Genomic DNA, 107901 nt, shown 5'->3' on the forward strand with positions numbered 1-107901 from the left:
ACAGTACAACATCACTCCCTCTTGTGTGATATTGCTTAATCAGCCCGCGGAGGTCTGCTCGCAGTTCCATATATTCGGACACTGCGAGCTTGGACCTCCCGGATTATGATGAGCATTATTACTGCGATTAGATCATTCTGATTAATGACTGACCATTAAGACGTGTTTCTGATAAATATTTTAATGTGCACAATAATAACCTTTCACATTGTAATCATATTTTTATTTGTTATCTTTTGCATATGTGTGGCTGCTCCATGTGTGTCTGAGCAGAGTGCACGCGTGTTGTGCACCCGCCTAGAGACACACATTACTAACTTGTTTAACAGCGAAATACTGCGCCGTTGACTTTAGACCAGGTTTTTGTTGGTCACTGGCGCATTTGCTTTTTACGTCATCTAACTAGCAATGCGCCATGACTGTGCCTGACCACTCCTCATTTTTAGACCGACACACCCAGAGAAGCGCAAGTTCATTTGCTAGTTAGACGAAGAGGGCGCAGGGTGTGAAAATGACAACTGCGCCTGCATCTAAATAGCAATGACACTTGCGACATGGATTATGCGCCGTCCGCCGTCCGCTTTAGACCATCTAAATAGGGCCCACAGACTATAGGCTACCCACCTTTCTTGGAGAAAAACTGGGTCACATATTGACATCCTTTCTTTTGCCTCTCCTCTCTCTCCTTTCTCTCTTTCCTTTTTTGAAAACCGGATTTTCTTTTAGTACTAGGTAGCATGATGATGACTGTAGCGTTCTAGCACAACTGCTGATTCCTACTAGACACCGTCACCATCAGTGTGCTAAGGCAGGACCAAACCATTTCATGCAGATACAGGGGGGTGGTCAGTCAATATGGATGTTTACTTTTTGGTCAATGGGGATATTTAACTTTTACTGCCAAAAACAAGTAAAAACAAAGAGATCATTAACTTTATTACTATATTTATACTATATTTACCTATTTTTGGAATTGTCCTAACTTCTCCCCCCTGTACGGCACCACTGGGTAGCAAGTATGGAAGATGAGCAAGGGCACTGGGCATAGGAGGTTAGTAAGAAGGAAAGGGGCCATCACTGTGCTATGTTACATGTGGTGAGGACGTACTGTGGAGGAATAAATGGACACCCTCGCACTCTGCTCTTAAAAATGAGTATATCTCAAAAAGTAAACAATGTACATAGTTCAAATAACTTATGGAGTGTGAAGAAATATTCTCTTTATGTTTCTACATTTAAAAATCTTTGAACAAAAAAAATTGAACAAAAAAAATTTTGGAACAATATGTTTTGTGTTTTTATTTTGTATAATATCATGAAAAAACATGTCTGATTTTTATATAATTGTCTTTAAAGACAATTTAAATAATATTATCAATTACTATGGCTGTTACGACTTATATAACCTTTAAACTTCAGTTGTATAGTTTTTAGGGATACGAAGCATTTTACGATTCTCCAAGAAGTTACATTAAAAAAGCAACAATACCAATGTAGGGACTGGCAGACAATTTCTATTCCACAGTTCAAAGGTTTATGAAGTGGACAGCTGTATCACAGTTGGAGTGATCTCCACAAGATGGTCTCAAGTTTGTACAGTTTTGTATATCAACATCACAATACCTAAAGGAAAACAAAATAAAGGGAACTTTACTGTTAACATCTTATGTGTATTAAGTCACCAAAATTCTGGACTATATACAGTACAGGCCAAAAGTTTGGACACACCTTCTCATTCAATGCGTTTTCTTTATTTTCATGACTATTTACATTGTAGATTCTCACTGAAGGCATCAAAACTATGAATGAACACATGTGGAGTTATGTACTTAACAAAAAAAGGTTAAATAACTGAAAACATGTTTTATATTCTAGTTTCTTCAAAATAGCCACCCTTTGCTCTGATTACTGCTTTGCACACTCTTGGCATTCTCTCCATGAGCTTCAAGAGGTAGTCACCTGAAATGCTTTTCCAACAGTCTTGAAGGAGTTCCCAGAGGTGTTTAGCACTTGTTGGCCCCTTTGCCTTCACTCTGCGGTCCAGCTCACCCCAAACCATCTCGATTGGGTTCAGGTCCGGTGACTGTGGAGGCCAGGTCATCTGCCGCAGCACTCCATCACTCTCCTTCTTGGTCAAATAGCCCTTACACAGCCTGGAGGTGTGTTTGGGGTCATTGTCCTGTTGAAAAATAAATGATCGTCCAACTAAACGCAAACCGGATGGGATGGCATGTCGCTGCAGGATGCTGTGGTAGCCATGCTGGTTCAGTGTGCCTTCAATTTTGAATAAATCCCCAACAGTGTCACCAGCAAAACACCCCCACACCATCACACCTCCTCCTCCATGCTTCACAGTGGGAACCAGGCATGTGGAATCCATCCGTTCACCTTCTCTGCGTCTCACAAAGACACGGCGGTTGGAACCAAAGATCTCAAATTTGGACTCATCAGACCAAAGCACAGATTTCCACTGGTCTAATGTCCATTCAAATGCCCAAACAAATCTCTTCTGCTTGTTGCCTCTCCTTAGCAGTGGTTTCCTAGCAGCTATTTGACCATGAAGGCCTGATTCGCGCAGTCTCCTCTTAACAGTTGTTCTAGAGATGGGTCTGCTGCTAGAACTCTGTGTGGCATTCATCTGGTCTCTGATCTGAGCTGCTGTTAACTTGCGATTTCTGAGGCTGGTGACTTGGATGAACTTATCCTCAGAAGCAGAGGTGACTCTTGGTCTTCCTTTCCTGGGCCGGTCCTCATGTGTGCCAGTTTCGTTGTGGCGCTTGATGGTTTTTGCGACTCCACTTGGGGACACATTTAAAGTTTTTGCAATTTTCCGGACTGACTGACCTTCATTTCTTAAAGTAATGATGGCCACTCGTTTTTCTTTAGTTAGCTGATTGGTTCTTGCCATAATATGAATTTTAACAGTTGTCCAATAGGGCTGTCGGCTGTGTATTGACCTGACTTCTGCACAACACAACTGATGGTCCCAACCCCATTGATAAAGCAAGAAATTCCACTAATTAACCCTGATAAGGCACACCTGTGAAGTGGAAACCATTTCAGGTGACTACCTCTTGAAGCTCATGGAGAGAATGCCAAGAGTGTGCAAAGCAGTAATCAGAGCAAAGGGTGGCTATTTTGAAGAAACTAGAATATAAAATATGTTTTCAGTTATTTCACTTTTTTTTGTTAAGTACATAACTCCACATGTGTTCATTCATAGTTTTGATGCCTTCAGTGAGAATCTACAATGTAAATAGTCATGAAAATAAAGAAAACGCATTGAATGAGAAGGCGTGTCCAAACTTTTGGCCTGTACTGTATATATATATATATATATATATATATATGTATATATTCATGTATTGGCTGCCGGGCCAGTGAAAATGTAAGAGGAGCCAATAAAATCCTGAGGAGAAAAATGTTATGTTGGACACTGCTTTTAAAGAGTCCTGCATTGAAGTTTACATTGTGCTCACATTGTGCATTTACCCATAATCTGGCCATGGTCAGCCTGAATGTATGACTGAGTATGTATGCATGAGTTTTGATTCAGTCTTGCTCTGTATTGCAGTAGCAGTGTATTTTCAGGTGAAGGCTCTCAAACAGCCATACATTTATTTAATCCTAATAACCATCCTCTTCCCCTCCCCAGGCTTCTACCCAAAGAAAAGCAAAACGCTGCCGCTCCTAACCTTGACACCTGCCACAGTTCCGTGCAGCCGTTTTGATAAATTTACATTAAAAGAGGTGAGGCGTCTGGCGGCGGAATCTGCTTTCCACTGCCTTTAATCAATGAAAACGTTTTTGTGGGCCTCCGGAGAGCGAGTGGAGCCGAAGATAAATATTGGCAGAAAAGAAAAACGTGTCGTCCTCCCCAATCGAGGGGGACATAATGATATTCAAAAGGAGACCCCCTGCCGAGATGCAAGGCAAACTGTTCCTAAGCAACAAAACACATTTTCCCTCTCCGAGTGCTCAGAACGAGGCTGGTGGCAGGATTTTTGGGGAGGTGTGTGTGTGTGTGTGTGTGTGTGTGTGTGTGCATGTGTTTGGGGCACTAACAACTTAAACCAGCAGTTTGGTGTATGTGTTATTCTGTCTCTAAAAAAGTGTGTCTTTGTCTTTTTGGGTATGAGTTTGTACTTTTAAGACTGTGTAGGTGTAAGTGTAGGTGTGTGTGTGTGTGTGTGTGTGTGTGTGTGTGTGTGTGTGTGTGAGACCGTCAGCCAGGTTGTCAATGTTTGTCAGTTCTGTATGTGTGAGCATGCATGTGTCTGCTTGATTCTGTGTGTGTGTGTGTGTGTGTGTGTGTGGATTAAGGGGTGTTAGGGAACAGTGACCGGCATCAGTGAGAGTGGATTCTGTCCAGATGCTGCCACACACTTACATACATGGCTTACTACAGATGATGGCTTCTATTACTTATGATGAAGGAACATATATCATCTGAAGCAACATGTTAAAGGTTCTCACTGCCATGTGATGTGGTCCTGTCGAAGTATAAAGGCAACTGGTCAGTTCATTAATAAATACAACACCACATTCCACTGATGTTCAGTTAAGTGATTACTGAGATGATCTAAGGAGTAGAGCTACTGGATTAAACTGAGCAAAAAGAAAAATACACATTGGGCCTCTTGCAAGAAGCAAGATACGAACAAATTTTCTCTTATTTTTGTTCGCAACCACAATTTCTATTGACTTTGTTATATCATATGAAACGTTCGAAGAAAACCTTGGATTATTACACTTCAGGGCTAAATAAAAATACCGTTGGTCCATTGATCCCAATTACTGTAATTTCAGTGACTATGCATCCCTCTGCTGACCAGTAGTGGAATTTAACAAGTACTGTACTAAAGTACAAATTTGCCATTTTCTACTTCTACTCCACCACACTTCAGATGGAAATATTGTACTTTTTACTCCACTACAGTTATTTGAAAACCTTAGTTATTTTACAAATTAAGATTTTTGCCCAGAAACCATATAAAAATATACAAGTGCAGCTGAAATGATTACTTGATTGATAAGACAATTCATTGGCAACTATTTTGATAGTCATTTAAGTTATTTTTCATATAATGATGAAATGCATGTCATGGTGCCAGCTTCTTAACTATGAGGACCTGCTGCTTTGTGTTTGAATTATTTTAACCATTCATTCATTTTCTTTTTCAAAGATATTTTTTGGGGCGTTGTTGCCTTTAATTGATAGGACAGCTAAGTGCGAGGGGGGGGGAGAGAGAGAGGGAATGACATGCAGCAAGGGGCCACAGGCTGGAGTCGAACCCGGGCCGCTGAGGCAACAGCCTTGTACATGGAGCGCCTGCTCTATCCACCAAGCCACCGATGCCCCCATTCATTCATTTTCATTCATTTTCTGTAACCACTTGTCCATGTCTGCATCTGGACTGCAGTGAGGAAGCCAGAGTACCTGGAGAAAACCCACGCTGACACAGGGAGAATGTACAAACTCCACACAGAAAGGCTACCCCACCCCAGGGTTTGATCCAGGAACCCTCTTGCTGTGAGGCGACAATGCTAACCACCACCTCTCATACTCTGAGCCAGAAATCTCTAGCCTGGTAAGACCATCCTCATAACGTGAGCTCAGCATTCTGTTTCACTCAAATGAAAAGTTTACTCAGACTTCACATGGATCCAACACACGACTCCAGGGGAAAGTCCCAGGCAAAAATATATTTTTTGTGACCCATCCACCACCCCAACCTGCCTCCTTAAAAGCATATGGGACTGCTTCCTTGTTTACTTCCGTCAGCGCATTGGTCATGTGATTGCAGCCTTTCAAGATACATGGATTATGTCTGAATTTGGGTGCACTGCTTTTCACAGGAAAATGTACAAAACAGTTGTGAGAATAGCCTGATTTACAGTAAGTTAGACTCTAGACAACCTCTGCGTCACATACATAAAATCAAACAGATCTGAGCAAACACTTCATCAATTGGTTAGTTTTTAGCCAACTAAAAAACATCTAATTTATATCAGTTTAAGTGTACACTATATTAAGAATATTTTCACCGCTTTACCTTGCAGTCCGACAGCCTTTTCTGACCAAGAATTAAAGCCATAATATCAAATATCATACCACCAGACTCCATTGACAGAAACAGTAATTCTACTCAGCAGAACACTGGAGTTGCTCAGCCCCGACAAATTAAACATTAAATAAGCACAGCAGAAACATAGGTTGGACTGCAGTGTTTAATTATCTTCTAACATCACAGTTACAGCTAAAATTCACGACAGAAATCAACAAGTTTGCAGATTTTACATATCTCCGCAACTGAAATAAACTAGAAGTGGTTGTTGTTAGTGTGATTTCATGGTGATTTGGCCTGTATTACACAAACCTACTGTGTAGAAATATATACTCTTTCTCTCCCTCCAATGTTTTGTCCCAAAAGGGGGATCCAAGTCTATCACCCCTTTTATTATTATTGTTATTATTATCAATGTCATCATATTTTTTATTGTTCATTTCTTATTTTCCTTTCTTGTATTTTATGTTGTTGTTCTGTGTTCTCTCTCCCTTTCTTACCTGATCTGTAGGCATTGTTGGGTGTTCTCTCTAGGTTTTTTAAATCACCATGATTTTTTTTCCTTTCCCCATATTTTTTATTATTTTATCCGCATTTTAATTATTAATATTTTATATTACATTGCCTTTTTTTGGCTGATGTTTTTATCCAAATTGACCTTTTTTGATTGCACTCAACCATGTGGGTACAACCCAAAAAATTGCAACAATCAAGCAAGTTCATCAACTTCATTGAATACGCTTAACTACTTTGAGTGCGATGTTCTTGTTGTGGCGAGCTAGACCTTTGTTAGTACAGCGCTCATTTGTTTTCCTACACACTGAGCCTTTCCTTTTCTTTCTCTCTTTCTCCTTTGTTTCCCATTCTCCTCCTCTCGTCCCATCCCTCCAGACTTGCGTTCAGAAGCCTAGAGCGTCTGGAGGCTGTTCAGGATGGGAGATGGGATGTGTCCTTCCACTGACCAGCCTCCTCTCAAGAGTCTGGGGTGCGGCCATAACATGTGCAATAACCCCATTCACCTTGACTGTATATATTCTGTTTGTGTAAATTTTGTTTACAATATACAGTACAGGCCAAAAGTTTGGACACACCTTCTCATTCAATGCGTTTTCTTTATTTTCATGACTATTTACATTGTAGATTCTCACTGAAGGCATCAAAACTATGAATGAACACATGTGGAGTTATGTACTTAACAAAAAAAGGTGAAATAACTGAAAACATGTTTTATATTCTAGTTTCTTCAAAATAGCCACCCTTTGCTCTGATTACTGCTTTGCACACTCTTGGCATTCTCTCCATGAGCTTCAAGAGGTAGTCACCTGAAATGCTTTTCCAACAGTCTTGAAGGAGTTCCCAGAGGTGTTTAGCACTTGTTGGCCCCTTTGCCTTCACTCTGCGGTCCAGCTCACCCCAAACCATCTCAATTGGGTTCAGGTCTGGTGACTGTGGAGGCCAGGTCATCTGCCGCAGCACTCCATCACTCTCCTTCTTGGTCAAATAGCCCTTACACAGCCTGGAGGTGTGTTTGGGGTCATTGTCCTGTAGAAAAATAAATGATCGTCCAACTAAACGCAAACCGGATGGGATGGCATGTCGCTGCAGGATGCTGTGGTAGCCATGCTGGTTCAGTGTGCCTTCAATTTTGAATAAATCCCCAACAGTGTCACCAGCAAAACACCCCCACACCATCACACTTCCTCCTCCATGCTTCACAGTGGGAACCAGGCATGTGGAATCCATCCGTTCACCTTTTCTGCGTCTCACAAAGACACGGCGGTTGGAACCAAAGATCTCAAATTTGGACTCATCAGACCAAAACACAGATTTCCACTGGTCTAATGTCCATTCCTTGTGTTTCTTGGCCCAAACAAATCTCTTCTGCTTGTTGCCTCTCCTTAGCAGTGGTTTCCTAGCAGCTATTTGACCATGAAGGCCTGATTGGCGCAGTCTCCTCTTAACAGTTGTTCTAGAGATGGGTCTGCTGCTAGAACTCTGTGTGGCATTCATCTGGTCTCTGATCTGAGCTGCTGTTAACTTGCGATTTCTGAGGCTGGTGACTCGGATGAACTTATCCTCAGAAGCAGAGGTGACTCTTGGTCTTCCTTTCCTGGGTCGGTCCTCATGTGTGCCAGTTTCGTTGTAGCGCTTGATGGTTTTTGCGACTCCACTTGGGGACACATTTAAAGTTTTTGCAATTTTCCGGACTGACTGACCTTCATTTCTTAAAGTAATGATGGCCACTCGTTTTTCTTTAGTTAGCTGATTGGTTCTTGCCATAATATGAATTTTAACAGTTGTCCAATAGGGCTGTCGGCTGTGTATTAACCTGACTTCTGCACAACACAACTGATGGTCCCAACCCCATTGATAAAGCAAGAAATTCCACTAATTAACCCTGATAAGGCACACCTGTGAAGTGGAAACCATTTCAGGTGACTACCTCTTGAAGCTCATGGAGAGAATGCCAAGAGTGTGCAAAGCAGTAATCAGAGCAAAGGGTGGCTATTTTGAAGAAACTAGAATATAAAACATGTTTTCAGTTATTTCACCTTTTTTTGTTAAGTACATAACTCCACATGTGTTCATTCATAGTTTTGATGCCTTCAGTGAGAATCTACAATGTAAATAGTCATGAAAATAAAGAAAACGCATTGAATGAGAAGGTGTGTCCAAACTTTTGGCCTGTACTGTATATGTGTGTGTATATATATATATATATATATATATATATATTATTTACATTTATGTTTGTTAATAATTCCTGTTTATTTAACTATATATTTGTAAATATTGTTTAAATTTCTTATATTTTCACGTATCTTTCCTCTCTTGCAAGGAGCACCTGTAACATAAATAATTTCCCCTCGGAGATCAATAAAGTATTTCTGATTCTGATTCTGATTCTGATTCTGACCAGCCTCCTCTCAAGAGTCTGGGGTGCGGCCAGACCAGCATTTCATCTACATGAATGAATGAATGAAAAATCAGGGCTATGACCCCTCCACTATCCACAGCCCCAAGAAATAAGGGTGACGGTGGTAATGATAATGGTAGTATAATTAATGTTGTCGCTATAGTTACTTTTATTAGAACTGTGTATATATGTATATACATTTATTTCTTTTTCCCCTTTTCTTCTCAGACTTATCTATTATTCTTCATTTTGATCAATATTTTTCCTTTTTTATTGTCATTTCTTCTCCCTCCTTTTCCATCTTTAATTTATGTCTTTTTTTCTGACAATTACTCTACCTAACTGACAATCTACATATAGATTCACGGTACCCATACTTGTAAATGAACAGGAGAGCTTGCCCTCCTTCACACAGTATCTTTTGTTCCCCCAGTCTTAATCTATACCATAGAGGCCTGGGTCCAGTTGTTCAGATATCACTCCCATCTGAATTTAATACTTTTAGTATATTTTGGTGCTAATACTTATGTACTTATACTGAAGTCAAATTTAACTGGGGCAGCTGTGGCTCAGTAGGTACAGTGGGTTGTCCACTGACTGGAAAATCTGTAGTTCGATCCCCCCAATGTGGTAGAAAAAAAGTGCTTTGAGAGGTCAAAAGACTAGAAAGGTGCTGTGCAAGTGCAGCTCCATTTACCTGTAACAGTATTTCTACAATGCGTTAATACTACCTCTACTAAATTTAAAGCTCTGAGAATTTCCTTCGCCACTGTGAACAAACATGGGCGTTCACAGGGTGTTAATAATATCCTACAGAGGCGCACAGCTTTACACAGGTAGTCTACATGTACATTCTGTACTTCCAGTCCATGCTGCCATTAACTATAAGCTGGATGTCCATGTGGACCTCAATGAATTATGTTTCAAAACACTGGATCCTACACTTCCCGTAATGCATCTATTAAGAGAAAAGAATATTTCAGCCTCGGTTTTTCAGCCAACATGGACGAGGAGCCCTTAGGTGCTCAGAAAGAAAGAAAGTTACAGATGTGTTAACAAATGGACCTTACAGGAAGATTCAAACTAAGGTAATCCGCTGTGATGACATTATCAGGGTTATTTTCCCCTCCAGAGCCACAGGAAATATTGTACTACTGTTCTTACAGAGGAATAGCTCCATTGTGGGTGACCTTAACGGACAGTGAGTTTATCATATAGGATGTCCACAGAGGTTGTAAAGGGACGATTAATCAAGGCACACTTTTAAGAAATAAGAAAATGTCTGTCTGCAGCTGCTCTGATGTATGAGAGACTCAGTTCATGAGAGCTTTTCCACTTTTTGTCAAACTTAGTTTCTGCTGTGTTGTGAAGTGCTGAGCTGCAGGAAGTCCATCATTTTATTCATTCACATTACCCAACTTCACCTGCCTTTTGTTCATCCACAGCTGGCCAGAGTTCAGTGTAGATGGTTGCTACCTTACATCCTAAATTGTACATTTACTACAAGCAATAAAAACATCTCATCACAGATTGTTGAGAGCTTAAGAGCACAGAGAAATCCCATAATAATCACCTTTTCAGTGAGAGTGAGCCACTCCTGACGGCTAATAGATGATCTAAGACTGCCACCTGGTGGCACAAGACTGCTAGTAAAACACTGGGGCGACTGGGGCATGTGTCAGCTCTAGAAATGAAATCAAACCAGACCAGGAGTTTAGCGGAAGTCTCGTCTAAAGGTCAAAGGTCATATTTGGCTTGGAGCATCCTGCTTCCAAAGGTTATGTCTCTGAAAACTGAAAACATGTTTTGAAATCCTGCTGAGAAAACATTTGGAACACAGACATTGTGTTGCATTGTTGATAGTGATATTGATATTTTATTAATTTATTAGTGATGGTGACTTTAATTTTAAATTCTCACAGAGAGCTCTGAGCTCCGAGTCAGGAGGTGGCATGGAAAGAGTCACAGAGGGCAGGGATGGACGATTCAGAGACAAATGCCCAACCTGAAGTGTTACTACCCCATACATTTTAAGATGTGGCCTCTCACTCTCTCTCACACTCTCTCTCTCTCTCTCTCTCTCTCTCTCTCACACACACACACACACACACACACACACACACACTGTGAACACAGTTACGAAACAAAGAACAAAAGAAACTGACTTAAATGTGCATTTTAATAAAGTGATAATGAGCTAACATATAGCTATCATAGGAAGCTTTATTTTGTGATTTTGATGCAGGAACTACAGAAACTGAACCAACAGGGACTGTTAACGCATCTGCTTATCTGGAATAGGTACAGCTTATGTGTTTACACTTCCTGCTGAGATCAAATTAAGGAGAAAGGGAAAATATAGCCAGTGCATTTATCATAGCTTTTTAAAGAAGACAAAATGCAAATTAACATGAAGCTATCAGTGGCAAGGGTGCATGTTGCTGGTACTATCTCAGCTCAGTTCAATACTCAATATCCTTAGCATATATATATGTATGTATGTATATATATGTATATAGCATTCAGCAACTTGAAGGAGCCCAACTATCAAATATGGGAGAATTAGTTATGTGCGGTAAACATTTTTTTCTTAATTACAGGAAAATAAAAACAGACGTTACACAGATTACAACATGACATGACAATAACTATAGTCTCACAAACAAAAGAAATAGAATTATACAGAGTTAAATGGAAAAAAGAAAGGACATAATTAAGTTAGGCGAAACACATCAGCAATTCAAATAATTAAGACAGGTAGACATTGACAGGTAGAGCGTAATTATAGTTCCCTATAGTTCCACTCCTTACTAGAGTAAGTATTTTTCAAGAATCGTTCATTTTTGTGATAAAAGCACCAAATTTGCTGCTTTCTTGCGTCATCTACCTTGGTGCAGGTGCTGGTTCTGTCAAAGAGAAGTATGACAAACCTCTCAATAATGCTCATTGTATCATCTGGGATGTCCTTTGGTCCAATTGCCAGTGTCAGTAGTGTATCTGTCAGTTCTGGCAGCGACTTCCATGTTGACCATGCTGCCTTCTTTCCGGCAGCGACTTCCATGTTGACCATGCTGCCTTCTTTCCATGTCCAGCAAAGCTGGATACGGTGTCACAGCCTGTCAAGTCAAAGCATGGAACATTGGAAGATATATATCCAGTTAGTGACCTCCCGCCTGTGTATATATTGAAGTGTCTAACATAAAGTTGTGCTGAGGAGAAATAAAAAGCACTTCCTGGTTCAGAATTCATCTTGTTGTATTATTCTTGTATTTGACAAACCTCAGCTCACCAAAATATATTTTCATAGTTCAATGAAATTAAAAAAAATGTTTTAAAATGTGTATTTAATGTTTTTATGTTCATATGACAATTAAATGCTCAAACAACAAAAAAAGTTATGTTAAACTAACATAAAATGACCCTGATAAATAATAATAACAATAATAATAATAATAATAATAATAATAATAATAATAATAATGAGAAGTGGATAATAATGAGCAGCAGTGAATGAAAATGAGCAGTGGATAAAGGGAGCACATCTAGTGCAAGTGATTGTATGTGCAAAACAGCAGACAGCTGTGGTGTCCATAAAGTGTCCATAGTGTCAATAAAGTGTCCATAGTGTCTATAAAGTGTCCATGGTGCAGTTTACTGTGAGCAGTGCTGGTTATGTAGCCTGACAGCAGCAGACAGGAAGAACCTGTGATAGTGTTCCTTCACACACTTTGGGTGAATCAGTCTATCGCTGAAGGAGCTCTCCAGAACTTTTATCTCCTCCTGCAGAGGATGGGAGTCATTAGTCCTCAGAGATGACAGCTTGGTTGTCATCCTCCTTTCTCCCACCACCTGCACAGAGTCCAGAGAGCATCCCAGGACAGAGCTGGCCTTCTTGATCAGCTTGTCCAGTCTCTTCCTATCTGCAGCCGAGACGCTGCTGCCCCAGCAGACCACTCCGTAAAAGATGGCTGATGCCACCACAGTGTCAAAGAAGGTCTTCAGGAGTGCCCCCTGCACTCCAAAAGACCTGAGCCGCCTCAGCAGGTAGAGTCTGCTTTGGCCTTTCCTGTACAGTGCTGTTATGTGATTAGTACAGTCCAGTTTATTGTTAAGATGAACACCCAGGTACTTATAAGATGTCACCATCTCAATGTCCTTTCCGTGGATGTTCACCGGTGTTGGGGGAAGGAGTCTGCGCCAGCTCTTTGGTTTTACCCGCGTTGATCTGAAGGTGGTTCCTCAGGCACCAGTCCACAAAGTCCTGGTTCAGTTCTCTGTACTCCCTGTTGTCCCCATCTGTGATGAGGCTGACTACGGCAGAGTCGTCAGAGAACTTCTGCAGATGACAGGTGGGGGTGTGGTATGAAAAGTCTGCAGTGTAGAGGGTGAAGAGGAACAGTGCCAGCACTGTCCCCTGCGGGGCCCCTGTACTGCAGACAACCAAGTCCAATACACAATCCTGGGTCCTGACATACTGCAGCCGGTCTGTGAAGTAGTCCAGGATCCAGGATGTGAGCTGATTAGCCACCCCTATGTGCTCCAGTTTGTCCCTCAGAAGTGCAGGCTGTATGGTGTTGGATTTAACACAGGTTATATTGTTAATTAACTTTAAATACTGAGCACAGTGCTTATTGTTTATAATTATATAGGTTAATATTAACTAATGCATTTACCCTACAACTATTTTACATATGATTGTTAGTGTGTATGTTTTTTGTCTGCTGCTTTGAATGTAAAATATTGTATGCATTAGTCTATACATCTATTCTTTTACTAACAAATAGGCCGATTTATTGCAAAAAGTCACTGTCTATTTATAGCCAGTTATCACAGTGTGGTGTGGGGTTAAGATGTTCTGCATTCGAAACTTACAACTTAAAAAGACCATGCCAATGTGTTTCCAAGTTTAGTACATTTACTCTGTAGACAGTAAATGTAAAATATTAATTTGAAAAGTATTAACTGCAGCTGTTAGACAAACATAACATATTTAAAACACATAACAAGACAACAACAAAAGTCCATAATAACAATATGTCAATAAATAAACAAGACTTATTTTGCAGGTTATTGCTATAGGAACAAATGCCTTTTTAGTCAGTTGGTTCTAATCTAGACGTAGATGAACACAAACCTGTTAAGCATGTCTCACAACACATCATTAATGAGTGCTTGGAAGACGGCTGAGGCGTTGGTTAAGCTGAATCGTATGACCAAATACTCGAAGTGGCCGAGTGGGGTGTTGAAAGCCATCTTCCACTCATCTCCCTCCTTGATCCTGATGAGGTGATAGGCGTTGCGGAGATCTAGTTTAGAGAAAACAGTGGATTGGTGCAGGGGACCAAAAGCGGAATCTACGTATAAGTGGAAGTAGGTACTTATTTTTGACAGTTATATCGTTAAGGCCCCTGTAGTCTATGCATGGACGCAAAGATTTGTCCGTCTTCTCAACGAAGAAAAACCTGCCCCAACAGGTGAGGAGGAAGGACGGATGAGACCTGCAGCTAGGGAGTCTGTGATGTACTGCTCCATGGACTCTTTTTCAGGCTTGGCTAAATTGTAAAGCATTCTAGATGGAAGAGGGGCGCCAGGGAGTAACTCAATAGAACAATCATAGGGTTGATGAGGAGGCAGTGAGAGGGCTCTGTCTTTGTTGAACACCTCCTGGAGGTCGTGATAAACTGGGGGAATGTTAGACAAGTCTATGGGTTTGGGTGGCACTGGAGGTGAAAGGACACTAGAGGGGGTAGCTAACTGTAAACAATGAGAGTGGCAAAATGTACTGCAATTGGTGATGGGTGATGTGGACCAGTCAATATGGGGGTTATGTAATTTGAGCCAGGGGAGACCGAGGACTACAGGAGATGCAGGTAAGAATAACAAATAGCGAAATGACTTCATGGTGGTTACCTGAGAACTGGAGGGACAGGGGAGCAGTACGGTGAGTGAATCAGAATCAGAATCAGAATCAGAAATACTTTATTGATCCCTGAGGGGAAATTATTTATGTTACATGAGTGACATGAGCAAGTAACTGTCCATTAAGGGCAAGAACATCTCTTGGCTCAGGGAGAGTCTCTGTGTGCACATTTGCATGAGAACACAGTTCAGAGTCAATAAAATTGTCATCGGCTCCACAGTAAACTAGAACTTCCATTGGTAAAGAGTTCTGAGGACACCTGAGAGCCGTCTCTTGTAGCCGGTTATCTAGTCAGATGGCTAGGGAAATCAGTTCCTCTAGGGACTGGGTCTCATCTCATGCAGCTAATTCGTCTTTAATATTATCTGCAAGCCCCTTAAGGAAAACACTTTGTAAAGTGGTCTCATCCCAAATGCTCTCGGCTGTGAGAATGCGGAAATCAATGGCATATTGGGAGACCGGAGCTGAGCCCTGGTGGAGGGAAAGGAGCCGATTACTGGCTTCTTTGCCCTGACCTGGGTGATCAAACACTTTCCGCATCTCACTGACAAAGGTGTGATAAGATTGAGTGATAACGGAATTACTGGAGGAGACGGCTAAAGCCCAAGAGAAAGCCCGGTCAGAAAATAAACTCATGATAAAGGCTATCTTAGATCTATCAGTAGGATAAGTCTGGGGCTGCTGATCAAACACTAGGGAACACTGGTGCAAAAACTGGCTACATGTCCCTAACTTACCTGAATACCTGGCTGAAGTGGGGATGTAGGGTTCATGGGAAAGGCTGGGTGGAGAGATGGAAGGAGCCGCAGGTGGAGCTGGTGGAGTAGAAGAGGCCTGTGGATCGACCGGAGAAGCCGAAGTGGAGATCTGGGTGATGGCCTGATCCAAGCGACCTCCAAGCTGGGAAACACTGGTGGTGAGGTTCTGAAGAGTGTCCATAATATCATGGATTACTCTTTCGAGTTGGGCAACACGAGTGCCTTGTGTCGACAAAGCTTGCCATAATCTATCTGTCTCTGCAGGGTCCATGTTTTGGCCAGATTATTCTGTTAGGTTTTAAGTTTTGGTGTTTGGATCCTAAAATGCAGAGACAGAGGCAAGGACAGTTCTTGGGGCGTTTATTGAAAGAATACTGTCTCAAAGAAAAAAGGCAAGAGGCTGGAGGTGGTGGCTGAGGGCTGACTGGCGTTGCAGGTGACGTGGAAAATTGTCCAGGAGATCCACAGAGGCGGAGCACCAGAAAAACAGTAGCACTGGAGACTGCAGGCAAGGCACACTGGAAAACTATACACAGGAAAAAAATCTAAATAAATAACAAAAACTCAGAGAAGCTCACGTAAGTCACAAGAAGCTCTGGTGAACAAGGGAATCATCGGGGACTCATAGTTACCAACTACAACAGGATAATCTGGCACAGGGAGAAAAAACAGAAAGAGGGAGGGGGAAAAGAGCACAGAACAACCCCAAACACAAAACCAAACACCAAAACAAACATCACTATGACAGAGACTGCCTGAAACAGACAGTCTTGGTCTGCTTCCATACTGGTGGGGTTTGGCTGCGGTGTCAATTTAAGTAAACTAACTACAGGATTTTGTGTACCACTTCATGCATTTATCAGTTTCTCATGTAGGAATGTGAATAAAACATGCCGACTGAACAGTGACTTTCCCTTACTAAAATTATGTTTATTGTCCGCCATGGCTAATGCTCCAAGTCAGTGAGGATGCTTATATGCACACTAATATTCCACTATTATTCCTGATGTGACAATATTCTGAATTCAATAGGGGTCATATAAACAGCATATTTAAAATTCCGAATTAGGGCTTTTTTCCAAATGTAGCATTTTCAGATTACGACGTGTGATATGCCACTACTGTTTGGGTTTTAGGAGCATTCTTTGGGCCTATAAATTCAGCATTCAGAATTTGCATCTCATATGCAGCAGGTTGTTTTTACTGCAGTTTGTGATACACAGCCTTTTTCTTGTTTGGGCTGGCTCTGTGCTTTGTCATGGAAACATTGTACACAAACCAACTCGCCAACAATTTGGAGGCTGTGGTAGACATGCATGCCCAAAAGAAAAGCCCACATTTCTGGTTGGAAGTAGAAACACACCCCTTCTTTTATACAATATGAAAGACTTGGATATCAACAGGTTTTTGGATATGTGCGGTATGCACTGTTGAACGAATGAAAGAGGAAGGCTGTGTTCGCATGGTCCAACAAGTTCACTGACAGTGGAAAACTTTATACAAAATGGCACAGCCAGCTCCCACCGTTATTGACGTGATGAACCACATGTTGGGGCAGGTTAATTGGAGTATGCAGGGCTTTATGTAAATGGCAGTATTAGTGGAATATTAATTTTCATTACTCATGTAAACAGCTTGATAGGAATATTGTCTTTTCTGAAACAACTGGCATATTTTGTGCATGTAGAGGTTGTCAGTTATTTATTTATAAGCTCTTTGTTATATCAACAAAAATTTAAGGTAAATGTCAGTGGCGGAATGTAACTAACTATTTACTCAAGTATTAAGTGCAGTTTTGAAGTACTTAAATTTTAAATAATTTGTGGTTTTACTCCATTACATTCCCACTCCTGCTCTTTACTCCACTACATTCATATAACAGCTACAGTTACTTGTTACTTTTAAGTATCATAGTATCTATGTTGTTAATGCTGCTAATCAGGAATAAGATTCCAGTAATAAACAGTATATAACAAAGACTGTATATAAAGATGGACAGCGCATCTCCACTTCCTTCCACTGTACAAAAATGAAGCCAAAATATCTGCGATACAGCTGCTGCCTCATTTGGAGCCAGAGTCTGCACAGTAGCTACCTCCGGGGTACAAAGTTCCTGCCCATTCACTGGTCCAAACAAAAGCAAGCAGCATCACTGATCACAAGCACACCAGGTGACACACACAGCTATCAATCAATGATGGCAAACCTCCTTTTTATAGTATCAAGTAACTAATCAAAGCCTCATCCACAATTTTTCTCCTCATGAAACTCCAATAATAGTGATTATGTAACTATTAGGAACAAATCTCCTTTTTATTCAAAGTGGTTCCAAAGAAATATTGTTAACGTTTTGTCAATTTTTTATGAACATGGCTGTATATTATCCTATGAGCTTCTTATTACGAGACACAACTTTCCAGTTCCTTTTGAAGAAATTCTGTAATCAAAGCCATTGCTTCAGGTTTTACCCATCTCAATAGAGGTCACTTATGTTTGGGTAAAGGAAACATCCCAGAAAATCCATTTGCATTACTTTGGTGGTATCAACATATTTGGCAAAAATAAATTTTCCAAAATAAAAACAAAATCACCCCCAGGGGGAAATTTAACTGGAACTCACATTTGGAAGATATTACATGGCATACACATGGCTTTTAACTTTAAGTTTTATATTCCTAACAAAGTCAAGTTCATTTCAAAGTTTTGCATATAATCACTCCGATGAATTGTAAAATTTCCAGATACGTAGATGTTTTGCAGACAGACTGGTGAAACCTCATTCCATTTATTCTTTCAGTGTAGAATAAACTGGTCTGACTTAAGTTCTCATGTTTTCAGTATTACTACTGTCACATATTGTTTTACTGTTAAAGATATAATCTGTTACTATGATGGTACGAGTAACACATCACTATGTTGTTCATTTGTTTATTTTATTGGGTACATTTTTTATTCATAAATAGAAATTCTCAGGTTCACAACCCTCTTTCCATCTTTTCTTGACTGAATTTAACTCAATGTTGAACTCACCTGCTCTTACGAATAATTATATAAAATAACAGGTCTTCAGAATATTACATTGTTTTTTTGTTTGTTTTGTTTTCTGATGTCCATTCTTACTTAAATATAATTAAGGCTGTGAAAATAATGCATTAATTTTGATGAATTAATCACAGAAAAAAATAACGTGTTAAAAAAAAAAAATGCTGATTAATCGATTAATGGTGTCCTTTGACCCTATGTGTCAGTGAAGGCCATAGTGGCTTTGTCACAGGATGGGGGCAGATGAGACAACGCTGCTTGGCCCTGTGAATGGAACATTTGCATTTAAAGAACACCCAGATGGAACTGGTGATAGGAGCACCATTCTCTGCAATTTCTGCAGTAAGGAATTTTGTACCACTGGAGAACCAGGCGACCAGGCGTTCAGTCGCAAACTGATTAAGTCTACCTGTGACTCACTATCACTCCCTTGCAAAATGGATTGACGTGGACTGCAGGCAAGTTTGGGTGGTAGAAGACAGGGGGACAATTGTGTCCAAAATCCAACAGCTTTACCATGACACATCTGCCAAAATTCATTTGAAAATTGATGTATGCGATTCATTTAGATTGATTTGTTACAGAACATGATTAATTAGATTATTATTTCTTTATCGCTTGACAGCGCTATTCATAAGATTTCTAAGTATGTGTGTACTGATATTATAATTTGCAATTATTTAATTTTCAGCTTTTGTAGAATGTCACTCATCTTTCATTGTAATTGATGTTTTCAGCTCGTTTTGTTGAATAAAGTATTCTTAAAAAAAAAACAGAAACCTAATTAACCATTAACTATAACTATAATATTATTACTTTAAATAATGTTGTTGTAAGCTACTGTCATTACCTGCATCTCTCTCTCTCTCTCTCTCTGTCTCATTGTGTCATACGGATTACTGTTAATTTATTATGCTGTTCTGTTCTGTACGACATCTATTGCACGTCTGTCCGTCCTGGAAGAGGGATCCCTCCTCAGTTGCTCTTCCTGAGGTTTCTACCGGTTTTTTTTCCCCGTTAAAGGGGTTTTTTTGGGGAGTTTTTCCTTATCCGCTGCGAGGGTCATAAGGACAGAGGGATGTCGTATGCTGTAAAGCCCTGTGAGGCAAATTGTGATTTGTGATACTGGGCTTTATAAATAAAATTGATTGATTGATTGATAATTAAAACCAAACTTATCAGGAAAATGAAAACTTGAACAGGAATCAGTGTGATAACAACTACCTAAAATGGCAGAAACCATCTTATGAAAACATTTATTTGATTTACACTTTGAGTTTATAGTTTGACCCATGTCCTATCTACTAACACGAAAGGGGCTGGGTTAATAACTTAAAATGCAGCCAGCCGACAGGGGTCGATCAAGATGATGGGCTACACTTTTGGGAGGCTGTCACATCATCCATCTAGTCTACGGCAGCCTATATAATAAGCATGACATGCTGGATTGGGCCATGGCATCACAAGTACTTTGACTTGTATCTCAGGCTCTGTCATATCTTAGGGAGCTCATAGTGCCCTATTATCTCACCAAATCACTACATTCTGAGAATGCAGGGTCACCTGCACAATGGGAGCCAGAGTCTTCAGCTATCTGCCTCCAAGACCATAACAGGAAGATGATTCCACAGAAGAGGAGCCTGACACCGTCTCCACATTTAAGAGTAGACTTTAGACTTTCCTCTTTAATCAGTCGCTCCAGGATCTCGCAGCAAAAAATCCTTGAATTTGCAGCCAATTTTGTCAGAAATTGTGATATAAATTGCGTCATTTTTATATGATTTTTGCAGGAAATTGCCCCCGGCAAATGACAAAAATTACGGCTAATGACAAAAGGAGAAAAAAAATGTGATTTTTTTTTTTTAAATTACTACCTCCTCTATAATAATCATACAGAGTATTACAAAAATACCTGCAAATGTTTTATTTATAGTTCTCTTCTTTAGTTTTATTTAATTAGTTTCAAAACATGGACTCCAATAATGTTGCAAAAAATCCTGAGTGAATATTGTAGCTCTCAAACCACACAATGTGACTGTAAAACAACATGTAAGCTACATCCTCTGTAAACATAACATTTTAATAAATTCAACACATATTGTATGCATTTAAACAGTGTAAATTCTTATGTCAATACAGAGCATTTCTCCATACTGCAATGCCATTAGCTGGTTCTGGTCGGCCGGAAAATGCGGAAAAATGTGGAAAAATTGCAAGCCCCCGCAAATGTTGCAGACTGTCGTTGAAATTGCGTTAATTATTGCGATCGCAAGATCGTGATTTTCTGGAGGGACTGTTTAATAAAGCTTATAGTTAGGGCTGGCTCAGGCTTGCCTTGGACCAGTCCCTAGTTAAGCTGATAAAGGCCTAGTCTGCCTACTATGATACACTGAGCTCCTTCTCTCCTTCTCTCTCTCTCGCACTCAGATTTTGAAAAGTTGGTCCTTCTTCATCTGCTAACAATTTATGTCCTATTAATGCATGTCTCTAATTCAGCTTTTTCTGCGGAGCCTTTGTGCTCCATTGTCTTGCAGGTTCCCTCGAATCGCAAGCTATGCCTGGATGGTGGGTTGTGGTTACACTGCTGCCATGGTCCTGCCTGATGCCTCTTACTGCTGCTGCTATTTTCATTAGTCATAATTGTACTATTAGTATACACATATTACCATTATTGTCACATACATATACTAACATATATTAATACATATACACATAACATATAAAATACCAAAATACTATTATCATCATCATCATGTTATTATTATTATATTTTTACTAAAATTAATGTTATTGTAGCTAGTGTCATTACTGTTTGCCTTGCATCTCTCTCTGTCTCTGTCTCTCTGAATGTATACTGTAAATTTATTATGCTGATCTGTTCCATACACACAACATCTGTCTGTGCTGTCCGTGCTGCAAGAGGGATCCCTGAGATTTCTACCATTTTTTCCCTGTTAAAGTTTTTTTTTTGAGTTTCTTCACTGTGAAAGTACAAGGACAGAGGGATATTATATGCTATGAAGCCCTCTGAGGCAAATTGTGATTTGTGATATTGGGCCTCAGATTCCGAATACAAGACTTTTACTTGAAATGCATTTTTTTTTCAATGTGGTATTACTTTTACCTAAGTAAAACATCTCTGTCGTTCCTCCACCACTGAATAATTCAGAATAGTGTAGCAAGGCCTGCTGTCAGTCACTGGAAATTAATTTTCGTTAATAGGTACATGTAGAGCAAATGATTCAGGATGAGTCATTTAAATTGTCTGATCAATAAGATACCTGTCAGTCCATTTGATTCCTTGGTTTGTTTGTTAAAATTTATTGTGAATAGGAAACGTACCAGAGTTAAAAGGAAGCAATGTGGTTTTTTTGTCCTGGTTTGGTCCAAATAATCCAAACTATGAAAGTGAAAGTTAATACAGAGTTGCTGTTTTGTGCACCAGCTTATTTTGTGACACGTGTGCTTGTGCAAATCTACTTTGAAGGGGAAGAGACACTAATGATCAAATGTCAAGACCTTCTGTTTACTAAGGTAGAAAATAAAATATCTGGCCCATGTTTCAGATCACATGAGAGTATTAGGGTATTGTATACCTCCATATTTACCATTAAAAGCTGTGTTTCACTTTCAGGAAACTCTCCATGTTGTGTTTGTACAGATGGTGCAGTCAAATTGTCCTGCAGTGGCTTGCGTCACAATGTTTCCCAAATAAACTCAACTAATTTCCCCATGTGGTGATTAAGTATGTACAATGAAATAATTTGGTGTTCTGTCGCAACCAATTATGTACACTTTGGATTCACGAGTGGCAACATGAGAGACACACAAATTAGCTGCCATTTGTAACATTTATCCTTCCTGAATATCAGAAGCCAAATCAAAGCAATTATGACCCGAGCGTGTCTACTTTGGAGTTTACCAAGTTCATTACGCAAATTAACTTCGTAATTAGCTTTTGGCTTCATGCACACTTTCATCTGCTGTTTTAGGGGGCTTTTAAGTAATGGCCGGCACACAAGAGCCCAAACAAAGCTTTGTGTAAATACAACAGGGGCAGAAGAATGGGACACTTACAAATCAGACCTAATCAAATTCCCAGCATGAACCGAGGGACACTTGGCATGTGATGGCTGAAATACTGTGACAAGTTTAAGAGACTCCAGGAGGTTTTCCTCTAATAGAAATGCTGCATGTAATGACTTCAGTCCCTAATATACTAAAGAGCTCAGGACAATTATGGGAGAAAAAAAATAACAGTTTTATTTCAGTTTTCCTGTGTTGTATTTGCATAATGTGTAGGTGCAACAAGAAGAATTGACCTCCACTTTTAGTAGTTAAAGGGACTGTTCTTTATCAAGAACTCCGCCTGGAACGAGACAAACCAAAAAAGATGGTCACAATTCAAATCAAGTGTAGGCAGATGATAACAGTGAGGTAATAAGCTGTTCTGAGGGTAATACCAGGAAGTCCACGGGGTCCTGTGGTTGGGCCACGCAGCATTCGATCAGGCCCTGGGTCAGAGTGGGCATGACATGCTCCATCAGGTAGTTCCTCATAGCGACTGTCTGGGCCTCCAGCAGCTCCTCCTCCTGCTGCCTCACCTTCTCCAAATCCTTAGTCTGACACAAGTAACACATCCAAGTTAATATACAAACATATCAAACATACTCCTGTATCACACTTTAAAACTAAAGATCCAGTGTGTAACATTTAGAGGGATTTAGTGACATCTAGTGGTAAGGACTGCAGATTGCAACCAGTGGAAACTTCTCCAAGTAAGAGTTCCTTCAGTGTTCATTGTTTAGGAGTTTTTTTCTGGGAGCCAAATTCTTCACAGAGGTCTCTTCCTCTCCACAACAAATGGACCCGGTGATTTAAATCAGCAAAAACACAGAATAAAGCAGTTTCATGTTACAAATCAGTGTTTCTCTGACACTGTTCAGCTCGTCACAGACAGCCCACTTACCCAGCATCTCATGTGCCCTCATCTATTTTCTCTGATAACTTAATGTGCGCTCACCTTATTTCTGATCCAGACATTTAGGAGGTTTTCGCCGTAAGCCGAATTATCCTCTCCAAAACAAACAGAATCGTTAATTTAAACCGGTGAAAACTATGAATAAAGCAGTTTCACATTCTTTAAAAAATCTATGTTTTTCCAACGCTATTTGGCATTTGGAGACGAGCCACCGACCTAACCCCTGCTAATGTGTGCTCACCTTTTTCTCTGATAACTTAACTTTTTCTCGTTATACACCAGTCAACGCTACAGTGGACCCATGTCTCTAAGTATGTGTCCCCTGGAGGATCAGATCAATCACTAACAACCAGATATCTCAAAGGCACCAGCACACAACAAAAAACACAAAGCATGCAAAACTAAGTGTAAGGTACCCTGGGTAAATTGGTTGTTGACGTTCTGGGATGCCATGTCAACTTCAGCCTGTTACATGCATTGTCTGTTTTCAGAGTACACTTCTGTTTTCACAGGAAATTGCATACAGTCTCTTTCAAAATGAACACACTATGTTGGTACAACACCGCAAATTTACATTTTTTCCTTCAACAACAAACACACATGGTTACGTTTTACCAACACTTAGGCACATGATTGGGTTTAGAAAAAAAGAACAGGGTTTGGCTTAACAATCTTATGGGAAGCGAACACCAGCCTCGCGGGTAAAGGTCAGTGACTGTTAGACCCATCCACCATCCCCCCACACGCCTGGTGCCATGACACTACAACAGCAGCTGCCTGCGTATCATGCCTACATGAAAGGACAGTTTTTTTCTTCGGTGTCTGATGCTGGAAGTTACTGACCAAGCACCAGTTTCAACAACTTCGGAATGTGACCAGGTCGGACTGCAAAGGTTGGACCACAAAAACAAAACCAATGACCCCTCTGGTGACTCACAAACATATTTTGTGAGGTCACACTGACCTTGACATTTGACCTTTGACCACAAATTTCAGATCAGTTTATTCTTGAGTCCAAGTGGACTGAACAAATTTGAGTAAATTTCCTCATGGTGTTCTTGAAATATTGCATTCACAAAAACAAGACAGATAAGGTACAGTGACTTAAACCTTTGGCCACCAAAATGTAATCAGTTAATTGCTGTGTCCAAGTAAATGTTTGTGCCAAATTTGAAGAAATTCCCTTAAGGTATTTTTGAGGTATTGCATTCACAAGAATGAAATGGAGGAAAGGTCACAGCAACCTTGACCTTTGACTCTTGACCACCAAAATGCACATCTATGGGGTAGGGAATTTTTCATTATGGGAAAGGAAAAATCTGTGAAAAATAAACCCTTGATAATTGTTACTCATTATGAAATGTTAAATACTGGAAAGTATAGATTTCTGAAAGGTGTTTTCTATACTGTACCTGATTCTAAATGTTTGTGAACTATTGTGTGTTTGTTGTGGCTACTGTATGCGTATTGCATGTAGATGTGTATGATTTGTATTATGTTGGATGTATTGGGTGTGATGGACCCCAGGAAGAATAGCTATGCTTAGGCAAGTGCTAATGGTGGTTGGTTGGTTTAGAAGGCACTTAATGGTCTTGGGCCTTCCTATTTATCAGATTTGCTTTTAACCTATGAACCCTCTAGAACCCTCAGGTCTTTTGGTAGTGGCCTTTTAATTATCCTGAAAGTTAAAACAAAACCCCAGGGTGAGGCAGCCTTTTATTACTATGGACCGCACCTCTGGAACAACCTTCCTGAAGACCTGAGGGCAGCGGAGAATGATGAAATTTTTAAAAGCAAACTCAAGACCTATCTTTTTAACCTGGCTACCTACGCCTATTTAATTTTGTATCTTAATCTGTTTTACTTATTGGTATATCCTTTTATATTCCTCAGTTCCTGTTTTTATTTTACTGAGATTTATTATAACGTCATTAATTTCTTTTTATTCTCTCTCTCTCTCTCTCTCTCTCTCTCGCTCTCTCTGTGTATGTGTGTATATGTGGGAGGTCATTGTTTTACTGTTTTATTTTGTGAAGCACATTGTGTTACTGCTTCTTCGTATGAAAAGTGCTATATAAATAAAGTCTGATTGATTGATTGAATGGTGGATCCATAACTAGAAAAGCACTCAGAGAGTGCAGACCTCCGCCAAGTAGGTGATATTTCCTCCCCCTCTGCGTCAGATTTTGCAGCCTGCATCACAATTAGGTTATTTGCATCACTACCATTATTAGGTTATATATGCCTTCACCATGGAGACACTGTGGTGTATTTATTTTGTTTTTATTTTGTACCAACACAGAATATAATGTTTTTTTGTATTTTTCACTTTCTTTTTTTCCAACACAGAACATTAATTTCAACTTTAGAGTTACAGCAATATTTAGCAAGTAGAACAAGACATGCTTTCCGGCCACCAGATGGCGCAATTTTCACCGTCTTTGGAAATTGGAATTGCTGCTGAGGCTGTCAGACAATAGACTTTATTTTTTATTATTTTATCCACTTTGCTTCAACCGATCACCACCAAAATTTTATCATCTGTTCCTTGTCCCATTATCCACCTTTCCTGAAAATTTCATCAAAATCCATTCATAACTTTTTGAGTTATTTTGCAGACAAACAGACCAACTCCAGCAAAAACATAACCTCCTTGGCGGAGGTCATAATAGGAAAGGAAAGGAAAGACGGACAACACGAAAACATAATGCCTTCGGCCACGGCTTTCACCAGCATGGAGACATTAAAAGAGATGGAATGATACAATAAAACAAATCAAAGACAAGGCACCACAACCAGTGGAGACAGAAAGGAGACACAGAGAGAGTGGATGCTGCAGGTGTTACATTGGCTGGACAAGATGGTGTTAATATGGATGTTAATGCTGAGTTAATGTAGCCAAACATTCACTTCAATGTATTAACTACCAAAGAAATGTTACAGCTCACTGAGGGTTAAAAGTTTCAGTTCAAGTTCGATGAACACAAATTACAACTCCTCGTCCACCTTTAGTTTGTATCACAGTAATCACACATTGCGTTCATTAATAATAGCCTAATAGCTTTTCATTCTAATAATTTGTTTTCAGGTACATATGTCTATATTTAATTCATGCTTTTTCCCCACTACAGCTTTCCTTGTGTAAATCCCATCTGTGCTCTGTTTACACCTGGTCTCATTAAAACCTCTGTTAACGTGTCTATTGTTAGCCAGATCCTCCCTTACATGCATATGCAATGAAGAGAGAGACCCACACACTTGACATGTCATACACACCGCCACTGTTTGGTATTACAGTTCATGTGTGTGACAGTGTGTCACATCTGTACCTGACAAACAGGCCCAGGAGCCTGAGTACATCCGATGCATCCAAAGCTAGTACGCTGACCTTTGAGTTAGGATTTTTTTTTCAATGCAACACACGACCTGACCTGAATCTAATTATTGCATCTTGTGTTGTATTGTCAGCTTTGGTGTAAACAAGTTCAGCGTAGGTCAGTCTCATGATGGAACACAGGGCCTTGGTTGCAGGAAAAGAGCTTCTGTTGACTTAACAGGAAGTGCTTGTTTTATGCTGATGCCCCTATCTCTAGTGGAGCTATGAAGTGTGACATGAAATGTCTCTTTTCTATATTGACTGTGGACACTGTACAGAGGGGCAGACAGACCAAAACAATTATTGGAACACAGTCTAATCTCTAATAGACCTCCATAGTGACAGCAGCTTAGGGTGTAAATCACTAGTTTCATCACAATACCACATTAAATCGATTCTTTGGAAAACAATATGATATTTGCCAATATTACAAAAGCCCTGTTTCCATCAAACACTTTCAGATGGTACGTTGGAACCAAAAGTAACCCTTTAGACATGGTACCTAGACCCTAGATCCGTTTAGCGTTTCCACCACAAACAGTACTCTTAAATACGCTATGGGCAGGCTTGTTGTCACTCACTGCTTCGTACAGCTCTCGCTGAATTTCCTGTATTTTCACCGGTGACACAGAGGGAAGTCTTCACCTCATTTATCATCAAGGCTGCACGCCAACATTTTCAGAACATAATAACAGGCTGCAGTGAGAGACTCTCTCTCCATGGGATATTTAAAAATAGCGGGTTTGTGAATTTAGTCCTCCTCAGGCAATGGGGACAGTAAGGAACAGTTCCATTGGTAACATCCACAACTTTTCACAGTCTAAACGGAAGAAATATATACTGAACTGAACCGTACTGGACTCCTTGGTGGAAATGGGGCTATAGTCTGCCGCGATACGATTTCAGTCTGTTACAGAAGAAACTGCCAGCCCTTTCTTTTTTACTTGTGGCCATAAAAGATAAAAACAACACATAAATAATACGTACAGTAAAGTAAAACAGCACAGGGGAAAAGTTAACCTTCAGAGCTTTCTGTCAGAAAGACCTTTCTGGAAGAAATGTTTTAATTTTTACCCAAACCATCATCGTTTTCATAAAACTGCAAGTCTTTCTGGCTTAAAGCCCTGAAGGCAAACTTCTCCAAACAGCCATCAAACATGAACTCACAACATCACTTAACAAAAGCCTCAGATTCAGCTCAGTAATAACTGTCAAGGTTCATAAACAAAATAATTGTTTTTAGCTAGTCATTCATTATTACTTTAAGCATGTTTACACTGCATAAATTAGTCTAGCGGCATACCACTCTACTCATAGCTTAAAGCAACACAATGGAGTTTTTGAGCCCTCAAAATATACATCCAAGATCCTTGTGATGGTACATCAACTCACAATAGGCTGGATGACACCTCCGTCATTGCTTGAGAGTGCCTGTTTCACTTGCACCGGCACTATGCAGTTTCAGGTTCGGGCAGGAACCCGGTAGGGATGGGCAGCACAAGCAAAAACACTATTCGAAAATCATGGCAACTATTCAACGATTTTTCGAATAATTGACCCCCCCCCCCCCCCCCATCCCCTCCCGGAGCCACGCACACAGAGATCCATTCATCATTACGGCCGGGCTCCACCGGCTGCAAACGTAAGCGTCACGTCAGCGTAGTGTTGCGACGTATTCATTTGGGCTCCTCTGACTGTGTACGGAAGCGACACGTAGAGAAGCCAGCGGGGTTGTTTACCATTTGCTGAGCCGAGAGGCTGCATGTAGGTTGCATGAAATGTTAAAGCATTTTCCACCTAAGTTATTACATATATTTGAGTTATCTACAAGTTTACTGTACTGTTTGTCATCTGCTCGCTTTCAAATGTCCACCACGGACATTTACACAATGTCACGGATAAACATGGGTAAATGCATGAAAAAAAATCATCACATATCACCTCTGATAATGGTTTATTCATTTAAAACCACATTGTGCTCATTTAGCACGCTATTTCATGTAGTTTTTATCTGCTGGAGGGTCGCGTAGGGGAGCGTAGCGCGACAAAAATAGAAGAGCCGCGTAAAATAGAGAGTTGTCGCGCGACAGACGGGGGTTGTCCGTTGTTGCCGGTGGAGCCGCTGCAGTTGATTAACATAGGGGTGAGCTGCTACGGGACTCGCGCTGCAGACGTGTCGTGCCGCTGACGTGCCCGGCTGTACGGTCTCTCGCCGCCTCCTGCGTGCCTTGCTCTCAAATGACTGTGGATACTTGTTGTAGACTTGTGATACGCAAGCTTTGCCTCACAGAGTTTGCACTGCACCTCATTTTAGTTTATTTTGTCGAAGTTGTTCCACACGTAACTTTTTGATGACTGTAGTAGTCTCTGCATGTTTCTCCTGTTTGTAGAAGAGCATCAAACTAGCTGGTAGCCCATCTCACACCGCTGTAGTAATCCTATACTGCCTTCGTGCGGTTAGGAGCTGAATTGCATGTCAAATAAAGGGGGGAAATAAGACGGCGAATAGTAATAGTCGCATTAAAAAAACGATTTTTCAAAATAAAACGACTATTCGAAAATTCGAAAATCGTGACCCATCCCTAGAACCCGGGCACAAAAAGACTACAAAATTTGGCTGCTTTGCGGCATACGTCGTATCCCCCTCCTCTCTTTAGAGTAGCATAGCCGAACCGAGGTGACACTGTTGGCATGGCTGAAGCGACAAAGAAAAGGAAGAAGGTGAAGGTGTTGTCTGAGGAGACAAAGAAAAGAAAACGGAAGAGCAATAAAACAAGAGCTCGAACAAGGATTAATATTGGCCCGGCTTTCACACGTTGGCGAGAGCTGAAAGAGGAGGAGGGATGCCCGACCGATGGTGACCTGGCGCTGTTACTGCTGTTAACCTCTACTTAGGAGACTCACTGTCTGCAGGTCGGCTGCCTCAGGTACATTTTAAGACGAAGTGTTAGCCTACATACAGACAGCTTTCATTTTAGTTTGTCTTGTGTCGACTGTGAACGTAAATCATAATAGCAGTGAATGAGACACTGCAGACAGAACAGATTGAAATATGGCTTTCTACATGCTGATCACATGTATTGATAAAGTATTGGCTTGGCTGGCAGAGGTTTTATCACACTTACTTAGAGTAACAAGCGTAGTTGTCGTCAACTAGTGTAATCATGAAGTTATATTCCCTTCATCTACACCGCTGGCTCTCTGCTGTTGTCTGACTTCGATCTGTTGTGTATGTGTGTGTGCCCTGACATGTAGAGAGCAACTCATTTCTGAGTTTTGAAAATGAATAAATAAATAAAGCACTCAGCCTAATCATGTATGTACAAAATGCCATAAGGCTACTTTACCTGTTCAGAAGACATGATGATCGCGCATTACACGGCCAGCTTCAGGAAGTTCACCGGTATCGTTGGCTTCTCAACAAATGCACGCGCAGAAAGATTTTTGCGACAGTTGTAACAGACAATATCGTCTTTTCGCCTGTAGGGGGACCCCGTGAGGTAAAAAGCGCAATCCTCCATTGCGTTGCTTTAATAAATTACATGTAACATTATTTTTGTTACTCACCATTGGTTTAAGTCAGTGCATCTCCCCACAGAACAGCATGGTTGAATTTCAGCCTGCATGCATGTTTTTTAACCCAACATTGTTAAAACAAAGCAGCTAATGTTGCTGCAGTGACAAATTAATGGAGTGAGATGCCAGGCAGGTACGTTGTGTTTTCTCTCGTAATGTCACTGTTTACATACGGCATGTGCTTTGTCTGTTGTCCCGTGTTTTCTCTATTATCGAAAATATTTCCACACTGCTGATTTATTCCCAATTTCATAACGATATCCTAATTATCTCTCTTGGCTGCTTGCCATTTGCCTGCTGCTGTTTGATGGTGGCACAGAATTTCTGAAGAAAGGCTATCCTACAGATGATGATATGGATCAATGTTTACTCTTTGCATGGATGATATTGGATTGTTGATCACTGAATCAATTTATCGATCCAGATCGATGGATCGTTACACCCCTACAGCAGATGTGTTTGAAAGTTGATTTGTGAAGCAAAAACAACTTTCAGACAACCGAATCTCAGCTCTCCTCCCAGTGCCTACCCACTCCTCCCAGTGCCTATCCACTCCTCCCAGTGCCCACCCACTCCTTCCAGTGCCTACCCAGTCCTCCCAGTACCTACCCACTGTTCCCAGTGCGCAGCGCCTTGTTTGGCCTCCTCTGCCTCCCACCTCTCCTCCTCAGCTTTCTCCTGGGCCTCTCTCCTCATCCTCTCTTCAGCCTTCCTCCTCTCCCCTTCCTCCACCTCCTGGCTGCTGGGGCCGTAGTTTCTGGGCTGGCCCACCGTGTCAAAGATCTTCTGCATCAGCAGCAGGCAGTCAGGCTCATGGCTACTGGTGATCTCTGGAGAGGATGACAGGAAACACAGAAGGGTTTGACCATATGATGAAAATATCAGCGGTCAGTGACTGGATGAAGCAGGACCAGGCTCAGCAGGATGCTGGCGCCTGGTCTGTTAAGGACCCAGTCCAGACGGGGATGTCAGGTGGTCCAGTAGGGACTGGGAGACACCGCTCACAGGAGGAAACTACACGGCCACAGACAGTGCAGTGGCAACTGCACAGACATCTGTATTTAGAGCTGACTGTTTTGGACTGGCCTATCTATCTATTTTCTGCCCCTCATCAGCAACAAGTTGTGGCAGTGCTGACCATACAGCTAAACCAACAGACCCTTCCCTATCATATATCCCCTAGACGAAGGATGTAGTCATGCTTCATGGATTACCCAGGAACAGAAGGCTGATGTCCAGCTCATCAAAGTAGTTGACAACAGTTTCATCTTCCACGTTGTTCTCTCTGTATCTGGCCAGTCGTCGTAGGAAGTGCTCCTGCCTGTAGTTTAGCTCCTGTACCAGCCTCTCAGGCAGGTTCATCACTCGATCCTTCAGGAAGGCATCTGACGCATCCAGGCACAAAACAAACTCTGTGGCACACAAGGACACTGTTACAAATGCTACAACGATGCACACTCAAAGACTCAGGCTTTATGGATATGTTCGCCGTTACTGAAAATTTGCTTTTTGTTCAGAGTGAAATATTTGTATCTTGTCCTACTGCTGTGTGCAACAGTGTCAACACCACTACAGAGACCTGGCATTATCTTCTTGCTGCATAAGGAAATCTGGGATGTTCTATCTTCTGTTTCATGTTCTTCAGCTACAAAGGGATAAAAAGAAAACATAAAGATGTTTATGTTCGTATTGTATGTATCCATGTGATATTGAGTGTATGCAGTGGTGCAGTAGGAGCCATGTGTCAGTGACTCACAGTAGAAGAGCTCTTTAGCTTGTTCACATGTCTTGGGAAAGCCGTCAAGAACAAAACCCTGATTTCTGCACGGGTTAGACATCAGTTTCTCCTTTACCACCTTCACCAACAGCGGGTCATCCCAAAGACCTGACAGACAAAGAAGGGGACATTACATTGTGTTAAAAGGACATTCCACTGATTTAATATTGCACTTCAATAAAATCAAAGCAGCAGAGTCCGAAATATAAAGACCTTTAGCCCCTTGTATGGGCCAAGCTGGCCTGGTTGATGTCTCTGACCCCATCTTGTAACACAGGCTTTCTGTTAAAGATTATGCAAATACTTTTTAAAATCTCAAGCTATGTAAAGAATGGTAAATGGACCTGCACTTATATAACACCTTTCTAGTCATCTGACCACTCAAAGCACTTTTTACACTACGAGTCACATTCACCCATTCACATACACATTCACATACTGGTGGTTCACCCACTCTACCTTCTGAGCCTGTATCATAATGCTACAGATTCTCTCCTGCATTCTGCATGCTGACCTCCTCCACACACACACACGCAGAGACACACAACCATAACAGTGTGAAGTCAGACAACAGCAGAAGAAAGCTTCAGTCAAAGCTCCTCCAGAGCCCCCTTAGACATTTTTGAATTCTTTTCACAGGCTGAAAAATACTCCTCATGACAAGTAATCAGGGTCCAAAATTAACATCTGCCAAGCGCCAAATGAGGGTAGATTTTTCACTGGCAAGTAAATCTTAAAAGGGCTTTTCATCTACCAGCCACCTTGGTTGACAAGTCAAAAAGTTCATTTCAGACCCTGCAAGTAACTGAATAGAAAATGAAGAGAGTGCCCCTTTAACGTAAAGGGCCACTTTCCAGCTTATTTTTAGAGCTGTCATGCCTAATTTCATGGTTTGTATTAAATTCGATGCCTATGTATGACCACTTGTTAACACTACCTCCATTCCAGGATTCACCAGCTAGTCTCTGACTGTCTGTGTGCTGTTTGAGGCTGAGCAGGTGTGTCCAGTGGGCATTTATACAGCTATTTCTCTGTAAGCAGCTGCCTGCTAAGGTTGAAAAAGTCACTATGAGGGAAAAGTTGTGGGCATGACAGCTAAACAGTGAGCTGAGGGTCACTATGAAGCTCCATCAAGGATGTGCAGATCCAGCTGATCATTCTGTAGGTTCATCACTACAGTGACACCTTTCACATTCACATTGTTCTCATTTTCTCTTGTTCTCATTGCATTGTTCACATGAAAACACTGCCTATAGCCATTTTAAAATCTCAGCATTAAAAAAAACAACATTTAAATGATCGTCAACCTGAATTTCATTCCAGCCACATTTAATGGTAATCTGATGTAAGCCAACTTCTCTCTGACTTTATATTGACATCTAGTGCCAGCTGGGTTGTTTACAGACAGAGAAAGTTAAATTCAGTTTGATTTGCACAGTTCAATGCAAAGTTGAGTTGCTATGTTTATATAAATGTATACATATAAATATATATATATATATTCAATTCAATTCAATTCAATTTTATTTATAAAGCCCAATATCACAAATCACAATTTGCCTCACAGGGCTTTACAGCATACGACATCCCTCTGTCCTTAAGACCCTCACAGCGGATAAGGAAAAACTCCCCAAAAAAAACCCCTTTAACGGGGGAAAAAAAAACGGTAGAAACCTCAGGAAGAGCAACTGAGGAGGGATCCCTCTTCCAGGACGGACAGACGTGCAATAGATGTCGTACAGAACAGATCAGCATAATAAATTAACAGTAATCCATATGACACAATGAGACAGAGAGAGAGAGAGAGAGAGAGAGAGAGAGAGAGAGAGATGCAGGTAATGACAGTAGCTTACAACAACATTAATGAAAGTAATAATATTATAGTTATAGTTCTGGCTACTGTGGTACAATATGTTGAAAGTATGTATTAGTATCAGACAGTATACTTGTGTGACAATAGTCATATGTGTATAATAACAGTAGAAGTATGACTAATGACTAATGATGGCAGCAGCAGCAGGAGGCATCTGGCAGGACCACGGCAGCAGCACAACCACACACGTCACACTGTCCAGGCACCGCTGCGGTATGAGTTATTCTGAGAGACAGTGGAGCACAAAGGCTCCGGAGAAGAAGCCGAGTTAGTGACATCCAGAATGGCCGAGTTAGCAAGATGCAGTAATAGGATGAGAGTGAGAGAGAGAGAGAGAGAGAGAGAGAGAGAGAGAGAGAGAGAGAGAGAGAGAGAGAGAGAGAGAGGGAGAGAGAGGGAGCCCGGTGTATTATAGGGGGTCCTCCGGCAGACTAGGCCTAAGTCAGCCTAACTAGGGGCTGGTACAGGGCAAGCCTGAGCCAGCCCTAACTATAAGCTTTATCAAAGAGGAAAGTCTTAAGTCTAGTCTTAAATGTGGAGACGGTGTCTGCCTCCCGGACCGTAACAGGAAGATGATTCCACAGGAGAGGAGCCTGATAGCTGAAGGCTCTGGCTCCTGATCTGCTTTTGGAGACTTTAGGGACCACGAGTAACCCTGCGTTCTCAGAGCGCAGTGTTCTGGTGGGATAATATGGCACTATGAGCTCTCTAAGATATGACGGAGCTTGACCATTTAGAGCTTTATAAGTTAACAGTAGGATTTTAAATTCAATTCTGGATTTTACAGGGAGCCAGTGCAGAGAAGCTAAAACAGGAGAAATATGATCTCGTTTCTTAGTTCCTGTTAGTACACGTGCTGCTGCATTCTGAATTAGCTGGAGAGTTTTTAAGGACTTACTAGAGCTACCTGATAATAGAGAGTTACAGTAATCCAGCCTTGAGGTAACAAAAGCGTGGACCAATTTTTCTGCATCTTTTCGGGTCAGGATAGGCCTAATTTTCGCAATATTACGCAGATGAAAAAATGCAGTCTGTGAGGTTTGCTTTAAATAAGAATTAAAAGACAAATCTTGATCAAATGTTACTCCGAGGTTTCTTACGGTAGTGCTAGAGGCCAGAGCAATGCCATCTAGAGAAACTATGTCATCAGATAAAGAGTCTCTGAGTTGTTTGGGGCCAAGAACAATAACTTCAGTTTTGTCTGAATTTAACATCAGGAAATTGGTGCTCATCCAATTTTTTATGTCTTTAAGGCAGTTATGGAGTTTAGTTAATTGATTACTTTCTTCTGGCTTCATCGATAAATACAACTGTGTATCATCCGCATAACAATGGAAGTTTATAGAGTGATTTCTAATGATGTTACCTAAAGGAAGCATATATAGAGTAAATAGGATTGGTCCGAGCACAGAACCTTGCGGAACTCCAAAACAAACTTTGGTACGTAAGGATGATTCATTACGAACGTCAACAAATTGAAAACGATCAGATAAATAAGATTTAAACCAGCTTAGTGCTGAACCTTTTAGGCCAATTAAGTGATCCAGTCTCTGCAGTAGAATTTGATGGTCAATTGTGTCAAACGCCGCACTAAGATCTAATAAAACAAGAACAGAGACGAGTCCTTTGTCTGAAGCAATCAGAAGGTCATTTGTAATTTTAACTAGAGCTGTCTCAGTGCTATGATGCACTCTAAATCCTGACTGAAATTCCTCAAATAAATTATTATCCTGGAGAAAATCACACAGCTGGTCTGCGACTACTTTCTCAAGGATCTTTGACATAAAGGGAAGATTAGATATTGGTCTATAGTTGGCTAACACCTCTGGATCCAGGGTGGGCTTTTTTAGGAGAGGTTTAATTACAGCTACCTTAAAAGACTGTGGTACATAGCCTGTTAATAGGGATATATTGATCATATCTAATATATGAGTGTTAACTAAAGGAAAGACCTCCTTAAGTAGCCTAGTTGGGATGGGGTCTAAGAGACACGTTGATGATTTAGATGAAGAAATCACTGCGGTCAATTCTTGAAGAGAAATTGGGGAGAAGCAATCTAAATATATATTAGATTCTACAGCTGTGTTTGAGGTTAGATAGGTAGGCCTACCATCCGAGGGCAGGAGGTCATGAATTTTGCCTCTAATAGTTAGAATTTTGTCATTAAAAAAGCTCATAAAATCATTACTGCTAAGGGCTAAAGGAATACAAGGCTCAATAGAGCTTTGACTCTCAGTCAGCCTGGCTACAGTGCTGAAAAGAAACCTGGGGTTGTTCTTGTTTTCTTCTATTAATGCTGAGTAATAGTTTGCTCTGGCATTGCGGAGGCCCCTCTTATAAGTTTTGAGACTGTCTGTCCAGATTAAACGAGATTCTTCCAGTTTGGTTAATCGCCAATTCCTTTCAAATTTTCGCGATATTTGTTTTAACCTACGGGTTTGAGAGTTATACCAAGGAGCAAACTTTCTTTGCTTTGTTAACTTCTTTTTAAGAGGAGCTACAGAGTCGAGCGTTGTTCGCAGCGAGCCTACGGCGCTATCAACAAAATGATCAATTTGGGAGAGGTTAAAGTCGGCACGGGAAACCTCTGTTACTGAAGGTATTGGTATTGAATTTAACGACGAAGTAATCTTTTCCTTAAATTTTGTGACAGCACTATCTGATAAACATCTAGTATAGTAACTGTTGCTAAGTGGCGTGTAATCGAGTAAAAAGAAATCAAAAGTAATCAGATAATGATCTGATAGCAAGGGATTCTGTGGAAAGACTTTTAGGTTATCAATTTCAATTCCATACGTCAGAACTAGATCGAGGGTATGGTTAAAACAGTGAGTGGGTTCATGTACACCCTGACTGAAGCCAATGGAGTCTATTAATGAGATAAACGCGGTAGCCAGGGAGTCATTATCAACGTCGACATGAATGTTAAAATCGCCTACAATAATAACTTTATCTGATTTAAGAACTAAACTGGATAAAAACTCTGAGAATTCAGATACAAATTCAGAATACGGGCCAGGAGCACGGTACACTATAACAAATAAAAGTGGCTGCGAGGTTTTCCAGGTCGGATGTAAAACACTAAGAACGAGGCTTTCAAATGAATTATAATCTAGTTTAGGTTTAGGGCTGATTAACAGACTAGAGTTAAAAATGGCTGCAACTCCCCCTCCTCGGCCGCTGCCTCGAGGAATGTGGGTATTATTATGACTGGGAGGAGTGGACTCATTTAGACTAACATATTCATCTTGACACAGCCAGGTTTCAGTGAGACTGAGTAAATCAATATGATTATCTGATATTAATTCGTTTACTAACACTGCTTTAGACGATAGAGACCTGATATTTAACAGTCCGCATTTAATTCTCCTGTTTTGTCTTTCTGTCACAGAAGAGGTTTTAATTTTTATGAGGTTGTTATGCACAACTCCTCTTTGTTTAATTTTAGATTTAAATAATTTAGGTGGTTGGGGGACAGACACCGTTTGTATAAAACTATGAAAACTATGGCTGGGTAACTGAACTAGAAGCTCAGAGAGGCGTTTAGGACTGCAACTCTCTGTCCTGGTCTCAACTCTGGGTTGTCAGGGATTTAAATTACTAATAAAATTTGCCAGGTTCCTAGAAATGAGAGCAGCTCCATCCAAAGTGGGGTGAATGCCGTCTCTCCTAATAAGACCAGGTTTTCCCCAGAAAGTTTGCCAATTATTAACAATTATTATTATTATATATAAATAAATATATATATATATATATTTATCTTTTTTTTTTTCCACAATCGAATCCCGTGCCATCGAACAAAGCTTCAAAGCTTCGAATTTTTTGGGTCAGCCCTAATTGTCCTTCACGATCCGAGCGGACACCGTACAACGCTGCGTTGAGCTATAATCAGGCTGATATCGTGTAGTGTTAACCCGGCATAAGCGGTTGAGAAGACTGGCAGGTAATAAGATGTGTCGAGATCGATTCCAGGGAAATGACAGCCTGTTGATGTGAGGGACAGTTGTTGATAGCTACTGAGTGAAAGAAGAACAATTTGAGGGATTAGATGGCTATACTTTTCTTCACCATGGTGCAATGAGCATTTTGTTCCGCCCGACGTCTCTCCTCTGCCCTGCTCTCTCCAAACTGAAAGCCAGTGAATGTGTAAGAAGGATATTGAATGTTGACGTGAACCAAGGACTAATAAGTGAGAACGATGAACAGAGTGGGTGTTTCTGGAGGTGTATCAGAGTGGTACTAAGCAGGTAAACCCTGGCTGTCACATTGTGTACCTCCGTACTGCTCCACACTGTCCTTCAGGCTGTTGAGCAGCTCCTTGGTCTCTGCTGCAGAGTCCTCATTCTCTGCACCTGGATCAGCATTCTTCACTTTATCTTCCTAAAGATGAGGACAGAAATGGAATTGTAGGGGCATTAAAAGACAGGCACAGGAAATGTATGTCTATTTGCATCAGGTTAACAATGGCACATGTGTCTGTGTGCCTCAGGAGAAGCTCACCAGTTGTGAGATTGTGTCTGAGATGATCTCCTTCAGTGTGATGTGATGGAGTTTATAGTATTTACAGATCTGTCTGGACAACGTGCTCTTTCCCACTGCAGGAGGACCCAGGACACACAGACGGATGGGCTGCAGAGAACACTTTGATGGATTATCAAGTGCAACATAATGAGAACCAAGAAAACTCTCATCATATTATTACAATTATTACAACAACAACAACTTTCAGACATATAGGAAAGTTGCAACTCTATGTCTATGATATTTTGACAGGGCTCAACAGTGCGAGCGTTTCACTCGCATTTGCGACTAAAAATAGGTGTGTGTGAACTGTAAAAAATATTTAGGGGCACATGTGCGCATAAAAAATCAGCCAAAGCAGCCTATATTTTTGTCAATAAAAAAATATGATAATCTAACCGTAAATGTTGGAGGAACTCCAGCCACCTTCCCTCTTCCCTCTTCCCCGTGTGACACGGTTATGGGCGGTTTTCCAAGCCACTGTCGGCACAATGAATGTAAGTCCCACTGTCGGCAGCGTGGAAATAAGTCAAAGTGTGGAGGAAGCGGCGGACCTACGGGGAAGCCTGCCCCATTCTCCCCGCAGTTAGGGACCGTTCTCCACGGCCAGGCTGTCGGCTGGGTGGAGATAAAGCCCTTTTCACACAGAGCGCGCAAAGCACAGACCTCTGCCGACGAACCCATTCATTGTGTATCTACTACTGCGCACTGCTCTGCCGCCGAGCTGAGCAACGAGAGGGCGCCGTGCAACGCCCTGCAGAGTTTCAGAGGACCTGGAGAATGTTTTAGGATAGTAATAACATTATATAAGATAATCATATTGCAAAGATAATATATATAAGATAATAACATTAAAGACAAAATTAAATTGCAAAACTTTTTCAAAACTTGATGATTTTACCTTTCTGTATATGCCCCTATATTGTGCCCCTAAAGTTCTTTGTGCGCTCCTTACTTTTTCAACTTAGGAGCACATGTGCTCCTTGGGAAAAAAGTTAGCGTCAAGCCCTGTTTTGACATAGTAAACCATTTCATTAGGGGCCGGCAGCTCTGGGATGCACTTTGTGTGATTTCATGTGATGGATATATGATTGATTGATTGATTGATTGATTGAATTTGGCCTCCCATGCAGAAAAAAAAAACCTTTGTACGAAGGTCCAGTCCTATACCAAAGTTCCTCAACTAAAACTCTTCAACAGTCCTGATGGTGGCAGTACAGCAACTGTACACAGCAAATTAGTCGTACATGCTACGACTTTGCAACTTTCACCAAAATGTAGCCCCATCTGAGCAGAAATGTTCAGATGCTCCAACCTGCAGGAATTATGATGCCCATCACCTGAAAATTGTAAAACTAACTAAACCTATCTCACATTTTTCACTCACCAAATTGGCTACACTGCATCCTCAGACCATCCTCCACAAATGATCCAGCCAGACTTTGAAATATCAGAAAATGAGCCACAGTGCATCAAAATGTTTTCGTGCAAACAGGTACTGCAAATTCTCACTAAATATATCTCCACTATTCATGAAAAAAAAAGTCCATGCCAAGGCTGAAGTAGTGTGGTAAATTCCAGAACTGTATGTCAAAAATGTAATTTATGACAATATCACACCTTGTACTACTGACTGATTACCGTAGTCTAGCCTACATACTGAAACTCATTAGTCCTATGTTTCATGTGCTCATTCATCCAGTTTAGCCGCTTTAAAATCTGAGGGTACCCAAAACCCATCTCAGGGGTTAAAGCAAGAAAAAATTTTGTGCCTGAAATGTGGAGCACGGAAGATTTGTGTGCCTGAAATCTGAAATCTTTTCCAGAGCGGGGGGCATGGTGTTGCGGTCACAAAATGAAGAAATAGAAATGTATGTGTTGCAAAGGAACGTGTTTATTATCAAAACAAACAAAAAGATTATAGCTTTAGTAGTTACTTTTCAGATTAAACTTTTATAGCATAATGAGTTTATAAATAAAGATTAAACTTTCAGTGGTTACCAGACTTTTTGACTTATAGCTTCTACATCTCTTTTTTGCCTTGGTTTTATTAATTTTTAGAAGCTAAATCATTTAGGCTGTTTGCAAAATTGTATCACGCTTGATGTGAATTAAACAGGCAGTTACGTCGAAATTTCGCCTCTGGGCAAGCATGTCATCAGTGAAATGGATCATATAATGTCATGGTGGTGACTTTAAAACTTCAGCATAGAGGACTTTTATTGCAACTTTCGTTTCTGTCTGGTTTCTGTTACCTTACCTTCAAAATTACCGCTGGCTTACCGGAGCCTCTCCTGCTCCTTCTGAGCTCTGTGTCTCAATGTGACATGATGTGAAAGCATGCACAGGCATCAGTGTTGATTGGCTATCACTTGTGCCGTGTAACCAATCAGAGGGGGCTGTAGGCGGGACATTGTTACAAAGCCCAGTGCAGTGGGGACTGCAGGCAGGGAGAGAGACGGCTGTATCAGAGCCAAAGGAGCAAGTTTTAAAATACATTTATTTGATCGGTTATCGATGAAAAAACGTCCGATGCCAATTATGGTAAACAGTAGGTTGTGTTTACTCGCACACTGTGCGCCTAAATCATTTTCCCAGTTCGCACATATATTTTAGAGGCCAATGCGAGTGAAATGCTCGCACTGTAGATCACTTCTGCCCATGCCGGACAGAAACTTCCCCTCGCCGGAAATCCGGCCCTGTGCCGGAGAACTTTAACCCCTGCCATCTGCCCCACACCACTTTTGCAGGCCTTCTTCCACTTCTTGTGTGCACGTGCGAATTTGTCCCTCACGTTCTTCCAATCTTTTTTTACAGTTTCGATGCTCTTTCCCATTGCCATCGCTATCTCTTTCCATGCATTTTCTACTGCTATTTTATTAGAGTACTAGAACAGTCATATAAATGGGGGTGTGCCTGTACAAGGTCGCACAGTTTTTCCTCCTCACCCGCCATATTTCATACCTGCTTCTTCTGTGAATAACAAAAAGTGGTTAATTTCAAGTACGTCGCTTGCATTATCACCCCCGCTGGCAACACATGGTATTAGACGCGTCGCGTATCAAAAAAATGGACAACACATTTTGAGACGCAAGCACGGATCATGGCGGCCAATGCATCTTGATGCGTCACAATGCGTTAGCGCCTGCATGCCTTTGCGTCGACTATGAAACGGCCCTATGGTTGTAAGTTTGAGCCCTGGGTGATGTAGAAAAAATATACTAATGCCTAGTCAGGCAGACATTGTGCTGTGTGGATTAGAGACACGTGATTTCCAAGAGCCTGTTAACACCTGGTGTTAAATTGTGTTTTGGTGATCCAAACACAAGTGGACAGCCGAGACACATCTTCTTTCACACCTAGGACTATCATGCATCTCCAGCTGACCAACTGTGTTCAGATTTTGTTACTGTCTATGTTACTTACGATAGAAGGTCAAAGGGCCCCACACAAAAACATTAAGTCCACATTCTCGGTGTGCTAACCGCTTGCTCATCATGTTAGTGGTTTTATCAGCACAGTTGGAGATATCATTGTCAGCAGAATTCCACACATCTCCTTCCAGGGCTCAACGATGGACAGTTAAGCAACACTGCATCCAACTATTAGTAAAATGGGCAAATTATAGAGCATCATCACGGTTTCACCATGACAACCACCTGCAGTGAGGACATAGTCCTTTTTGAAGACACATCAGGACATCTTAGTGTTTACACTACAAAATATATGTGGTCAAATCAGTCCCAGACCATGGGGCAGTTCTGCCAACAGATCCTCCTGTATCTCTTGTTCCTCCACAAAATGCCTAGTCCAGACTCACTGCTGCACAGCTATGATTATGATTTAAATAGTTCTTGTTTTGTAACACGTATTCTTTGGATAAGGACAGGTTTCTGTTTTTTGCTTTGGGACCTACCAGTAGTCCTCTGGTCTGCTTGTACTCCTCTACCACCAGGTCTATGTTCTCCACCAGTCCAGACTCGCACAACCAGCTGATAGAGTACAGTTCCTTGAGATGGACAGCCTCCATGTGTAGGTTGACCAGCAAGGAATCAATTTCCATTACCTGTCAAGGGGAAACAACAAGTCAATAGATCTTAAAGGAATGATTCACCATTTTGGGATATAAATCTTATTCACTACTTTTTTTTCCTAAAGTGAGATGACAAGATGGATATCAGTCTCATGTCTGCGTTCAGTACAGAGTCAGGACGTGTTTAGCCATCCTAGGCACACAGACTGGAGGCAGGGAGAAACAACCAGCCTGGCTCTGTCCAAATTTCTACCAACAACCAAAGTTGATCTACCAACTCTACAGCTAACATGTTCTATTTCCTTTGACTGATCTGTACACAAACAGAAATAAAAAAATAAAACATTAGGGTTTTAGGGCTGAAACTGTTTCTTGACAAACTCCTGCTATAAGGCAAGTTGCCAGATATGGTCAGAGAGCACAAGTTTTGGTCTCTTTTTAGGCACACTGGCACCAAATCTGGCCATCTTACTGTGATGTTAAGACTCCAGAAAGCTAAACACAGTCACTGTGCTCAGCTGTTGTTTGTCAAGAAAATGTTCCAAAAGCCCCAAAAAGCAAAAACATTTTTTCATTTTGTTTTGTAGATTAAACTAACCACATAAAATGTGTTGTTGGTAGCTTTAGGATTGTTGATGGGTGTATCTTTAAACATTGGACAGAGCCAAGTTTTCAGCTAAGCTTGCTTCAAGGCTTAATGCTAAGCTAAGCTAATAATGTCCCAAGTCAAGCTCCAGCAGCACACACACAAGATGTATGTCCATCTAGTTTTTAAGGCTTTGTAAGCAATAGTGAGGTAAGACTGTAAAAAATTCAGTGTAATCTGTGACATAAAAACAAACTCACCTGAGCACTGCAGTAAAACACCGTAAGACTTCAACTAAAAGGCTCGTCCTAATTAAACGCCTCGTTCCTTTTACTAGCCCGGTGTGGCTACACATTTTGAAAAATAAACACCTGTCTCAATTAGACGTCTGGTCTGGTTGCCAAGCAGTTCAATTTTATAGAAGTTCTATGGATGTATAAAAGCAGTTGTTGGCTACCCACTCAAGCTAACATTTGTTACATGTTCAAATTGCACATACAAATAAAAATATTTAAACTTTGTTTAACATGGAGATGTTACACATTGTTAGCTCGGTTAGATTCTCCATGATTCAATTGTTCAGTTCTTTTTAGCCTGTAGACTGTAATTCATTCAGATATACCGCCATGACGAAAGAACAAGTGGTGACTGCCTACCTCTGAAGCTGTCATACAGTCAGAATATGTGTCCATTCCTAGATTACCCTGTAATTTATTCATATTCCTTGAGTCAGTAAGGGTCCACCAATCAAAGAATCAAAGGGGTTTTTCATAAAAATTAATCCACGTTGTGAATTTTGTTTTAACGGAATACAGTGGTGTTGTAGTGTCGCAGTGCTGTAATCCTCAATTGCTGTAAAATGAGTGTCATGAGTCATGACACTCTCTCTCTGATGCCTTGAGCTAGATCAAATGAATGATTCATAACTGATATATTATTCAAAGCCAATTCTTATACATGTAATATATATATTGGTTAAAATAAACAATTTGATCATGTTCCCCATCTTAACAGTTAAGTTTAAAAGGAATTAAAGGCCTTACCCATATAGACTTCTGTCCCAAATATAAGTTTGTTGACTTCAGTGATTTAATTAAATAATAGTCCGGGCTTTAATTGAAGAAAAATTTAAACAGGTACAACATACACTCAAGTCTTGTGTTAGGAAGGCTTCCTCAAATGGCCTTTTCTGGATCTTCCCTGGTCCAAGTGAAGAAGCAACTGCCTAGTAGAGAAAGAGCTCACATGTCATTATATCTGCATATAGGAAACATATCAAGCATTTATTTAACAAGGCCGAGTATACTGTATCAATAGTGTTATAAGAACTGAGACCTACAGTGTGTCTCAAACCTCATACTTCTGTACTAAACAGTTAGTATTTTGAGGGCACAAGTGTGCAAGGTAGGTTCACACTGCATAGTACAGGAAAATGCAGTGTAGGGCTGGCGCACTCAAAACGGTCCAAAAGGTGAGTGTGGAACGATGGACACCTGTCACACTCAACAGTCACCATCTTTGTGATGTCGCAGAGGCTACATTACAAACTTCTCAACTTTTGACATGGTGGCTGGAGACAACGAGGAGCCTGTCAGGACTTGTTAAATAGAAGCTGTCAGTAATGTTTGTCGGGTCTGTAATGATTTGGTACTTCAAACAATAATGCGAGTGCTAACGTTAGCTTGCTAGCTTACGTTAGCATTCACTAGCTAGCTAACTTGTTCTGAGCTACAGCAGTACATTTTAATCAGCACTGATGTTATGGTTTATGTGTGGGCTGAGATAGTGGTCATATGTTGGCGATAACGCGACACACAAGAGGAAGAGATTAGTGCACCGTGCAAGAAGTACGTAGTGTACAGTGTACTGCATTGAAGTATACTAGCAGAAGTGTGTGATTTGGGACACACTCACTGCGTTGTTTGTGTACAATTGGGCTATAAATTGATCAATAATTCTTAAATATATTGTTTTGTTTTTACATTACAGGCTTTATTCATTTTCAACCCACTGACGAGGCTTGTGTCTTTGGCAGAAGATTTCTTGATTAGTTGCTCCACACACCTTCACAATGTCCTCCATGGTATTGTTGGAATCATCCACAGCTAACAGGTAATACGGCTTGGGCTGATGTTCTATCACATTCTGAATCACACTTAAACACAAAGAAATCACATTGTTTAAAGCACATGTATATTTCCTTTAGATATCAATGTTGCCACTTTAAGTCAATCTGGGTCTGGTTTTGTAAAGCCTTTAGTAGTACAGGGTGCTGTGCAATCTATAACCTCATAGCTGTCAAAAGAAGCTATTAAGAAAAAAATAGTACTAATAATTGTTTGTCCTACCATGCCAGGTCGTTGATGTGAATCGTAGGGACGATGTTGTTGCCGTCTCCAAAGACAGGTATTTCCTGTTCTTGTCCCAGCCATGATGTCTAATAATACAGATTATTTCAAATAATTATATCTGGGCCTGAGGCCCCGTTCACACAGAAAGCCTTTTGCAGGTTGCAAAACACAAGGTGCACTGCACTGCATTTTTTCTAAAAATTGAATGCCACCATTAAAAAACCCTTGCTGTGCCTTTTATTGTTGCCAGACAGCCACCCCATCACCTCCTTACCATAACCTTCCTGTGTAATCAATCTACCGTTTACTTTTATATATTCTTTTTATTTTATTAATTTGACAGTAATCTGCCTCTCAAATCATCCGACTGGACAATGGAAAAGAAGCGGAGATGACATGGGGAGCTCTTCCGCTCTGAGTTGAAGTTTTTTCAACTCTAGTTCAGAGTGCTTCAAAACGTGAGGTGCGTAGCAACACAAAAACAGTGAGCAAAAAGCTTAATTCAGTAACAGTTACAAAAAGCTACCACCAGCTGCTGAAATGCTGTCTATGTGACTAGGGCCTGAGGATGGTGATGCCTGTTGGGATTTAGGCCTAATCCACATGGACACAGGTACTTCTTTTTCCCTCCTTCTTTTTCAAAAAAAACAACAACAAAAAAATCCCCTCCATACACACTGACCTCTGTAGTGAATTCTGACGCCTCTGTACCTCAATAAAGTGGAAGAATAATTGTACATTCATGTGTAAACATGTAAAAAGTCCTGTTAGCAAGGACAGAATCAGCACTATTCAGACTACTTCTGCCATTGCATGAAACGTCACCTCACAAAGGAGATAATGGCGCACACACTGATGTAGCAAACCAAAAACTCTGTATTATCTGTCTCCACGTCAACACTGAAAGCAGAGTTTCTAAAAGTCTTTCTCCAAATCAAACTTTTAGCTTCAGTGATAAATAGAGATGTCTGTATAGTGTAAAGATAAAATGGGTCCTGTTGACATTTACAGCAACAATCTCCAGTTGTCTTCAAGCCTCACCTTGAAAAAGAAGTGGAAGGTCTGTTCTCCCATCCCGTACTGAAGTCCTGACGCCACCACGTATGTCGAGAACAATGTCCTGTTCTGAAAGCAACAGCCATGTGACAAGGCCATACGTGACAATCACGTCTCCAATACAAAATATAAAGGAATGTGAAACTCACAGTTTTGCCCATTTTGACCACTCTCCTCTCCAGGTCAATGTGTGGCTTAAAATTGGGATGTGCTCTTCTTCTCCAGAAGATCTCATCAGTGACTGGGACATCCTGTTACATACACAGCAACAACAACACAGGCAGCAACAGGAATGCTACTGACAACAGTATCAACAGAGCCGATGAGTGAACTGAGCCAGGACACTGTCAAAATTAGCTGTAATTCATTGAGGTTTCAATAAAAACAAATTTTAAACACTCACAGATAAATTATATTTTTAATTCACATGAAATAAAAAATAATCATGACTGATGTAATAACTTTTATTTAATTTATGTATTTATTTATTTATTTTCTAATATTATTAACAGTATATATAATGAGGTATTTAACAGTTCCGCTCATCAATTTATCTAATACAAATAGCAAAAGAGGAATCAGATCTGCTGCACCTCTCTCCTTCACTCTGTTGTAAGTTTAACATGTTAGGTAATTTGCTGATGGTCAGACAAAAATGATAATTAAAGAAAATGTTCTGTGATGGGCAGTTAAGTTATTGTTTGACATGTTATAAATTACACGATGGGACTAATCCACAGCAAATGACATAAATGCACAAATGCACAAATACATTCCAGTCCTAAGGCCTATACGTACAATATGTGATAAGGGAATAAAAGGGAATTGTATATTGTACTGTATGTATCCACTTACATGATTGACTGGCTTGCTGCACGCCCAGGTCATCACTGTGGAGACGAGGATGAACATCTTCGGTCCAGAGAAATGGCTCATTTCATTATGGAGAGCTATAAATACAACACAAGAGGACTCATTACCTGATTAATTGTGGTATTCTTATATGTATTTTTCTAACAATGTGTAATATCTATAAAGAAATATCTGCATGTCGACAGGACAGGATTTTGATATCGGAAGTGTTCAGGATTCCATATGTCGTCCAAGTGTAGTATTGTCAGTCATATCTGAATGGCAAATTACAGGCTGTGTGGATTGAGTATTTGCTCAAATTAGGGATGCACCGAAATGAAAATTTGTGGCCGAAGCCGAAGCCGAATAATATTAAACGCTTGGCCGAATACCGAGTACCAAATACCGAATATCGTTGTTTAGTTTTTCATTCGTTTTTGCAGATGAACCCCCTCCAGATTAGTGTTGTCATGGTACCAAAATTGGATCCCACTGTACGATACCAATGAAAATATCATGGTTCTGAGTAGTATCACGATACCACAGCGAAAATGAGGCAGATGTGCCTTTTGTCATTTATAAAAAGATAAATCACTTTTCTATAATACATCAATGATATTTCAATGGAATAAATTACTTATTGACTTATTCATACTTCAAAAACAGCATCAATAAGTGATTAACATAGGGGGGATCAAAATAAAATAAACAAATAAAATAAGAATCAACCAGCCACCCTCCTCCCCTTCATAAGTAAAGAACAGTCCCTAAAGTGCGGTGAGGTTTGTGGGCCGTGAACGGCTTGTTTCTCCTCTGACACATCACATACCTGTGTTCGGCTGGCTCAGCTGTTCAGGTACTTCTGGGCAGTCCACACGCCAAGAAGAGGATATTATGGGAGCCGACTTATCTGTCGCCGGTAAGCCGATGGTCACCATATTTGACAGGAATACATCACTGTCTGTGTCTGTGACCCCTGTTCAACCCACAATCGGTGGGATTCGCCTTTCGTTTCTGCTGCTGGTTGAAATCTGTAGGCTGCTCGCACAGCGTGCTGAATGATTTAAGCCTATTTTGCTCGCTCAAAACTATTTTTAGTCACAAATGCGAGTGTGGTGACGGGCGGATCGCCACACTGCCGACATTTTACTCGGCCTGTCACGGCACGCTGTTTGATTGCGTTATCAAAACACGCCGCTATTATTCGGCCTTGCTTTTAACTTATTCCACCGAATACTGAATGTGTGTTTTTTTGCAATATTCGGCCGAATATATTCAGTTACTGAATATTCGGTGCATCCCTAGCTCAAATACAATCTTAGAATGCCTTAGCTATCATCTGACAACGAGTTAGCTTTATATTACCTTTTTGAAAGATGTATCTGCTTTCATAAGCAGATATCTATTTATCGAGATTAGTGGAAATGACCGGTACACAGAAGAGGAAGTTTTGTCCCAGATATATGCTGGCTACACAGGATCTCTTGAAATAACTGCCACCTGCCCCCCAAAGGCTTACTGTGTTCAGACTGACAATCGATTGGTTCAGAGACTGGGTCGTGTGTAGGCTGCAGACCACCTCTCTGCAATATACTGCTTAAATAAAAATGCAGATATGCAGACTTTCTTTTGGGGCAATGTTAGGTTAAGAGGTCCTTCTTAAAGGTAAAAGTAGAATTACAGGTCCCACGGTTGCATGCCTCATCGCACCAGTCAAGTTTCTCTTACAGTTTACAGTTCATCATTGAGTCCAACTTAACATTTGGGCCAAATGTGAAGAAATTCCCTTGAGATGTTCTTAAGATATTGTGTTCACAAGTATGGAACGTACATACGTACAGACAGCCCAAAAAAATAGTGTCTCCGGCCATGGCTATCACCAGCGTGGACGCATAAAAAACATGAATTCACACAGTTGAAAACCATATTATTTTCACATTTTATCCATGGATAACATGTTACTAAACAGAACAGAAAGTACTGATACAGTAGTAGACAGCATTTTAGGTCACTTTCTCAAACTTGGAGAGGGGGGCCCAACATGGTGCGATATTAGACACCGATGTGGTTTTTGGAACTGGGGCCAAATGATTAATCACATTCAAATCCACATTGCAATGTAAGAGAATGCAATTTTCAAACTGCAAAAGCTGTGATGAAAAAACAAAAGTTTTTTTAATGCTTCACAATGTTACCAACCAGAGGGCTGGAACACTGCCCTACATTCCACCTGACATGTGAATAAGATAAGAAGAAAACAACTTTGAAAATGCCACAAATGCCTTGTTAACATATTATATGTTGTATGTTGTATGTTAACATATTATATGTTAACAAGACTTGAAGTTAAAAGTTTATATATTCTACTGTGATTGAAGGTTTTTACAATTCAATTAGTCTCGCTCACCAGACCTTTCTCAAGAAAAAAAAGGTCTGGCTGGGCCGACTCTCACTTTATGATTGGAGAAAAAAATGCCCCGGCTGCTTGTATTTCTTTCAACCAATCACAATCGTTCTGGGCGGTGCCACAGCAACCGTGCGCTTGCAAAAATATTGTCGGGGGGAAACAGGTTTTGGTGTAACACGCCCTCAAAAATATCGCCTACAGGACGCGAACCATGGCAGAAAAATGGCTACATCCCCGCAAGATCAAACACTGCAAAAGTTAGTAAAGGACATGTTGAAAACGGTTGAAAACTGCTACACAACCAGAGGTGGTAGGGCGGGACTTCAGCGGGTGGCTCGTTCCGCCCAATGAGAGGCTGATCTATGCAGCGAACTTCCACCCACTCAGACTACAATTTAATAGTTAAATAAAGATGTGCATATTCACATCAAATAATGTATTAAAGCAACATTGACCTTTCTGGAAATTTAAAATGTAAATGAATTCCACCAGAACTAAAAACTCATAATTATACCATTCTCGCATGATTCTAAGAAAACTCCGACCAATCATTGCATTTGGACCGAATGCAATGATTGGCCAAGCATCCTGTCTGTCTTCCGCATGTGGAGGCCTCCAACTGACGTAACTACTTGCGTAACACCTCCCGGCTCTGCTTTCGAGTGATGGCGAAGACTGATGCAGCTTCATCTTGAGATAAAAAGGGCCGAGATGGTCGCAGAGTTTCTGCTGGACAGGTATTTTTAGTTTGTCTCTAATGTAACATAGGCTATAACGTTATACATGACTACACAGCATTCAGTTGCTAAATGTTAGCCTACTGTAGCCTAACGTTGCCTGAACCTCTGTGTTATCTTCCTTGTTTGTTGCCAGTCACCAGTACTATATAACGTTAGCATTTATGTTATCTTATAAAACTCATCAGTAATCACTGACCCCAGATAAGTTTCAAAACTCTGGGGTTGCATTTGACTGTGCAGGACATTATATGACGACACAGCATCCAGTTGCTAATTGCTAATGTTAGCCTACTGTAGCATAGCCTCTGAAACATTAACGTTATCTTCCTTGTGCGTTTCCACTTATTAGTAACGTTATTGCTACTATCTAACATTAGCACTGTAACCTTATTCTAAAACTCATCAGTCATCACTGACTCTGGTTGAGTTTTAAAATGTGTTCAAATGTTAATGTTCAAATTCTTTCGAAGTGCTGTGTGAAATGCAAGAAAGGTAAGAGTAGCTTTAATTCATTTCATTTCACCATAATACGCAGGCCTGGCTTACATGAAAGAGCAGTTTATATGTTGATTGTATTCAATGTTGTGTTGGTCATATGGCTTATTGCTTGTGTATAGTGAATTATGCAGAAGAGAAGGAACTTTTTTTAATCTCATACTGAATCACAATCGCAACATTAGTCTAAATAAATAATTATTTTCCCTTATCTTTCAGCCCTAGTTGAGACTGATGTCTTGATATTAGTATTTACTGTAGTAGTTCTGAGAGCAGACAGAGAGTCTCCCATGGGGCTGTATCTGTGAGTATCATTATGAGAAAATATTCATGTGATACTACTGGAAAATAATTTCAAAAGTAATGGGTACCTTGCCCAGAGTGTCTACTGGTATCGATGACATAGTAATGGTAGCCTACCAGAAGAGTTCTTAATGCAGTCAGCATGGTAAGGGACTGTTCATTAAACAGAACAGAAATTATTGTTGGATTTTCAAATTTCTGACAGTCCTTGAACACATCATGTGCAATGAGGGCTTCTGTCAATAAATAAATAAATAAATATCAAATCTGAGCCTAAAATAGTGATATTTCATCAAAATCATTTTATTCTACGTTTCATTTTAAATTTGGCAACAATTTAACCATTTGCACAAACTAACCAACATGCACAACAAAAGTGAAAAACCAAGGCTTTTTTCCAGCTTCTCCGGGGAAGGTCAAATTACAAAAGAAAAGTCACACCTCAGCCACCCCCTTCCTCTGATAAGTAAAGAACAGTCCATAGATACTGTAGATGTAGTTAAAGACATTCAACATAATGTGTATGAACAGTCTGAAGAGAAGAAATGAATGACCAACCTGTAACCCTACCAACCACCCAACAGAGACTGACAACCACTGACCTGAGACAGCCCAGAGGGCTTCTTCCACCTGCTCAGCATGCTGGGTAATGTTGTAGATTACTACATCACAGTCCATCAGTTTTGAAAGTAGTTCATCTCTGTTCAGTTGCTTTCATACAAACAGGAAATAAAAGGAGACATGTCAGAAGTCATTGATTTGAACTTTATCTTAAAGGGGAACACCTCCTAGGAATTCCAATATGTTATTTCAATGGCCAAAGAAAGTTAAATCAATATAAGCAAACATAAATTACTCTCCCTGCGATGGCATAGTATACAATCTGGACCTGCTCCATAGACAATGAATGTTTGTTTTCCTTTTTATACCCAAATGAGCTTCATTCTATTGTAGTGTTCTCAGTCCTGAAACAGAAAATGTATCCAAATAGTCAGAACATTCCCCTAGCTGCTCTGTGTCATCTACAACATATTTCACTATTCATTGTCTGTGGAGCAGCTCCAGTCTTTACATCCTGTAACAATGGTTCCCAACTGGTCCAGCAACGAGGTCCATATTTCTCCTTAGTCATTAGTTTAAGGTCCACACAGTTAAATATATTCAGCTGTGTCATACTTTTGTTTGGCCATGTCATCAAACTAATTTGCTGTCTCTAATAAGTAGCTGTCCATTATTGGCTGACTCAACACCAGGGAACAGCGTTTCAAAATAAAAGCTTAGATTGAGAAATTTGCTGTAGGCCCTACTTCAAAATAAAGACATTAAAACTAGTAAAGGAAGTGTCAGACTACATACTGGAACCTCTCACCCATATTCTAGGCCGATCTTTGGCAACCGGTGTTGTTCCCAAAGAGCTAAAAAAAGCAAAAATTGTACCATTGTTTAAAACTGGTGATCAAAGCAATTTCACAAACTATCGACCTATATCCATTTTACCTTGTTTTTCAAAAATCCTTGAGAAGTTAATTTACAGTAGAGTATTAAAACATTTACAAGAAAATAATATCTTATACGAACATCAAAATGGATTTAGAAAGCACAGTTCTACTTATATGGCACTTTTACAGCTCATAGATAACATACAGGCAGCTACTGATATTAACAACTATTGTCTAGGTATTTTTTTAGACTTATCAAAAGCATTGATACCGTTAATCATGATATTTTGTTTGCTAAATTACAATTTTATGGTTTTCAAGATGACACACTGAAGTGGCTAATTAGTTACATGGGCGAGAGAGAAGTATGTAGTAATGAATGGTTGTGCATCTACCACTGTTAATATAACGTGGATTACCACAAGGATCTGCATTAGGACCTTTATTATTCCTTATTTACATTAATGTCTTTTCATCAGCTTGTAAAGCTTCACTACCTATTTTGTTTGCTGGTGATATGAACATGATTTTATCACACAGTGACCTACACACCCAAATAAACAACACAAATGCAAGATGGTTTAAAATTAATAAGCTCTCATTAAATGTCAAAAAGTCCAATTTTATAATCTTTGTAGGTAGAGGTAAGAGATATCAGAGGGATCATGCTGGAGTTTCAATAGAGGGAAATAAAATTTCTCAAGTCTCTTACATTCAATTCTTGGGGATCCAAGTGGATGAGAATTTGAATTGGAAAAAAACATATTAATTTCATTCATACAAAAATTGTGAAGTCACTTGGGATCATCAGCAAACTTCGGAGGTTTATAAATGCATCTTGTTTACTGACCTTATATTATACCATGATTTATCCTTATTTAATTTATGGTAATATTGTTCGGGCGAACACTTACCCCTCCAAACCTTCATAAACTTTACTTGCAGCAGAAGTGTTTTGTACGATTGTCAACTTTTTCTAACAACAGATCCCTCTGCCCCTCTCTTCAAAAAACTGAATATCATGTCTGTGTACAACATCAATATTCATCAGATATGTGTTTTTATATATAAATACATGTTTTCACCCTGTTCTTTACCATCTTCTTTTTAAAAAAAAATTTCATGTTAAATTCCCAATTTCATTCTTATACTGCTAGACAGGTTGATTATCTTCATCTTCCTTTTTATAAAACAAAACACGACCAGTTTTCCCTCAGATATCATGGTGTGCAAATATGGAATGCTGAAAGACATATTGTTATGAGCTCATCATCTTTAAAACATTTTTAAAAGGAAGTGGTCATTTCACCTAATTCATGAAGTTTATTTGTGTATGCCTCTTTTGACTTTTGAGAAAGGTGAGGTCCCTCGTATAAGCCTGTTGGCTTCTTGACCTCTCCTGACACATTTATTTTTATCCTTTAATTTGGTTTTCTTTTAAATCTCTTATGTGTACAAAATAAAATAAAATAAACCATCTGTGCGTCACTTGCGGTCCATTCAGAATGGACCCACGACCCACTTTTGGACCATGACTCAACAGTCGGTAGCTAATGCCCTATGACATCATGAGTTTCAGCACTCTAGATTTTGGACCTGGGAGAGTTGCTCATGTTTACAAATATTTTGGGATATTTTAAACCATAGGAATAACGTACAAATTCTGAAAATGGATATAGTGCCCCTTTAAGTAGATTAATAATGTTAATTTGCAGTGGCTAACTCACAGTATCATTATACAGTTACTGCACAGCCTTTTGTCGAGCACTTACGAAATACTCCTCCAGGACATACGGTCTGTCCTCATCACATCTGTCAGAGACAGTTCCAACAATGTGAAAAGCTCGTGCTCTGCTGTGGGTCACTACTGTGTCCTCCATACTGTCCACCTGTCCATCAGGATCAACAGTTGCCCCAACCACACATTCACACAAAAACTGCAAACGACAAACATGGAGACGTCAGTTATGTTGCTGACCAAAGCTGCTCACTAGCATGTGCAAAATCTAGGCTACCTCAATTTCCTGCTATGTTAACTGTTAAGCTACAAACCTTCCAATGACTGGTAGCCTAATTAACGTTACTAACTTACTCACATTAACACTAACACAGCTGCTACTGAATTCTGACATTTCACAGTGAAATATATTTACCTTGGCGATACATTTAGAAGCGTATGAGTCGATGTTGTTGATAAAAACTCTTTTAGGTGGGTGTCTGAGTTTCTCTATCCTCGTCTCCGCCATTGTAGCCCGTTTACAACCTTTAGCAAGTGCAGTTGGTGCCCCGTTGCCATGGAGCTGGCCCTCTCGCGCAAAACACCTGCCGATAAGCGAAGCTTCTCCGCTCGACAGCATCCGGAAGTGCAGAGATCTCAAACAAACTGCCCGGCAGATTTAAAGCAAAATGACAATTTAAAATCTGTTTCTGGGTCGTCCAGTAGGGTAGGGCAGGCATCCCATAGCCTACACAAAGGCAATATCCTTGCCGCAGCGGCTGTTGGTTCGATCCCAGCCTGCAGCCCCTCGCTGCATATGTCACTCCCCTCTCTCCCCCTTCATGCTGAAGTACTATACTCTCAAATAACAATCTTAAAAAAAATCTATTACTGTCGGGTAGAGGTGGAAACACTAACAGACATCGTGTGAAATATGTATGTCTCCATGTAGCATCAATTTATCACAGTCAGGGATGGGCAAAAATACATCAAAATGTATTTTGATACAAAATATAGAATACCCCTCAAATAAATGTATCAAAATAAAATAGGCTACAAAACACTGGTGCCAGCAAATGTATCAGAATAAAATACATGTATTTTGTATTTTCAAAATACTTGTTTTCTTTTTCTTTTTAGCAGCTCCCACAACTCTATAGGTCACTCTGTTGGTCGGTCGGTCCACAAAGCTTTTCGTGAATAACTCAAAAAGTCCTATCATCACCATGATACAGTAGCCAGACCCAAACATAAATCATGCATCAAGCCAGTTGACATCTGTCACACAAACTGTCTTTTCTTGAGAAAGGTCTGGTGAGTGAGACTAGTCACACTCAGATAAAATATTTACCTTGACAGACAATCTGTTGAACTTGGAAGAAGTGAGCAGCAAGGTAGTCTACTGGTAGTGTGGGTCCATCCACGTGAGCAGCATGCCTGGCAAGTCAAGTCTAGTCTAGCTGTGCTGTGAACTGTCCACCAACGGTCTAGCTAAACAGCAGCAAGATACTGTAGCTACTGTAGCTAGTTAACTTGTTTGCTGTCTAACTCGGAGCCTTTGGAGCCCTGTGTTCAACTTTTAAAGAGAAAAAAAGCTAGGGATATGTAGGGTAGCCTAAAATATTATTTATTCATTCAGATTTAGATTCGACAACTTTATTGATCCCACGAGGCAATTCATTTGTAGCATACTCATCCCAAGCATCAACCACAACATACAATTTTCTATGTTATGCACAGTCCAGTAAAACAGACCACTAGGTCATTGAATGGCAAGTTTAAAAAAAACATATAGATAAAATATTGTTACATCCAATATTACAAGAATTTGTAGCCTATTATTTTTTTTGATTCGTGGAGAAAGTATTTTGAGTATTTTATATACAAAATTACTCCACTCAAAAGTATTTTGTTACAAATTACATTTGCTTTTTATCGGCCTTATCAAATACAAATTACAAAATACTCAAATGTAATTGAAATACGTATTTTAAATACAAGTAATAGAAATACTGCCCATCCCTGATCACAGTAATGCACATAATGCAGGGCTGTCAAACTAATTTTATTCCATGAGCCATATTACAGCCAAAGATAATCTGCAGTGGGTCGCAATTGAGATCATTCCATAATAATCTTTGAATAACAACATCTCAAGATGTCTCCCTTTCTTTTAGTGTACATAAGTATAAAATGTCCATCCATGTATAGAACTAATGATGAACACCCTGAGATCTCGAGAAAAATTTCAACACTGTATCTCAATTGTTCCACATTCAGTCAGTCTATCACTCACTGTCATCACATATGCATCTTCACATACATTTTTCCTCCTGTGTAGTCATACTGGCATCACCAAACTGTGGAAGCTATTGAGGAAGCAGGTTCAATTATCCCGACTTACAAACCTATTAGCCTTCACAAGTGCACCGATGTTAGGTGTGCAAAGTCATCCAGTGGACTGGACCGGACCCTTTGGTGGGCTGGTTCTGGCTGTATGTTTGACACCCGTCATAAAAAATTTAACTTTAATCCACCATTTGCATCAATGCAAAGCAGCCTTACCAGAGTCTTGGGTACTGAAGACTATATCCCAGCATGAACCCTACACACAGGTCCCAGATCCATTATCTATCTTAACCACAGGCTTCATGTACAATCTATGATTTTAATACACAAGACCTGGCCACAGTTTGATGTGATGTAGACTCAAGGACACCCTTGATTCTCTTATGGCCATATCAGTGTACTTGGCCTCAGTTAGGGAGCATGATTGTGAAGGTTCTACCCTGCACTCCAACAAATGTTCACAATTTCATCAGATAGAGTACCTAGGTTAGTGAATGTTGAAGCCAAATTAACTCCTTTTGTGCCCAAGACTTTTAATAACTTCACAGAAAAAACAATCTGATCATTTAGCACACCTAAGTATTAATAAATTAATCACAATATTCAGTGCACAGTGTAAAGCATTATTTCACAGTGGAATCAATATTCTGCTGCCACAGCAAAGTTATCAAACTGAGCCAGTTCAAAGGAGTGTGTCCCTATAGCAGCCCAGCCATTCTTTGGTGTCAGTACTACAGCATTCTTCCACAGCAGGTATCCATTAAGCAGCCCTGATGCATACTGACCCTGCAGGAGAGAGGGAGCACAGTGACACATTTACTGCACAAACTTAGACAGTGTATCTCTTTATCTGCTAGCTCATCCTGACAGTCAGTCACATGCATGTGGCTGAGAGGTTCAGTTACCTTGTGATTACATTGTAACCAACATTAACAACCATTACTACAGGTGCACTCAGCTCCTACAGAGAAACACCTGAGTCAGTCTATGGAGATTAAGCAAGATTGTTTACTAAGAAACATGTTTATGTTTCCTTATTAATGGGACTTTATTGCATCCTGCTCAATAAACCAAGGCTCTCAGCTGTCTATATAACCTTTAACTTTCTACAACACTCTCATGTTGGACTACAACTATTATTTTTATTGTCAGTAAATCTGCTGATAGTAAAAAGGCTGCTATGTGAAATTCTGATCTAATCAAATTATATCTAATCTTATCTCAATGTCCTGAACTGCAGAGTATTTCCATTCAGTTAAGCTGCTATTCTGTCTGGGTTCCATAGCTCATCATATCAACTTGCCAAAAGCCATAGATTTGAATAGGACAAATAACAGACTTGTCAGTAAAAATCCTTTCCAGACATTAAAAACCTTATGTCTACACTTACATGCACAGTGAGTGATAAGGTGTGCCAACCATATGCTCGGATACCAGACTGTCCCTCTGCGAGTACAGATTGTCCAGCTGTTGACAAAAGAAGAGAACAAATCAGTCTGGCACAGTGATCAGGGGTACAGCAATAACACCTAACTGACCATGGAAAAAACACATTGCTGGTTTGGTCTTTTTATGGGATTTGTGGCAAATAAAAAACATACATTATCGCCTGCCTTATTCTTTAAATGTCACAATGGCACTTCTCCCTTTACATATTTCTTCATTTTTGGTCTCCATAATAACAAATGTCTTGATGAAGAGGGTGATACTACTGACCAAGGTCATTGGTAACTTTGTATGTGCCATCTGCAAACACCCAGTAGAAGACTCCCTTAGCGCTGCGGATTGACTGGCCTCCTTTATCCACCCTGGCTGCTATGAACACACCACCAGTCTTAATGCTCTCCATGAAGACATCACATGTAAGTGTCAGGTTCTGCCTGGAGAAACAACAGGGTGTTAGGTTGAATAGATAGCTGGCACACACCTGGACTTTAGAACAGTTAAGTTAGTATAGGTATGTGCCAAGTTATATTCTCTTAGTGGGACACCAGTGCTGAAAGTGAACACTATGAGGTACTTTAAGGTACCATCACCTCACCACTGATAGTCGCCTATGACACTGATGGTCTGGTCGGCATCAGTCGCCCATGTGATGGGTCTCTCAGTCAGAACCTGTCGTAAGGTGAAGACGTGAGGTCCAGGGTCAGTCATGTTGATATAGTATTCAAACACTCCCGTCTGGTCAGCAAAGTATGGAGCCTCTGAGAAAGGAGGGTCTCCTACAGAGGGTCAGATACAGAAATGGAGAAGATGGACTTTATTAATCCTCTAGGGGAAAGTCAATGTTTTCACTCTAGGGCTGGGCGATATGGCCTAAAAAAAAAAAAAATCTCTGATTTTTTTCATAACAAATCCGATCCCCGCCCCCCCATAAAGACCAAGTTAAAGCCTCAGTGTGTAAAAATGGTGAGTAACAGTGACATCAGCGGTCAAATTCTAGATTGCAGGGCTCACTCGCGCTCACTTGCTCACCCCTTCCGTCGGGTAAGTGACGGTGGCCTTGTAGGACAGAAAGCCTAGCGTAGACAGAGATGGCATCATCCACGAGTTTTTCAAGTTTTTCCAGGAGTAGGCCTATCTAGCGATGAGGAGAATATTTATTTAGGAATCTAAACCATGCTTAATGGCATGTTTGGGATTGAATGAGTATAGGTAGGGGGGCAGGGTGCGAGTGTGACGGGGATGAGAACTGTGTGAGTGCGGGTGCTGGTGTGTGTATGAGCGAGCTGGAGGAGAGAGCAGGAGTGCACAGTTGGAGTTACAGCTAAGTTCTTGTTTGTTGGTTGTTTTGGCATGATTAACTGTACTGTTCAGTAATAAACAGTGGTTTGCCGAACAACTGCGTCATCCTTTCCACACATCCTGGCGGACGCTACAATATGTTATAGCTTACCAGTGACATATAGGTTATCTGTGAGATATAACGTTAAGTTAGGAGTGTTTTATCTCTAATTGTTTGGTAACACGAGCAAACATTAGCACAGTAATGCTAAAATAACATGTTTTATGTGATAGCCATGGCACAGTGCGGCAAATATAGGTTGGTACGATTATAATATATGCGTCTCCAGAGTGTTCTTCCACAGGAGTTGTTTCCACCTGGAATAAGCAACGCTGATATCCACTCGCGTTTTGTCCCGTCCTCGCTTATCTGATCTTCTTCTTTTATTTGATGGCGTGGTTTCCCTCTTACGGGGCAAAACATGTGTGTGGTCCTCCATTTAAAGTGCGACAGAATCATAAAAGTACAAAGCAGGTTCACGCAGAAACGCCCCGGATTGATCTTCACCTTAACCGTCTCCAGTGACGGCAAGTTCAAGGTAAAAGCGAAAGGCGAAGCGCGTATATCCCTTTCGGCCACTGTATTCAAATATGGCGACGCAAGAGGGCATCCTCCAGCATACCGAGCCCTGCCTGTGTATATATAGAGAAATCATTCTAAGCCTATAAGAAAGCTTCCATTTGTATGTGAATTGCATTACACTTTAGTAAATATATATTTATGAAAGCAATAGTTGGTATTTGCTAATAAACAACCACGTAAATTACACATTGTAACTTTAATTTTATTTAATTTTATTTTCTATATAGCGCCAGATCACAACAGAGGTCATTTAAAGTTACCTTTCCTATAGAACAGGTCTATACCCTGTCCTTTTATTAAACAAACTCAATAGCCTTATGTTATTTATCTTATTTACACAATGGCATGTCATTTCTGTCTCTACATGGTGCACGTTTACAATCCTCCTCCCTTCTCTGTGTCGCGCACAGTGGAGTTCGGCCACGATGCGTGCGCATGCGCGCACACACACACACAAACACACACACACACACACAAATTTTAAGCAGTAATTTTTGTAAGTCAGTGTCATTTTGAGCATAAGATTTGACTTTTATTAAAATGAGAGACCTAAGTTTTCCAGGTTGATATTTGGTGTAATGTCTGTGGTCTACTTGAACTTGCATGGTCATGCAGGTTTGGGTGACATTTCCTGCAAATCTTGCATCTTAAATCATTCATTTTAACTTCAATAATGTTCACAGGAGCCAGACACTTTATTCACATCCATGAAGGAGTGTGTACGTCGCTGCATCATATTCAAGCGGGGACCTGTGTCGTTTTGTACAAGCAAAGAGGGGACTCGAGTCAATATGTAAAATCTATCTTTTTTGTTATAGAGTCAGACTTCGAAACAAGATTCCATACATGAAGTCTTCTTTAAAGGTCTGCATCCTGATTAAGGTTAACTCCATCGAGACACTGAATATTTCAGCACCCTATGAGGTCTTTTTATGATGGATCTGAGAGAGGCATTAGCAGTTAGTGTAAATATCACATTTTTGCCTACAATATGGGATCTGTGATTCATATCCAAATAGATTAGTTTTTCCCTTCAAGATAGATTCATGCAATGCAAGATTTCTACATAATGTGTATTTTCCAGAAAATTTGTTGTATACACAATTCATACAAATACAAACATACAAATACAAAACAAAGTGTATTCCTATAAATACAGCTTTTTTAAGTCTTCCTTTCTTCAGATTTTTAAGTACTTATTCTATTATCCTATAGGTTTGGGTTAAGCACAAAGTCACTTTCAAACAATGACTTAATTGACATCCAGTGCTTGTGAAACGTAGGAAGAGGAAGGTTTTCCTTTTTGACTGAGAAGTTTTATAGGTCCACTCTGATGTCCACTTAAAGTCTGATAAAAGTTATACTAGTTGTTTTCTTTATTCTGTTCATTATTCTGCTGCTCTCTAGATGGCCCTTCAGTTTAATATAGTCTAAAGCTTGAAATCAGCTAGTAAAGAATATTCACCAAAGTTGGGCCTTCATGATTTGTTACAAAAATAAAACATATCATGGTTCAAGAGGGTATTATGTTGAGAATTTTATTTCTTTCTCATACAGTACAGGCCAAAAGTTTGGACACACCTTCTCATTCAATGCGTTTTCTTTATTTTCATGACTATTTACATTGTAGATTCTCACTGAAGGCATCAAAACTATGAATGAACACATGTGGAGTTATGTACTTAACAAAAAAAGGTGAAATAACTGAAAACATGTTTTATATTCTAGTTTCTTCAAAATAGCCACCCTTTGCTCTGATTACTGCTTTGCACACTCTTGGCATTCTCTCCATGAACTTCAAGAGGTAGTCACCTGAAATGGTTTTCCAACAGTCTTGAAGGAGTTCCCAGAGGTGTTTAGCACTTGTTGGCCCCTTTGCCTTCACTCTACGGTCCAGCTCACCCCAAACCATCTCGATTGGGTTCAGGTCTGGTGACTGTGGAGGCCAGGTCATCTGCCGCAGCACTCCATCACTCTCCTTCTTGGTCAAATAGCCCTTACACAGCCTGGAGGTGTGTTTGGGGTCATTGTCCTGTTGAAAAATAAATGATCCTCCAACTAAACGCAAACCGGATGGGATGGCATGTCGCTGCAGGATGCTGTGGTAGCCATGCTGGTTCAGTGTGCCTTCAATTTTGAATAAATCCCCAACAGTGTCACCAGCAAAACACCCCCACACCATCACACCTCCTCCTCCATGCTTCACAGTGGGAACCAGGCATGTGGAATCCATCCGTTCACCTTTTCTGTGTCTCACAAAGACACGGCGGTTGGAACCAAAGATCTCAAATTTGGACTCATCAGACCAAAGCACAGATTTCCACTGGTCTAATGTCCATTCCTTGTGTTTCTTGGCCCAAACAAATCTCTTCTGCTTGTTGCCTCTCCTTAGCAGTGGTTTCCTAGCAGCTATTTGACCATGAAGGCCTGATTCACGCAGTCTCCTCTTAACAGTTGTTCTAGAGATGGGTCTGCTGCTAGAACTCTGTGTGGCATTCATCTGGTCTCTGATCTGAGCTGCTGTTAACTTGCGATTTCTGAGGCTGGTGACTCGGATGAACTTATCCTCAGAAGCAGAGGTGACTCTTGGTCTTCCTTTCCTGGGTCGGTCCTCATGTGTGCCAGTTTCGTTGTAGCGCTTGATGGTTTTTGCGACTCCACTTGGGGACACATTTAAAGTTTTTGCAATTTTCCGGACTGCCTGACCTTCATTTCTTAAAGTAATGATGGCCACTCATTTTTCTTTAGTTAGCTGATTGGTTCTTGCCATAATATGAATTTTAACAGTTGTCCAATAGGGCTGTCGGCTGTGTATTAACCTGACTTCTGCACAACACAACTGATGGTCCCAACCCCATTGATAAAGCAAGAAATTCCACTAATTAACCCTGATAAGGCACACCTGTGAAGTGGAAACCATTTCAGGTGACTACCTCTTGAAGCTCATGGAGAGAATGCCAAGAGTGTGCAAAGCAGTAATCAGAGCAAAGGGTGGCTATTTTGAAGAAACTAGAATATAAAACATGTTTTCAGTTATTTCACCTTTTTTTGTTAAGTACATAACTCCACATGTGTTCATTCATAGTTTTGATGCCTTCAGTGAGAATCTACAATGTAAATAGTCATGAAAATAAAGAAAACGCATTGAATGAGAAGGTGTGTCCAAACTTTTGGCCTGTACTGTAAGTATTGTTAATTTGACTTGACTTTTTAATTCATCCATGCTGGAGTGTGATTATCGCTCTATGCTATCCAAGAGGGAACTTGTGTCATTCTGTGCCAGCAAATAGTGGACTTGTTGTGGACCTGTTGTTTCATAAAGTATAATCCTATATGTACAAAACAAAGTGTATTCTTATAAATACTGCTTTAAAAAAAATCTTTCCTTTCTTTTGATTTTTTAGTATTTATTCTGTTATCCTGTGGTTGTAGGTCAGCACAAAGTCACTTTCAGTAATTGAGTTGATTGACATCCAGTGTCTTGGGAAAACTAGGAAGAGGAGGGCTTTACTTTTTGACTGACAAGTTTTAAATGTCCACTCTGATGTCCACTAAAAGTCTGATAAAAAGTAGGGATGCACCAAATATTCAGTAACCGAATACATTCGGCCGAATATTGCAAAAAAACACACATTCGGTATTCGGTGGAATAAGTTAAAAGCAAGGCCGAATAACAGCGGCGTGTTTTGATAACACAATCAAACAGCGTGCCTTGACGGGCGGAGTAAAATGTCAGCAGTGTGGCGATCCGCCCGTCACCACACTCGCATTTGCGACTAAAAATAGTTTTGAGCGAGCAAAATAGGCTTAAATCATTCAGCACGCTGTGCGAGCAGCCTACAGATTTCAACCAGCAGCAGAAACGAAAGGCGAATCCCACCGATTGTGGGTTGAACGGGGGTCACAGACACAGACAGTAATGCATTCCTGTCAATTACGGCGGCCATCAGCTTACCGGGCGACGGAGAAGTCGGCTCCAATAATATCCTCTTCTTGGTGTGTGGACTGCCCAGAAGTACCTGAACAGCTGAGCCAACCGAACACAGACCGTACGTGATGTGTCAGAGGAGAAACAAGCCGTTCATGGCCCACAAACATCACCGCACTTTAGGGACTGTTTGTTACTTATGAAGGGACTTGTCAGGGGAGGAGGGTGGCTGGTTGATTTTTATTTTATTTATTTATTTTATTTTGATCCCCCCTATGTTCATCACTTATTGATGCTGTTTTTGAAGTATGAATAAGTCAATAAGTAATTTATTCCATTGAAATATCACTGATGTATTATAGAAAAGTGATTTATCTTTTTATAAATGACAAAAGGCACATTGCCTCATTTTTGCTGTGGTATCCTGATACTACTCAGAACCATAATATTTTCATTGGTATCATACAGTGGGTCCTAATTTTGGTACCGTGACAACACTAATCTGGAGGGGGTTCATCTGCAAAAACTAATGAAAAACTAAACAACGATATTTGGTATTCAGTACTCGGTATTCGGCCAAGCACTTAATATTATTTGGCTTCGGCCACAAATTTTGATTTCGGTGCATCCCTAAAAAAAAGTCTGAAGCCTGGCTATTTTATTTCTATCATTATTGTGGTTGTTGTTTTCCTTTGTTTTTTAAAAATTGTTAACTATTCTGCTGTCCTCTGGATGCCCCTTTATTTTAATATCATCCAAAGCATGAAAGTAGTTAGTAAACAAATTCACCAAAGTTGGGCCTTAATGATTTGTTACAAAATTAAAACATATCATGGTTCAAGAGGGTATTATGTAGAGATTTTTATATCTTTCTCATAAGTATTGCTACTCTGACTAATTTCTTTAATTCATCCATGCTGGAGTGTGATTATCGCTCTATGCTATCCAAGAGGGAACTTGTGTCATTCTTTGCCAGCAAATAGTGGACTTGTGTTGTTTCATAAAGTATAATCCTATGTGTGTAGAGTGAGCACAAAATTAGATTACATTCTTTTTTAGTTTTTAGTTTTATACCACTGAATAGTTAGTAATTATTGAAAATAATGTAAAGTGGTGTACAAATGTATTGAAAAAATTATTGACATTGAGTGCCTGTGAAAACGAGGTCAGGTGAGTATTTTTGGACTAAACTTCACAGGTGTAGTCAAAGTGTGATGTCAAATTAGTTTTTAGTTATTAATTAAAAGTGAAAGGAAAGGATTACTGCTGACCATTTCATACATAATTGTTTTTTGTTTTGTTTTGTTTTTTCTATTTTTCATCCTTTTTAGATTCATAAATATTGTGCTGCCTTTTGGGTAGCCCTTTATTTTAATAGTGTTGAGCATAAAACTTCCACCAAAGCTTAGCCTTTATATTTTGTTACAAAAACATAATGTAAAAAATCATGTTTCAGGGGACTAGTTGCTTCACCAAGTTGGCAGTTTAATAGGCCATTTACATACGAATAGACTTTCGGTGGCTGCAAGCCATTCACACTATGGGGAGTGTTAAAAAGCAATGTGTGTGACTGAGGCGTTAAAATCCTGGCTCCAGCCAGCAGAGGCACTGCTGAGTATGCACTTAAACACTCACACACCTTCAGGTCCCCTCTTGGCAAAATTTAAAAAAAATTCGCCAGAGGAGTTTAGACATGATTTTATCATGATTTAAAGCATGACCAAGAGGGGACTTAAAAATTGTCCCGTTGACCGTCAAGTCCCCTGTTTGTGAGTGTGTAACGACGTGGAAGTCCACTGTTAGATATGTTCGCAAGAGCACAGACACAGGTGAGCACACACACACACAGACACAGGTGAGCACACAAGAGCGCTGAAGAACTCGTTCCCTTTCTTGGGGGAGGGCTTAGCCCACTCTGAACTACGGGAGCCCAGCGGGGAGCGTCAGTGGCGGATTTTAAAGAGAAACTCCATTTTCATTAAAACAAATCAACCTAAACTACAAATTCGAATTAATCAATAAAATTGATCTATCGCCCAGCCCTATTTCACTCTGTTTTGATGTACACACAAGCCCGAAATCCTTGACGGTGAAGTGGCACCTCTCCCACTACTAGTCCACACTCCATACTTGGTCTGATGGGGACTTGAACCGGTGACCCTCCCGTTCCCAACCCAAGTCCCCATGGACTGAGCTACTGCCACCCCACAGCATTTTGTAATTTAATGCTTCTACAAAATCAGTACAGAGTACATGTGGAAATACAAGAATTACATAAAGATGATAACAAAAGCAACTTTGAGAAAGCTCGTGGTTTCCACTATGGCCCTGTCTTATCATTTAATGACTTTTTTGGGACTTTTCATCGACTGATTTCTGTATGAAACCTTGCAACATGAGTTAAATTATTTCATTATTAATAACATTTTCCGAAAGGGTTTATTTCTCTGGTTCGATTATTTTAATAAATCATTATTTGTTAAAATATATATATATATATATATATATTAATCATTTTCTTGTCTGGTAAACACCTCTCAGAATTGTGTATTATTTCAAGAATTCAATGACCAAACTTGTAAATAATGTGGGTTCTGTGCATGCCACACTTACGAACATTGAAGTTGTCCTTGTAGACTTTGGGGAAGCGGGTAGAGGGAGGCGGGTCAGGGTAACTGCCCTTCTGTCCTGTTGACATCGTGGTTAATGTGTACACCTCATCTTCAGCCAGGTTTAAGGTGAATGATCCATTCAAAACCTGAAATCATCACAAACACATAAAATAAGTAAATGATAATCCTGAAGAATCTTTCCACTTGAATCTTTTAAAACTGCCTCTTTTACCTTTAGTGGAGTTAGTTTCTCAAAGAAGGAGGGCTTTTTTGTTTTGAAGTTAAACTGTGACCGCCATACTTGGAGTTCCTTAATGGAAGCCTAGGAAAAATAAATAACCTAAAATAAAACAAAAAGAATCACTCGCTAACTTTTAACAGTGAGATGCAGACCTTAGAGGAACTTACAAAGGATCCCTCCAGCTGGAAAGTTGCACTCTGGGATGTCACATTGAAGGGAGGGAGAGGAGGTCTTACGCACACTGAATGACTGTGAGTCTGTAGAGGAAATGGGAAGAACACATTCATCTATGTCTTTAGTCTGTGTTTTCGTTTGAACACAGCAGTATAAACTTTGTTAGTATATGTGATGAAAATAATACCAGAGGCCCCGCAGCAGCTTAAAACATGACGGCTAAGATTAATTTCAACACTGACACCTAAAATAGTATTGGTTTCTCTGTTCTTTCAAAATTCTATGCAGCTACATACTGACAAACTGTATGAGATCATTTATAAAGTAGGATGTAAAATTACAAAACTAGAAGGTAAAATATAAACATCAGAAGAAAAAAGTAAAGAATCAAAATAGAACAGCTTGCCAACTTGCCATGGTTTCTATGACAACAGTGAGGTTTCCTTTCTTGTCAGTCAGGGCTACGTAACTTCCACCTTGTGCCAGATGACCAACAGTCTGCAAGTAGGTCCATCCTGGCTGGGTGAACTGTGTGGTGTGGGCTATAAGAAAAAAAATACAGTGCAAAACTGTAATGTTTATTTATTAAACCATTTCTTATGTACTGAAAATTGGAAAATATCTCCTTAACAGACATACGTGACAGTTAAATGCCTATAACGGTCATTTTGAGAAGGCAGGTCTTATTTTTGATCAGCAATGTCCTTCAATCCCAGCTGATTCTTTAGAGTGCTTCACATCATCAAGTACGTCCTCAACCTCTGCTCTTTCATTTGATTCTGAAGCTTTCCAAATTCCTGATGTTTTTCATGCGTAAAATATCATTGACCCAAAAAAAGGACCCCGGCCTTATGGCCTGGACCTCTTAGTTAGGGTGCTTTCACATCTAACCTGTTTGATTTGGTTAAAATGAACTCAGGTCCATTTACGTGGTTGGTACGGTTTGTTTGGGTTGGTGTGAAGGCTGTCAGTTGAATCCTGATGCAGACCAAACAACCGAACCAAGGCCGTTTGAAAAGGTGGGTCCACTTCGTTTGTGGTGTGAAAGAAAATGAACCAACCACAAGACTTTATGATAGCAGATATGTGATTTTAGCAGGATTTCAACAGCTAAACCAATAAAATCCATCTGCTGATGGTGAAATCTGTCTGTGATCTCATAACTGAACCAAAACTATAATGCAACAATTATCAAATGAAATGAAACCCTAAAAAACTGCTGCGCTGGTCATTGCGAAGCCAATCAACCACATTAACTTCATCAGGTTCCAGTTAATTGGAAACAAGCTTATAATACACCACTGCCTAAAACAAAGACTGGCCAATGTCCAATCTCTGTCCTCTCAAAAGTCTCAGAATCAATAGTTGTTATCCACTGGAAATGGCATATTCTCATATAATAATTTAAATGACATGCAATCCTGCTTCCAATCAAAGCATAGCATTTTGAAAGTCACAGATAATTTCAAAGAGGCTGTAGACAACAAACTCACGTGTGTTTCTGTTTACAGACCTTATTAAGGTTTTGATACTGTGGACCATCCACTACTCATTAATGCCTTGCTTAGTGCTGGCATTTGATGCTCAGCGGCATAGTGGTTCTACAGTTATCTGACTAGCTATTCACATATCGTTAAACATGGCAATGTCATGTCCGACCCCCAAATCACTCAGCCCTGAGGTATGATGACACTAAGTCAGAACCCATCCCTGTATCTAATATGGCATGGTAGGATGGTCTTCTCTCACTTTGCATAGGTTACAACACTGATATAGCTCTGACACCCTTACACCTTGCATTACAATGCATCCTATATCCAGATTGTATTGAGATGTGATTTAACCTGCTTACATTTGCAACTGGTATTACTGTATCTCTCTAGTGTCCACACTGAGATTTGATTGCCCTGTACAGCTCAAACTACCAAACATAGTCCAAATGGGCCCCAATCCCACCTGTCAACTGTTCTTTATGATAAAAATAAAAAAAAATGTTTTCTTTGTTATATACATCAGAGCCAGTCAGGAAGATTTAGAAGGCAACAGCAAGGTCAAGAGCATAAAACAGGCCTCTCTGGTTGTAAAGACAGTGATTGACAGGAATATAGATTGCAGATGAGGGAGACACCATAGCAGGGTTAGCATCAGATGAGAGAGAAACCAGCACACAGAGGGCCACCCATGTAGTTCTTGTATGTGGATTACAAACACAATTTCATTTACACTTTGGTTCAACATGGCCACAATGTGTCATTGACCACCTCCTGAGGTGGTTTGGCCAATCAGATCACAATCTGCCCTCAGTGCCTTTCGGGTGCATTTACACCTGAACCTTCATGTGATCAAGCACAATCTGATTGTAATCAATCAATCAATCAATCAATCTTATTTATAAAGCAGTGTTTCCGCTACATTCATTAATTTAGCAGTGGCGTGTCGCCACTGCTAAATTATTGCCGTCGCTGCTGCTCCTTCAAAACATTTTTGCAAATGCACCACCACTCTGAGACATCTGTGCACTTGCACAGCGCAGCAGCCAGTATAGTGAGGAGAGCAGCGGTGAGGGGAGTGGGGAGTGGGGGAAGGCTCCTGTTTAGGGATGCACCGAATATATTCGGCCAAATATTGCAAAAAAACACACATTCGGTATTCGGTGGAATAAGTGAAAAGCAAGGCCAAATAATAGCGGGAACTGCCCATTGGTCCGACAGCCCATTGTTCCGACCATATTAAACCCATTGTTGCGAAGTCTGTTCTGAAATCATTATGATGCCCTGTGGTTAAGGTCTGGTTAGGTTTAGGCACAAAAACCACTTGGTTAGGGTCAGGAAAAGATCATGGTGTGGGTTAAAATGAAAAAGAAAGTGACAAACACATAAGCCGTGAGCCTGCTCCGCCTCAAGCCTTTCCCAGCTCACCCAGAGCCGGTCGTGGCGCACCATACGCCCGCCGCGAGCCGTTCAGCACCGCGGACAGTCGGACTAATGGGATGTCGAACCAATGGGCTGTCGGACCAATGACATGGACCCATAATAGCGCCGTGTTTTGATAACGCAATCAAACAGCGTGCGGTGACGGACAGAGTAAAAAGTCGGCAGTGTGGCGATAAACAGTAATGGCGAATCCCGCCAGTTGTGGGTTGAACGGGGGTCACAGACACGGACAGGAATACGTATTCCTGTCAAATAAGGCGGCACATTATAACGGCTTACCGGTGAAGAAGTCCGGTTCCAGGTGAATAACTTGTTGTCATGACTGCCCAAAAGTACCTGAACAGCTGAGCCATGGCGGTACACAGTATGTGGCGTATCAGAGGAGAAACTTTAGGGACTGTTCGTTACTTATGAAGGGATTTGTCAGGGGAGGAGGGTGGCTGGTTGATTTTTATTTTATTTTTTTATTTTATTTTGATCCCCCCTATGTTCATCACTTATTGATGCTGTTTTTGAAGTATGAATAAGTCAATAAGTAATTTATTCCATTGAAATATCATTGATGTATTATAGAAAAGTGATTTATCTTTTTATAAATGACAAAAGGCACATCTGCCTCATTTTCGCTGTGGTATCCTGATACTACTCAGAACCATGATACTGTCACTGGTATTGTACCGTGGGTCCCAACTGAGGGATGTCTCTCATTCTCACCCGCCTCATCCGCCCCCCCCCCCCCCCCCGGAAAAAATCCTAGAGGAAACACTGTAAAGCCCAATATAACAAATCACAATTTGCCTCACAGGGCACAGGCAAACCTTTAATGGGGAAATAAAATGATAGAAACCGCAGGAAGAGCAACTGAGGATGGATCCCTCTTCCAGGACGACAGACGTGCAATAGATGTCGTACAGAAGAGATCAACATAATACATTAACGGTAATCTGTATGACACAATGACACAGAAGGGGAGACAGAGACAGAGAGAGATGCAGGACAGACGGTAATGATGATAGCTTACGACAACATTATTTAAAGTAATAATATTACAATAATAATTACGGCTATTGTGGTACAATATGTTGAAAGTATATATTAATATCTAATAGTGCACATGTGATAATAATCATGTGTGTAACAGTAGAAGTATGATGACTAATGATAACAGCAGCAGGAGGCATCAGGCAGGACCATGGCAGCAGCACAACCACACACGTCACACTATCCAATCACCCAAAACACATTTTAATACAAGATGTAAATGGGGCCTCAGTCTATAAGCTCTTCTTAGGGAAATTTCTGATTTACCTAAGCCAGAAGTCTTTATTTTGGAAAGCAGCCATAATCTTAGGTCACATAAATGGCTTCAGATTAAAGTGCCTTTTATCAGCACAGAGGCCTGCAAAACAAGCCTGTCTACTACAGTCTTTGGTCCTGGAACGATCTGAAGGCCAAGCTCAAACTAAAGACCTTTATCTCTTTATACATTTTAAACTTAGAATAAATAAAGTGGTCACTGCTAACTACAGTAGTTCCAATTATTACTCTCTGACTCAAAATGTGATCTCGTTCAGTGTGAAAATTAAAGATGAGAGTGCATCTTGATCCTGTAAAGTCTCTACTAAGCTTTCTAGGGCTTTGGTCGAAATGCTCTCGTCCAACCAAATTCTCATTAGTTCAATAATCGCTGTGTTACTTTCATAAGGAGCAAAGTGCTACATCAACAGCTTTCCAGGATTAATCCATTATTTCCTGCCCCCTTTGTTTACACAACGTTGAACTCACCCACCCTAACGCTCAGCGGTGACGCAGACCTCCTGTCTGCATACTGACACCTTTTCCCTCAGTGGAAACAAAGCTTGTATATACTTGTATTTCACAGATAGGAAACAATAAATTGTGAAGACAGTAAAGCCTCAACTAAAATAGCATTACAAGTCTTGTGTGTGATCTATCCTTCAGGGATTTATACTTAGGGAATTAACCTGGCTTCATATGAACAGTAGGAAATCTCATCGCCAGGCTAATTTATACAATGTAAAATGCCATAGGCTGGCGCTAATAACGTTAGCATGTTGTATTTGTTTGGAAAACATGTTCAGTATAAGACAGTTGTTTTGTTGGTGCATGCTGTGAGTTGCAATGGAGCCAAATTGTGTGCCGTTACATTTGTTAAATGTTGCTGTTGTCCCTGGTTTTATATGAGAAGAGGGAAAGATCGCTAGTTGCTAGGCTAATTTATACAATGTAAAATGCCATAGACTTGTGCTAATAACGTTAGCATGTTGTATTGGTGAGGGATATGTGTCCAGATAAAGACAAGTGTTTGTCTGTCAATGCTGCGATTTATAGTGAAACCTATTTGCGTACTTGTGTACACCTAAACTTTACAGCACTTAACAGAGTCCTCCACCGCCAACTAGTGTTTTGGAGGTGTAACTGCAGAGTGACACAGACACACCACCGCAGAAGTAAAAATAGCTTGCAGATTATTTTTTTGCCCACGACTAATCGATTAGTTGAAGATTATGTAAGACTTCAGTCGACCAAGATTTTCTTTGGTTGACTACAGCCCTAAAGCTTTCACCAATATGCTTTTATACTGAGCATACATTGAAGGCCTTTTTTTGTCCAGTTTGACATACCCCCCCCATTTCAACATTAAATTTTAAGCTAACCGTCCTACAGTATCTCAGAACTTTATTTTCCTATTCACATAAATAAAGGCCTCTTTCCTCCGGCCCCCAGTGCAACTGAAAATTGACCTTAAGAATACCTTAGTTATCTTCATGACCTTGCCAGTCAGAGCCTGTTATTTTGTTGAATAGATTTTGTACTTTACTTTTCTACACAATATTTTCTCCTTTTCTTTTTGGAGTGAACTACACAAGTGAAAGTTATCCTTTTTATTTGCCACATCTATATGCACACTAACCCCTCTCTAACAACAGCTTTGGGTGAACAAGCAACATTTATGAAACAAAGATATGTCTTATTTTAATTTTGTTTTATAAACGTGTTTAACCTGTGATCCAGATAGGGGACTCCACCACATAATTGCCGCTCCAGGGCTCCTCAGCTGTCATCAGCCCGTCTCTGCCGAATGGCAGCTCCTCATAGTAGCTTGCGATCAGATTCCAGGAAATGGTGCTGGGAGAAGAATCATAGTCATTAACAATGCAGCTGGACAGAAGCACTTCTAGGCTAAGCTTACCCTGCATAGGTACAGTCATAGGGCCCTATAATTTCCGCAATGCGGAAAACACGGACAGAATCTCAGAATTTGACAATAGAAATAGAATCTGCACTAAAGCGTGGAATATCGTGGAACTGGCCAAAATATGGATGCAATTCATAAAAGTCAGGGCCTTACATAAGTGTTTTGCCACTGCGTGTAAGCCAAATGAACAAAACAAAACAAACAACCAAACAAACAACAAACAAAACTCCTACAGTGTTTCAGTGTTATTTATGGGCAGCTGCTTCTGTTCTCTGCTGTCAGGGTTGGTGTTTCACCAAGTGCAGGGCTCACCTCCTCCAAACACACCAGGTGTAAAGGCTCAGACACACCAAACCGACGCTGGAGAACTAGCAGCAACAAGAGCCCTCTCCTGCCTTGCCTCTCGTAGCTGTGTGGTGGGTTAGGGCCTTGCAAAATTCTGTCTGGGCAGTGAATACAATCAGCCAACTAATTGACCATGTTTGCTCTACTCAGACTTCGCTCTGCTCTGCCTGGGTCTGTCTCCGACTTCAACACTGGTTTGACACTGGTCTCCATCAGCTAAACTAGCTCAAAACCTCCTGTGGTCCTCAGGTCATCCTTAGGCAGCGTCTGATGTTTCTGCATCAAGCCAGCCCTCACTCCTACCTCCATTGTCAAACCGTAAATGTATTGTAACGGCCCAGGATACACAAATGATTACGTACGCTTTTCAAAATAAGGTGTTAACACCAAAAAAATACATGAATGAAAATGCGAACATTTGGATTATATCTGCAGGAATTCAAAATATGTTACCTGCATCCCTTATAAATTCAGAGACCCTGCTAAACTGTGAGGGACAATTCTTTGATGAGAAAACTGAGGAACACTAAGGGCTACATTTAGAGCACAGCAACGTAAAGCTCAGATGTGAAGCACTTTATTTCACAAAAGGATGGAATGTTTTGTTTTTTAACTGTACTGAAATACTGTCTTTGATTAAAAAACATAGTGCAGCATTGTATGACATCAAATTCATCAATATTCATTAAAGTTTTTTTTTTTCTGATGACAAAATGTGCTAAAAACATCAAACGCAGAATTCAGACACAGAAAAAAAAAATCCCTAGAAAAGGTTAATCAAATAAAGGATTTGCTACAATCCGAATGAAATAAACTCATATGCTCAAAAATGCACATTACTTTACTACAAAGTATTGCTTATGCATTTACTCACGCCGTCATTAGTCCATTGACATAGTTCTGATTGAGGATGCGAGCCCAGCAGCCTCCCCCCACCTCATCATTGAAAGTGCTGTAGTCCTCTGAAGACCACAGCTTCTTCTGTGTCTTTAGGGCGTCCTTTACTGTGTTGGTGCCTGGGTAATGGGCCCTGTACATCACACATACAACACACAAGGTCAAGGTCAAGGTCATTATGAGAAGAAAATAACTGAGGTCTACAAACATCTAGGTGTCAAATGTGCACACACACACACACACACACACACACTTTTTAAGCAGTAATTTTTGTAAGTCAGGGTCATTTCGAGCATAAGAGTTGACTTTTATCAAAATGAGAGACCTAAGCTTTCCAGGTTGATATTTGGTGTAATGTCTGTGGTCTACTTGAACTTGCATGGTCATGCAGGCTTGGGTGACATTTCCTGCAAATCTTACATTTTAAATCATTCATTTTAACTTCAATAATGTTCACAGGAGCCAGACACTTTATTCACATCCATGAAGGAGTGTGTATGTCGCTGCATCATATTCAAGCGGGGACCTGTGTCGTTTTGTACAAGCAAAGAGGGGACTTGAGTCAATATGTAAAATCTATCTTTTTTGTTATAGAGTCAGTAAAGCTGTAAAGCCTTAATTTTATGCCTTTTTAGGATGATTTTTTCCCCCAAAGAAATAACTGCTATGGAATCTACAAAACACCTCTGTCCAGTGCCTTTGGATAATCTTCTGGGAAAGTGAAAACACAGAATCTAGAATCAAAATGTGTTATTTTCAGCGTGGCCTGTACATATGGAATAAACGTCATATCCAAGACCCTTTGCAAATTTGAAGGACACAAGTGTATGAACAGAAAACACAAATGTAGAAGCCACAACATAAATGAAGAGGCCACAACGGAAGTAAGCATCAACAGATGCTGACAATGAAACAGGCCTGTCACCATCCGATCTGTACATCCTTACTGATGTAAGGCGCTGCACATGTGCAACTCTCAACATAACTAAGGAGGCTAGGCACACTTGTTTAATTCTTACATCATCAGCGGTGGAAAAAATGTTGCGTTCAATTCAGAATGTTGATTAAGTTGATGTTGATTAAGACTATTCTTCAAAAAAATGCAGTTTTGTGGTGACTTTGTACTACTGTCTTCTGGTAACATGCTTGTGGGGTTTTTTGTGTCTGCCATGGGTTTTGGAAATGTAGTTTGTTAGCCACCATATTATAGTCCATCCTATGGAAATTAATGAATGATATTTTGCTTATGTAAAGTCCATAGTTAACAGGAATTAAATGTATCTCTGTTTTGCTAGGTATCTGCCTATCTTCCATTCAGATTTGTACTACAATAAATATTTTTATATTTGTATTAAAATCAACATAATACAAATATAATAACTAACAATTTAATACATTCACATTTTATAATTTAAAGGTAATTAAACTTCACTAAATTGCAGGCAGCGTCTGGCAGGCACAGAGCCCTTGCTGCAACCCGGCTTGTTGTCGTTGCTGTGCATGCATGCACACATTTCTGTTGCTGTAATATGGCCAGCGCGGCTGCAGGAGGATCAGAGCAGCCAGTTTTGGTCAAAAATGATAAAGGAAAAAGCGCTCTTTGGAAATATTTAGTGAAGTGAACACAGCACGCTGCAGACAGCAGGTACAGCCCCTCCCCTCACTAGCAGCTGAGCAGCTGGTGTCGCCAGCATCAAACTAAAATATAACTTCTAACGTTAATGTGGGAGCTAAGCACAAAACTTTGTCAGTCATACCCGTCTGTAACATTAATAGACAATGTTAGTTTAACAGGACAACACAATTATGTGTGTCTGAAAAGTTATGTTAACTGCAAAGTCACAGATTGAAGCTGAACAAACGTTTGGTTTCTCCCGTAACCCCTGGTTCTCTGATCACATAGTGAGGTAGAAACAGGAGCATCCCGAGCCTAAACTACCAACTCTATTTGATCAGCAACGAAAATATGGTGCCAATTCACCAGAAGCATGAAACATTGAAAAACATTGAGAAATGTCGGTCTGTCTCGCCCAAACCCCAAAATTACATCATCTAATGTCTTGTTTCATACTCACGCCAAAGGGTTTTAGTTCACTGTCATGGGAGAGTGTGTAAAGCTGCCAATATCTGAACGTAAGAAGCTGCAGTAAGAGTATTTTGGGGTACTTTTATAGTACTTTTCTATGAAAAATGACTCAAACCGATTAGTCGACTACCAAAATAGTCACCGATTATTTTAATAGTCAATTAGTCATTGATTAGTCGACTAATCGTGGCAGCCCTAGTATCGAGTATTGAATATTTTCCTGGGTATCGATATCGAGTTTGAAATTTTAGTATCGTGACAATCCTATTATATATTATGACGAAAATATTATTGATCACAAAAAGACATACATACACATATACATACATATATATATATACAGTACAGGCCAAAAGTTTGGACACACCTTCTCATTCAATGCGTTTTCTTTATTTTCATGACTATTTACATTGTAGATTCTCACTGAAGGCATCAAAACTATGAATGAACACATGTGGAGTTATGTACTTAACAAAAAAAGGTGAAATAACTGAAAACATGTTTTATATTCTAGTTTCTTCAAAATAGCCACCCTTTGCTCTGATTACTGCTTTGCACACTCTTGGCATTCTCTCCATGAGCTTCAAGAGGTAGTCACCTGAAATGGTTTCCACTTCACAGGTGTGCCTTATCAGGGTTAATTAGTGGAATTTCTTGCTTTATCAATGGGGTTGGGACCATCAGTTGTGTTGTGCAGAAGTCAGGTTAATACACAGCCGACAGCCCTATTGGACAACTGTTAAAATTCATATTATGGCAAGAACCAATCAGCTAACTAAAGAAAAATGAGTGGCCATCATTACTTTAAGAAATGAAGGTCAGTCAGTCCGGAAAATTGCAAAAACTTTAAATGTGTCCCCAAGTGGAGTCGCAAAAACCATCAAGCGCTACAACCAAACTGGCACACATGAGGACCGACCCAGGAAAGGAAGACCAAGAGTCTGCTTCTGAGGATAAGTTCATCCGAGTCACCAGCCTCAGAAATCGCAAGTTAACAGCAGCTCAGATCAGAGACCAGATGAATGCCACACAGAGTTCTAGCAGCAGACCCATCTCTAGAACAACTGTTAAGAGGAGACTGCGCCAATCAGGCCTTCACGGTCAAATAGCTGCTAGGAAACCACGGCTAAGGAGAGGCAACAAGCAGAAGAGATTTGTTTGGGCCAAGAAACACAAGGAATGGACATTAGACCAGTGGAAATCTGTGCTTTGGTCTGATGAGTCCAAATTTGAGATCTTTGGTTCCAACCGCCGTGTCTTTGTGAGACGCAGAAAAGGTGAACGAATGGATTCCACATGCCTGGTTCCCACTGTGAAGCATGGAGGAGGAGGTGTGATGGTGTGGGGGTGTTTTGCTGGTGACACTGTTGGGGATTTATTCAAAATTGAAGGCACACTGAACCAGCATGGCTACCACAGCATCCTGCAGCGACATGCCATCCCATCCGGTTTGCGTTTAGTTGGACGATCATTTATTTTTCAACAGGACAATGACCCCAAACACACCTCCAGGCTGTGTAAGGGCTATTTGACCAAGAAGGAGAGTGATGGAGTGCTGCGGCAGATGACCTGGCCTCCACAGTCACCGGACCTGAACCCAATCCAGATGGTTTGGGGTGAGCTGGACCGCAGAGTGAAGGCAAAGGGGCCAACAAGTGCTAAACACCTCTGGGAACTCCTTCAAGACTGTTGGAAAACCATTTCAGGTGACTACCTCTTGAAGCTCATGGAGAGAATGCCAAGAGTGTGCAAAGCAGTAATCAGAGCAAAGGGTGGCTATTTTGAAGAAACTAGAATATAAAACATGTTTTCAGTTATTTCACCTTTTTTTGTTAAGTACATAACTCCACGTGTTCATTCATAGTTTTGATGCCTTCAGTGAGAATCTACAATGTAAATAGTCATGAAAAGAAAGAAAACGCATTGAATGAGAAGGTGTGTCCAAACTTTTGGCCTGTACTGTATATATATATATATATATATATATATATATATACATATATATATACACACTTTACCTGCATGATGCGATATACACACACACACACACACACACACACACTTGTGTATGTATCACCATGTTATTAGGTCAGTTTCACTGACTGTTTCATTGTTGTTATATCAACTGGCAACAGAGGCTGTGCATGCAAACGTCATTCACAGAGGATGATCGTACCCTATCACGTCTACAGCCCTGCTGAGCTCGGGATCTAGAAGCAGAGACAGGACAATGGGCTCCCACAGGTTGTCACTGGCTATGATCCTGACACTCTCCAGACCACTCTTATCAAGAGTGTATCGCAGCAGCTGGTACAGCCAGTGACAGTCACAGAGAGAGAAAGAGAGAGCAGAAGAAGATACAGACTTCACAGTATTTGCTGCAACCATGAAAAACTGAAACTTTGGGGGGGGGGGGGGGGGGGGAACGACTGTCTTTAAAGCTGCACTAAATTATTTTTTTGTCTCCATGGGGCAGGCTAAACAAGCTGAAAACACATCTGCTATATTATCATCTTATTAAGTTGATATGGCTAACATGTTTGTAAACAGCTAACTATTTACACATGTAGCAGACACAGAGTAACACTAAAATGTATTCATTCATTCATTTATTTGTAGTGGTCCTTCTGAGCAACTGACAGCTGACAAAAGTATATTCAATATTCACACTCCTGGTTTGGTTTCCATCAACTCTTGAGAAAATGACCTGTCTCTTTGGCTGCTAACTGCTCCATTATATTCACCAGCAAGTCTCTGTGTCTGCCATTTGGGCAGGTGGTGTACAATAAGTTTATCAGGGCTTTTTAAAGAAAACAGCTGCCTGCAACAACTGGAAATTAAGATTATGACAATAGTGTTAATGGGCTGTAAAACCAAAACAATGACCTAGGCGAGATGTTGGAGCCTATTCATATTATTTATCAATTTTTTGGAAAATGGTAAATCAAAATAATGCTGATGATAATGTTGATTAATTATTAAGTTGTAGATCATATATTGTAGATAAATTATGATTTATTATGATTGTTCTCTGCTGCTCACGGCCGTCCTCCTAGTCAGGCCATTCTCCTCCTGTGATTAGGGAGAGAGGACAGCTGGGTTTCCCTTTTGTCTGCCTTCTGTGTTAAAGGAGTGAGGAGTGAGACAGTTTATCTACCACTAAATTAAGTTTTTTGTTTTGGTCATTGTGTGAAGTCAACCACGGAGAATATTTTTGTTTATGTAAATAAATTTGGAACCTTTTTTGAACCTGGAAAGATCTCTGCGAGTGCTTATAATTTTTGAGTCATAGACCTCCTCCTCAGAAGACTACTCTGCTATTATTTTTTACCTTTTCTTGAACGCAAGAGTAGCTATATTACGTGGCTAAAACACTTTGTGGAGTGGAGAAGAGTTATCACCTGATTCAACTCAATTCAATTCAGAAAGTCCCAATTTGACTGATTTCAGTGTCAATTCAACTGATTCTTGATTATCAAAATACATCAGATTAGGAATGTTAGTTTTAGTTAAATTTGCCTTCTATCCACCTTATTTTTCACGGAAACACGGAGGCAAAACAGAACGCAGCCAGCTTCCGTTTTTTTGTGCGACACTTTCGGTCCAGCACTCTTATCACTGTGTAAATGGGAATCGCCTTGTTGTTTACCTTGCTGAGTTTAGCTATATATATATGTATATATCACATTTTTCACGTCACTATATCACCATTTAGACTAATCTGATGTTTGTAAAGTCTATAAACACAATGACTGAACAAACATTAGTATTTTCTCTGTGTGTAATTAATAACATGGTTATCGTAGATTAGCTGGGCTAACCGTTAGCTGTTAGCCATTAGCCGTTAGCCGTGTCTGTAATAACTCACTAAACTCACAAAGTGGCCCGTGAAAAAAATATTTTCTCCAGCGGATGTCTTAGTTACAACATGACTGAGCTAATTGGAGTAGTTTCATGTCGTATCCGACAACGGGAGGCTTTTAACGGATGATGATCCTGATGTTAGCTTTGCTGCTAGTGTTAGCTGTCCCTGTCAGCTGCAGCCACTGATGCTTTCTAGACATTGTGATTTCCCAAAACTGAATAAATACCACACATAGAAACACAAAACTGCTTTGCTAGCTCAATCATGTTGTAACGGCTGGATGGTTGATGCGTACATGCTGATTCAGGTGCTATCAGAGCCAATCCGCACATCACTATGGCTTAATGATCAACTCAGTCAATTAAAACAACCCGTCCTGTGTTAGGAGTGTATGTCGCTGACAGACAGAAAGAAAGAAAAGGGAAAAAAAGATAGAAAAGCAGCGTACACCTCACATATTTATTTCTCACAGGTGCGCACACGTTTGGCTGGCATGCAGAAGCGCCGTCTGTGTGTCTGTGTGTCGAGGGTGCGAGCCGCAGCTTCAGCTGCTCAGGTAGAGAGGCTGTGTAGCCCGGTGTGTTTTTTCGCTGATTCAGTTCTGCAGGTTTTCTGCTGGTACACTGGAGACGGGGATCAAGCAGTTTGTCTCACTCGGGACAGACTGTGCTTTTTTCGTTCATAGTTTATGATTGACGTGCGATTTATTCGCGTTTAGAGGGAATAAGTTTCCGTTATAACGGAAACGTGGGCACAGTTATCTAACGTTATACAAAATACACAGACTAACTAACTAACTAACTAACTGATTGACTAACATAAACAACTGAAAATTGAAAAAAAAATTAGCTTGCACCGTTAGCTCCGGTAAGGGAAAGCATGAGGGAAAGCGGCTGACTGGAAGTCACGCACAAAAACAACGGAAGTTGATCACTATTTACTTCCATGTTTGAAAATAAGGTGGATAGCCTCACACCCATTAACTGATAATTAACTGGTTAATTTTTAAGAAAAAAAAAAAAAAAGCAAAATGACGTGAAATATAAGAGATCTGTCATTTCAGTTTCGTGCTCCATTCATTCAGTGAGGTTTTGTGCTGCATTTCAAAGTGCTAGCTATTTAAAAGTGGTGAAGCGTTAATGTTTTCTGATGTAAATGTCTTTTATTTTCTGTTAGCTTTGCTGACAGACAGATGACTAGCTGCATCAACATGTGAAACATCTTGACCCCTGTAAGTGCGACAGGTTTTAAAGCAATTTTTTTTAGTGGCCACAAAGTGGTAATGCAATTACTCAGGTCTATCACGTGATGCCCAAAACGACTATTTTCAATGAATTAGACTGTGAGAGAGAAGTCTATGAATCTATGAATTTTTGTGCGTCACAAACCTCACAAAATGACTTGTTCACTCTCAAGATTTAGTCCTTTCAATACGATAACATTTCGAAAGTCTAAAAGAGCCACAAAATCAATTAATTTTATCCCCATCCAAGTTAGCGGAGTACTAAACCGAAGTCAGCTGAGGTGAGAGTTGGCTGTTCGGCCACACTTGGCCACGCTCAGCCATGCTTGGCGGCTGTAAGTCTCTAGTGCGCATGCTCAATGGGCCCAATGATGCAGAAGCTGTGCTGATCATAATAATTAATTTCACACCACTGCAATAGAACTTTTTTGGCTTCATGCGTCACTGAGCAACTTTTATAGGAATGAATGGGGCCCCTCCACCAGTGCTGTATCCAGGTCTCTTAATATATCCATGTAAAACATGGTGCCCCTTGCTCAACCTCCAGTCCCCACTGGTTAGCTAACATTAGCCTTGGCTGCTCTGCACTGTACACCAGCCTGGGTCAGGTGGGGGCTAGTTGGTCAGTGGAACCTCTCATTCGCAATTACCACTGGTAACACCATCCCAGTTGCGGGACACTGTTGGCGTGGAAACATGGTGGTCACCCTCTGGCCCTTCCCAGGTACCCTCGGTGAGTAAGGGACTTCATTTTAAGCTGCAAAACCTCTATAGCATTGTTAACTATGTTAGCACCACCAGCCATGCTAACACTGCCAACCAAGCTAGCAGTGATAACATAGCTAACAACGCTAAAGGGGGTTTGCAGCTCAAAGTTGAGCTGCTTACCCACCAGACCAAACCCGTGGGTAGAGGGGAGGGTGGGCACAATGTTTTCACAGCAAAGCTGCTGGGTTAGGATGGCGTTACTAGCTGAAACTGCAGAATGAGCAGCACCCCTAACTAGCTCCCTCCAGACCCAGGAGGTTAACAGATTAATGGTTAATCACTGCTATTCCTACATCAGATAACTCCCAGTATTGCATGAAGCACTTCTCAGTGTTTAATCTGGAAACATCACTTTTACATTACTTCAAAGTTAGTACAGTTTTTGTCATTTGAACATAAAATTCAGAGTTTATTGGTAGCCTATAGGCTAAATTTTGAACACATTGTCTAGTTAGAAGACATCTGCTTTGTTGCCCCGGCTATACTGCAGGGACAGATCAAACAAAGTAAATCACAGTTTAATTCACTACCATGGCATCACCTCTCAAAACCAGAAACAATATCTTATCACCAAACACAAGAGCACAGATCACTGTGCAGAGTCCTTCATTCATTCTTTCACTTTCCGTTACTGCTTAGGGGTTGTGGAGCGTCTGGAGCCTAACAACCCTAACAAAGATGTGCCTGCTATATTTGCTACCTGACAGCCCTGGCTACTAGTCATCCTGATGACAGTCCTGTTAACTGTGGCGTACGCTTAAATTGTACCTATACCTGTCATAGTTTATAAGACTGGAGACAGCGAATGTAGCCAGCTATCTGAATTGCTTATAGAAATGACTCTTATTTCCACATAAAATGATACACATACAGTGTTGGCTGAGAAAAGGCAGAGATGCAAAGATGGATAATGCAACTATACAAATTAATACTGGATAACTGACAGAAGATTAATCAGAATATTGATTTTTCTGCCTAGCCCCAGTGATTAGTGTGTGGGTTTGTCACCATTAGCGACATCTTCACATTACACACAGTAAGTTGATTAAATGTCAACATAAAAAAAAAGATTAGTGCAGCTTCAAAACCATTTAAGAACAAAATGCAACAGTGAAAATGTTTTTTTTCATCTGCATGGTGGCAGCAATATACTGTACAGTTTAATACATCAAAATGTTTAGTGGTAAAAATGGCAAGCTTTATAGGAAAACACTTTCTCGTGCACAGCTGTGTACTACGTATGGAACATGCATGTACTGTATGCAGCTTCTTAAGTCTCTTTTCACTCTTAAGCAGAAAAACAGCCACAAACATTCAGTTTTAATGCAGCATAGAGAAGAAGAAGAAATGGCTAGATGAGGAACATTGCAGTGGTACGTCTCACCATCTGTGCATTGATTCAGTCAATCAGTTGTCAGGGATCAAACTGCCTTTCAGTGAACTTATAGTACATGGTGCAGCCCCACACCTTTATATTGTGATTGCACTACAATTGGCTCAAAAGAACGATAATGTAAAATAATTTTTTTATGTTACATGTTTTGTGTGACATCAAGCCAACTATACTTACCCAATCACCTCAACAGATTCATTAAGGTACAGGTCAGCGATCATAGAACTAGCGATGCTCCAATCGCCATCTGCTGCGATGATGCCAACACCAGTTAGACCGACTTTATCCAACGTGTTCCGGAGCACCTTGGCAACAAACACATGCTCTCAGAGGAACCCAGCTAAAACTTAAAACCATCTCAACACTGAAAGTCAAACTGCATTCCCTTACATGGAACACAACTCAATGTTGGTGGCTGTTTTTCTCTTTAAATTTACAGTTTAGGCTAAGCATACCCATTATGCACATTTGTCAGTAATATCAATGACGGGACATTAAGAGATAGGAGGGTAGGATTACCTTGATGTACTTGCTGTCATAGTTTCGCTCATTCCAAATCTAAAGAAATGAAAATGAATTTTAGTTTTATAGCAGACCTGTTAAAGTTCACTGAAAATCTGCAGCTCTAACAAATCCCTTAATCGACATTACATAATCAACGTTTTCATGCAAAAGGGTTATATGCCACTGAACTTTGTTAGTTGTCCTGTTTTACAGCCCCTACATTTACCTGGAACACTGTCAGTAAGAAAGTTGTAATTACGATTATTCCATCTTATTATAGCTCATGTTGTATTTTCATAGTTCTAATCCTTTGAGTTAGGATAACAGGAGAGAGCAAAATGCTTCAAAGTATAGTTATACTTAACAAGAGTTGATGCCAACGCTGCTTGTTGTTACAAGTTCAACAACTCCTGGGCATGTAAGGGCAGAAACACGAATAGTCTTTCGAAACATGTAGTCAAAGTGCATCACATAAAGTCAGAGAAATGCACCACTTCTGACCACCTAGCTCGTAGTTTATCTCCCATTACCCCATCCACCTCAGGTATGTTATAGTCTATAACAGTAATTCATTCAGGTTTCTGAGGTTTCTAGCATTGTTTCCCTGTTAAAGGTTTTTTTGGAAGAGTTTTTCCTTATCCACTATGAAGGTCCAAGGACAGGGATATCATATGCTGTAAAGCCCTGTGAGGCAAATTGTGACTTGTGATACTGGGCTTTATAAATAAAATTGAAATTGAATTCAAAACAATGCTGTAGCAGAATGTTAATTTATATACTGTACTAACATACATAGAAAATAATCAATCAATCAATCAATCAATTTTCTTTATAAAGCCCAATGTCACAAATTACAATTTGCCTCACAGGGCTTTACAGCATACGACATCCCTCTGTCCTTAGGAAACACAGCGGATAAGGAAAAACTCCCCCATAAAAACTTTAACGGGGAAAAAAATGGTAGAAACTAGTGCTGCACGATTTGATAAAAATGTGCGACTGCGATTATGGTGGACAATATTGTGATTTGCGATTGCGATTACAATCTAATTACAATAAAATATAATAAATAAATGGTATCATGAGTCTTTTTGCTTGATTCAGTGTTTCCCCTACATTATATTAGCGGGGCACTGACCTGACAGTTATTGTTATGGACGGACAGTGTGTCAATGACCATCAACAGACTGAGCACAGTCAAACATGCTGCTCACACAGCAGCACAGCACATCTGCAGATGAAAATTAGCCTGTATGGCTAAATTTGGCACATTTACGTGGCTTAAGTGATCATGTTAATTAATGTGCACTGTCCCCTCTTAAATAAAATAAACATAAACTGTACACACACCGGAGCGAGCCTGTGTTGCGTTCAGGCATTGTCACGTAAATGACAAATTCCAGCGCCATAGCACAACACAGCAGCATGTCAAGTGGGCCGAACCCGAGCAAAGTTGTTCAATTTTTCATTTGTTATGGAGTCCATGATTTCCCTGTGACACTTACAAATGTTTGCTTAACTTGGATGTTGTTTTATGAGGCTCTGGCGGCTTTCAGCTGTCTCTTTGTCTTTAACATTACACGGCTCGGCTTTCTCTCACATGCACTCTTCCTACTTTTCCCTGTGCTGTGCTGTCTCAAGTGTTGATATAGATTGGTCGTGTTGCCGCGGGGCGTGGCGACTTTAACTTTTAAACTTTTACACAGCACGTCTTTCAGGTACGGCGACGTTGGACAGAAAGACGTGCTGTGTAAAAGTTTAAAAGTTAAAGTTGCCACGTCCTGTCTCAAGTGCTGATATAGATTGGTCGTGTTGCCGACTTTAACTTTTACAATTACACAGCACGTCTTTCTGTTCAACGTCGTCGTACCTGAATCCAAAGTATCGCCGTGTAACAGACGTTTTTTTTCGCCAGCTCAGCCTGTTCATGGTCGAGCTCATGCTCTTCTTCAGTGTCTGTGTTGGTCACTGGTGCATGCCGGCTGCATGCACCAGGATAGCTTGTGGGCGTGATGTCAACAAACTCCACACACTACAGGAGAGGCAGTCACGTTCACAGGCACACACGTTAACATTTATTTAGCCTACATTAAATCGCAAATCGCAGCCTTTTATGCGGTTATGTAATCGCATAGCCTGACATCGTGATTGCGATTGCGATTAGATTAATCGTGCAGCACTAGTAGAAACGTCAGGAAGAGCAAATGAGGAAGGATCCCTCTTCCAGCACGGAAAGACGTGCAACAGATGTCATACAGAACAGATCTACATTATAAATCAACAGTAATCCGTATGACACAATCATACATAAAGAGAGACAGAGAGAGAGAGAGAGAGAGAGAGATGCAGGACAGAACAGGCAATAACAGAAGTTGCATACAGATGTACAAACAGAATGTCCACTGTGAAGGTTTGGGCAGTTCTGATGATAAAGGCAGCTCTACTGTTCTACACACAGCATGGTGATTGAACAGGAATGAGACTCAAAGTAAATGAGTACATACCCCAACATAGTCAATGTCCAGGTCATGGTACTGCTTGGCACCAAGGATCCAGTTCACCACGTATGTTGCAGTGATGTCTGGGTAATCATAGGGCCAGTTCTTACCGTGGCCCACCCAACCAGGAAACGCCCAGGGCAATCCTACATGAAGACATACACCAACAGACACATGCAAGGCTGAGGATGCACTGTGTACCATGTATATCGTGTGATGACAGAAATGTGTCCACCAATATACATTTGGCTAAACTGATTCTACCATAGAAGCTATAGAGTGTGCCAGGGCTGACGTCAAAACCCGGAAGCACTGGTTCCCGGAAGAGAAAGTAAATGTGATTTTTGCATTGCGTTTTGGATTATGTCAGAAAATAAGCTCTGTGGCTAACACAAGTTTATGATACTTACAGGTTTTGTTCAGCGAGATAATCTTCACATATGAACACCTTTCATACCGCATTTGAAGCTTAAATGCGATCGCCAGAAGTAAAAAGCTAACGTTAGGCTTTAACGGACTACATGACTACTCCACGTTCACATGACTCTTGACGTCACCGCCACTAAGCTTTCAACTGATTTCGGCCGCTTTATTTTAAAAACATTGTAAAATGGGGAAATCGGCCTGTTTAAGCTAAATAAGAAGCTGTAATGGCAGACTGCCAGCACTCTCGCCTGTTCGGGGTGATGACGTTTAATGTCCCCGACAGAGTTTGTAGTCATATTGAGCAACTTGTTAGCAACCGCCTTTTTTACGACACGTAAAAGCTTCAACATTCACAAGTAGGGTATTTACTGACGTGTTTTATGTCGTAGAACAAAACCTGAAACTCGCTTAAGCTTTTGTTAACCACAGACCTTATTTGAGGCATTTTACCAAAATCCCATTCAAAAAACGTATTCACTTTTAGATGAGAGAACCGGAAGTGCTAAAATCGCTAACGGAGTTCCGGGTTTTCCGGGTTTAGGGCAGGTTATATGTAGCAAATTAGGGTGTGCGTGATCTCATGAACTCACTAATCCAGCTGGCTTGCTATGTACTGTGATTTGGGCAGACATGGAGGACAGTGAAGTTGTGCATACAGAAACCTGTAACACCTGAAATTACTGTTCTCAGGAACCTTAAAGCCTCCATTTTGAAACAATTTTGGTTTTACCGTTTTGAGTTAATGTTAATTCATATAGGTTTAAAGGTGGAGTCTGTGATTCTGGAGAAAGACTGTTGATATTTGAACTAAACATCCAAACAAATACACTTCTCAAATCAGTGGTCCTTCATGGCCAAAACACACCAGCAACCAATGGTGTAAGTCAAAAAATACGCCCCTATCATTTTCAATGTACCATCCCAGAATCCGTGGCGGCTAGACGCGCGTCAGCACTCCTGAACGTGCTGTCCAGTGGCACCTCACACCACTATCCAATTTCCAGCCTCATCGCCCCCAGAATTAAATGCACTTTTCCCCAACTTGCTCTCTGCTTGTACATACCAGCCAGGATGAGGACAGACTTGTTGCTGAGGTCAACCTTAACGACCCACAGTCCTGACATTATGCCACATTATGGCTGTGGCTCAGAGGAAGAGCGAATTGTGTCAAGGTATCCTTCTTGGGCAAGATACTGAACCCCAAATTGCTCCCGATGCCTGTTCAATTGGTGTACGAGTGCATGTGAATGGTTACTGAGTAGCAGGGTTCCAGACTGAAGGCTGATTCCAAATATCCACCCTCTGGACTTGCCAACTGAGCCCTTGCTGACTTCAGGTGTATGTAGTCTGACGTATCTACTGTCATCACGTAAAGTCTGCGAGGGCAGAGACTGCAAGCAACTGATAGACAGCCCTTGAGACTGTTTTACTTGTTGCCATGTAAATGTTCAACTATAGCTGCTGTCATATTCATATGTCCTATAAGTTGATGAATAGTGTCTACTCATCTATTCCTGTAGATAACAAGATATAAATCCCATGTATAGACTTTTTTGTGACTAAACAAAAATGTATTCATACATCTCTATGTAACAGGCTACAGCCGTTTGTAAATAAGGATGGGACTATAACTCTATAAACTGAGTATTACTTACATTAGAAGACCTTCTTTCGTCCTTTTCAGCCAGTTTTTTAGCCTATTTCATTGCTGCAGCCACAATTATAAAATGCATTTTCAGTCCCTCTACAGCAGGCCTATTCAATTGCCATATTAAATGGCCCGAGTCAAATCTAATCAAGGCTGTAATAATAGTAAACTCTGACATTATTGGCTCTTATCGATACTTTTTTAAGTTTTGGTTTCATGTGTTATCATGCTGCAGCCTCTCTCCTGTTCTCGGTGTGTCAGGGCTGACCACCTCCTCACAGCACGCGCGCACTCGCGCGCACACACACACACACGCAGACACACAATCATAACAGAGTGAAGTCAGACAACAGAAGTGAAGCTGCGGTGCAGATGAAGGTAGTAAAACTTCAAGATTACTGGAGTTGATGACAGTTACTGTAAGTAAGTGCAATAAAACCTCTGTCAATAAAAAGCCAATACTTTATCCATACACGTGATCAGCATGTAGAAAGCCATTTTTCAATCCGCTCTGCCCACAGCCTCTCATTCACCGCTTTTATGGTTTACAATCGCGGTTTACACAAGCACATTGCGCTAGTGGGGCTAACTAAAATGAAAGCTGTCTGTGTGTAGTCTAACACTTTATCTGAAAATGTACCTGAGGTAGCTACCTCAGGTACATTTTCAGATAAAGTGTATACATACATACATACATCCCTAAGCACTCTCAAACTTCCCAGGAACACGCCCTCAGAGTCTGCAAGTCTTCAAGTGCAGTGAAGTGGGAACATTTGGATTCAGCCGGACAGTTTCCCAACAGTTTCCAGCAGCCTTCAGTCCGTACAGGAAGTCACAGAAACAAGATATGATGATGATGTCCGATATGATGTTGATTCATCAAAATATTCAGACTCATATTTCAGTTTGTTCTCAGTCTCCAATTGTTTTAATCATAGTAGATTAATTTATTAAAATGCTTTATAGGCTTTCTGCAATTTATGTTCATGTTCAATCTCCATTTTACACAAATTCTCATGTAAATCAGCATTATATCAGTTTGCTGCTGCAGAGCAGCTGAGCAGACCTGGCGCCTCAACTACATAGGCTAAATAAATTGTGTCTGACTATAAGGTTAATATTTTCAGAGGAAAAAAAAATACAAGACAACAGCTTTCATTAAAGGGATAGTTCAACATTTTAGCAAATTTGCCTATTGCCGTAATCCCTTTGTCATATGGGTAGGTACATTACCTTTAATTGTCAGTGCATGCTGTTCTGAGATCGGTGGGACAGAGCTGCCCGCTGAAATGGAGGTGAACGGTACAGGTCCCTCTCTCCCTCAAAACTAATCAAATACACCACCAAATGACTCCAAAACGCTCTTGTGGACAACTTGTAGCTTACACATTCACCACGCTATGAAATAATAATGTAATATTACGAGACAGAGTTGTTTTGAAGCCAAATGCAGAGCCAGAACTACATTCCAGACATACAGTACTTGCTGGGCGGAGTGATTTCAAACAGCGTATGTTTAGTGCAGTTACTCCCGTCATCAAAACAATAAGTTTGTTGAGAAGAAGCCAGAATATACAGAGGAAGAGTTTCAGGTTTTGGAAGAAGAGAGAGCAAGAAGGGAGCTTGAGGCTGCTGAGCAACCAGGGGCTGAGGGGAGACCCAGAGCCGGTGGTGTAAATGTGGGGTACACCTGTGCAATATAAATATAGAGTACGCCTCAAAATAATCGTCGGAACACGGGGAGAACATGCTAACTCCACACTCATAAATCACCACAACTCCTGAAGGAACAACAACATAAAATGTTCCCTAGCAGTCTGTTTATTCCCAACAATGAGAAGTAATGCCAGTCACTTCACTATATGCTCTGGGCAAGCACTTATCCATAACATAACCACAACAACATTTGCATTTTAGCCTTATTTACCATGCTTGGGTTGTAGGCTAATGTTACTCAACATGGAGGTAACGTTACAGCAGAGAGATTGCTGAACAAAATACACAACGATCACTTACCACGTCTGCACGTTTTGTGATGCCGACAGATGGCGTGACAGTATCTTTCAAGAAAGGAGTTTGAACCATTCCTGAGCTTCTGCGCTCCATCCTTTCAGCGTAGTCCTCCGGTAAAAAATGGCAGGAGCACACAAACATTTTCCGGACCGTTTCCACCAGCATGTTGGGATCGATGTCCAGCACAAATAGCCATTGTTTCATCCTGTCCGTATTACTGGTTGGAACTACGTGAAACTTCACTTTGCTCCATGTCTTCGGCTTGTTACTGCAACCTTTTACAATGCATGTGTAAACCATGATTTACAAAAACACTTGTAAACTTTCCTCAAACCTTCTGCTGCGTCCAGCTGACGATACCGTAAATGGCTACAAGCAATAACAACGGCACTGTCTCAGCTGCGCACTGTGTCACTCCACCCAGTGGTTTACTCAAGAAAGTAGTTCAGAGTATTTGCTTCATGTGTCGTGATGTTACTTAATTATACATTATTTTTTCATAGCGTGAGGAAGGCGCAAGCCATGTGTTGTCCACTAGAGCGTTTTGGAGTCATTTGATGGTGTATTTGATTAGTTTTGAGGGAGAGAGGGACCTGTACCGTTCACCTCCATTTCAGCGGGCAGCTCTGTCCCACCGATCTCAGAACAGCACGCACTGACAATTAAAGGTAATGTACCTACTCATATGACTATAGAGATTACGGCAATAGGCGAATTTGCCAAAATGTTGAACTATCCCTTTAAGATCAGAAAGCTATAGTCAGGGCTTCACATCTGTACTGATATTATTTTATGAATCCTCACATCCCACTAACCACAAATCTCTGTGATGTTCTATGTTAATATACAATAGACTGCATATAGCCAAAAATATGAATAATTGCGTTGCAGGACTATTTAAGGTGCGTCCCTACATTTTTCGCTTGTGCTCCTTAAATTTTCAGTTAGGTGCTACAGTGCTCCTACTAAAAAAAAGTTAGTCTGGCCATGTATGGTAGCCTCAGCCTCCAGTGTGTGACTGTGTCTGTGACTGGTGAATGTGACATGTAGTGTAAAATGCACTTTTAGTGGTCGAAAGACTAAGAAAGCGCTATATAAGCGCAGTCCATTTACCATTATAAAGACCATGGACAAAAGATATTACCTGGTGAGTCATAGCTCTGGAGCTCAGCGCTTTAGGTGAGAAATCAACTTTAATTAATGGGTGTCCACACATAATTTTAAGCTAATGCAGAGGTGGAGTAAGTACAGGTTTTTCAGTAAAAGTAGTAATAACTTTGTGTGGTCATCTGTTAACAAGCTGCAGCGCAATATGTACAGTGTGTGCTAGAAGCGGCATATGGGAGGCCCCTAGGGACGTTATTCAGAATTACCTCTCACACACACATGTGAAATGCTCTTACATACACTACTGAAACACTCTCACACACACTACTGAAAAAATATTCGCTCGCATATACTACTGAAACGCTCTTACACACACATGTGAAATGCTCTCATATATACTAGATAGTGTGTGTGAGAGTGTTTCAGTAGTGCATGTAAGAGCATTTCACATGTGTGTGTGTGTGTGTGTGTGTGAGAGAGAGAGGTAATTCTGAATAATGTCCCTGGGGGCCCCCCATAGCGGCATTTGAGGCGCATCACCTCACTTTATTTGTTTCCTATTAATGGAGCCAGAGCTATGTATGTGTATGAAAACCAGATTTCCTTTCAGTGGACACAGAATAACTAGCGGACTGTGAGAAAATATTTGCTAAATGTGACAAAAAGTGTACTGGATTAGAATTGCAGACTGCACCTTTACCAGCTGTTTGTTTGAACTTCCTGGAGTGCAGAGCAGAAGGAACCACATTGTGCTTCTTACCTATGAGTGTGATATTTGGATTCCTCTTCTTGGCCTCTTTCATCAGCCACCACTCGTACCCTCGGAAGTAGTTCCCATCATTCTCATAGTGCATGTGTGACGGCTCCGTTCCATCTTGAAAAACATAATAATCCAATGAAATGCACGAGACAGGGAATTGCAAAGTTAACTCATTTTTCAATATGTCATCTATGGATACAAGGTTTATACAGGGTTTATCCATGGCCCTGATGCAAAATACTATACTACCAGAATATCAAAACAGTTACATTATACTATACGACATCTGGCTTACTATTAGAGCCCTGTCTTCTGTACATGGATAGCACAGGATGAGTTGGAAAGGAAACAATTCTGGTTCACTACTCCTCTCCGCCATGACTCTTTCTTGTTGCAAGCTTTCAGCAGCAAAGTCATTTGAAGTTATTGTTTTGCAATGTGCCGTTTTCAGAGAGACATGCCAGCTTTTAAAAAATAAACTGATAAGCGTAAAGGCATAGGATTCAGAGTCCAGTTTGCTATTGATTCTCAAATGGAACCAGTTCTGGATTCTCATCTGTTACGGACTAGTCAAGTTCTCCTGTTCAAGTGCCACTCTCGCTAGCTCTAGCTTCTGCTCCTGCTCTCTTGCTGCCACCTTTGCCAACTCAAGCTGAAACACCCTCTCTCCTCCTCCCTCTTGCGTACTACTCTCCCTTTCTCTTGCTCCGCTCTCTCTCCCTCTCTGCTCGATCCCTCTCCTGTACGGGATCAGGAAAGAACGGAACAGCAGACTGGTTTGCCAGGCACGAGACATAACACAGGTAGGCCAGCTTACCAGGTACGCAGGCTATGTGCATTCAAACGGGGTAACTCCTCATGGCATGGCTGCAAAAGTTTTCCTCTGCCACACTCACACACCTGAATCTTGTCACCTCATTAACTAACTCCAGAGGGTGCGTGCGCACCTCAATGACGTGACATAAACAAACACACAGCTCTACCATACCATTATTTCTCAGTGGAAACCAGTCCAAAACGTAGATGAAAGACAAGGAAAAGGAAAAGGAAAAGAAAAGAGGAACTATAATCCTCCTATCACTCCTAACACATCCCTAGCTGACATAACACCACCTTTACGTTTTAATACTTTAGACATTATGAAGTAATGTTATATTTGTTTTTCATATTATAATCTCACTGTTAAATTAATATTCTTTTTAAAATGACACTTACTACTCATCATATTTCAGGATACATTTAAAAACACCAGAGGTTAATACATTCACCACTAAATGCTGGTACTGACAATGGCAATTTTAACAATCAGTTCATTGTCAAAATGCATTTTTGACACTTTTTTCAGCTTCCACCTCCTTAAATGTGTGAATTTTCAACTTAACTCAATCTTATAGTGCTGTAAATTAAACATCTTTGGGTTTAATGCCCCAATTACACAGAAAGTGTTTTGGCAGCTTGAGACAGCGTTTTGTATTTTTTTTTTTATGAGAATGAAGCTTTTTGCTCGCTGTGTTTGCGTTGCTGTGTGCCTCGTGTTTCTGCACTAGTGTTGTCACGATACCAAAATCTTTGTTTCGGTACCATTACCAATATGAATTTCAACACTTTTAGATACTCTTCTGTACTTTTCCTAAGGAAAAGTCCTTTTGGATACAAACCTTTAGAACAATAAATAGTAGGGGTGTAACAGTACCAAAAAAATCATGGTTTGGTAAGTACCTCGGTACGGACGTCACGGTTTGGTAACTCAAATGTTCCACCAAGTTTGTGTTGTCTCCCTTTGCGAGGCAGACTTTCTCTTGTCTTTTTTCACGCGCCAGCTGCGGATGTTGATACAGGTGTTGTCATACACACCACTTGTGCAATCTGTGCTCCAATAGGAACAAGAAAGGCGTTTGTGTGCATAAATGAGTAAAATAGATTAATTAAATTAATGAACTGAATCAATTTCAAAGTACCGGCATTTTCCAAATGCAGTATAGCACCCTTTGGAATACTCTAGTACCGCGGTGCTATTTTAGTACCGGTATACCGTGCAACACTATTCTGCACTCTAGGCCCCTGACGTTTTTGCCGGAGTGCTCTGAACTCCTCGAGTTGAAAAAACTTCAGCTCAGAGCCAAAAAGCACCCCATGTCATCTTCGCTTTTTCCCCCATTGTCCAGTTGGATGATTTGAGAGGCGGGCCTTCTGTGGTGGTCACGACAACAAGTTAACAGGAAAAAGTGGTGGTGCTCAGTCGCCTGGCAGGACCAATGGACTCCCTGTAGTTAGTAGGCTATTCATTTTTGTTGTGCTAGGTCTGAAAATAGACAGCAGGTTGTCAAACTGCCTCCAAGTGTGGTTGCAGAGATATAACAGTTTCAAGATATACCGTGATGTAAAAGTTGATGGTTATCATACTGTATACAATTGCTTATCGACAATTTTGGGGGAAAAAATGCAACTGGACGGAGAATCTCCCTTTTATTTTACTTATTTTTAAAGGGAGACTTTTTACACATACTTCCATTGGTTCCAATGGTTTCTAGTTTTAATTACAGCAAAAAAAACATTCGTTCAACCACAAATAATACTTCTGTTTTCATTCCTTAAAGCAGAAAGAAAAAAAGAGAAATCTGGACACAATGGCTGGACCAGTTAGGAACCACTGCCTTAAAGGGTCATTCTGATAGATGATAATATAAATTCTGTAATACCATGATAGCGTGAAACTGCGATATTATCTGAGACGTTTATCGTACCATGAAAATATCACTCTGTTGCAACCCTACCTCTGAGTCATCCTAAAAAATGCCTGGAAACAGCCATTATGAAGGCAAAGATCCTGGACCAACTGGTGGTACTCCCTCTGACAGTGGCGTAAGGTAGTTACAATGGGCCCCAGTGCACGCTATTATGAGGGGCCCTATTACACCCTAGTTACAAGTTATGAAGCACACACACACATACACACACACACACACGGTTTTAAGTGCATATATTTTAGCAACAGTTTGTCTTACTGCTGCTTTTACAGTACATCCACTTGCAGATACTTGATATTGGACACATTAACATACATATCATACAGCAATCATCATTACATATCTGTATAAGACAAATCTACAAAAGAAAATAGGAAATTATTAGTTTAACTTGATAGTTTTTTATTGGTAAATTATATATTTTTTAAGTAGTTTATGTAGAATAAGTTTATAATTTGTTATAGATTGCCAGGTAGCAGTCAGGCCTCTCCACTCCATGGGCCCCAGTGCAACCGCACTGCCTGCACTGTTTATATTTACGCCCCTGCCCTCTGATCCACCCTCTTTTTTAGGGACTCATGTACCCACAAAGATCTGTTTCCCTGTGCCCAACAAACTATTTGCTGACAGCCTCTCACCCTCAACCAGAGCTACAGCAAGTACCATCTGCCTGTCCATTGTAGGAACTAGCTACTAATTATTGTAAAATATATATATATATATATATTTTTTAAATAGCAGTACTGTACAGCCCAACATGTAAAACGCTTTCTGTGTGATCGGGGCCTTAGACTGTAATTCGAAGGTGTCATCTTGGGCTCAAGGAACTTGAACTGGCCATTGTTCACTATTTTATGGCAATTAGCATGTTGAAATATGAATCAATCAATCAATTTTTTTTTATTTTTTTTTTTAAACTTGTAGTTCAATCAAATATCTCTCACCAGTAGTTTGAGCGTCTCCTCCAATCTCCACCTTCAGTATGTGCAAAGAGGCTCCAAAGTTTGGCTGAAGACAAAAAAGAAACTCTTCCAGTTGGTTCCCATGTAACGTTACTTTCAATAAAACTGTATGACCTGCATCGTATCATACCTTAAAAAGGTAGTCTAATATCTGGCTGCGGTAAGGCTCAGCGTAATTGACCAGTAAACGAGACGTCGCCTGGAGGAAGCAGCAAATAAAATGTGACATGAGAAGCAGAATAACGATAACAGAAAGATTCTGTCCTCTTATGGACAGTGTCGGACCAGGAAGTACATAAAAAAACTGACTGAACTCACCCCTCCGCCGCTCAAACCTCCAATTCCGTCAAAAACTCTCCCAACGCCCTCGTTATCGTCCAGGACATAACTCTGAGGAGAGGAGAAACTCAAAGACAAACTAAGAAATAAAACACTGACAGCCAATACGCCGTACCCCATCCTGCTTAACTCGAAACTGGGAGCTTTGGACGCCTGCGCGCGGCTGCTATGCACGCTCACTCCTTCTGTACGTCACATGACAGCGTTGCTGAGCGGTCACGTGGTCTCAATACATACAAAATATAACAAACTCTTACTGATTTTGAGATAAATATTATAAAATCTAATATATATTTCATTAGATTAGATGCAGATAAACATATATTCTTCAGCTTCCCAATTATCAAGTTTCTTCTTTCCTTAATTTTTATCAATTTAACGTTAGTTTAAAATAAACATGACAGCACTTAAAAAGAAAGATCAAAATTTTCTTTTAAGATGTCTTTTAAAAAAATCGATCTTTAAATGTACACCAAATCATGAAAATGTATGGTTTGGCAATTGTCAATTATAACTACAATGACAGTTTGCCTTTTGTGTAATAAAGTCTACTAAGAATGCAAGTTGAAAAGAGCAGACATAAATTGATAACCATCCCAGCAAAGAGGTTACCTAAAAGTTCCTGTAGATTTAGAAGTTTTGAAACCTTTAAAGAACGAGTGAACTGAGGTTGTGGTTGCCCTGAGAGACGGAGGCAGCTAATTAAAGACTGCTGAGTTTGACCTGCTCCACGTTGTGGCTGCTGCCGGTGACTCTGTGGACTGATGATTCTCAGCTGCAGGAAGGTATGTGTATATGTGTATGTATATGTATATGTGTGTATATGAGTATGTGCATTATATATGTGTGTAGATGCATGCATGTATGTATCTGGGGCATTCTACCGAATGTGTGCAAAGTCAGGCTGGAAATATTTTGAAATTTTGTATGTTTTTTTTCCAAAACTTTGTCCCTATATATATTGTACCATGTGTAAAGGTCACATATCTAGTAAAATGACTGTAAATTTTTATATTGTATTTTCAGACTGTTTTGGAATGTTTTTCCTCTCCCAAAATTTGTCACTACCGAAACATATAGTATTATATTATACAAAAAAATATATATCAACCTGTTATGCTTGTTTCTTCAGTTGTCTAAAGATTTAAATTTTTACAAATTTTGACTGAAGGTTTTCACAATTAAATCTATAAAAATTAATATTTTAACAAATTTCGAAGTTCAAATTATAGAATTCTTCAAAATCTAAATGCAATCTTTCTTTGTAAAATGTATAACGCTGATCAGATTGATTTCAGAGTTAATAACTGCTGAAACAGAACATAAATGTAACCCATTAGCATCATAATACTTTAGTTGATAACTCAATATACTTTATTTTTTACAAAACACCCAGTGTTTCGGTAGTGACTGCACTGTTTCGGTAGTGACTGTCCTGTTTCAGTAGTGACCATTATTCTGTTTTTAAGGTTGCATCATATTTCCTCAAATGTATGCCTTATGGTGGGAATGAGCAGAGTAGAACAGAGCAGAGTAGATTATAGTATAATAGAGTAGAGCAGAGTAGAGCAAAGTAGAGCAGAGTAGAACAGAGGAGAATAGAGTAGAGCAGAGTAGAGCAAAGTAGAGCAGAGTAGAACAGAGGAGAATAGAGTAGAGCAGAGTAGAGCAAAGTAGAGCAGAGTAGAACAGAGGAGAATAGAGTAGAGCAGAGTAGAGCAAAGTAGAGCAGAGTAGAACAGAGGAGAATAGAGTAGAGCAGAGTAGAGCAAAGTAGAGTATAGTAGAGCAGAGTATGGTAGAGTAGAGCAAAGTAGAGTATAGTAGAGCAGAGTATGGTAGAGTAGAGCAGAGTAGTGCAAAGTAGAGCAGAGTAGAACACGGCAGAGTAGAGCAGAGTATAGCAGAGCAGAGTATAGTAGAGTAGAGCAAAGTAGAGCAGAATATAGTAGAGTAGACCAGAGTAGAGCAGAGCAGAATAGAGTAGAGCAGAGTATAGTAGAGTAGAGCAGAATAGAGTAGAGCATAGTATAGTAGAGCAGAGTAGAGCAAAGTAGAGCAGAGTAGAACAGAGCAGAATAGAGTAAAGCAGAGTATAGTAGACTAGAGCAGAACAGAGCAGAGTATAGTAAAGTAGAGCAGAACAGAGCAGAGTCAAGCAGAATAGAGTAAAGCAGAGTAGAGTAGACCAGGGTAAAGTAGAGCACAGTAGAGCAGAGAAGATCAAGACTTTGGACCACAAAATTATAGGGTTTAACTACTGACCATTCCATTTTGTCACTACCGAAATGATCATGTCACTACCGAAACTTTACCATAGGTTTTGGTAGTGACTGTTTCGGTAGTGACATTCCTAGCTATTTTTCAGGATAAAAAAAGAATGCTAGCAGTCACATGGCTAACAAGCACATGTTTGAAGAGTTGTTCACACAGAAAAACAAACAAACAAACAAATATTTTGCATAAACCCCCCAAATTTTTACATAAATGAAGAGAGCGTGTGTTCGGTAGTGACGGTTTTAAAAGTTACACACTGATTTTCTGACTTTGGAAGACATTTATTTAAAAAATGATGGGAGTCAGTGACTTACCATGCAGCCATGTGGGACGGGGGTGCAGTACTACCCCCCTTCTCAGAAATTCAGGGGTGTGGCTAAAATCCAGACTCAACCAGTGCATTTAAACTCTTGTGTTTCGGTAGTGACATGAAAACAAGGGACACTGTTTTTTTAGCGTAGTTTCTTAATTTAAAAATTAATCCCACAATACATTTAAATCTTTCAACTTCTGTTTAAACTTAATCACAAAGTTTTAAATTACACTTTTGAAAAAAATATGAAAAATGTTTTAAGTGTTATTTACATGAATTGAATTTTAGAGGTCAGGGTTGGGGACAGCTACTTCCCAATAGAAAGTACCCTGTAAATGGTGATTTTGTATATATTTAGCTTATCACTTTTTCATTTAATGTCCTGGGTTTAAATAGGTCATAACATAATCTTTGTAAATATCTATGTCTGATTACTCAATTATATCATTTTTGTTGTTTTTTTTGTTAAGGGACAGCACTTTGCACAAAATCGGTAGAATGCCCCATCTATGTATGTATGTACTGTATATATGTTTACATATATGACTTAAGGTATAAAGGTTAGGGCATCTAATAAGCTACTTAGCTTCAGCCTTAACCCTTTCGGTCAGCCTTATGTACCCTTTTTTTTGTGTGTGAATATTTTCATTCTGTTTATTTGCTGATCGAAATAAACTCAACTAAAGATATGCCCTCTTTCAACTTGTTAGTATTGGATTTGTTTGTGGTTAACCTATTACATCACGGACCAAACAACTGACAAACAAGTTAGTTAGACTAGAATATTAGCGAGTTAGCTTACTAACTAGGTTAGCTATGCTAATGAGAAAACTTGCCAGTAGACCAGAATATTAGCAAGTCAGCATGCTAAATAGGTAGGCTTTGCTAACATGTAAGCTTGCCAATAGGCTAAAATATTGTTCTTTAAAATTATGAGTAAGGGTAATGTCATTTTGCAGTTGCAAAGACCTGTTAAGGGCACATTTTCCCTCATTTTGTAACAGCCTATTCAAAACTGTTTTTTGTAAGACTGCAGTGCTCATGTTTATCCAGGACTATTACTGTCATGTGGACTCTGGATAATGTGTTTGTTGATCCAGAACGTTCATTGATATTTAAATTTGAGATCATTGTTTATGTAGAAAAAGTTGCACTCTCTTGTGCAGTGCCTGCTGAAATATCAGCACAGGCCTCTGTGGCTCTGAATAAGATCACCTGGTAAATAGAATGGACTGATGGACAGCTGCATTGTGGCAACATGGTAAATTGGAGTGAATCTTTTATATTGGACAAAATGTATCCATGTATGTAAATGCATTTTTGTAGATTTTTTGTCTGACATGGTATCATATTGTTACAAAGACATAGGATGTGCATTTGTATTTTCAAAAAACTTTAAAATTTCAATTTCAAGAAGGATCATTTATTTATAATCTTGCAAATATGCCACTCAAGTGAAGCTTATTGATTACAGAGACAAGTCAGTTCATGTGCTGAATTGGAGGAACAACAATAATGCTCCTTATCCCAAGATTCCAGATACAACCAACAGTTCAGCTGTGTATTTATTCTGGTTAAAACAGACAAACTTCATCAAAGCAATCAGTTAACAGAGTAAACTGGACAACAGGGGCAACTACAAATAAATGTTCTGAACAGCTGTAATTGCTTTTCTGTGTTGTTTCATTTTTGACAGGAGAATGATATGCAAGGTGATGATCATTTCCGGATAAAAAGAAGCTGAGTTCATTTGTTCTTCTGCTCCAACTTTGTTTAGGTTTACAGCAGTGACACCTGGTGACTGCCTTCCTTATTACACCTCATGAAAATATGGTCACAACATAGACTGGCTCACAGCAACCCACAGAAAGTCTGGCAGAGGTTGATGTGATTCTTGAAAATAAATGTTAATTTTATAAATACATATATTCCCCATTATGTATAAACATAGGTGACTAACTAAGCTTCTGGCAGGAATAATTGGCAGCCACAAACTTTCTACAGAGAGAGAAAATTCCAAGAATTCATGTTAGATATATTTATCATTCCTCATAATTTCCTGATTTATTATTGTTGTTTGGACCCACAAATAATCGAGGATATCTTTTTTTGTAGATGTGATTTCTGGCATTATGTTACCTGAAGGTTAAAGGCTTGCTGTTGCCATGGTTTTTTGGCAGTGATATTCAATTTACGGCCTTGGGTGGCTGGTGGCCTGTGGATTGATTTCTAATTCACAATGACAATAAACGGATCACATTAGGATTGTTTTTTTGTAGTTAAGAGTGTCTGTGATTTTAAAAACAGTGCATTTGTGTGTTCATAGTATCCTACATTATTCACTATTCTTATTGCTCTCTTTTGCATGTTGCATATTGTCTGTAGGTTGCTTCTGTAGGTGTTCCCCTATACTTCAATACAATAAGTCAGATATGGTAAAAAGAGTGTACAGTACAGTGTTTGCAATGATTTGTTGTTCAGAATGTACCTTGTTTTGCATAATATCCCCACAGTACGCGCTAACTTGGACCTGATATACTTAACATGTGGTTTCCAGGTAAAATTTTGGTCGATTATCACTCCTAAAAATGTGTTCTCTTTAACTATTTCCAATTTAACACTATCAATCATTAATTCAACGGGAGTATTCAGATGTTTATTGCTTTTGCCAAACACCATAAATTTGTTTTTTTATGTTTAATGATAACTTATTTGCATCGAACCACAACTTTAGCTTCCCCAATTCTGCTGTGACAGCCTCTTATAACTGCTGAAGGTTCTCACCTATAAAGAAAATATTTGTGTCATCAGCAAAAATATTTCATATTTTTGAAACATTACATATGTCATTAATATACAGTATAAACAATTTTGGTCCTAAAATCGACCCTTGTGGTGCACCGCAACTAATATCTAAAAGAGAAGATTTTGTAACACCCACCCACCTGCACAAACTGTTTTCTGTTTTCAATGTAACTTTTTAACCAATTTAGCCCCACCCCTCTGATCCCATATCTTTCCAGTTTTTGTATTAGAATATAATGATTTATTGTGTCGAACGCTTTCTTCAAATCGATAAAAACACCCATTGCATATTTCTTACTGTCAGTTGTACTTGTTAACTCTTCCACTAAATCCATTAAAGCCATGGCAGTTGATCTGTTGGTTCTAAAACCATACTGACTGTCTGTAAGCAACTCATATTTTTCAATGAAGCTGTCCAACCGTGCAACAAAGAGTTTCTCAAGAATTTCTGAAAACTGGAAGAGCAGTGAAACTGGCCTACAGTTAGTAAACATATTTTTTTCTCCAGCTTTGTATACTGGGATCACTTTGGCAGTTTTCATTTTGGTAGGAAAGCAGCCCAGGTTGAATGACAGATTACAGATGTATGTTAAGGGGTCTACAATAGTGTCAGTTACTTGCTTTGTTAGAGTCATATCGAGACCATTCCAATCCAAGGATGTTTTGTTCTTAAACTTATTGACAACATCAATCATTTTGTCTCTATTTGTCTCTCTCAAAAAGATGATGGCTGGATTCCTCTCTCCATGGAATTTTTCAACACCTCCCCCTTGTGGAGGATTCATTTCCTTTGCCAGTTGGGGCCCCACATTGACAAAGAAGTTGTTGAAGTCATCCACCAAATCCTTTTTTATCAGTGATTGTTTTACCATTATCTATAAAATAATCTGAGAAGTTGGAGCTAGTTTTTTTGAATTTAATATAGGGCTGCACGGTGGTGTGGTGGTTAGCACTGTCGCCTCACAGCAAGAGGGTTGCTGGTTCGATCCACCCTCAAGAGGATGAAGCGGTTAGAAGATGAATGAATGAATTTAATATATTCCATGTGCCCCTGATATTTTTCTAGCACTTTGTTATAATAATCCTTCTTACATTTTCTAAGAATATCAGTCAGTTTATTTTGATATCTTTTATAGTTAGTTTCTTTATCTCTAGTTCTGTGTTTTATAAATTCCTTGTACAACATGTTCTTTTTTTTTTTTTTTTTGTTACAGGCATTCAGCAACCCCTTTGTGATCCATGGTTTATCAGGGCTTTTAGGTGTATAGCTGCTTTGTTGCATTGGACAGCTTCTATCATATATGGACATGAAAGTATCCAAAAAAAAGAGTCATAAGCAGAGTCAGCATCCACTACTTCATATACATTTCTCCAGTCCTGTCTCAGCAATTCAGATCTCAGTGCCTCAAGGGTATCCTTCATTCTTACTCTCTTCTGTCTTGTTACATTTTCCTTCTTAATCATTTTAAATTCACAGTCATAAATAGCAAACACTGGCAGATGGTCACTTATATCATTCATTAGTAATCCACTGATCATATTTTCTTCCAAGTTATTAGTAAATACATTATCTATAATTGTAGCTGATTGGGATGTTATTCTACTGGGTTTAGTAATGATCGGATATAGGCCCATACTATACATTGCAGCAGTAAAATCATCAATCAGTGCTAGATTATTTGGGTTTCATAGATCTAGTTGTAACCACAAATAAAAGTGACCTTCAGCTCAGTGTTTGTAAACATACTTTCCATCACTTCCTTAATTGTGTTCCCCTTCAAAAAATGACCCTTCAAGTGGACAAAAATGTCCATTTTCTAGAAACTTTTGTAGTGTCCAACAAAAAGTCACAGGAGGGTGATTTTTTGCATGGGGTGTCATTCTGGGTGAAATTTCAAAATCCCAACTTTCAGCATGAAAATCCATTATTTGAACCTGTAATGCATTTTTATCCCATCCATGACCCTTCAAGTGGACAAAAATGTCCACCTGTCATTTAGCCATTTGTTATTGTTGCTGGGATAAAAATGCATTACAGGGTCAAATAACGCATTTTCATGCTGAAAGTTGGGATTTTGAAATTTCACCCAGAATGACACCCCCATGCAAAAAATCACCCCCCTGTGACCTTTTAATTTGTCTGTGAGGGAGTTTTGAATTTTGGAAATGGACAAAAATGTCCAGGGGTAACACATGGGTTAAACTTTTCTACACTGGACCTGGGAGCTTTGTAAACACAGCTAACAGTGATGTTTTTCTTTTTCTTCATGATAATCTCTATAGAAATACATTCACATACATACATCAATAGCAGCGGTCATGCAGTTGGCTAAATAGAGCCTTTTTGTTGGCTATTTATGAAGTTGCTGTTTGTGGACAGCAGAAACTTCTTCCGTGAGGAAATCCAGCGACTTTTTTAGGTTGTCGATATCCTTCGATATGTTCCTTTTGAGAACCATACCGTATGAGAAGTTAAATCAATCATATAGTTAAGAACTTCAGTATTGTTCAGGCTGCTGTTTTACAGTACGCAGCAGCCTCTTTCATTTTGATTTTCCCCACCTATCATAGCGAACTCAGACACACTTAAGTGCAACACACACCGCCGCCGGCGCGGCGCTGTGGCCGTCAAGTGCCGCCCCCCAGCACACACTGGCAGCGGCGCGCAGCACCACCGTCGACGTGTATTTCCCACCCCAGCCCGCTAGGTGGCTGTACCTACACTAGTTGCCAACGGTTGCCAACTGCTAGTAACGGATGAAGAAGAGGAAAAACTTTGAGGCTACAACAACTTGGATTTCACGGGTGAGTTGGAGTTTCTTATCAAAGTCGTCTTATTAAAGATTTAAAACAACCGGAGTTGATACTACGGCGGCCGAAAAGTACATAAAAGGCTTTTCTCGCAGCGCTGCCATGAGCGCCGGCCGCGCTGGAAATAGAGCAGTGGGCTGAAGCAGAGCGGCGGCGGCAGTGTGGGTTGGTTCATAGAATATAATGGAGGCGGGCGTTTTGACGCGCGGCGTACGGCGGCGGTGTGTGTTGCACTTTAGGTTGATAATTGATGCCCCTCTTGTGCTTGTATAGTGGGACAAGGACTGTAGTCCAATTAACTGTGCATGTAAATGTTCTGAGTGTATGTTCATCACTAAATCTGGATAATTATTGCAAATCTAAATGAAATGGTAAAATAATAATGTAAACTAACTAATTCTCTACAGAATGGTAATTTCCTCAAGATTATAGAAATAGCAACATGAATTTAAATGCAATTTATAAATAATGCAGTACAGTAATGTTGACTTCACAGTGAACCTGCATTCTTAAACCCAGTTCAGACCAATGATTGGCGACAAGACAAAATCATTTAATAATATTACAGAGAAAAGTTTCAGCGGTGTGAACTGGCCAGTGTAAGCACAACTCAAGCCGGCTGATGGTGTGACCTGCAACTTACATGGCCAAATCATGGGCGGCTGGTTTTGTGCAAGTACTTGCCTGTTTTAACTTGTTGCGTTGCAAATCTTGGGTCTGAACTGGGCTGTACACAAAAGGATCACTGTGACTGTACTTTATCGCATTAGTTTTCATTTTCTCCCTCTGTTTCTACCACGGGTTTGTTTAATCAATTGTGTGTTTGGTAATGAGTTCATTAGCATTCATGCTGCATTGCCGCTCTCCAGGGAAATATTGTTCAAATGTAACATTTGAGCTGGTGCTATAGTAATAGTTGGCTGTACTCTGAGGACTCAGCATGTGATTTAGTGTTTTGCACAGAATTTGTGAAAACCCTTTCTTACCATCATAGAACTGGTTCCGTTCTGGTTCACGCACCAAATTTTGAATAGTTTCTCATTAATAGTCAAGAGTACCTTGCTGCAGTCAAGATGGCCGACAAGGCGCCGCCATACATCCAATCCATGCCGGAAGTCACAACCGGAAGTTGGTTAATCGCCGCTCGATCCCGGAAGTATGACCGAGCTAAAACAAAAATAAAAGCTTAAAAAACACGTACGTTTACACATAACATAATTTTATGCATTTTGTGCAGTTACATGTTTATCGTAACGGTATAAGTGACTAGTTAATTGTCTCGCCACGACTTTATAGGCTACTGTAAAACTCAGAAGTTAGTTAAAAGCCTACAATAATATCACTAAGTTATAATGCTAACGTTTCATGGATTTAACTTTAATATCAACGTTATGAATACAAATGTAAATATTATGTTTGTGTGGTGGTGGCCACACACACACACACACACACACACACACATACACACACACACATTCACAATAGGACTGAAGAATAACTAAAGTTAAATAAACTGAATTCTCAGATTAAATAAACTGAGAATTAATAAAAAATGAGAATTTACACAACCAAATAAACAGCACTTTCAGATTAGGCTGCAGTTGCAACATGCACACATGGTCACAACAAATGTCATACTTACTTTCACATTAGCATATGGTTAATATTAATTTATGTTAACAGTAAAAAAGAAGGTACTGTAAATCATTGGTGATACAGTGTAAGGGTTGTACTGCCCAGACATTATGCATTAATCATATGATCCTTCCTTTATCTCCTGGATCACAGATTACCTGAGAGGAAGGCCACAGTATGTCAGGTTGGGGAACTGTGTTTCTGGGACATTAATGAGCAGCACGGGGGCTCCACAGGAGACTGTCCTGGCTCCATTCCTGTTCACACTGTACACAGCAGACTTCAAATACAACTCTGAGTCCTGCCACATCCAGAAATACTCGGACGACACTGCTATTGTGGCATGTATCAGGAATGGGCAGGAATCTGAATACATGGAACTGATAAAAGCCTTCAGTGACTGGAGTCACAAGAACTGTCTCCTACTGAACACCTCAAAGACCAAGGAAATGATTTTAGATTTTTGCGGGTCCAAGCCCCCTCTTCAGCCAGTGAATACCTGTGGGGTGGACATCGAGGTGGTGCCAAGTCATAAGTATCTAGGTGTACACCTGGATAATAATTTGGACTGGTCCCTACACATAGACGCTCTCAACAAAAAGGGGCAGAGCTGCCTCTTTTTCTTAAGGAAGCTCAGATCTCTTGACATCTGTAGTAAGATGCTGCAGATGTTTAATCAGTCTGTGGCGGCAAGTGTGTTGTTTTATGCTGCAGTCTGCTGGGGAGGAAGGAAAATTGTTGTAGATTCATGGTGTATTAATCTGCCTCTGCTACAAATATCATTCAAACACTGTGCAGACACAGCTCCCCACACCCCGTTTGTTCAAAGGCACAGAAGAGCAGCTTA

At 40.2% G+C, this 107901-nt stretch overlaps 3 protein-coding genes across 6 annotated transcripts; all 3 read right to left on the bottom strand.

Moving 5' to 3' along the window:
- Window positions 1–12312: 12312 nt before the first annotated feature.
- LOC144466929 (uncharacterized) lies at window positions 12313–16040 on the bottom strand. Its single transcript, XM_078174865.1, has 3 exons — window positions 15643–16040; window positions 14120–14291; window positions 12313–13549 (listed from the first exon to the last, which is right to left on the bottom strand). The coding sequence occupies exons 1-2, from the start codon at window positions 15932–15934 to the stop codon at window positions 14134–14136; spliced, it is 450 nt and encodes a 149-aa protein (XP_078030991.1). The 5' UTR covers window positions 15935–16040; the 3' UTR covers window positions 12313–13549; window positions 14120–14133.
- A 23-nt stretch (window positions 16041–16063) lies between these two features.
- Window positions 16064–55634, bottom strand: ak7b (adenylate kinase 7b). Of its 3 annotated transcripts, XM_078174864.1 has the most exons (19): window positions 55225–55634; window positions 54844–55008; window positions 52235–52343; window positions 47691–47785; window positions 46985–47086; window positions 46821–46904; window positions 45777–45865; window positions 45493–45583; window positions 44576–44653; window positions 42726–42875; window positions 38789–38929; window positions 38563–38668; window positions 32395–32523; window positions 32218–32283; window positions 31853–32050; window positions 31248–31468; window positions 23169–23327; window positions 23028–23074; window positions 16064–16189 (listed from the first exon to the last, which is right to left on the bottom strand). In XM_078174864.1, the coding sequence occupies exons 1-18, from the start codon at window positions 55426–55428 to the stop codon at window positions 23036–23038; spliced, it is 2226 nt and encodes a 741-aa protein (XP_078030990.1). In that variant the 5' UTR covers window positions 55429–55634; the 3' UTR covers window positions 16064–16189; window positions 23028–23035. The 3 variants fall into 3 exon arrangements, with proteins under 3 accessions (XP_078030990.1, XP_078030989.1, XP_033498218.2); XM_078174863.1 differs by lacking the exon at window positions 16064–16189 and having other exon boundaries at window positions 22947–23074; window positions 55225–55633; XM_033642327.2 differs by lacking the exon at window positions 16064–16189 and having other exon boundaries at window positions 22947–23074; window positions 38789–38917; window positions 55225–55632.
- A 1206-nt stretch (window positions 55635–56840) lies between these two features.
- Window positions 56841–97382, bottom strand: galcb (galactosylceramidase b). Of its 2 annotated transcripts, none has more exons than XM_078174866.1 (17): window positions 97193–97382; window positions 97005–97073; window positions 96857–96920; window positions 93166–93279; window positions 87218–87357; window positions 84729–84767; window positions 79117–79247; window positions 74832–74987; window positions 73418–73542; window positions 67874–68001; window positions 67453–67542; window positions 67277–67366; window positions 67046–67190; window positions 59179–59359; window positions 58854–59017; window positions 58528–58604; window positions 56841–57923 (listed from the first exon to the last, which is right to left on the bottom strand). In XM_078174866.1, the coding sequence occupies exons 1-17, from the start codon at window positions 97331–97333 to the stop codon at window positions 57777–57779; spliced, it is 2001 nt and encodes a 666-aa protein (XP_078030992.1). In that variant the 5' UTR covers window positions 97334–97382; the 3' UTR covers window positions 56841–57776. The 2 variants fall into 2 exon arrangements, with proteins under 2 accessions (XP_078030992.1, XP_033499130.1); XM_033643239.2 differs by lacking the exon at window positions 79117–79247 and adding an exon at window positions 84387–84514 and having other exon boundaries at window positions 97193–97381.
- Between the last annotated feature and the right edge of the window lie 10519 nt (window positions 97383–107901).

Source organism: Epinephelus lanceolatus, chromosome 15 (assembly GCF_041903045.1).
Source record: "Epinephelus lanceolatus isolate andai-2023 chromosome 15, ASM4190304v1, whole genome shotgun sequence".
NCBI lineage: Eukaryota > Metazoa > Chordata > Actinopteri > Perciformes > Serranidae > Epinephelus > Epinephelus lanceolatus.

Excerpts from the sequence above, each read along its gene's own strand:
- ak7b (XM_078174864.1), bottom strand. The coding sequence starts at position 55,428 with ATGCTGTCGAGCGGAGAAGCTTCGCTTATCGGCAGGTGTTTTGCGCGA. Across the intron at positions 46,905-46,984 it reads TGGTCAAAATGGGCAAAACT|AACAGGACATTGTTCTCGAC; the intron begins GTGAGTTTCACA and ends TGTTGCTTTCAG. Across the intron at positions 44,654-45,492 it reads CCATGGAGGACATTGTGAAG|GCAGTTGCTTCTTCACTTGG; the intron begins GTGTGTGGAGCA and ends TTTCTCTACTAG.
- LOC144466929 (XM_078174865.1), bottom strand. The coding sequence starts at position 15,934 with ATGGACCCTGCAGAGACAGATAGATTATGGCAAGCTTTGTCGACACAA. Across the intron at positions 14,292-15,642 it reads CACTTCAGCCAGGTATTCAG|ATCTCCGCAACGCCTATCAC; the intron begins GTAAGTTAGGGA and ends TCTCTAAACTAG.
- galcb (XM_078174866.1), bottom strand. The coding sequence starts at position 97,333 with ATGGGGTACGGCGTATTGGCTGTCAGTGTTTTATTTCTTAGTTTGTCT. Across the intron at positions 68,002-73,417 it reads GTCCCCTATCTGGATCACAG|CCCACACCACACAGTTCACC; the intron begins GTTAAACACGTT and ends TTTTTCTTATAG. Across the intron at positions 57,924-58,527 it reads CCTTATCACTCACTGTGCAT|GGTCAGTATGCATCAGGGCT; the intron begins GTAAGTGTAGAC and ends TCTCTCCTGCAG.